Genomic DNA, 142,604 nt, shown 5'->3' with positions numbered 1-142,604 from the left:
AGCCAATCTATCAGAAGCACAAGTGAGAACCTAGACTTGCCGTTGGCATCTGTAGCGGGGATAGTCTTGTGGGACGGAGGGATCTGAGGCTCTCTCCTGGTAGAGAGTGTCATAATTGAAATGTAGGATATGCAGCTGGGGTCTCGGAATCGCTTGAGGGGACTGGATATACTTGGTGTCAGAATCACACTATTGATCTGAGCTCTTTGTTAATCAAGGAAATGTAGTCCATTGTCTGTCATGTGTATCATAAACATACTTTTCCAGTTTGTCACTTGTGTTTTGACTTCATCTGTGGTATTTTGTGACATTCAAACATCAACGTCCTTTATGTTTTCACAGTTACTCACCTTTTCTGTTTTAGGCCTATAACTGGCTTAGTAAGGTCTTTCCCACCACTATGATAAATGTATCCATAACTTCATGGTTTTCATTTCTCCTCCCTCTTCTTTTGTAATGATTCAAACTTGGATCTACATGGGGTTTATTTTGGTACCAGGAATAAAGATCCAGGGTTCTTTGTAGATGGTCGAGTCATCTTCTCAACATCTTTGATGGAAGAACCCTTCTTGTCACCACGGGCTTGACATTTATCATAAATTCACGTTTTACACTTTACCATAAATTTCATGTTCCAGTGTCTTTGAACCTACTTCAGGACCTCCAACATGGTGCTCCTCAATCCTGGTTGCACATGGGAATCATGTGGAGGCATTTAAGAAAACACCAATATCCGGATCCCACCCTCTGGACCAGCACTTCTTGGGGTGGGGGTGGGGGGGTAGGTACCAAGTATCACTTTGTTTTATTCATCTGCTTTTTTCTGGAAGCACGTTAGGGGTCCTAATAGAAAGCCAGGCCCAGGAACTAGCCACCCCACTGACTCATCTAGCTATTTCTTCTTTTCGCCCAAACTCTGTCTTAATAGGGTTGGCCCTGCCGTGACTCTTTCAGAATGATCTTGGCCATTTTTCACATTTGTTATTTTTCCAGATAAACTTTATTATCATCAAAAAAACACCTGTTATTCAAAATTAGCCACTCTGATCTTATTTTCAGCCAACAAATATTGAGTGAGCACCTGCTACTTGCCAGGCACGAGGGGATAGAGGAGTGGACATGATAAGAGACTCTGGCGTCTAAGACCCTTCACCTGCTATAGAAAGGGACGTGTGAGTGCGTGTCCAGGAAAAACTGTTGGAGGAAGCGATGTCTGAGTCTAGTCTGCACATATCTCTGGTCCTATGAGCAGGCCTGCAGGTGGTCTCCACATCCCCTTCCCCTGTGCCTTGCTGGTGACACCCCAGCTTTGTTCAGGGCAGCAGTGTGGCTTCCTAGGTGACACTTTCACTTGCCCTGTCATACATAGTTCTGGCCAAGGGAAGCCTAAGCTGAAGTCTGTGGGATTACTAAGCAAAATGGCATTCAGAGACAAGAAGAGCCGACTCGATGCCAGCAACTGCTTACCTCTAGTAGCATGAGGAAAATAAATCCTTGTGTTTAAGCCATCAAAAAGTGGATGTTTTGGGGGCTCAATCAATTAAGTGTCCGAATCTTGGTTTCAGCTCGGGTCATGATCTCATGGTTTGTGAGTTCAAGCCTCACATCCAACTCCATGCTGACAGCGTAGGGGCCTGCTTGGACTTCTCTCTCACCCTCTCTCTTTGCCCACCCCCAGCTTGCATATGCTCTCTCTCAAAATAAATAAATAAACTTGAAAAAGAAAAAAAAAAAGAAGAAATGGACTTTTGTTATTTCTGCCTGAAAAGCAATCCGAAAGGATACAACCTACACCAGAGGCTTTGTGAAATAACCCATCTAGTTTCTTGATACTGACAACTCAGTGAACAAGTCGCAATGACTTGGTGACATAAAACAGTAAGGGAAGCATTCTAAAATTTTACAAGATTTGGGCACCAGCATCTCAGTTATTCTTTTAATTATGGTTTAAAAAAATAACAAAATTAATCATGACTGTTTTGAAGTTTACAGGTTAGTGGTGTTGAATATATTCACCTTATCATACAACAAGGTTCCAGAACTTTCTGTCTTATGAATCGGAAACTCTCTTCCCATCAAAAAGCAACTCCCTGCCCCCCTCCACTGCTAACCACCATTCTACTTTCTGTGTTTATGAAAATTTTTTTGAGTATACTTTGTTTTCAGTAACTAATAGGTCATATTTTCTATTCATCAAACGAGTAATTGTGGCCTCTTTAATCTGGAAAGGGTATGCATGTGAGTCCTGACAAATAATACTTGTCTAATGCTAACTATTAGTGTTCTTAAAACGCCTATGCCTCTAAAGCAAAACTATATTAATTAGATCACTCTAGGAATATCACACAAATGGAATCATACAGTATTTGTCCTTTTGTGACTGACTTATTTCAGTGAACATAGTGTCCTCAAGACACATCCATGTTGTAGTATGTGATAGGATTTTCTTCCTTTCTTAAGTCGGAATAGTATTCTTCATTCATTCTTCTGAGGATGGACATTTGGGTTGTGCCCACCTCTTGGCTATTGTGAACAATGCTGTTATGAGCATGGAGGTACAAATACATCTTTGACATCCCACTTTCAATTTTTTTGGATATACACCCCGAAGTGAAATGTGCTGGGCCATATGTTTCACTTTTTGAGGAATTTCCCCAGCACGTGCAGCATTTTACGTCCCCCACAAGAGTGCTCTGTGGTTGCAATTTCTCACATTCTCGCCAACACATGTTATTTGCTGGTTTGTTTGCTCTTGATGGTGGCCATCCTGATGGGCATGAGGTGGTATCTCACTGTGGTTTCGGTTTACATTTCCCTGATGATAAGTGATGTTGAGCATGAAAAGATGAAAAGCATCTTTTCATATGCTTCTGGGCCATCTGTATATCTTCTTTGGAGAAATGCCAATCATGTCCTTTGCCCATTTTCTTACTTGGTTGTTGTTGGCTTTTAGGAGTTCTTTATATATTCTGGATATTAGCCCCTTATCAGACATCCAATATGAGAATATTTTTCCCATTCTTTAGATTGCCTTTTCCCTCTGTTGATTGTGTCCTTTGATGCACAGAAGTTTTTAAGTTTTCTGTGGTCCATTTATCTATTTTTGCATTTGCTACCTGTGCTTCTGGGGTCATATCCCCAAAAAATCACTGCCATATCCAGTGTCACAAAGATTTCCCCCTCTCTTTTCTTCTAGGAGTTTTATGGTTTTAGGTTTTACATTTAGGTCTTCCATCCATTTTAGTGTGTGAGTCTTTGTTATTAAAACATGCTCTGTGTGGCCAAGAAGTATGTGGGCTTCAGGGAAATTGAGGTTCTCACACTTGGCCATGGTTGGGCCTGGACACAGTTCTCTTCAGATTATTGGATCATGGGGCTGGTAAATCTTTGGTGGGAACTGGTCCTTCCCCAGTACCAGTGAGGATGCCCATTGGTCCTCATCTTAGGGGCCTTCATTTGGCAACTGCCAAATCATCATCATCCCCATCATTTTGAACAAGGTCAGGTGTACATCATTCAGGCAGCACCCATTACCTTGATCTTCCCAAAGGCAGTTGGATGGGTGGGGTGAGTGGTCAGGCCAGGAAAGGATGTGCCTCTTGCAGAGGAGAAAAGTAAAGCTTAGAAGTATTTTCACATCCCAAGTGTGATTCTAACTGCAGAACTCTTCCTTCTATACTGATGTTTTCCTCTCTCTGCATATTTTTTAAATTGCTGATATGATATCCAACCATCCATCCTGGGAGAACTGAGCTGAAAGAAATAATTTTAACTAAAGTTTAAATCATTATATATAAAGGTGCTGCTTTCAGCTTTGTTTAGAGAAGCCACAAAACTGGAATGTGCCCAAATACCCAACTATAGGGAAATACAGTTTAATCTATATCATTGGCCTAACCAATGAGTGGAATCCTTTGCAGTTAAGGGAAATCAGTTTCATGATGGCTCTGGGAGATATGCAAAAATGTGTATCTTAATTGAGCAGAACTGTGTGGAACCCGTTTGTAAATCAACACTGACTGCATAAAAGCCATTTATACCATGTTGGTCAACTTCTCATGTGTGCTCACATCCATTTTTACCCTTTTCTTGCCCTCTGGCTTCTCATGTGGCCAGTGGTCAGCAGTGGAAAAACAATGAAGGATAGGAAAGAAAGAGAAGTATTTCTCCTTTTCTCTGCTCCCTGTGACATCTCTGGCAATATGGGAGGTGGTTCTTCTCTGTGGCTTCTCCTTCTTGTCCCCTAGGGTCTTTTTGTGGCCCTCGCTCCTACTGGGAAGGCTCCTCCCATTATCCTAGCTCCTGCCAGGCAACCCCAGCTCCTGGATAACAAAGAACACTGATGTCTGTCATCATCCAGAGAAATGATAGGGGCTTCCTTCTGGGCTAGACAGCAGGGTGCCTCACTGTCATCCATTTGGCTTCTAACTCCTCTATTACCTGAGGAACGAACTCCCTGTATTAAATTCCATCTGAGTGGTTTGCATTTTCCTGGCTGATACCAGGCTGATACCTACGCTGATGGAGAAAAATAATTTTTTTCAGATCATAAAGATGGTATGTGTTTATTGTGCAAAATATGGAAAATCCAGAAACATATACAAATGAAATAAAAATCAGCTATAATCCCACCAGCTAAATTTTAGCCCTATGACCATTCCCCACATTTGTTGAATATGTGATACTGTATCCTATATAATTTTATCATCTACTTTTTTCACTAACAGCATGTTGTTCATGAATTCCTTGTTAACAATGTTTTGGATGGCTATGCATAATATATCATCAACTGGATGTAATCTATGGTTGGACATTTAAATGGGTCTTTTCTTGCTAGTATAACTAACGCTATAATTAAAATCTTTTTGTATATAAGGTTTTCCCTCCTGAATTTCAGATTACTACTTTAGCTGAATTGAACCAAAGTTGTGAATAATTTAAAGGTCCCTGGTATACATGATCAAATTCCATTCTATAAATACTGAACCTATTTACACTTCCCAGCACCTCATGAAAGGACCTTGTCTACCACTACAGGATGGGACCTTCTGGGCCTGAGATTATAAAGCTCCTTAACTAATAGGAGAAGTGCTCCTCTACATGACATAAAATGTCAACAGTCCTGGTAGGTCTGGGGTGAAGGGCTCATTTCCTGGGAGCAGGCCTAGGAGTACAGGAAAAAGCTATGCATCCATTAGCTATTGTTGCATTATGGGTCACCCCAAAACTTAAAGCCTTAAAACAACGAATGCTCATTACTTCCTGTAAGCCTGTGATGGCTTTGGTGGTCCTGCTTATCTGGGTCAAGCTTTGCTGATCTTGGCTGGAGTCAGTCAGGATGCCTTGGCTGGGATGGCTCAACCTTCTGAGTCCATCTGCTCTTAACTCACTGAGTGTATCTCTCACATCCTTCCAACCAGCTAGCCCAGGTGTGTTCTCAAGGCAGCGGCAGGATTCAAGAGACAAAGCCACAATGATCAAGGGCTTTTTCAAGCTTCAGCTTGTATTAAGTTTCCGTCTCTTCCACTTGCCAAAGCAAGATGTGGGATAAAGCCCATGGCCAGTGTGGGATGGCCCCGCTGATGGATGCAAGTAATAGGAAGCAAGAAACATGGGGATTGTTATGATCCATCTACCATAAGCACATCCTCAGCAGATGGAATGCGATCTCCAGAGCAACCAGCTAGGACCATCCTGAGGCCCAGAAGGCAGGAAGACAACATCTCAGCGGAGGCTGCTGACCTGCCTTCAACACATATGTTGCGTTGCGTTGCATTGTGAGAATGAGAAGGGGATCTGTTTGAATCACCACCCTAGAGGAATGAGATCTGGAAAGAAAAATGAAGTTGGGGGACAAAAATTACAGAAAGGTACAATTCTTCCACACCCAAGTTTAGAGACTAGCATTCAAATGCACTGTGAATGAGTAAAGAATTGGCCTCGGGTAGAATGGAGAGAAGGGAGTAAAACAGTAGCATCTTATGAACACATTTCCAATGTGAGAGGGAAGAAAGCCTCCCATTCCCTTGGCATTGCCAATTTGGGGCCAGTGAGGTTGTTAGATATCGACCTGCACAATCCCCTCATCTCAGAGCCTGAGAAACAGAAGCCCAGGGAGGGTAAAGAACTTGTCCGACCCAGCAATAGCACTGCTACGAATTTACCCAAGGGATACAGAAATCCTGATGCATAGGAGCACATGTACCCCAATGTTCATAGCAGCACTCTCTACAATAGCTAAAACATGGAAAGAGCCTAATTGTCCATCTACGGACGAATGGATCAAGAAGATGTGGTTTATCTATACCATGGAACACTACATGGCAATGAGAAAGAATGAAATCTGGCCATGTGTAGCAACATGGATGGACCTTGAGGGTGTTATGCTGAGCGAAATAAGTCAGGCAGAGAAGGACAAATATCATATGTTTGCACATATAGGAGGGTTAGGAGGAACTTAATGGAGGACCATGAAGGAGAAGAAGGGGGGAAATGGTGGGGGAAAGGGAGACAGGCAAACCATGAGAGACTTGAATGCTGAGAACAAACTGAGGACTGATGGGTGTGGGAGGGAGGAGGGAGATGGGCACGGAGGGGGGCACTTGTGGGGATGAGCACTGGGTATTCTATGGAAACCAACTTGACAATAAACTATTTGTAAAAAAAAAAAAAAAAAAGAAAGAAAGAAAGAAAGAACGAACGAACTTGTCTGAGATCTCGTGGTAAGCTCATAATGCAGGAGGTGAGAACCCGCGGCTGTGGTTTTCTCTGATACGCTGGGCTGCTGCTGGGGTGTGCTGCAAATACTCAAATTGCTTCTTAATTGGGGTCTCCTACTTAATCAGCTGTTTCCTGAGCAACCTATGCTCCCTGTTTGGAAATCTCAGTCAACATCATCAGTCTCTAAATTGGTGTGACCTAGCTCTTCTCAGGTCTTCCACGCAGGGATTTGCTTCATGGCTTTGCCCAGTAGGACAGCTGGGGAGAGGAGGGGGCTTGCAAGTGGTTTTTGGGGAGAGCGCAGCTGTTCTCACCACCACCTCCTGCTCCAGGGACTTCTGAACACTTCACAGCCTCGCCAGGAGGATCAGGACTGGGGAGCGGGCAGTTTGAGCTCAGTACGAGGTTTGGCACTAACTTCCCTTGTGATCTCAGGTAAATCTCTCTCCCTCTCGAAGTCTCAGTGACCACTAAAAGTCTCCTCTACATTAAGCTTTGTTGGGAGTCATTTCTGAGCTCATAGGTTGAGAAAGAACTCCCCATGAGGTTAAGGTAACTATTACTGGTCAGATGGTGACAGATATCCACCCCCACCCAATTGTTTCTGCTTGGAGCACCAACCCCCCAAAGCATCTTGTGATCGGTATTCGGTATTCAGAGTGACTTATTCTGGCCTTGAATATGCTGATTGCACCCTGTGAAGGAACCTATTGAGGAACTTCTTTTGTGATTATGGGAGCAAATACGGTGTTTCCTCAAAGACCTGTTTTTCTTAATACTTCCCCTTAAGCAAACAAGCTATTGACACCCCCCCCCCACAAAGAACTAACTTCACCCTTTTTATGCTAAAAACATTGTCTTGTATGCAAAAGATACCTTCCTTCCCCATAGGATAAGCATCTAAATCACCTACCTCAATACTATTGATAAAGGTTATGCATGAGTCTTCTACAAATATATGTTCTGGGAAATTCTTACATACCAAGAAATTTTTCATCGGAGACCGTTGTTTAAGGCAAATGCCACTTCTGTGCCATCCCCCAAACACTTAATTATAAAATAAAGTTGAGCCCCAGTCAGAGCAGAGATGCCTGCCTGGTGATCAGAAAGAATCTCGGGGCTCTCTCATCTCTCCCTTGCCAACACCGTCCATCCTTCAGGGAACCCTAGACCTGCTGGAGCCGGCCTCCAGCAAAGGTTACCGGGTTTAGTGGGGCACCTGAGTGGCTCAGTCTGTTGGGCATCTGACTTTGGCTCAGGCCATGATAAGGTCTGTTAGTTTGAGCCCTGCGTTGGGCTCTGTGCTGACACTTCAGAGCCTGGAGGCTGCTTTGGATTCTGTGTCTCCCTTTCTCCCTGCCCCTTCCCTGCTTGTGATCTGTCTTGCTCTCTCTTTCAAAAATAAATAAACATTAAAAAAAAAAAAAAGTTACCAGGTTTAGCAAATAAAAACAAAATATATTTGAATTTCAGTAAACAATAAATAATTCTTTAGCATAACTATATTCATGCAGTATGGGGCATACTTATACTCAAGTTTTTTGTTGTTATTTAACTGAAATTCATATTTAACTGAGCATCTTGTATTTTGTCTGACAACTCTACCCCAAATAGAAAATTCCATTCCATTCTGCTCTATATAAGCAGCCTGATGCAGCTGCAGTTGGGCTATGGTGGCTGCTGCTGAGTGTGAACCTAGATTTGTCACTCACACCTTTGTGATCTTGGGCAAGTCACTTGCCCTCTCTGAGCCTCAGTTTCCTAAATTATAAAATGAACATGTTAATCACTGATCGGTTTTCTCTGAAGACTAGGTGAGCAAAAATGAAAATATATCATTAGACTACCCTTATGTATAAGCTGCAAAATGTGTGACAAACTAGAACATTCTTTAAGAACCAACTGCATGTGACACATTCCACCATTATGAGAAATAGTGAACCATGCAATTGGGAAGTCATTTGTGTAAAAAACGAAATGCATGAGATTTCCTATCTTTCAGAATTCTTCCATAAAGTGAAATTTCATCAAGAACCTTGATTCAACCTGCTATGAACTGATAAGGAATTAGATGCTTTAGGGAAAAATCTGTGATGTGCTGGGAAACAGTGATTCATGCCTGGACTTGATTCCAGAAAGAGCTGGAGTGGTTCTTTGGACAAGCTGGGCTTTCCAATTTCCACTGGGAAGGGGACCCAGCCGATCCGGAGATCACATGCATCAGTGCAGGTGGAATCTTTCCCATCTCGCCTTTAGGCCTTGGATATGCCTCTGCTGTTAGGGTGAGCTGCATTTGATTCCCACCTTCTAGGAGCCTGGACTGATGGAGTGCACATCAGTGGAAGGGCCACATAAAACAGAAGTTCCTATATGTCCTCCAGCCACCTCTTCTGCCAAACTGCTGGATCTAGGGTGCTGGGGACTAGTCCAAGGGCCTCAGTCCTGTGGCTAACACCAGGCAAAGAGAGGGTTGACCACCAAGCCCCATCAATAGCTCCAATGCCTGAGTTACGGCAGCCCTGCAAAGTCTGAGGAAAGATCAGTTTCTGCCTTGCTAATTCTCTCCTGGCCCTGATGCATCAAAAGCCCAGTAAAGATAAGTCTGCACATGCTGGTCAAGGACAAGAAGGAAACACAGAGACATCGTTTGTAAGCTGTGACAGGACAGAGTAAAATGCCATCCACCATCATGGCACCCTGTCACAACTTAAAATAAGTCTGTGTTGTGTGGGTGGAGGGAAGACTTGTACCAGAACTAGGACCCCTGGCATGGTGGGCCTGATGTGGAGACGGTGGTTGAACATGAGAGCACACACTGCAGCCTTGGACAGTGTGGGCCATGCTGTGGCCACAGCTGAAGGGTACAGATCAGTGAGAACATTAGCTGGTTGCATGGGACCAACCTTCCACAGAAATACGCTGTGCAGGCAGAAATCATCAGCTAAACACTGGGCACTGCTACAGGCTTGGTCAAACCCTCTTTTGAAGAGTTCCTCAGGGGAGAGGAGCCTGGGTGGCTCAGTCGATTAAGCGTCCAACTGCCACTCAGGTCATGATCTCACAGTTTGTGGGTTCTGTGCTGACAGCTAGGAGCCTGGAACCTGCTTCAGATTCTGTGTCTCCCTCTCTCAGTGCCCTCCCCAACTCGTGCTCTGCCTCTCTCCCTCAAAAATAAATAAACTTTAATAAAAAATATAAAAAGAAAAGTTGTGTTAAAAAAGAGTTCCTCTGGGGGTAAAGAGAGAGAGAGGGAGAGAGAGAGAGAGAGAGAGGGAGAGAGTTCCTTTAAATTGCTAGACTAGGGGCGCCTGGGTGGCTTAGTCGGTTAAGCATCCGACTTTCGCTTAGGTCATGATCTCGGGGTTCGTGGGTTCGAACCCCGCGTCGGGCTCTGTGCTGACTGTCAGCTCAGATCCTGGAGCCTGTTTCGGAGTCTGTGTCTCCCTCTCTCTCTGACCCTCCCCTGCTCACGCTGTCTCTCTCTCTCCTAGAAATAAATAAAAATATTAAAAAAAAAATAAATTGCTAGACTAATTCCTCAAAGTTTTCCAACAATTCAGGAAGAAAAACAATTTATCTAGTATATGCAGACTCAAGTCTGTTTTAATATAAAAAATTAGAGATGAACTTCATTTGTACTCCCAAACTGCTAAATTAAGCATAAGCTATCCTTAATTTTGTTGTTAAACTGTCTTTTCAATGATTTCCCCCTTCCCCAACTTTAGTCACAGTCTCTACCTGAAGCTTCTTTTTCTTTTGTTGCTTCCTCCAAGGTCTGCAGCTGTGACTGCAAAATCATGGGTTTGATTATGGGATATGGTTGAAACACCTCTCACTTGAGACAGAAAGGGTAAACCAGACCAGGTAGGCACCTAAAGTAATTACTTTTCATTTTCCCCCAGCCTCGGCATCCATCCAGGACTGTTAAGTTGATCACTTTGTCAGTATGTCGGAATTCCTTCTAATCATGGTTCAGTTTCCCAGGAAGCCTTGGATGTGCTGAACTCTGTGCAGGGTGAGGGAAACCCCAGCTTTGGGGCTGGCAGAGAGATGACGTCCTCAAGGGGCCGTGTCAGTGTTGTTCCAAGGAATCATGAACCCTCACTTTTATATACTGACCTTTCCATACCCAATCTTCCTTTTACTGAATCTTCTGTATTGGTTAGGATAAAAAAAATTGGCCTTTATAACGGGGACACCAGAAGAAACAACATGCTTAGAACTTTATTTCCCACTCTCCTGGAGGTCTTTATGAAGGGTGCAGAACAGGTGACGCAGCTCAGGAATGATCCCAGCTCTAACCATTGCTCTGCCATCCTCAAACAGGGTTCTTTAGGTCTAAAATAGATTAGGCATCCCTTCGGTCCCCACTGTAGAAACAGAAAAAAACAGAGAGGAAAGTAAGCACTTTTCTTGTAAGGACACAGCCCACAAGTGCTTACAGACTCTGCTTGGATACTATTGGCTGGGAGCAGCTCACATGACCCTGTGTACATACTATTTGCCAGAACTTCATCACATGGCCACGGCTGCAACTGATTCTGGGAAATGTGTTTCGCTGCATACCCGCTGGCTGAGCTAAAATGCCGGGGGCTCTGTAAGCAAGGCCAGAATAGCAGGAGGATTCTGGGGGGTAAAAGGCCCTCCCACCACCCCTGTGGGATGGATGTTTGATGGGAGTACATGGAGCTGACCAGTGGAAAAAAATGAAGAGGCACTGCTGGAGAGCTGCTCCAGCCGGTCCAGGGGTCCCTGAAGGATGGACGGTGTCAGCGAGAGAGGGTGAGGGAGCCCCGAGATACTTTCTGATTACCAAGCAGGCATCTCTGTCCTGTCAGTCTTGGTATCTTTATTGATAGATAGGTCAAACGATAATATGACATCAGAAAAAGGAATTTTTACAGTGGACAACTCTTTGTGATAAGATGCTTTGAAAAGTGTACAGAAGCAGGTTTTACAGAAGTATTCTTGCAGAACTACTCCAATCATAGTGAGGTTGAGTAAATCTTACAACTAAGGAAATAACAGGTTGTTCTTAGTGAAAAACAGGATGACATACATATTTGTTCTAAGTTAATAATGCTAGGATTAGGACATAGGTTAAGTTGTATATAGATAGGCTAGGAGTCTTTTTTTCTGGCTCACATGAGGACGAATGGTTTTGAGCTGGTTAATAGGTGGTTTGTGGAAACTTTTTGACTTGATGCTGATTGTGTACACCATGGAGGTGTACACCATGGAGGCCCTAAATGTGTTAGCCTTTGTTTTTGGGTTATGTTTTAGCTACTCTTTTCTATCTTCTTCCCAGCCACCAGTGTAAGGGAGGGTGTTTGCGGAAAGTAGGCCTTAGGGAAGGGACTGCCATACATCACCAGTTAGAAAAGGTATAAGTATTAACTTAAGTTCTGCCCTTATCTGTTCCTTAACTCTAAATTAGGCTCTTTGTCTCAGGGCCAGGCTCAATTGTAACTCTTTTGTTCTTAACGCCTTTATTATCTAAGTCTTGAATCTGCAAGGCCCTTAGGAAGAACCTTTTGACAATCATCCACAGTGCTTTCATCTAAAATCTTTTTTTTTTTTAATTTTTTAATGTTTTTTATTTATTTCTAGGAGAGAGAGAGAGAGAGAGAGAGAGACAGCGTGAGCAGGGGAGGGTCAGAGAGAGAGGGAGATACAGACTCTGAAACAGGCTCCAGGCTCTGAGCTGGCAGTCAGCACAGAGCCCGACGCGGGGCTCGAACCCACAAACCGCGAGATCATGACCTAAGCGAAAGTCGGAGGCTTAACCGACTAAGCCACCCAGGCGCCCCTAAAATCTCTTTTGAAAAGGCAGGAATATGCTTTTCCTTATGAGGTATCTGTGTGGGGAATATCAGTCTGATTTGGAATATTGTGAGGCCTGGTCAAAACCAGCAGGCTCATTTCCAACGTGAGCGAGTAGTAGCAGAAGGAAATACCAGGTTTTCGTTTCTCATGGCAGGGGCTGTGCAAACGCTGCCATTTCTTCGCTGTGACTGTCATCCAGCGAGGCCGGTGTGGCTCCCAGCAAGGCACATTCTCTATTGCAGGCGTTCCCAGGGAAGCAGTCTCTGAGAGAAATATTTGTGTGCAGGAGATTTATTCGGGAGTGCCTTGGGGAAAGGCACCAAGGAAGGCATCAGGAGTTAAAGGAAGCAGCATTGGGTGTTGAGAGAAATATAACTGCCACACAGTTGTATCAAGGGATGCCAGGATTGGGGAGCAGGTGGCCGGGCAGCTAGGGAGCTTACAGCATCCATTGAATCCTTCTTTTCCCACCCCACCCCAGTCAGGGGAGCAGAGAAAGGTGTGGAATTAGGTTTGGCCAATCCCATGCTGTCACCCAAGATTGGATCGTTCAGCAACAGGAAGCCGGGGTTGTGGGTAGTTGGAGGCCATACTGCCTGTTCAGGAGTGAGGACCGGCAGAGTGGCCCAGTCCAGCAGTGAGGCTTGTGCTAAAGATCCCACTGCCCAGTCCCTTCCCACCAGTACCCTGGGTTCTGGCCCATTTTGCCAACCTTTCCTCCAGGCTTCCAGATATCCTGGATCTCCTCGAATCCTTAGAATAAGCCGCCCTTTGGGACTAAGCCAGCCAGAGTCAGTATTTGGTATTTGCAACCCCAAAGACTCTAATCCCAGTGCACCTCTAAGATGGGTGGCAAGAAGAATGTCGGGGTGTGACTGGGTTTTTGAACACACTGTGGGGTAAGACATAAGCCAGTTTTATTCTTTCTCACAATTGCCCCTTTCCAGCCAGCTCTGGGGGACTCATGTCTCCCCATCCTGTAGGCAGATCTGATGGGTTTTGGTCACTTTCTGGTAAAAAAAAAAAAAAAAAAAAATTCAGACTATACCTCATTTGATAGTCCCATGCGCCTCCAGGCCTTCCTGCTGAGGTCACCCTCCCTCAGAAGGAAACTGTTGTATAGGGTCTTTCTAACAACAGCCATGGTCTTTCCCCTGCCCAGGGATCTGCATCTGGACCATGGAGAACACACATTGCCTTACTAGGCTCAGCAAGGACAGAGCCCATCACCCCCAGCAAGCTGGTCTCTTACACTGCCTCTAGTCCGGGCAATCAACCCTCTCTCTCCTTTAGACTTACAAAAGTGAGTAGTGAGACACCCGTGCCCTTTAGGGTAGAGTTTGTCCCAAATCATGAGGACACTTCTTGCTTCTACTTAGTGAGGCCCAGGGAGCCATGCAGTATAGCCTTGCCCTGGCGTCAGGGAGATAAGCTTCCAGACAGGAAATGGCTTGCCCCCCCCCCCCCACCATGTCACACACTCATAGGTAAGGAGGAAGCAGGTCACTGGGTAAAGCAAAGGAAAATGGGGCTTCCAAAATGGAACCTAACAGAGCATCTCCAGACACTGTCCGCTCCTTCCCTTGCCTCTTCATTGTACAAATAGAGGAACTGAGGCCCAGAGAGGGAAGGTGACTTACTGAGTGTAACACAGCACAGAGGTGGGAGATAAGAGGGAACTGCACTGGCCCCTCGGGTACAGGGGACAGTACCGTGCAAAGCTCATCCCCCTCTTGCCTGGCTGCATGTGGACCACAACCTTCATGCTTATCTGAATTTGTGGGACTGGTTCATTGATGGTGTATCCCCTTCCCACAAAGAATCAAGCTGAGATTTCTCCTCCCGGCTAGCTGTGACATCCTGCATCAAGTGTTCTGCTGTCTAGCCCCAAGCTCTTTGTTAGCCTGCTGTGTGATTTTGGTCAGTTTCCTGGCTGCTCTAAGACTCAATTTTCTCATCTGTGTCACAAGGGCTTTGAGGATGAAATTCCCTCATTCCACAAATACTTTGTGAGTCCATTGCAGCTATTGGAGACACAGAAATTAACAGCAACAAGGTGCTGACGGCTTTCTGCCCTCAAGGAATGTATATTCTTGGCAGACATGAAAGACACAAAGCAAACAAGTAAATAAGCCATTACTCCAATGGAGAAGATAAAATACGATAATGTGAATACTGAGTGAAGTGGGGGCCCTTTATCCAGAATGATTCGGAACAGGGTGATGTCTGAGGTGGGGCCAGAATGAGCAAAAGGAGATAGGCAAGGTGAGGGCCGAGGAAGAAAATTCTCGAAACGAGAGGTCTTTTGCAAACGGTGAGGGGTGGCCCCAGGTGCCCATCATTGTTGCTCTGGAGCAGCTGAAGGACCACATGACCCAGGGGAAGGTCTAGGCCAGGGTCTTAATCTTAGGGCAAGGACATAGACTCATGTTCTCCTCCACAAAATGGAAATAAAGGACACAGAATGAAATTCATCATCATTTCAAAGATAACCAATGCTCCAAGAGGTGAAGGTAACCTGGGAAGGTCCCTCAGCTGAGACCCCAAGCATAGTGGGTCTTTGGCAAGAATGGGTCCAATCTGGGACCCTTGGGTGGCTCAGCCAGTTGAGCATCTGACATCAGCTCAGGTCATGATCTTGGAGTCAGTGGGTTTGAGCCCCTCATCAGGCTCTGTGCTAACAGCTCAGAGCCTGGATCTGCTTCAGATTCTTGTGTCTCCCTTGTTCTCTGTCTCTGTCTCTCTCTCTCTTTCAAAAAATAAACATTAAAAAAATAAGGATGGTTCCAATCCTCCACTAATTTCTATACTTGTACCTTTTTAGAAAAATTGTGGTAAAATACACATAACATAAAGTTGGCCATCTTAACTACTTTAAATCATATAGTTTGGTTGTGCTGAGCACCTTCACATTGTTGTGCAACCATTCTCCAGAATCCTCCACCTTTCCAAGGTTCAGTTTTACAAACTTAAACTCAACCCATTAAACAGTACCTCTCTATTTCCCCCTCCACAGCCCTGACTACCCTAGAGTTCTCAAGTGAGTGAAATCATACCCTATTTGTCATTTTGTAACTGGCTTCCTTCACTTAGCATAATCTCCTCAGGGTTCACCTATGTTACAGCATATGGCAGAATTTCCCTTTTTAGGGCTGAATAATATTCTATTGTGTGCATCTATCACATTTTGTTTATCCATCTGTCCATGGCCACTTGAGTTGCTTCCACCTTTTGGCTATTGTGAATAATGCTGCTATGAACATAAATGGACAGATACCTCTTCAAGGCCTTGCTTTCTCGTATTTGGGGCATATACCCAGAGGTGGGATTGCCAGGCCAGATGGTAATTCTGTTTTTAATTTTTGGAGGAACCACCCTACCCGTTTCCACACTGGCACGATTTTTCATTCCCACCAATGGCGCCCAAGGGTTCCAATGTCTTCACATTCCTGCCCACACTTGTTATTTTCTGTTGTTCTCATAGTCGCCATCCTGTGAGGCAACTATGCCATGCATGTGAGACAGTACCTTGTTGTGGTTTCACATGGACTTCCCAGCATCTGGTGGCAAACCTCCCATCAAGAGGTGGATTCTGTGCTGGTTTATGCCTTGCTTTGGTGGTTACTGGTGGTTATTTCCAGTGGCAGGCCTGGACCCAAAGAGGCCCCACATGCATCTGCTCTCTCACTAGAACCTGATCAGTGAACAAGCCCAGGCTAGCCTGCTGGAGGATGAGAGACATGGGGCCCAGTTATTCCTGTTGCCCAAGCCAACAGCTGGCCAACTGCCAGGCATGTGCACGCGGCCATGCTAGATATGCCAGCCCAGCCAAGCTGCCATTTGACAGCAGCTAGGAGGAGCCAAGCCTGGCTCACCTCAGACCGCCCAGCTGACCCACAGTGTCACGAGCAATAAACAATTGTTTGTTTGTTTGTTTGTTTTTAAAGCCACTAGGTTTGAGAATTGCTTGCTGTGTAACAGTTGCTCACTGGGATATCGGCATCCTGGCTCCTGCCCTGGGGATTTATTTTCCACATTCCATGGATTGGGACGCTCCTAATTTAGGACAGGTAAAACTTTCACCTAATTCCTGGAAGAGCAGACTAGCTTTTCCTCTGACATCTAACACACAGATGTGGAGGGACTCTTTTGGAATACCAATCTCCCCACCCCAGTTCTATCGAGATACAATTGACCCACATCACCGTATGCATTTCAGGGGTGCGGTATGAAGGCTTGACTTCCATGTATTTTGAAATGATCGTTACAGTACATTTGTTTGGTTAACATCCATCACCTCACCTCATGTAGATATAATGAAAAGAAACAGAAAGAAAGAAAAAGAGTTTCTCCTTGTGACAAGAATTCTTGGTTCTTAACAGCTTTCAGATATATCACACGGTGGTGGTAACTATAGTTGTTCATCACAGCCCTCGTATTTATTTATCTCACGCCGGAGGTTTGTACCTTTTGACCACCTGCCTCCAATTTGCCCTCCCTACCCTCTGCTTCTGAGGACCGCAAATCTTTTTCTATAGATTTTCTTGTTTTTTTGTGTGTTTTTAAGACTTCACATGTAACAAACACCACACAGTATTCGTCTTCCTCTGACTCATATCTTCCTCTGAGCATAGTACGCCCAGGGTCCATCATGTGGTCACAAATAGCAGGTTTTCCTTGGTGTTTAAGTGACTAATATATTGCATTGTGTGTGTGTGTCCACGTACGCACATGTACGCCACCTCTTTTTTCAAATTTGTATTTAAATTCCAGTTAACATACATGAGGAGAATTTAGTGATGCATCACTTTCCTTTAACAACCAGTGCTCATCATGACAAGTGCCCTCCTTAATACTCCTCACCCATTTAGCCCATTCCCCACCCTCCTCCCTCCATCTACTCTCAGTTTGTTCTCTATTATAAAGAGTGTCTTATGGTTTATTTCCCTCTCTCTTTTTCACCCCTTCCCCTATGATCATCTCTTTTTTTTTTTTTTTTTTTTTTTAATGTTTATTACTGAGAGAGAGAGAGAGAGACAGAGCGTGAGACGGGGAGGGGCAGAGAGAGAGGGAGACACAGAATCCGAAGCAGGCTCCAGGCTCTGAGCTGTCAGCACAAAGCCCGACACGGGGCTTGAACCCATGAACCGTAAGATCGTGACCTGAGCCGAAGCCGGACACTTAACCAATTGAGCCACCCAGGTGCCCCCTGCTTTGTTTCTTAAATTCCAAATATGAGTGAAATCATATGGTATCTTTCTCTGCCTGACTTATATATTAGCATAATACACTCTAGCTCCATCCACATTGTTGCAAATGACAACATTTCATTCTTACTGATGGCTAATATTCCATTGTGTATATATACCAACACACAGGGGTGCCAACTCACAAACCATCAGGTCATGACCTGGGCTAAAGTTGGACGTTTAACCCACTGAGCCATCCAGGCGCCCTTCTACCCTTTTCTTAACTGGATTATTTGGGTGTTTTTTTGCTGTTGTTGCTGTTTTGTTGTTGGTGGTGGTGGTGGTGGTGGTGTTGAGTTTGATAACCTCTTTACAGATTTTGCATACTAACCCTTTATCAGATATGTCAATTCCAAATATCTTCTCCCATTCCTTAGGCTGCCTTTTCATTATGTTGACTGTTTCCTTTGCTGTGTGGATGCTTTTTATCTTGATGAGGTCCCAGTAGTTCATTTTTGCTTTTGTTTCCCTTATGTCCTATGTGCATAACTTCTTTATCCATTCATCTGTTGATGGACACTTAGGTTGTTTCCATGTCTTGGCTATTGTGAATACTGTTACAATGAATGTGCAGATATCTTTTCAAGTTAGTGATTTCATTTCCTTTGGATATATTTCCAGAAGTAAAATTGCTGGATCATATAGTAGTTCTGTTTTTAATTTTTTTTGAAGAACCTTTACTGTTTTCCAGAGTGGGTGAATTAATTTACATTTCTCCCAAGAGTACATAAGGGTTCCCTTTTCTTCACATATTCACCACTATTTGTTATCTCTGGTCTTTTTGGTGATGGTCCTTCTAACAGGTGTGAAGATATCCCTCTTAGTTTTGAGTTCATTTCCCTAACAGCTAACAATGTTGAGCATCTTTTAGCTTTCTGTTGGCTATTTATATATCTTCTTTTGAAATGTATTCAAGTTCTTTGCTCCTTTTGGTTTTTAAGTAAGCTCTACGCCCAACGCGAACCCATGTAACTCCAAGTTGCATGTTTTACTGACTGAGCCAGCCAGGCACCCCATTTTCTCTTTGTAAAAAATTTTTTTATTTTTAAAAATTTATTTCCTCTGAGAGAGAGAGAGAGAGAGAGTGAGTGGGGGGGGTCAGAGAAAGAAAGGGAGAGAAAGACCCCCAAACAGGGTCTACACTGTCAGCACAGAGCCCGACACAGGGCTCGGTCCCACAAACTGTGAATCATGACCTGAGCCGAGATCAAGAGCTGGACGTTTAACCCACTGAGCCACCCAGGTGCTCCTACTCCTTTCTTCTTTGGATTTTTAAAAAATTTTATTGGGGTGCCTGGGTGGCTCAGTCGGTTAAGCATCCAACTTCGGCTCAGGTCATGATCTCACAGTTCGTGGGTTTGAACCCCACGTCGGGCTCTGTGCTGACAGCTAGCTCAGAGCCTGGAGCCTGCTTCACAGTCTGTATCTCCCTCTCTCTCTCTGACCCTTCCTTGCCCACGCTGCCTCTCTCTCTCTCTCAGAAATAAATAAAACATTTAAGAAATTTTTTAATTTATTATTATTATTTTTGCTATTGAGTTATATGACTTCTTTATATTTTTTTGATATTATCCCCTTATCAGGTATATGGTTTGCAGATATTGTTTTTTTCCCATTCTGTAGATGGTCTTTTCACTTTTCACTTCATTGATGGTTTCTTTTGCTGTGCATAAACTTTTCAGTCTGAAGTAATCCTGCCTGCGTACTTTTAATATTGTTGCTCATCATATCCAAAAAGTGATTGCCAAGAGTCATGCAAAGGAGGTTGTTTTCCTATATTTTCTTCTAGAGGTTTCACGGCTTCAAGTCTCATATTTAAGTCTCTAATCCATTTGGAGTTAATTTTTGTGCATGGTGTAAGATAAGGATCTAGTTTCATGCTTTTACATATGAATATTCAATTTTCCCAGCACCATTTATTGAAGAGACTATAATTTCTCCGCTGAATATTCTTGGTTCCCTTGTCCATCCCAATATTAGTTGACTGAATATACTTGGGTTTATTTCTGGGCTTTCTGGAATCTCAGTATTTTTAAATTTTTCTTTATTTATTTTGAGAGAGAGAGAGAGAGAGAGAAAGAGAGCATTCTCATGAACCGTGAAGATCATGACCTGAGCCAAAATCAAGAGTTGGATGATTAACCAGCTGAGCCATCCAGGTGCCCCTAGAAACCCAATCTTAATTACTGCCCTTAATGCGATGCCTTTGGTCCAGTCCTCATGTGGGTGGCCTCGGGACCCTCGGACACCCATCATGTACTTATCTTCCTTGTCTTCCCAGAAGGCAGGCCGTCATTCACCTCTTGGTGAATGAAAGTGAGAAAAGAGAACATACTTCCCCACAGGTGGCCGCTTCCAGCTTTGAGACCCTCCACAGGGGCTGTAGAGATCCTTACGGTTAATATGCCCCCAGGTGGATCCAAGATGCAGCCTGGTCTGGGAACGGAAGTCAGGATGCCTGTGTAAAGTCTCAAGCAGGTGAGACCCCAGGTCAGATGCACGTTTTAGAAAGATTCCTCCTGGGGGCGCCTGGGTGGCTTAGTCGGTTAAGCGTCCGACTTTCGCTTAGGTCATGATCTCGCGGTTCGTGGGCTCGAGCCCCGCGTCGGGCTCTGTGCTGACTGCCAGCTCAGAGCCTGGAGCCTGTTTCAGTCTGTGACTCCCTCTCTCTCTGACCCTCCCCTGCTCACGCTGTCTCTCTCTCTCTCTCCTAGAAATAAATAAAAACATTTAAAAAAAAAAAAAAAGAAAGAAAGATTCCTCCTGGAGGCCAGGGTTCCCCCACCGCACTCTGCCCCCTTCAGCATCCTCCCAGGTGGAGTCAGGCCTTGGCCCTGATGGTCCCCCATAGGCCTTTGATGTACCCTGTGGTACTCACCCACTCACTCGCCATCTCCTTCCCAAGCCCAGAGGCTCCCAGAGGGCATCCAGTAGCTAGCACAGGACCTAGAGCAGTCGTGGTGACAAAGACCCACCCCCATCAGACTCCCAGGGTCCATTGCCCTTACCTGCCTTCCCACCTTGAAAATCTTGGGTTGTAGGGTTTCAACAGTGGCTGCCTACAGGAAACAATACAGTGGCATGCACTGGTGTGCACACGTGTCTTATTGATTTGGCATTAAAATAAAACGTGAAATTTGAATTCAAGTGTAATGCACAGATCTTAAATACATATTTTACTCGTTTGCCAAATCAAGGTGTGGAGCCCGTCCATCGTTCAGAAATGAGTTGTCCTTTTCCGATGAATTTCCCTCCCCACTAGGGGCCAGCACTGGTCTAGTTTCTAAAAGGATAGATAGATTTTTGTCCTGTTCTCGAACTTTAAGGAAATGGAATCCTACAAATTGCGCTGTTTTTGTGCTTGGCTTCTCTCATTCAACATTATGCCTGTGGGATTTCTGACTTCATGTTTATTACCGACTGGCGTTCCATTTTCTGAACCCACCATGATTTCCGTATCCTCTTGTGGACAGACAGTTGGGTTACTTCCAGCCTGAAGCAATCCAGAATAAGGCTCCTGTGAGCAGCTGTGTGCAAGATGGTTTGGGAGATATATCATTTTACTTGGGTAAATACCTAGCGGTGGAACTGCTGGTCATTGGGGTGGTTTAATTGTATAAGCAACTGCCAAACAGTCCTCCAACGCATTTGTGCCATTCTTTACCCTCCACTCCCACCAACAAGGAAGGAGGGTTCCAGCTGTTCTGTGACCTCGGGGACATTTGGGGTTGTCACTCTTATTTGTGTTAGCTGGTCTGGTGGGTGGAAGATGGTGTCTCACTGTGACATTACATTTCTCTGACAACGATTGATGGCGGGCACATTTTCATGTACTTATTGGCCATTTATTTGTGTGTCTTCTTTTATGAAATGTCTGCTCATTTTTACCCACTTTTTTTTTTTTTTTTTAACCAGATCGTTTGTCTTTCCAGTATTAGTTTGCTGTAGTTTTTAAAAATATATTCTGGAAGCAGTCCATTGCCAGATACAAGTATTGAGAATTCTCCCAGTTTCTGTCTTGCCTATTCACTTTTTTTCACTTTGGTATAAATGATAAACAAACTGCACATATTTAAAGTGCATAAACGGATACATTTTGACATATATATAAAAATTTGGAAACACTGTGAAAACCATCATCATAATCCAGACACTAAATACATCAGTCACCCCAAAAATTTGTCCCTTTGTGATTCTTTCCTCCTGTGCCCCCCTATCTCCTGCCACCCACCCCCCTACACCCATTTATCTACTTTCTGTTACTACAAATGAGTTTATTCTATCTAGATTTTTTCGACTTTTTAAGCATTTATTCATTTTTGAGAGAGAGTGAGAGACAGAGTGTAAGAGCAGAGGAGGGGCAGAGAGAGCAGGAGACACCGAATCCAAAGCAGGCTCCAGGCTCTAAACGGTCATCACAGAACCCCATGCGGGACTTGACCCTATGATCGGTGAGATCATGACCTGAGCCAAAGTCAATCATTTAATCAACTGAGCCACCCAGGCGCCCCTGTGTTGCCTAGATTTTTGTATAAATGGAATCATAGATTATAACTATGTCTGGCTTTTTTCACTCAGTAAAATTATTTTGAAATTCATCTGTGTAATAGTGTGTCAACACCTCATTCATTTTTACTGCTGAGATGTACTCTGTTGTATGGATACACTACTCTTTGTTTATCCCCTCCTCTGTTCGTGGACATTTGGATTGTTTTTCGTTTTTTGGCTGTATCAACCAAAGCCACTATGAACATTTGTATACAAGTCTTTGTGAGACATATAATTTCGTTTTTCTGGATTAATGCCTAGCTGTAGGATTGGAGTGAGATTGCCAGAACATGGAGTGGGTACATGTTTGACTTTTTAAAAACTGCCAAACTAGGGGTGCCTGGCTGGCTGAGTCAGAGGAGTGTGCAAATTTTGATCTTGAGTTTGTGAGTTCAAGACCCACGTTGGGCATAGAGATTACTTAAAAAAATTTTTTTTTTAATTTTAAAAACTGCCAAACTGATTTCCAAAGTGATTGTGACATTTTACATTCCTGCCAACATAGGATTCCAGTCCCACTGCATCCTCCCCAACATTTGGTATTCCTGTTCGGCCCAGCCATTCCTATAGGTATGTAATGGTAGCCCAATGTGGTTTTAATTTGCATTTCTTTAATGACTAATTATGTTGAGTGCCTTTCAAGTACTTATTTGTCACCCATTTATCTTTGGCGAAGTGTCTGTTCAAATCTCTCCCGTATTGCAAAGGAAACAATCCATAAAACTAATAGGCAACCAACGGAATGGGAAGATAGTTGCAAATGACAAATCAGATAAAGGGTTAATATCCAAAATCTATAAGGAACTCACCAAAATCCACACCCAAAAACCAAACAACCCAGTGAAGAAATGGTCAGAAGGTATGAACAGACACTTCTCCAAAGAGGACATCCAGATGGCCAACAGACACATGAAATGATGCTCAACATCCCTCCTCATCAGGGAAATACAAATCAAAACCACGCTGAGATATCACCTCACGACAGTCAGAGTGGCTAAAATGAGCAAATCAGAGGACTCTAGATGCTGGCCAGGATGTGGAGAAACGGGCACCCTCCTACACTCTTGGTAGGAATGTAAACTGGTGCAGCCCCTCTGGAAAACAGTGTGAAGGTTCCTCAAAAAATTAACAATAGAACTCCCCGATGACCCAGCAATAGCACTGCTATGAATTTACCCAAGTGATACAGGAGTGCTGATGCATAGGAGCACATGTATGCCAATGTTCATAGCAGCACTCTCAACAATAGCGAAAACATGGAAAGAGCCTAAGTGTCCATCAACGGACGAATGGATCAAGAAGATATGGTTTATCTATACGATGGAATACTACATGGCAATGAGAAAGAATGGAATCTGGCCATGTGTAGCAACATGGATGGAACTTGGGGTGTTATGCTGAGCGAAATAAGTCAGGCAGAGAAGGACAGATACCATATGTTTGCATGTATAGGAGGATTAGGAGGAACTTAACGGAGGACTGTGGGGGAGAAGAAGGGGGAAGATAGGCGGGCAGAAGGAGGGAGGCAAACCATGAGAGACTTGAATGCTGAGAACAAACTGAGGTCTGATGGGTGTGGGGGGGTAGGGGAGAAATGGGCATGGAGGAGGGCACTTGAGGGGATGAGCACTGGGTGTTATATGGAAACCAACTTGACAATAAACTATTTGTAAAAAAAAAAAAAAATCTCTCCTGTATTATTTTTATTGGATTGCTTGTTTTCTTATTGAGTTTTGTGAGTTCCTTATGTGTTTTGAATACACAGTCCTTTATCAGATACGTGGCTTGCAAATACCTTCTCCTGGTCTGTGGATTCTTTTCATTCTCTTACCAGAGTCTTCAAAGAGAAGAGATTTTGAATTTTGATGAAGTCCAGTTTATCCATTTGTTTTTTCTTGTTTGGTTTTGTTATTTAGAAAGATCTGCCTGTCTCGAGGTCACAAAGGTGTGCTCCTCTGCTTTCCAATAGACGGTTTATGGTTCCAGTCACAATAGATCACACATTATTTTTTATGTATGGATTCAATTACTCCATTGTATAGCATCATTCGTTAAAAAGTTTTCATCTCTTACTTGAATGATCCCTGTCTAAGATATCTTTGTAAGGACAAAATATCTTTGTAAAGGATCTATTTCTGGACTGTCTTTGTTCTACACATATATTTGTCTGCTCTTATGTCAATATCATAAATGCTCGGTTACAGAAAACTTGATTACTAGCTTTATAGTGAGTCTTTCAGAAGTTTGAGTCCTCTAAATTTGGTCTTCTTCAAAATTGTTTTGGCTTTTCTAGACCCTTTGCATTTTCATACATATTTTAGAATCAGCTTGTCGATATCTACTAACCAGCTTTGCTGGTTTTATTGCTTTATTGGATTCTTGAAATTTTAGGTGGATTTGGAATAAAAAGGGACATCTTGAAGATCTTCAGTCCTCTAATGCATGAACATAGTGGTGTATCTGCCCATTTATTAAATTAAATCTTTAATTTCTTTCACCATTGTTCTGTAAAGATCATACACCCATTTCATTAAATTCATTTCTAAATATTTTGTTTTTGTTGCTATTATCGATGGTGTCCTTTTAGATTCTCTTCTACTTCCTTGTTGCTAGTATATATAAACATGAGTTTTATGTATCAATCTTGTATTCTGAAGGCTTGCTAAATTCACTTAAGTTTTCTAGGTTTTTTAAAATTTTGTTTATTAAGATTTTTAAATTTTCTGTTTACAGGATCATGTTGCCTGTGAATAGAACCAGCTTTATTTCTTTCTTCCAATATGTATTTTGTTGTTGGTGCTCTTATTGTTGTTACCTGTGAGAAATAAGCCCACTGACCCAATCAAAGGAGGGATGCAGAGACTTGGAGCACAGTAAAGTAAGGCTTTAATCAGCATTCTTGAAAGAGCAGATGTCTGTTGGGTAGGCACACTGGGGGCAGTTACAGCAGACAATTTATCTCCTAGCATGCAAGTCCCTCCCCTGGTTCCTCATTGGCTGAGTGCTACAGAGGTTACAGCCTTACCCGGATGTCACCTATGCCCATGTAGTCTGATTGGAACAAATCTACATTCCCTGAGGTGATGCAGAGACTTTCAGTCCCTCCTCCCTTTATAATTTGTCGCATGCTCATTGCAAAGCCCACGAAAATAAGCCTATGAAAATAAGCCCAAGAAATGGAGAGGGGAAGAAGAACAAAGAAGCGAAGTGTCTAAAGGTCGGGGATTCCATTGTGGGGGGGGGGGGGGGGGGGCGTTGTACATATCTCCAGTAGGTTGTAAATCTACTGTTAACTAGGCAGCACAGCTTTTATTTGATATTTCTGAAAATGATTCCTCTCCCTTCTCACATTACCTTGCTGCGCGGAGCTAGAACCTCTGGAATGATGTTGAATAGAAGCGATAAGATGAGACATCCTTGCCTTGTTGTTGTGGAGAAAAGCCTTCAGTGTTTCAGTATCTCCAAATTACACTAACACAATAAGCAAGTTGTTAACTGCATGCATTTCCTACATGCATCTTATTAGCCTGAAGATGTTTCCTTCTCTTGCTACTTTGCTGAAAGATATTATCAGAAATGGGTATTGAATGTTCTCAAATGCTTTTTTCTGCCTTGATGATGGTCCCCATTATTTCCCCCTTTTATCTTGTTAATATGATGATGTGTATTGATTGAGTTTTGAATGTTAAACCAAACTTGCATTCCTGGAATAAGTCATTGGCTTCTACTTCCTAATATTTTGGTCAGGATTTTTGTGTTTCTAATTAAGAGGGATATTGATCTGTAATTTTCTCTTCTTGTAATGTGTGGTATCAGGATTATGTTGGCCCTCTAGAAAGAGTAGGGAAGCATTCCCATCTCCTCTATGTTCTGCAAGAGACTGTGTAAATTAGAATTATTTCATCCAAAAATGTTTGATAGAATTCCCACTGTGAAGCCCTCTTGTCCTGGAATTTTCTTTGCAGGAAATTTTTTTATTGCGACTTTAATTTTTTTTAATCAGTCAAAGCGTCATTCAGAGTTTTAATTTCTTTTTTTGTCTGTTTTGGTAAGTTGTGTTTTTCAAGCAATCTGTTAATATCATCTAGGTTGCCAAATTCATTAGCATAAGTTGTTCCTGTTATTGAAAACTTTAACACCTCCTTTCATTAGACAAGAAAGTAAAATGAAACATCAGTGAAGATATAGAATATTTAAATAATACTATCAACAACCACGTCCAAATTGTTATTTATTGACTATTACAGCAAATACTGCAGGATACATATTCTTTTCAAGTAGTCATGAAGTATTCACCTCATATATATTACAGGTTAGACTATAAAACAAGTCTCAAAAGTTGTATTAAATTAGACATTAATCAAAATAAGCTATTCTTCATACCCATTAGGATAGATATTATAAAGAGAAAAACAAAAGCTAACAAGTGTTGGTGAGGATGTAGAGAAATTGGAACCCTTATGCGCTATTGATGAGAATGCAGTTGAAAGCAGGGCCTCAAAAAGATATTTGCACACCCTTTTTTTTTTGTTTCTGTTTTTTAAAATTTTTTAACATTTATTTTTGAGACAGAGAGAGACAGAGCATGAGCAGGGGAGGGACAGAGAGAAAGGGAGGCACAGAATCCAAAGTAGGCTCTAGGCTCTGAGCTGTCAGCACAGCACACGGCGCTCCAACTCATGAACTGTGAGATCATGACCTGAGCCGAAGTTGGATGATTAACCAACTGAGCCACTCAGGTGCCCCTGCACACCCATGTTTATGGCAGCATGATTCACAGTAGCCATGCCATGGAAACAACTCAAGAGACCACTGGCCAATGGATGGGGAAACAAATGTGGTCTGTACACACACTGGAATATCATTCAGCTTTCCCAGAGAAGGAACTACTAACACAGGCTACCACAGGAACAAATTTTGAGGATACTGTGCCACATGAATAAGTCTGTCACAAAAAGACAAATCCTGTACAATTCCATTCATACGAAATTCCTAGAGTCAAATGCATAGAGACACAAAGTAGAATGCTCTTTGCCAAGTGCTGAGGGAAGAGGGAAATGAAAGGTGTTGTTTCATGGGGACAAAGTGTCCATAATGCGAGATGAATCACCAATCCAGGGCACAGCCTAGAGAATTTACCTTCCAGTAACATCAAATGAAGGTCTAGAAGAAGACATTTGAGTTCTGGAGATGGATGGTGGTGATGGTGGTACAAAATGGGGAATGTATTTAGTGCCACTGAACTGAACTGTGCACTTAAAAATGGTGAAGAAGGTCGTTTTCGTGTCATGTTTATTTTACCACAATTAAAAATAAAATTAAAAAGCTATCTACACAATCTCAAAAATACTTAAATATTAAGCAATCCACTTTTAGGTAAGTGATGAATAAAAAAGCCACAAGGGAATTTGAAAATATTTTGAACTGAGAGATAGTGAAAACACCGCATTTTGAATTTGCGTGAAGCCAAGAGGCTTAGAGGAGATTGAAAGCTCTTCATGATGGTTAATTTTTGTGTGTCAGCTGGATTGGGCCACAGGGGTGCACAGACGTTTGGTCAGAATATTCTAGGTGTGTCTGTGAGCATGTTTGTGGGTAAAGTTAACATCTGGAAAAGAAAAGGGGGTGTGCACCTGGCTGGCTCAGTCTTAGAGTGTCTGACTGCTGATCCCAGCGTGGTGAGTTCCATGCTGGGCATGGAGCCTACTTAAACAACACAAACAAACAAACAAACAAACAAACAAAACCATCTGACTGGGTAGCCTGAGTAAAGCGGATTGCCCTCCTCAAGGGGAGATCCAATCAGCTGAAAACCTGAAGAGAATAAAAAGCTGAGTAAGAGGGAACTTCAGCTGAGCTCTCCGGTCTCCAGTCTTCAGACTGAATCTACAGCCCAGGGCTCTTCCGTCTCAGGCCTTCAGATTCTGACTGCAACACCGTTGACTGTCTTGGGTCTCTCGCTGGCTGGCCACAGCTCTTGGGATTTGCAAGCCTCTGTCTGTTATTGTGTGAGTCACGCCTTATAATGAATCTCTTTAGGCATGCACACACATGCATGTGTACACACGTACACGCATATCCTATTCTCTCTGTTTCTCTGGAGAACCCTGAAAATGCAGCTCCAAACAGTTATATCAGAAAAGAATAAACTTTGGGGCACCTGGCTGGCTCACTCAGAAAGGCATGTGACTCTTGATCTCAGGGTCGTGAATTCAAGCCCCACGTTGGATGTAGAGATTACTTAAGTAAATAAGACCAAAAAAGAAAAAAAAGAGAGAGAGAGAAGAATAAACTTTTTTTTTAAAGGAACACTTTTCTCTGTTTTTTAATGTTTATTTACTTTTGAAAGAGAGAGCGAGCACAAGTGGAAGAGGGGCAGAGAGACAGGGAGACCCAGAATCTGAAGCAGGCTCCAGGCTCTGAGCTGTCAACATAGCTGAACCACGAGATCATGACCTGAGCTGAAGTCAGACTTTTAACTGACAGAGCCACCCAAGCACCCCAAGAATAAACTCTTAATAAAGTACGGAATCAACTCTCTAAGGACAGGCAGGAAGTTGAGATTACTTGGTCCTGCGTCCATATGTGGAAGAGCCAGGTGAATGCAGATAGCCAGGCTCCCGGGTCTAGGGCTTAATCCCCAGGCCGCATCTTGGCCTCTGGTCCTACCAATGGCTTGTGCCAGGCTTGCAGGCGACAGCAGTCGGGGAGAGGCCAGAGGTCAGGCTGACCGTGTGTGGTATTCCCAAGGGCAGAATCTGGACCAGTGGATGGAGAGCAGCTCTAGCTGGCAAGGCAGATTTGGGACTGACATAGAGTAGAACACAAATGACAGACGAGTGAGAAGGCAGTGAATCCTTTGTCCCTGGAGGTGTTCAAGACCAAGGTCAGACAATAACTTGTCCCTATGCACAGGCCAACCCTATAGTTAACATTCAAACCAGGATTGAATGGACACTCTTCAAGAAGCTATGTTCTGCTGTATTTACCTTTTTTTTTAGTGATTATTTTTTACAAGCCACAATTTTCCAGTTCTTGGTCTAAAGACCGTGAAGTTATTTTATTTTTTTATTAATTTTTTTAAAGTTTATTTATTTATTTTGAGAGAGACAGAGCCAGCGAGAATGGGGGAGGGGTGGAGAGAGAGGGAGAGAGTGGGTCCCAAACAGGTCCAGTTAGTACAGAGCCCAATGCGGGACTTGACCTCATGGAACCCTCAGGTTCCTGAGGTGAAACCAAGAGTCAGACACTTAACCAACTGAGACACCCAAATGCTCCAAGACCATGAAGATATTTTAAATGGAACCTGGCCCATTTCTATGTCTGAAAAGAAACATTTAAACAAGCAGAATTTTCTTGTCCTTAAGAGTATAGAGAAGTCATTTGGACTTCACCCTAATCTCAGCCCCCAAATGCCTTGGGCCCAGGCTCTGGGTCAGGCTCTGGGATGACGAGCATGTTACTCTACCTCTCTAGCTCTCAATGTGCTCATCTGTAAGATGGGGATAGTCATAAAAGTGTGCATTTGCTGGGTCTCTTAAAGCATGTTCCCAATTGTTGTGTCCTGGGCTTTGATTTTTCAGTGAGGATAAAAAGATCACAGAGAAAAGCAGCCTCTGAAAAGTAGAACGCTGAGTACACACAGAGGGTGTAATTTTCTTCTGCCCTGGAGGAACAGACACCTGACCTTTAATGGTGCTACAGGGTAGCATCTCTTTAGCATACAAATGCAGCCCATTTTTGGCAAAAGACACATTTAGTTCTGTGACAGGCAAATATCTCATCCTAGCTCAGGGATCTGAATTTGGCATTTGAGAACAACGAACTGTTTTATGGCAGCTCCTGGACAGGCATTTTATTTTATTTTATTTTATTTTTATTTTATTTTATTTTATTTATTTTATTTTATTTATTTTATTTTATTATTTTATTTTCTTTTATTTTTTAATTTATTTCTAGGAGAGAGAGAGACAGTGTGAGCAGGGGAGGGTCAGAGAGAGAGGGAGGCACAGACTCTGAAATAGGCTCCAGGCTCTGAGCTGGCAGTCAGCACAGAGCCCGACGCGGGTCTCGAACCCACGAACCGCGAGATCATGACCTAAGCGAAAGTCGGACACTTAACCGACTAAGCCACCCAGGCGCCTCTATTTTTTATTTTAATGACTAATCTCCTTGGGTCGGTGTGTCCCCGAGCTGACCCTAGCAAAATTAATTAGGAGACTAATTAGTGTAGAGAAGATAATACAGATGGGGCCAGGTCCTGTTTTCATGGACATCTCCAACCCAGAACATAAAACTAAGAAAAGAGTTCTGATTTTTAAAAATCATGTCCTTGGAAATATCCTTGACAGTGGCCTGGGTGTTAGGAGGAATGGGTTTTAATTCTTGCTCTACCAACCAAGTGGTCATGTGACTCATCAGAAGCCATTTTCCTTGCTGCATTTCCAAATCTGTAGAGGATTGGTTTCACTTACCTGCTGTGACAAAACAGGAAATTTATGTTTTGATCTCTGCGCTCCTCCCCCCAGTTCCTGGCACAGAGCTCCTAAGTCCCTTGGCATTTTCCAAATGATAGGAGGGTCTTTTGTTCTAATGAGGTGACTCTTGGTGAGCTCCTGAATAGCTTCAGGCTGGAGGCTGGTTCCAAGAAAGACCAGGCCATTATTAGAAGCTTAGAACTTTCTGTTTCCCTGACTCCCAATACTCCAGGGAGGAGCAAGGAGCTGGAGACTGAATTAATGATCAAACATGCCTGCATGATGAGGCCTGAATAAAAGCCCGAAAGTGGGGTGTTCAGAGAACTTCCACGTTGCTGAGCACATCCATGTACCAGGAGAATGGCGCACTACAATTCATGGGGACAGAAGCCTCTGCACTTGGGACGCTTCCTGACCTTGCCCCATGTACCTCTTCATCTGACCATTTTTCTGTAGCCTCTATACTAAACCAGGAAGTGTAAGTAATTGTTTCCCTGAGTTCTGTACACCATTCTGACAAATTGTCAAACCCAGCAAGGGAATCAGGGGACCTCAGTTTAGACCTTGTCAGTTAGAAGTATACGTGAGAAGCTGAACTTGTGACAGGTGTCTGAAGGGGGAGACAATCTCATTAGATTGGCCCCTTACCTTGTGGGATCTGACACTATGTCCAGGTCGATAGCATCGGAAGTGAATTGAACTGTAGGACACCCAGCTGGTGTAGAATTGTCCGATATGTGGAAAATGCACACATCTGGCATCAGAAGTGACTTGAAGTGGGGTAGCAGTGTGAGAGTCACATAGAAGCACAGGAGTGCTCTGTCTATACACCTGCGGAGTTGTGAGAGGGAAATTACATTAGGAAAACAATTCTAACCCTGTAGGGAGCTCATCACCTAGTAGAAAAGATTCATGCTTCTTGCTTTAGAAGCATCCTTTGGGACACCTTCCTGCTCCCCTGTCCCTCCTCAACACTGGGTTGGAAGGTGTCTGATGGGCCCCCAGAACAGCCTCTATCTTCTACTGTCTAGGGTAGCTTGCACTCTATTACTTTTAACTTTATTGTATTTTTGTTTATAGCCATTAGACACATTCGTGCAAAAACCTAAACTCTAGGACAATATATATAGGCAGAAACAAAAGCTCACCTACTATTCTGTGCCCCAGATGAAAGCCTTGGTGTTCATTCTTCCCCGCTGGACTATTCAAAGTTCTGATCACCAGTTCCAAAATGGGGCTAGGGTGTGGGGAAGTCCTCCTACACCACCAAACTAGCCCAGCTATCCAGTAATTCATCACAGTTCTGACACTATCTACCCAGGGATAGTGTCCAATCCCACAGGCTAAGGGCTCAGTCCCACCAGACTGCTTTCCATTTCAGATGCCAATCGACAGTCCAGGTTGTCACCTATGCTTCTGATCAGTTGGCTATAAACCAGAGGTTCCCACAACCCATAACTTGAGTTTCTGTTAATTTGCTACAACAGCTTACAGATTTTAGGAAACCCATTTACTCATTTGATTGTTGATTTATTACAAAAGATATTAAAGAGGGTGGGAACAGTTAAATGAAAAGACACCTGGGGTGAGTTCCCAGACAAAGGAACTTCTGTAGTCACAGACTGTGGGGCACAGTGGTACATGGAACGATTCTGGTCCCCAACCTGGAAGCTTTCAATCCCCTCCTTTTTTTTTTTTTTAATGGAGGCTTCACTATATAGGCATGATTGGTTAAATCATTGACCATTGGTGAAATCATTGACCATTGGTGATTGATTCCACCTCCAGCCCTTCTTCCCTCCCTGGAGGTCAGGGCAAGGGACTGAAAGTTCCAACCCTCAATTCCTGGTTGGTTCCCATGGCAACCAGTCCCCACCCTTAGGTGCTTCCAGGAATTTGATTCATTAACATAAACCCAGTTGTGGTGGAAAGGACTTTGGAATGATAAGACACTCATTTCACTGCAAGGGCTCTGAAGCAATTTTGGGAACTGAGGACAAGAGACCAAATATTGTAACACAAGATGCTCTTATTGCTCAGGAAATTTCAAGAGTTTGGGCATCTGTGAGCCAGGAACTATGGACATAGAGCAAGTATATATGAGAAATACATTTTGGTCATCTGAAAGATAAAATGCATATCTCCCATAAATTATAAGATCTCACACACTGTAAAACACCTGAGACACCATTTTATCCTTCTCTGTATTCCCAGTTCATCTACTCAAGGAGCAGTTACCAGGGCACTCAACAAAATCTACTAAATGAACGATCCCTCCATTCATTGACTTCATTGCTTTTTTTTCTTTTTCCTTTTTTTGAAGCATGCTGTCTGCAGTAATGCCTAATCTTTCATATAGTTACAAGAGCTCACAATCATTTTGTTTACATCATGGCAAAAATTCGACTGAAGAAATTTTAAAGATCTTACTGGCTTTATTCAGTGACTCGGGAATTAGGCAACATCCCATATAGCAGATGGAAAGGAGCTGGACAAAAGGAAGGATTTTTATAGGAAGAAGAGAGGGGAATAGGGGAGTTCTACTAGGCAAAAAAGCAGGTTGGTTATTGCAAGGTTACTTTCCTACAGGGGATGCAGGGCCCGTCTGTCAGGCAGATTACTCAGCCAGTGCCGATCAGGCGATTCCCAATTCACCGGTTGAAGATTCCATTCCTGGGAGCGCAAACGCTTTAGTTGAGTCTTGGTTTGGTGATGGAGTGCTAAACACAAGCAAAGCCAATTTGGGGCCCGTTGTCTTATTTTCAACAACATGGTATTTTGTCCAAACTATGGCACCCATGTAAAATTAGGCAGAAAACCAAAAGCATCCCTATTAGGAAGTTTTACTATACATTTAATACAAGTGTCAGTGAATATTTGGAAAATTTAAAACAAAAGGAAGAAGTGTCCTAGCTTTACCACCCAAGCACACACACACAAAAATTGTATTTTGGCATCTTCTCTTTTCAGTAAGTTCTTCTTTGATAGAATTTTTAGAATCTACTTTTTGATTTTTAGAATTTATTCGATTTTTATTATTTTAAAAAATTTTTAACGTTTATTTTTTTGAGAGCGAGAGAGACAGAGCATGGGCAGGGAGGGGCTTCAGTCCAGGGATAGAGGCAGCCTCCTGATATCTGAGCGCTGTACCTTGTTTCCTATTATTCCTCCATCCGTTTCAACATATTTGAGATCAGTTCTTTCTTTCTTTTTTTAAATTAAAGTTAACTACAAATTATAAAGATACAGAAAAGTGTTCAGAGCACTTTTGCTCTGCATTTGCAACAAAATGTTGCAGAGCAAACACTGAAAACCACCACTCAGGATAAGAAACAGAAAGTTAATAACACCAGAAATAAACAATATATCCTTCCAGCTTGTTGTTTTCATGTAAGTCTATGAATTTGTGGCCTGTGCCATTCTGTAGGTTTAGGGCATCCTTTTTATTTCATGAATATGGTATATCTATCCATTCTTGTACTTCGTGAAATTAGAGATGCTTCCAGTTAGTTGGTTCACATTCTCAAAAAACAAACAAACAAACAAAAAAACCACTTCCCAATAAATATCCTTCCTTATGTCTCCTCGTACACACGTGAGAATTTCTCCATAGCCATTTTGTCAAACTGTGGGTCATAACCTATTAGTGGGTTGAGAAATCGGTATAAGAGGTTTTAATCAATTTTTTACAGCTTTATTGAGATATGATATTTCACATATCATAAAGCCTACTGACTTAGAGCACAAAGTTCAGTGTTTTTAATTTTTTCAGAGTTGTGAAATCATCACCATAGTCTAATTTCAGAATATTCTTAAAGCCTCCAAAACAAGCCCCATGACCATTAGCAGTCACTTCGCATTTCTGCTCTCGACCCCACACCCTTTCCCAGCCCCAGGCACCCAAAAATCTCTTTTCTACTTTTATGGAGTTGCTTGTTCTGGACATTTCATATAAATGAAATCAGACAATATGTGGCCTTTTGCATCTGACTTCTTTCACTTAGCATAAGGCTTTCAAGGCTCATCCATGTTGTAGAATATATTGGTACTTCCTTCCTTTTTCTTGTTAATAATATTCCATATATGGATATGCTACAGTTTGTCTATCCATTCATTGGTTGATAGATAATGAAGTTGTCCCCATTGGCTGTTATGAATGTTTGAAGGTATGTTTTCTTTCTGTTGGGTATATTCCTAGGAGTGGAATTGCTGGATCATATGATAACTCCAGATGCTTAACTGTTGAGAAGCTGCAAAACTGTTTTCCAAAGTAGCTGCCTCATTTTACATTTCCATCAACACTATATGGAAGGTTCTGTGATGACCACCTCAGAAGCCCCCCTCCTCTTAATTTATTATTTGTAAAATAATTTGAAGATTATTTTAAATACATTTGAATGCAGCAAATGCAGAAAGAGCCTTTTTGGAGCTTCCCTTACCTGATTAAAAGCAGGAACTTCTGGAAGTGAGGCTGCCATAAATATCCTCTCCTGGGGAATTTTATTGGCCAGAAAAAAGGCAAAGAAGACCCCTCATACCTGCATAAACAAGCATCGTCACAAATTTTATGTCTTGTTTGCTCTCCTAGAAACTCATTTGCTCTTCTCATCGTAGGCTTTACTTCCCCATCCCCCTCTCCTATTAAGTTAGGTGTATAAACTCCCATCTTAAGCTGTTTAGAGAGTCATGTTTTTCTGTAAAGTCCATATACATATGTAAATACAAGGTTTTTTTTCTTTGTTAAACTGTATCTTGTTAGCTTAATTTACAGGCCCCCCATAGCTTAAGAGGTTAGAAGAAAGGTTTTTCCTCCCCAACAGTTCCAATTCCCCTATATCCTCACCAATGCTTGCTATTGTCTATCTTTTTTATCATACCCATCCTAGTAGGCGTGAGATAGTATCTTATTGTGATTTTGATTCACGTTTCCCTGATGGTAATGATGGAGGACATCTTTCCATGTGCCTCCTGGCCATATCATCAGAAAAATGCTTATTCAGCACTCTGTCCTTTTTTTTTTTTTTTTTTAATTTGCTTATTTATCTTTTTATCATTGAGTTGTAATCCAACAACTTAAAACAACTTGATATGTGGAAAAAATGCCTAGTGCTGGGCAGGCCTGTATTAAAACGTGCATCTATGAAACACTCAAAACATGAAATTTGGAATACATGATATCAGGGAGATCATCTGTAGGAAAGGTGGATACTCTTTCATGTAAGTTTGGTTTCATCACATCAGATCACAAATGTGTGTGTCAACTGTATTTTTTAAAGTTTTTTTAAGTTTATATTTATTTATTTTTGAGAGAGAGACACACAGACAGAGGAGGGGAGGGTCGAGAGAGGGAAAGAGAAAGAACCCCAGGCAGGCTCCATGCCACCAGCATGGAGCCTGACATCGGCCTTGAACCCATGAACTGTGAGATCATGACCTGAGTATCAATCAAGAACAAGATGTTGAACCACCTGAGCCACCCAGGTGCTTCTGAATCGTATTTGTATAGTGGATTACATTAAACAATGTCCAGATCCCATTATTCTAAGGTGTCTACTTAGGAGACGAATTGCTAGGCCATAGATTATGCCTGTGTTTGAGTTTACTCAGCACAGATACCAGTTCCCTGTCTGTAATTCTGAAGGGCCCCAAATTCTAAAAACCCCTCTTCCTGACACCCAGATGGCCAACAGATACATGAAACAATGCTCAGCGTCCCTCATCACCAGGGAAATACAAATCAAAACCACACTGAGATATGACCTCATGACAATCAGAGTGTCTAAAATGAGCAAATCAGGAGACTCTAGATGCTGGCCAGGATGTGGAGAAACGGGCACCCTCCTACACTGTTGGTGGGAATGTAAATGGGTGCAGCCCCTCTGGAAAACAGTGTGGAGGTTCCTCAAAAAATTAACAATAGAACTCCCCGATGACCCAGCAATAGCACTCCTAGGAATTTACCCAAGGGATACAGGAGGAGTGATGCATAGAGGCATGTGGACCCCAATGTTCATAGTAGCACTCTCAACAATAGCCAAATCATGGAAAGAGCCTAAGTGTCCATCAATGGACGAATGGATCAAGAAGATGTGGTTTATCTTTACCATGGAATACTACATGGTATGAGAAAGAATGAAATCTGGCCATGTGTAGCAACATGGATGGACCTTGAGGGTGTTATGCTGAGTGAAATAAATCAGGCAGAGAAGGACAGCTACCATATGTTTGCAAGTATAGGAGGATTAGGAGGAACTTAATGGAGGACCGTGTGGGAGGAGAAGGGGAAAAATAGTTGGGGAGAGGGAGGGAGGCAAACCATGAGAGACTCTTGAATGCTGAGAACAAACAGGGCTGAGGGGGGTGGGGGAGAGGAGAAGGGGGGTGATGGGCATGAGGGAGGGCACTTGTTGAGATGTGCACTGGGTGTCATATGTAACCCAACTTGACAATAAACTATTTAAGAAAAAAATAAATTTTGAATTGATTGAAGTTTCTAGTGGGTGCAAAACCTAAATTATTTAGGCAAGCCGAGTTATGACTTAAAGGGCATTCCAGTTTGCCACAGTCTAATGTGTACTTTGCAGTGATGTCAATGTTGAGAGAGTGTCAACAGTTGACCTGACCGGTCACTTAAATGATTAACTCCAGCAAGCTTCCTCCACATTCCTCCACTGGCTGGTAGGGAGACTGCAGCATCTCACCGTAAGTCACCCTCCCACCGGCAGGAAGTCTCTGGCGTGGGGCCAACATTCTGAAAGCTGTGAGGGTGACGGAGGTAAAACTGTGGCTTCCTCCTTCAGTGAACATAATGGAAGATTATGGAAAACCTAAAGTTCCTCTTGATCACTGTAGCAGTGAGGCGGTGTGTGTGTGTGTGTGTGTGTGTGTGTGTGTGTGAGTGAAATGAGTTTCCTAACACTTATTTTGTTGCCTGAGTGTGAATTTTTATTTACGTGTGATGTGTGCTTTTTTGGTGTTACATGCAGTCACTTATCATGGATGAAAGGATGACACTGCGAAGAATGTAATGAGTTGAAGAATCCTTTCTGTTACCAAATGCTTTAAATTTTTTTTATCTTTTAATGTTTATTTATTTCTGAGAGAGAGAGAGAAAGAGAGAGAGGGAGAATGAGTATGGGAGTTGCAGAGGGAGGGAGACACAGAATCCAAAGCAGGATCCAGGCTCCAAGCTGTCAGCACAGAGCCCGATGGAGAGCTCGAGCCCATGAACTTCAAGACCATGGCCTAAGGTGAAGTCAGAAGCTTAACCAACTGAGCCACCCAGGTGCCCCACCAAATGCTTTCAATAATAAATATATCCTTTGATATATATTTTTAAGATTTTGTATTTAAGTAATCTCTACATGCAAAGTGGGGCTAGAACTCATCATTCTGAAATCAAGAATTGCGTGTTCAAACAACTCTGCCAGCCAGGATCCCCTGATATTTTTAATGCTAACCTTCAGGTGGAAATTGTTGGTCCCATTTGTCAGTCCAGAAAACTCAGGCTTTAGGAGAGGAAGTGGTTTCTATTCAATTCACTTAAGATGCAGGTCTGGGGAACAGGCCAGGTAGATAAATTATAGATGGATCTTGAACAAGGGCCACATGCTCACTGGCCTACTGGGCTGGCAGGTAATGGAGACAATTAAAGCTGACTGGGAGGCAGCAGGGAGTGGTGGGGACTGTGGCAAACCAGGGAGATGACAAATCTTTTTTTTTTTAATGTTTATTTATTTTTGGGAGAGAGACAGAGAGAGAGAGAGACAGAGTGTGAGCAGGGGAGGGGCAGAGAAAGAGGGAAACACAGAATGTGAAGCAGACCCTAGCCTTCAGGCTCTGAGCTATCCCAGCACAGAGCCCGACTCAGGGCTCAAACTCAAGAACCGTGAGATCATGATCTCGTGGGCGCCCCACAAATCTTTCTTTTAAAAGGTGGTTGCCACTAATTTTCAGCAGATCCTTGCCATGGGGGGAATATAGGCCCAATGTTGCCAGAGACTGTGATTTTTCAGGAGAAATTATAAATCCAGGTTTGATATCAAATACTCTGATTTTTCAATGTGGATAAACAATTCAAATGAAAGAAATCTGGATAGGTGTATTTGTGTGTTGATGAAAGGAAGTAGGGGACTCCTAACAGAATGAATCCTTGAATACATACTCTTCTAAGCACTGTCCTAAGCACTCTGTATGTATTATTAACCCAATGCTCGTCCCAACTCCAGGAGGGCAATATACTGAGGATCTTCATCTTGCAGATGGATGAAAATGTAACTAACTTTCTCAGGGCCACACAGCCACTACGTAGCAGAGTCGGGATCTGGGCAGCATGTGCAAGGGCATCAGAGAAAGCCTTATCCCGGATGCGTAGGTGGCTCAGTCAGGTAAGCATTCAACTCTTGCTTTTGGCTCAGGTCATGATCTCACAGTTTCTGAGTTCAAGCCCTATGGTGGACTCTGCACTGACAATGTAGTTGCTTGGGATTCTCTCTCTCCTCTCTCTGCCCCTCCCTCACTTTGCACGCACACACATGTACTCCCTCTCGCTCTCTCTCTCTCTCTCAAAGTAAATAGATAAATGTGTTTTTAAAAACTAATCATTATTGAAATGTGGGCAGTAGGAGTGGTCTGCTCTAGATGCAGGTAGTAAGAGGATACATCATCTATAGAGAATTTAAAATCAGTAATAAAAATGGACTGAATGAAGGTCATATGCTTTTCGTCATCACCACACACAGGCACTACTAAACAACGTCAGTGCGTACATATTATTGATCACAGTGATCAAATACACAAATCCCAGAAAACACAGCTGGAGGTCTGAGGAGCTCTAAGCAGTTGCAGTGGCTACGACTGAGGTGCGTAAAAAAACCTTTGTGTGTGGTGAATACACATAACATAAAAGGTATCATCTTCACCTGTTTTCGTCTATCCACATTGTTCTGCAAACAATATCTAGACGATTTCTTGCAAAACTATTCTGTCCCCGTTAAATAATTCGTGGTCCCCATCCCCCAGCCCCTGGAAGCCACCACCCTGCTTCCTGTCTCTGTGAGCTTAACTGCTCTAGGGACCTCATATATATGAAGCCACAGAGTATTTGGATTTTGTGACCGGCTTATGTCATTTACGGCGTTCATCCAGGTTGTAGCATGTGTTAGAATTTCCTTTTTATTATTTTTTTAACATTTATTTTTGAGGGAGAGACAGAGCGTGAGTGGGGGAGGGACAGAGAGAGAGGGAGACACAGAATCCAAAGCAGGCTCCAGGCTCTGAGCTGTCAGCACAGAGCCTGATTCGGGGCTCAAACTCACAAGCCAAAAGATCATGACCTGAGCTGAAGTCGGACGCTTCACCGACTGAGCCACCCAGGTGCCCCTGAATTTCCTTTCTTTTTAGAAGTTGAATAATATTCCACTGTATGTTTCTGCTACATTTTGCTTACCCATTCATCTGTTAACATTGAGGACGTTCTGTGGAATATTTAGGTTGCTTTCACCTTTTGGTTATTGTAAATAGTGTTGCTATGAACGCAATCGTACAAATATCTATTTGAGTCCCTGATTCCAGCTGTTGGGGTAAATACTCACAGGTGGAATTGCTGGATCATCTGGTAGATCAATTTTAGACTTTTTGAGGAAACACTGGACTGTTTGTATACTGGCTGCTCCATTTTACATTCCCACCAGCCATGCACAGGGTTCCCATTTCCCCACATCTTCATCAATGAACACTTGTGGTTTTGTGTGTGCATGTTACTTTTATAGTAGCCTATGGGCATGAATTAGTATCTCATTGTAGTTTTTCATTTGCATTTCCCTAATGAACAATGATGCTGAAAATCTTTTCATAGGCATATTGGCCATTTATAGATCTTCTTAGGAGAAATATCTGGTTAGGTCTTTTGCCATTTTTTTTTCTTTTTTAGAGAGAGACAGTGTGAACAGGGGAGGGTCAGAGAGAGAGGGAGACACAGAATCTGAAACAGGCTCCAGGCTCTGAGCTAGCTGTCAGAAGAGAGCCCGACGCGGGGCTTGAACCCACGAACCGCGAGATCATGACCTGAGCCGAAGTCAGAGGCTTAACCAACTGAGCCACCCAGATGCCCCAAGTCTTTTGCCATTTTTAAATTAGGCCATTTGTTTTGTTTTTGTTGTTGAGTTATAGGAGTTTTCTATGTATTCTGGATGTTAACCCCTTATCAGTACATGCTTTGCAAATTGCCTTTTCACTCTTCTGATCGTAACTTTTGATGCATGGAAGTATTGAAGTTTGATGTAGTCCAGTTTGCTTTTACTTTTGGTGTCTGTGCACTGAGGAGTGTTAGTAACATATAAGCTCTAAAATAACACACTTACAAGACTTATGCTTTAATACAGGAAACAACCTCCTTGACCTCCACCGCAGCAACTTCTTACTTGACACATCCCCAAAAGCAAGGGAATCAAGAGCAAAAATAAACTGTTGGGACCTCATCAAGATTAAAAGCTTCTGCACAGCCAAGGAAACAACCCAGAAAATTAATAGGCAACCAACGGAATGGGAAAAGATAGTTGCAAATGACATATCAGATAAAGGGTTAATATCCAGAATCTATAAGGAACTCACCAAACTACACGCCCGAAAAACAAACAACCCAGTGAAGAAATGGGCAGAAGATATGAACAGACACTTCTCCAAAGAGGACATCCAGATGGCTAACAGACACATGAAACGATGCTCAGCATCCCTCCTCATCAGGGAAATACAGATCAAAACCACACTGAGATACCACCTCACGCCAGTCAGAGTGGCTAAAATGAGCAAATCAGAGAACTCTAGATGCTGGCGAGGATGTGGAGAAACGGGCACCCTCCTACACTGTTGGTGGGAATGTAAACTGGTACAGCCCCTCTGGAAAACAGTGTGGAGGTTCCTCAGGAAACTAACAATAGAACTCCCCTAGGACCCAGCAATAGCACTGCTAGGAATTTACCCAAGGGATACAGAAATGCTGAGGCATAGGAGCACATGTACCCCAATGTTCATAGCAGCACTCTCCACAATAGCTAAAACATGGAAAGAGCCTAAGTGTCCATCAACAGATGAATGGATCAAGAAGATGTAGTTTATCTATACCATGGAATACTACATGGCCATGAGAAAGAATGAAATCTGGCCATGTGTAGCAACATGGATGGACCTTGAGGGTGTTATGCTGAGCGAAATAAGTCAGGCAGAGAAGGACAAATATCATATGTTTGCACGTATAGGAGGATTAGGAGGAACTTGATGGAGGAACAAGGGGGAGAAGAAGGGCGGAAATGGTGGGGGAAAGGGAGAGAGGCAAACCATGAGAGACTCTTGAATGCTGACAAAAACTGAGGACTGATGGATGTGGGGGGGAGGGGGGATGGGCATGGAGGAGGGCACTTTGGGGATGAGCACTGAGTGTTATGTGGAAACTAATTTGACAATAAACTATTTGTAAAAAAAAATAAATAAATAAAACTCAAAAAAAAAAAAAGACTTATGCTTTAATAAAAAACTTGGAGCTTTTTCAGAAAACTCCTAGTTACAAAGTTGGCTTCCCAGATCCATGGATTTAGGTCATATGTTTGTTTCCAGAGTAAATTTGTAACTTTTTTGGCATTATTTGAATTTGCTTCAGGGACCTTTCCTGTCCCGGCCCCTAAGGCAACACACATTCATATGTTTAAGCGGTAATTTCAAAATAGACAATGATAGTCCAGTGATTGTGAAGACAAAGAAAAAACCTTGTGATTCAGCCATTCTGTGTGACTGCTTAGAATTCTTATCTGGTTTAAATCTTATTTTATTTTTTAAATATTTATTTTTTGAGAAAGAGAGAGAGAGCATAAGCAGGGGAGGGGCAAAGCGAGAGGGGGACAGAGGATCTTAAGCGAGCTTCACACTGACAGCAGAGAGCCTGATGCGGGGCTTGAACCCCTGAATGTTGAGATCATGACCTGAGCCAAAGTCGGATGCTTAATTGCTTAATCGAATGAGCCACCTCGTTTAAACCAGAATTCTTATCTGGTTTAAATTTTAAAACATGAGATATAGTGCCAACCACAAGGGGTAATATTTTTTAAATATTTATTTGTTTTCGAGAGGGGGGGAGAGAGAGCAAGCCCAAGTGGGGGAGGGGCAGAGAGAATCCCAAGTGGGCTCTGGACTGTCAGCACAGAGCCCGATGCAGGGCTTGATCTCACAAACCGTGAGATCACAACCTGAGCCGAAACCAAAAGTCAGATGCTTAACCCACCAAGCCACCCAGGTGCCCTGCAGGGGGTAATATTTTTGATAAGTGCACATCTTACCTTATACTTGAACTATTTTGCTGAATTTCCATATTAACTTAAAATCGAAGTTTAGTTTTTCATTGTTATACTTTTTTCTTATCATTTAGTGGTCAGTATATGACTCTAACGTTATTCATTATTGCAAGAGGCCAATGTGTACATGTACGTTTAAAAAAAACAACCAAGTCATGGGCTGTGATCTGTGCTGGCACCTATGTGGACTTGCCCAGCTGGTTAGGGTGGGTGTGGGAGACCAGTGGCAGGCTCTGCCCTCCTGCAGTTTTGGGGCCCTGGAGATGTCTGAGGACTCACTCCCTTGTGTGTCTGGTCAGGGCTGCCCACGGCAGGCTCAGGTGACTAGGCTTCTGAGGGGCTCTGGTGAGGAGCTGCAACCAGTCCAGGGCTCTGGGATGAGGGGCTCCCACAGACCCTGGGAAGCTGATGGGGGGAAGGAAGTGCCTGCTGACCCTGATGGAGGATGAATGTGGTGCAGGCGGGAAGCCCTTCCCGAGTGAGAGTAAATGCACAAAATGAAATTGTATCCCACAAGCGCATAGCTTGTCTGCACATTGATAAAGAACAGCAATTTCTGTAATTAAATAGCACGATTATTCCACACATGATGATGTTCTGGAAATCATTTTGCAAAGGCTGAAGCTGTGCTGATGCTCCCACCCTCTTTTTTATTATTATTGTTATTTTTAACATAAGAGGGCAACAGTCCTTTTTAAAAATTTTGTTTGTTTTAAATTTTTTTTAATGTTTTATTTATTTTTGAGAGAGGAAGAGAGACAGTATGAGCAGGTGGGGGTCAGAGAGACAGGGAGACAAAGAATCTGAGGACAGGCTCCAGGCTCTGAGCTAGCTGTCAGCAGAGCCTGATGCGGGGCTCAAACCCACAAATCGTGAGATCATGACCTGAGCCGAAGCCAGACACTCAACAGACTGAGCCACCCAGGTGCCCCTAAAAAAATTTTTTTTAACATTTATTTATTTTTGAGAGAAAGAGAGAGACAGAGCATGAGCAGGGAAGGGGAGACAGAGAGGGAGACACAGAATCAGATGGAGGCTTCAGGCTCTGAGCTGTCAGCACAGAGCCCCACGCGGGGCTCAAAGTCACAAACTGTGAGATCATGACCTGAGGCTGAAGTTGGATGCTTAACCGACTGAGCCACCCAGGCACCCCATATCCTGATTCTTTAAACACAAACTGGGGGGAAAATATGACATTTATGAGACATTTGGAAATTTGAACTGACTGGATATAACTGAGGAATTGTTAGTTTTTTAGATGTGATATTAGTACTGTGGTTATAGCATATATATAAAAGGGCCCTTATTTTTTAGATATGGAAGCTGAAATACAGATGAAATGACAGATCTCTTGGATTTGTTTCAAAATGATACGGGGTGGAGCCTGGGGTTGTCTGCCATGGACTGTCGTCATGGCTTCATTATACTACCCTATCTACTATTGTGAATGTTTGAGATTCTCCATTGCAAAATTTAAAAAAAAAATGTGGAAAGATAGTGGATGGGTTCTAATAACAACCTCCCAGTAGGAAAAAAAGTTACTTGCCTTTTAAAGGATCTCTCAACCCTTATCTGCTCAAGGAGCAAGGCCCTTTCACTGGGCCAGTCTGCATACTGTCTGGGGCTTGATCATGACCCCACTGGGGAGATACAGGCCTTGGGCCCTTAGTGGGGAAACAGAGTCTATTTGTAACTTACTGGCTTTCCTTAGCTCCCTTGTGTTTATTTTTTGGCTACTTCTATTTTTGCAACTGATACTAGTTTTCTATTTACAGAAGTGACAAAGTTTTCTTTTTACATGTATGTCAACAATTTGATTTAAAGACAAGAAATAGTACAGGTGGTACTCGGATATTACAGGATTTCTTTTTTTTTTTTAGGGTGGCAGGAAATGACAAGTATGGGAGGCCCTGATACAGTCACAGGAAACATATAATACTGTCTTAACATAAATCTAGGGTTCCTTCCGTTTGGGAGGTTCTCTGTACCTGGGGCAAGATGGCCTGCTCAGCCCACTGTCTCCTTGAATTTCAGATAAAGCACCTGACACACAGAAGGGAGGCCGGTGGGAGGCGGTGGAGACAGAACACACAGAGAAGGCTGGCTGCCAGCACAGACCCCAACTGGGCACAGGACACCATCCATTACCAGGTTCAGAACCACCTAAAACGAAGGAGGGGGATGAGTGTAAAGACAATGTAAAGGGGAAAATCTTAAAGGGGGAAAATATTTTTATCCATCTTTTTGTTGTTTCCCATTGGTTGTTTTCTGGGGAAATTTCCAAACTGCCTAGGGTAAAGCAAACAGGCGGTCAGCAAGCTGTGTTTACCCAGGTAAGTTAGTTAGGGCTATTTGTTTGTTTGTGTAATGAAACTTTTTATATTTTATAATTAAAAAATTTTGTAATGTTTTTAATTTATATGTGAGCAGGGGAGGGGCAGAGAGAGAGAGAGAGCGAGACACAGAATCCAAAGCAGATTCCAGACTCCGAGCTGTCAGCACAGAGCTTGACGCAGGGCCTGAACTCATGAATGGCGAGATCATGACCTGAGCCAAAGTCGGATGCCTACCTGACTGAGCCACTCAGGCACCCCAAACTTGTTATATTTTTAAAAAATTTTTAAAGATAATTTTATGCATTATTTTTAAGTTTATTTTTAAAGTTTATTTATTTTGAGAGAGAGAGAGAGAGAGGAAGCAGGGGGGAGGCCAAGAGAGAGGGAGAGAGAATCCCAAGCAGGCTCCAAGCTATCAGTGCAGAACCTGACACAGGGCTCAAACCCACCCACCATGAGATCATGACCCAAATTGAAACCAAGAGTCAGAAGCTCAAAAAACTGAGCCACCCAGGTGCCCCTAAGATCATTTTAGATCCACATGCAGTTGTAGGAAACAATACAGAAGGATCCCACACACCTGTACCCACCAATGGTGATGTCTTACAAAACCAGAGGACGATACTGCGACCAGAGTTGACACAGATGCAGTTGTGACACATTCTCATCACTGCAGGGACTTCCTGTTATCCTTTTAGAGTCGTATCACCCCCAGGCTCCCTTGGCCAGACCCTTGGTAGTCACTCACCAGCTCTCCATTTCTAGAATTTTGCCACTTCCAGGATGTTGCATAAATGAAATCATACAATATGTAACGAACGATAGAAATGATCCCTGAATATGTAACCTTTGGGGACTTTTTCCCACTTAGTGAAATTCCCTGGAGATTCCTCTGAGGCGTTGCCTGTATCAATAGCCTGTCCCCTTACCGCTGAGCAGTACTGCATGGTATGGAGGGGGGGGGCACCGTCTGTCTAACCATCATCCCTGGAAGGACCCCTATGCTCCTGCCACGGTGGGGTTGCTCCAAATAAAGCTGCGATGAACATTTTATGTACAGGTGTTTGTGTGAACATAAATTTTCTTTTTTTTTTTTTTCTGGGATAAATGCCCAAGAGTATACGTGTTTGTTTTTGATGAATTAATTGCCACATTTTACAATCAAGATATTTCACCTAAAAAACGTCCACGTTTCCGATTTCTCCTCCCAAATCACAACATCTGGGAAGACAAGGCACAGCCACTCATGATCCTAATGGGCCAGAGCACACCAGTCCCTGTGTCCCCTGCCCACTCCCTTTTATTTATTTACCTGCCTGCCAAGGCTCCTGGCTTACCAAAGTAGGTGGGCAGAACTGGAACACAAGAGGTTTCTCATATATATATACATGTCTGCAAGTTCTCTGCTCAAGCAGAAAACACCAGTTGAGTATGGGGAAGAGTATTGGGTGATATGGCCATGAGGGAGAATCACTGTTACTACTAGCCCTCTGGGACTGTTTTAGTTTAAAATGACTATATCACCTACTCAAAAATGAATAAAATGTATAAACAAGAACACTAACATTTCCTCACAGATGCCCCTCCGGCACTGCTTTTCCCCTACAACTCTTTCGTTTCTTCAGAGAAGAGAATCCACTGGAATTCCTCCTCCCAGACCACCTGAGACACAGGAAAAGGCCCTAGCTCTGGGATCTAGCTTCCCAAATGCACATGTTCCCTGCTCTGGGGTCTTAAGGCTTTGACCCCAAAACACCCCTGAAGTCCCTCACCATCGACCATGTGTGGCTTCTCCTCACCTATTTCTTTCTCCTAGATTTGTTTTGTACTTTTTACTTCAACCTTCTTTGCAGTGAAAGTTGAATGTGCTGAATCATGAAATCTTACTGGAAGGGAAAAGTTATTTTTGGTCATTTATTTAGTAAAAAGCACTCTAGAGGATGCAACCCAGAAATGTGCTTTATAATGATAGCTTAATGTAAGAAAAGAACTAAATAACGAATATTTCCCCTTTGCCGTCTTCACTTGGGAATCGTCTTTAATGTGAGCCAGCATGAAACTATTTAAGCAATATGCAATATTTCTCTGAAGTCCAGTCATGTATCCGTTTATACCCAGCTCTGGGGCTACCTCCTCCAAGAAGCCTTCCCAGCCTGACTGAAATCCAGCATCTCCTTCCTTGTCAGGCAGTGGCATTAATGCGGGCCTTTTTGGTTACAATTCAGTGCACACTTCCTGAAACTTTTACAAGAGCTGGCCTGGTGCACCCTTGCCCCACCTCTTTCCTGACCTCCCACTAGACTGCCCCCGCTCACTCTCCCCTTGCAATAGACTGACATTTTAGAGGCATAGGGGCACCCTTGTGTCCACTGAAGCCACCCCACCCCCACCCCCACCCCCATGCAAATCACCGCAAAGACATCTACAAACCATAGAGCACAAAGTGTAGACTGGATTTAAGACCTAAAATGTCTACATGTGGATGAAGTTCTATTTTCAGTGATGTTGAACATTATCTCTCTTGCAGGGGAGAAGGGGTAGAGTGTGCTTTGGCGGCGCTGGTGGCCTAAGTTTGCCCTTTAGGTAACCTCCCTGACGGCCAGAAGACAGAAAACGAGGGCTTTGGGATCTGAGAGCCCTAGCGCGGCTTGCTGGGTGACCTTTGGGCCAGGCAACCTGTTTCCTCCAGGAGAAATGGGGATCATCACCTCTCTGGCCAGGCCGTGTGGAGGCTGAAGTGGGAGGAAGCACCCAGAGCCCGGGTCCCTCTTCTGGAAAGCAGGGACCGGGATAAGCTGCATCTCAGCACTCAGCTTCCCAGATTTCCGCGGTGCCTGACCCTTTGCGTCTTGAAGGTCAGCCTCCCCGACCGAGTTCCCAGTTAGGGGCCTCGTTTGTGCTGTGTCCCAGCCGGCTCAGTTGCCGGAGGCGCCGAACAGAGCTGAATGAATGGCCGCGAGCCAGGCTGCAGGGCTCCATGCTGGCACCCAGGTCAGCTGGAGAGTTTCAAACCACGCGATGTGAGCTTGGAGACCACAAAACTACGCGGTGGTTCCCGCTTGGGAGAGGGGTGGCCCGCAGGCGCGCGCGCGTTCAGGCTGACCCCACGTGGGCGCGCGCCCTAGCCTTTCATCCCCGGCCTTATGGTGGCTCGAGCACGGGCTCCATCCCCCACCGTGTCCCGCCCGCACTGCGCGGCGAAGGGCGCGCGCTCTCTAGAACCTCCCGCCACCCCGCGTGGTCGGGAGCGCGCGGACCGGGGCGCAGGCCGGGGGTGGGGTTGCCAAGGGCTCAGCCCCCTCAGTTCCCGCGCTCGGGCCCCGCCGGGGCCCAGGAAGTGGCCCTAGGCCGCGGCCCTCGCCCCGCCCCCTCCCGCCCGCGCTTATCACCTGCTGGCCCGGCGCGCGCTGGCGGGGAAGGAGGGCGACAGGGGGAGCGCGCGGGCGGCCCGGAGCCGGGTCGCCGGAGGTGAAGCGCGGCGAGGATGGCGGCGTGGGGCCGGGGGCTGCCGCCGCTGCTGCTCGCGCTCTCGGTGCTGCTGGCGCTGGGCCCCACCGCCGCGGCGGCCAAGCTCAACATCCCCAAAGTGCTGCTGCCCTTCACGCGGGCCACGCGCGTGAACTTCACGCTGGAGGCCTCGGAGGGCTGCTACCGCTGGTGAGCGTGCGGCCCGCGGCCGGGAGAGGGAGGGCCCTGGGGTCTGGCCGGCCGGCCGGCAGGCAGGCAGGCGCGCGCTGCAGGTGCGCCGGCGCGGGGGGAGCGCGGTTTCGGCTCGCGAGGCTGATCCGGCGGGGCCTGCGGGAGCGCGCGGCTTCCGGGGCCGGGGCGGGTGCTTGGGTGGGGGGCCGGCGGGGCAGCCGGGCGCGCACCCAGCAGGCCCGCGCGCAGCAGGTGCGTCGGCGCGCGCTCTCTGGGCCCTTGGGCCGCTGCCAGGCCGCCACTGCCGGCCGGGGCGGCTGGCCGCGCGGGACGCCGCCACTGCGCATGGCGCCGCCTGGGCCTCGGCGCGGCTCCTGCTGGAAGGGAGCTGGGCCGGGTCTGCGCTCGCTGTGTGCTTGTGGTTTGTGCAGGAGGAGGGAGCCCCAGAGTCGGCCTGACTTGAGGAAGTGCGTCCGATGCTGCTGAGGGCTCCGGGAAGGCCCTACCGGGGAACGGGGTCTTCAGGACTTCCCCTACAGGGATAGGAATGCACTGGAGCTCCTGGCCAGGGATGGGGGTCCAGGTGGGCTTACTCTTCCCCTTCTTGGGCAGGACTCCGGGGAGCGGTGCAAAAAGCGCAAGCGCTGCTTAAAAGCCCTAGTCTAGAGACACAGGTTTCTTGGTTTTATCTGGTGATGGGGACTCATCCCAGGCGCCTGACTGGTGTGGGAATTGGGTTTGTGGAGAAGTATGAAAGGCGTGCGTGGGAAGAATCATAGCCGTTCAGCATCGTTGGGAGGAACACAAACCTTTGATGAAAGGTCTTGCGGAGGAAACTCTAGGGATCCATTTTACAGATGAGAAATGAAACGCAAGGAATGGTTGGTGATTCACCGCGGGTTGACCAGAGTGAGGTTGGCGTTTATGCTCCACACTCAAGGTTTTTTTTTTCCACAACAACCCTCCGGGCTTCCTGGGGGAACTCAGGAATTCTACATTCATTGTGGGGGGTGGGATCTTGGAAACCCCAGAAACTAGAAACTAGAGGCTTCTGTTTGTTCCTTCTTACCCTAGACGGAGAGGCCTGGCTATAGGCCCCTGGCTGGGCAGGGTGATGTGGTCCAGAGCTTCCATCTAGCTGCCAGGGAATTCGGCTTCTACTCTTGCAGGCTGTGCCCGAGGCCCCACCTTGCCAGAGATGGAAGAAGGCGGTTCTCCGCCCCTTGGCATCCATGATACACTTTCTGCCTCTCCCTTTACCTGTTTGATGCCCGGGTCATTGTTGAGGCTTAACAAGGTGTGATCACTTTACAGAAGACACGTGTGTGTATGTGTGTGTTTTAAGTATGTTTGGATATCAGTACGTGGATATTATGCGAGTATGCTTACCCCCAAGCCTGACCTTGGCTCAGAGGAGCGGTCTTCCTCAAGTGTACTTATTTGTAGCTATTTATTTTCTGAAAGCCGGCCTTCTGAAATAAGGCCATGCAAAGTCAGCCAATTGTATTTTGGGTTTAGTGCCTTATGCACCTGGAGGGTCTTATTTCTGGCTTGGCATCAGAGGCTGACCTTTGGCTCAGAAGTTTTCTATATCTCCGACTAGGGCCTCATCTGGTGTGGGAAGGTGAGCTGCTAGTCCATACTTTTCAGAAGACACATGCTTGTTCTCTGGTTGAAGTCCTCTGTTCTCTTGATAGATGAGCAAGAGGAAGCTGGTTATTAAAAACAGCTGGCTTCAAATGAATCCCTTTGGCTGTATTTGTATGCTACTTCCTTTGAGATTCTATAGCTGCACTTTTTCCCCCTCAAATAAATTTTTTTTTCTGAGAGGGGCTGGTGATTTTTAATTTACTTGTATAGCTTCTTAGGAGAAAGGAGGAAGAAAACGACATTCTTAATCTCTTATGCATCAGAGAAGTGCTAAGTACCTTATGACTTGTTATGCATCTGATCCATAATTTTCATTGCAAATGTGTGACTGCTTAGTTTCTGTGTCTTTGCAGAGATGTTTGGTGTTTGTGATTTCCCCCTTAACTTCACAGGAAAATCTTCCATCAATCAAGGAATGAAAATATTGATTTTGAGTAGTGCTGTTCTTAGTTTAGTTCTTGGTTGCTTTAGTGCTTGAAGAATTTCCTCTGGAGATTTACTTAAGAGTTGGCGTGCAGATGAGCCAGACAGCCGCAGGTATCTAAACCTGGGAGGAAACTGTCTTCTTCGTCCAAGAAGTTAAGTCTGAAACTGAAGAACAAAAAGAAATTAAAACTCTCCTAGACCTCGGGGGTGGGGGGCGGGGAAGCTTTGCTCAGTCCTCTGAATTTGGGGCCAGAGTTTACTGACACCACTGCATGCCTCAGCCAGTGCCTTAAAGTTGACACTTTTCCTCTTTCTTGATTTTATAGCATCAAATAGTTGGACAGTGTTTGAGCCAGAGGAGCCCTAGAGATTGTAATGCAAGCTGCCCACCTTGAACTCGGAACCTCAGAGAAGGAAGGGCTCTGTGTGACATCACGTAAACACAGGTGGTCCCCGATCAGTGATCATTCCACTTAGATCGTGCAGCTTTACGATAGTGCGAAAGTGAGAGGCATTCAGTAGACACTCTGCGTGGCACTTTGGATTTGGATCTTTTCCTGGGCTAACGACGTGCAGTCGGACACTCTCTAGGGACGCGGGGCAGCGGACGGCAGCTGGTCAGCTGTGCAATCACGAAGGCCAACACCCAGTACCCTCACAAGCATTCTGTTTTTCACTTTCAGTATGGTATTCAATGCATTAATGACCCACTCAACACTTTGTTTTCAGATAGGTTTGTGTTAGCAGATTCTGCCCAACCTTAGGCTAATATGAACGTTCCCAGCACGGTTACGGTAGGCCAGGCCAGGCTATGATGTTTGGTACATTTGGGGTATTAAATGCACTTTCAGGTTGTAATAAATACGTTTTTAAAGTTTATGTATTTTTTTAGAGAGAGAGAGAGGGAGGAAGAGAGAATACAAGTGAGGGAGGGGCAGAGAGAGATGAAGAGAGAGAATCCCAAGCAGGCTCCGCCACACGGATAGCATAGAGCCTGATGCGGCCCTTGAACTCACGCACCATGAGATCATGACCTGAGCCAAAATCAAGAATCGGACGCTTAACGGGCTGAGTCACCCAGGCGCCCCGATAGTTTCAATTTGAGATGGGTTTCTTGGGTCTGACCCCATCGTAAGTCGAGGAAGATCTGTGGCGATAGTCTGTGAGCTGAGTGGGAGCTCACGGGGACGCCACCATTCCCACCTCATTCTGGGAGGTGCAGTTTCCGGCTAATTTTCCAGCCACTGATCGAATCCTTCCAGTTGTACCAGCATTGCTGGTTATGAGGCAAGTCTCTTACTCTTTTGTGATATTTTGTGTTCTTAGAAGTGCTCCTCCAAGTATTTCTCATTAGATATTTCTTTTCTTTCTTTTTTTTTAAGATTTTATTTTTAAGTTATCTCTATACACAATGTGGGGCTCAGACTCACAACCCTGAGATTAAGAGTTGCACAATCTGCCAACTGAGCCAGGCACCCCAGGTCTTTTTTTTTTTTTTTTTTAAAGGTATCCTTTTATATACAAAATGACATTACATAGGGAATTGGGAAAAAGAGAAATAGACCCCAGTCCTTCAGCGTGACATGACCAGTCACCATTTAGGCTCCGTTCTAGTCACTAATTCCCCCCCCCACCCCTTTCCGAGATCCTTTCTGACATTGTCTTATGCTTGGTATTTGGGCCATTTGGTATCTTCCTTCTCTGCCCCCGTCCAGCTCACGTTAAGGGTCAAGTGTTTTTATTTTTTAAAGTTTACTTATTTATTTTGAGAGAGAAAGAGGGAGGGAGAATGTGATTGGGGACGGGCAGGGGGAGAGAGAGAGAGAGAGAGGGAGAGATTCCCAAGAAAGGTCTGCAATCTCAGCATGGAGTTGGACATGGGGTTTGATCTCCCAAACCCCGAACCGTGAGATCATGACCTGAGCCAAAATCAAGAGTCAGACACTTAACTGACTGAGCCACCCAGGTGTCCCAGGGCTCAAGTATTTTTTTTTTTTTTTTTTTTATGGTGCCTCATTATCTTCCAAAATGTTGAGCGACAGAGCACCATTCTGCTTGGTAGCTGTTCCATCGTCTGCTTATGCTCCCTGTGATTGGAGTCCCGGGTTGTTCTGCTCTCTCCCCTGGGCTTGTCGTAGAGATAGTGAGTGTCTGAGGTCAGCTTCCCAGCACAGCCTGAGCTGAGGACTTGGCTGCCTGTGGTTTACTTGAGAAAATGCTCTCCCAGGAGGCAGGGTAGAGAAGAGGAAGGACATGAGCAAGGATGTGGGCCTGTGTGACCCTTGTGACCCTGTGGAGTTGAAATGCACTCCAGATGCATCTCCCTTGAGGTACAGGGGAAGCCGAGCTTTTGAGCTTGTACCTGCAGTCCCCGTTGGCTGCCGCCCGCAATGTAGCCCCTACCCCTCTCCTGTGCCCAGGAAAGTCTCCCCACAGGACCCTGGAACTCCTGCTGTGTTTGCCAGGCTTGGTCAGGAACCAGCGTGCACTTCTCAGCCACGGCGTTAGGATTCTTGGGGAAGAAGATGGGAGCCCTTCCTGCTGCAGAAGTCCCCACACAGCAGCCCTTGTCCTTGGTGTGTGTTGTGTCCCAGGCACCTCAGGTGACCCCTTGGCGAATTGGGGCATGAAAGAGCCAGCGGTCCCTCTGCCCTTGCTGACCTGTAGCTGTGTGAGGTCCAAGGCCAGCAGCACCTCCCAGGGTCTCTCAGCCTGGCCCTAGTTGAAGGAAGCAGCCAGTTCCCCTGCAGCCTGGGGAAAGTGGAAGAGAAAGAGGAGGGGCAGGGTTTCCTCTGTCTCTTCTGGAAACCCCCGTACACACTGAGCCAAGTAGGAGAGTCACCCGGCCAGCTGCCTTCTGCTGAGCTCACAGACTCAGCCTGGAGGATGGAGGCTGTTCACGTGCGTGAAGCCGGACAGGTGAGGCACTGGCACCCAGGGGCCGCTGGAGACTCAAGCACTGAAGTCAACATACAAAATTTACAATGGGGAAGCGGGTTTGATTCGGGGCGGGGTGTCAGTGCTCACTTGGAAGACCCACCCTGTCCAAACGCAGTGGGGCGCACTGCTCAGCAATAGGTATTTCACAGTAAGGCCTTCAGATCTCCTTAGCAGGCGATGAATGGTTGTGACTTAGAGCCGAGCCAGGCACCACTCCTGGGCCTGGGCTGGGGATCCTGAATGAGCAGCTGATGCCCTGCTGTCCTGGAACCTGTAGTTGGTTGGAAGAGTTAAATGATAAACTAAGGTGAAGTAAACGGCTGCGTATTTCATGAGGTCATAAGTCCGTGAAGGACATAAAACAACGCACCATGATAGGGGCTACAGAAGATGGTATGCGATTTTGGGTAGGGAGCTGACCTGGGACCTGAATGGGTACCACCCGGAGGGAGCAGCAAGTGCAGAGGCCCTGGGGAGGGGCTGAGCTTGTTGCCGGAGCACAGATAAGGCATGCTTGGTGAGGGGAAGGGTGAGGTTAGGGAGGGTTGCAGGGGCCGGGCCATGTGGGGCCTTGAGGGCTGTGGTGAGGAGATAGGAAACGGGTTGCTAGGGTCAGGACTTGGGATGTGTTAGCCTGGGACCAGTTAGTTCATTCCCAGGGCCTTGCTCTTTGCCCTGCACCCGCCTCGAGGTCTGCCTGCCGCTCCAGGCTGGCGGGGGCCTTGTTCAGGTCCCTTAGAAGACTTGCGGAGGGAGGTGTCGGGAAGTGTGTGTTTACTTGAGCTGACCCGGTGCTGGGTTGTTTTCTTCCTGCTTTCTCTGCGGTCTGCTATGCCCGCACCAATGGGTGGCTTCCTCCCTGAAGGCCCTGCCTCTGCCCCAGAGGGGCTGGAGCCCGCAGGTGGAGGGTGGGTGGGCTGTGCTTTCCTCCGCTCCCACCCACCCCTGCTCTTTCTATGTCTCTCACTTCTCGTTTTTGGACTTTTTCTGGCCTGACCGTCCCACAGCCTTGGGTTCCCCTGCCCAGCTCCTGTCCCTGTGTTCTGAGGACTGGTGAACAGTTCCCCCAATGCAGTGGGGCCCCAGAGCACCTGACACACTGTGCGTGAGCCGGCCTTCTGTCATGTGGAACAGGAAAGATTTACCCTTTCAAAATCCGTTGTTAGCCCTTTCGATTTCCTCAGAATTAAAGTTTATGTCTGGTGCCAGTATGCTATTTACATTTTTGTTTATTTGTTTGTTTCTAAAATTGTGATAAGATTCACAAATTGCAAATTTTACCAACTTAATCATTTTTAGGTACACAGTTCAGTGACTTTCAGTACATTCATACTGTCGTGCACCCATCCCCACCACCACTCTGCAGAACGTGTCCATAATCCTCTACTGAAGCTCTGCCCCGTCAGACAGAAACTCCCCCCACAGTCCCTGGAAACCACCATTCTGCTTTCTTTTTAACACCTTTGAATGTTTGCCTGTCTCCTGAGAGCAGACAGAGGGGCCCAGAACCTTTGCAGGCATCAGTGCTCTCCCCCATGGTAACATTGTTTTGATACATGTTTCTTTTTACCATCACCTGAGATGTGTGGCAAATGGTATGAGCTTCCCGTTTACACTAGTAATACAAGGTTTTCTTTAAAATAATTATTTTGGGGGGTGCCCCAGTGACAGTTAAGTGTCCTGGCTTTGGCTCAAGTCATGATCTCATGGTTTGTGGGTTAGAGCCCCACATTGAGCTCAGTGCCGACAGCTTGGAGCCTGGAGCCTGCTTCGCATTCTGTGTCTCCTGACTTTCCCCTGCTTGATTTCAGTCCCTGTCTCTCTCTCTCAAAATAAATAAAACATTTAAAAAATTTTTTAAAAATATATATTTTTTTAATTTTTTTAATGTTTTATTTATTTCTAGGAGAGAGAAAGAGACAGTGTGAGCAAGGGAGGGTCAGAGAGAGAGGGAGTCACAGACTGAAACAGGCTCCAGGCTCTGAGCTGGCAGTCAGCACAGGGCCCGACGCGGGGCTCGAACCCACGAACCGCGAGGTCATGACCTAAGCGAAAGTCGGACGCTTAACGGACTAAGCCACCCAGGCGCCCCTTAAAAATATTTCTAAAAAAATGTCTTATTTCTTTATTTTGAGAGAGAGTGGGAGTGGGAGAGGGGTGGAGAGAGAGGAAACCAAGCAGGCTCTACACTGTCAGCACAGAGCCCCACATGGGACTTGAACCCATGAATGGTGAAATCATGACCTGAGCAAAATCAAGAGTTGGGCGCTTAACTGACAGAGTCACCCAGACACCCACACCACAAGGTTTTCTTTTAAAGTGCTTTTTCTTTCAGGAAGAATCCATTTAGAAGAAGAAAATTAAGGAAACGATACAGGGTTACCTGGATGTGCCTGGACCCCTGGAGGGCAGCATACAGAGGGGGATTCGCAGGTGGGGAAGGGTTGGCGGGTGTGCGGGCAGCTGTCCAGGGGGCCAGAGGGGCACATCCAGAGGTTTCACATATTGAAGGGGATGTGTGGCAAAGGGAGCCAAAGTAGCAGAACCAATTTTTCTGGTAATCCCTTTATATCATTCCCCACTTAATCCTTAAACACACACACACACACAGACACACACACACCAGAAAAAACAACAAAACAAAAACAAAACCCTTTTTGGTAAGAATGACTCCTTACTGTGCAAATTGAGAGTCAGAGATGAGGAGCCAGGGACTGGAAGAGCCACATTCAGAACCAGGTCGCCATCCCCAGAGCCAGCTCACCTCAGGGGCCACATGGTTTATGCCAGTACTTCTCTGCTAGTGGTAGGTTTACCAGGGTCCCTTCAACAGGGTGTCACTGACCCTTTCCAAAAGCAGTATGAAGGATGCACGTGGGTGGGGTTGTGATTCAGGAGGGGGTTGAGGCCATCTCTGCTGGAGTCTGGGAGCCCAGGCCCTCCCCTTGGGCAGCCTGAGGGTAGGGTGGGAGGCCGCTGGGCCTGTTTTGAATAACTGTGCATTCAGCACTAGGGAGTAGAGCAGTGTGGGGATAGGGGTCCAGAGCCAGGCTGGGCTGAGCTGAGCCGTTTTTTCTAGGAATGTGACCTTGGGCTGGTGACTTAACATCTTGCTCAGAGCAAGTGAGGCATTTGTTGTGTGTCTCACCCTGTGCCCGACAGGATAAACACAATGCATACAAGGGTTATTATCATTATTATTATTATTATTTTGCTTAAAAAACAAAAATACCGGTAGTTTGAATGAAATAAAACAATAGACCTTAAAGATTTTAGTCAAGGGTGTGTCTTCTGTCTAGATCCTTCCGACTTTATGCAACAGGAAGCTCAAACCAAAATAGTTTAAGTAAAACAGAGGAATGTTGTTTTGGCGCCTGGACCCAAACACCCTGGCAGACGTGGGGTTTCTTCTCACTTCTGTGCTGCAGGGGTTTGCGTGACATCAGCAGGACCTGGCCCCTTGGTCTTTGTGTCTTGGCTTTGGCCAGGTAGCCTCCTGAGGTGGCAAGGTTACAGCTCCAGCCATATAGCTCCCAGAGGCCAGGCTAGGGGGCACAGTGCCCATTCTGGCTGACCCACCTGGGCATATGCCTGGGTCTGAACTCCTCTCCAGTCAGGTGAACACAGAGCCGACTGGCCAGGCCGTAGCCACCTGCCTCCCGGAGTCCAGAGCAGTGTGAGCTCTCTGCAGCCTTATGGTCTGAGAGTGTGAGGAGAGGCAGCACCCACAGAAAAGCTGGTTACTGTTACTGAAAGAGGTGGCTGGAGGCTGGGCAGCCGAAATCCAACATGGCTCCCTATGGGAAGGACATCCTCCTTGCCTTCCATGCCATTTAGGACATTTGGTGAAATTAGGCTTCTAATTAAAAACCTCCTCACAAATAAAAGTCCAAGCCAGGGGTGCCTGGGTGGCTCAGTTGGTTGAGCATCCAACTTTGGCTCAGGTCATGATCTTGCCATTCATGGGTTTGAACCCCGCATCGGGCTCTGTGTGGACAGCGTGGAGCCTGGAACCTAATTTGGATTCTTTGTCTCCCTTTCTCTCTGCCCCTACACACTTGTGCTCTCTCTCTCTCTCTCTCTCAAAAATAAACATTAAAAAAAATTTTTTAATGAAGATTCCAAGCCTAGATGGCCTGTCTGTAAACCCTATGAAACATTTAAGGAATGAATAGTACATGTTTGTTTTTTATAAACTCAAGAAAGAAAAAGGAGTGATGGTATGCTAGGACATTTTTATGAGGCCAGCATTCCTCTCACTGCAAAGCAGACAAAAACATTACAAGAAAAAGAAATCCACAGGACAAAAGCACAAAATTCTTGAACAGAATAGTACCAAGTCAAATCCAGAAAACTATAAAAGGGATGATGAGTCATCACCACCCACTGGGATAAATCCCAGAAATGTAAGGTTGGTTTAACATTAACAATCGCTGTAAGTCAGTGTATCAACAGCATGAAGAAGAAAAACCACATAATTTGTCTCCATAGGTGCCAAGCATTTCACACCCATTCATGATTAAAAATCTGTAGTAAACTAGTAATAGAAGAAAATGTATAAGCTGATACAGGCACCTACACAACCTTGTACCAGAGTCTTGTGCTAGCCGTGGACTCGGTCTTCACACTGCCTCTGAGGGAAGTTGGACAGGGAAAAGGGTCATTGCTGAGCCACTGCCTTGAGACATTTGCACTTGCTGATCCATTTACCTTGAATGTCCCTCTCCCAGATATTCAAAGGGCCAACGTCTGCATCACCTTCAGAGACGTTTGATTCTATGTCATAGGTCACCCTCTCTTCCTCTGGCCATCCTCCTAAAAATCGCAAACTTTACTGTCCCTGCTTTATGTCTGTCCATAGCCCTGTCGTGTAAGGTCCTGTATTCACTGACTTGTTTATTCTTGTTTCCCACTGAAATGTAAGCGCCATGATGATGGGGATTAATGCGTGTTTCATACCTCGATGTATCCGTAGCCCTTAGAGCAGTGCCTGGAATATGGCATAAGACCCAGCAGATACAGATTCAGTGAATGAATGAGGACCACTGGGCTGTGGGGGCTGAGGGGGGGGGGGAGGGAGAGGCTTGGGGATGGGTCTTTGGAAGAGCTGCCATTTACCATGAGCCATGAAGCCATGAAGGCCGGGCAGCCGCAGAGCTGGGAGAAGGAAGGACATGTGAGGTGGCAGGAAGAGCAGAAGCAAAGGAATGGAGGTGTGAAAGCTGGGAGGGAGGCTGGCAGAGCTTAGACCTGAAGTCTGACCACTCAGGGTCTTGCTGGCGGTGTGGCTTTGGGCCCTCATGAATCTTTGCATGTGGCTCTGAGGATATCTGCCGTTGACAGTGGTGGTGGTGGTGAGGGGAGGCAGGGGGGGTCCGTGAGGAAGCTGCTTTGGGGGCCGGACAACAGGGACCAGCAGCAGGCTTCACTTGGGGAAGGGCATGGACACGGTGAGGCCTAAATAATCATGATCTAGAAGGACCTGCATGGTCTTCCTTCCTTTAAACAGCAAAGTTCTCATGGTAAGAACTGCACCAAAGGCCTCTCACTTGAGAAACTCCTTCTGTTTCCTGAACTTGAGAGCTTATAATGTTCAAGACCCATAATACGAGTTTTATATTTTCTATCCCATCTAATCCACCCCAATCCTTGGCGGCAGGCACTATTTTTATTCCACTGTGCAAACGAAGAGACAGAAGCCTAGAGAGATTAAATTGTTTGCTTAAGGGTGGCGGCACCCTGCTGTCTTAGGACTTCACTTTGCAGCAGGGGCCACAGACCTGGAACAGAAGGAGGCCTGTCACCATCACCAAGTGCTGCTTACCACATTGCACCAGGGGCCCCGGGAGCCCTTGGAGCCCATCCTGTGGGCCTTGGGGACTGCTGGTCCCTGGGAAGATGGGGCAGACCTGCCGACCACCGGCGGAGATGTATGGAAGGACCACGCATGTAGTACGTGTGAGCTGGGGCATCACGAACCCTTTTCTGTGGGGTGGAGTTCATTTAAACTGGGGACAGAAGAAGGCTTTTCAGCAGAAAAGCCTCATGAGCCAGGACTTGTCTCTCTGGTGAAACACAATGCTGTATGCAAATGAACTGGGCTGTGGCCCCAGGGGGCTGGCTTCCTTGACTGGCAGGTTACCTAGTGGGCATCTCAGCTGTCCGGGCTGCACGTGGACCTGCCTCCTAGGCTGTTAGTGCCGGTCTGTCTCCCTGCTGCACCCCCCGGGGTCTGTCCTGAGGATCCCATGCGCTGTTCCCCGGGATGTGTGCAGCTGCCGCATTAGCTCACATCTTTCATCATCTCCTCTGCTCCTCCCCCTGGGACCTGGGCAACCAGAGAGGGGACTTCTGGTCTCCAGAGCCCCTGACATCGGTGCGTGAGGCTACTCTGTCCTTGTTTTTCTGGAAACATTGGGGAATGGCAGCTGATAGAGTAGTCCCAGAGAGAAGGTGTAGCTGGTGTGGTGGGGCCCATTGCTCTGCCCACAGTTCCCACACTGTCAAACTGCAGACGCTTCATGCCACTGTCAGAGCTTGGCTTGTTTTTAAATTTACGACCTGTATTGGGATTTACTTAATATTACCTACAAAATGACTTTTTTTTTGGATATTGACATTGTCTTTAGTATTTATGAACTCATGAGTTTGATATATATGCTCTTCCTAACACCCTTTACAGTGAAAGAATAATAATCGAGGGATACCTGGGGGGGCTCAGTCAGTTAAGCATCTAACCTCCGCTCAGGTCACGATCTCATGGTTCGTGAGTCCAAGTCCTACGTCAGGCTCCATGCTGACAGTGTGGAGCCTGCTTGGGATTCTCTCTCTGTCTCTCTCTCTCTCTCCCCCCCTTCTCTGATCCTCCCCAACTTGTGTGTTCTCTCTCTCAAAACAAACTTAAAAACATTTAAAACAATAAAGTGAAAGAATAATAATTGAAGTATATGAAGAGTTTATTAAAAAATAGTTCATCTGTGTCTGCCTCCTTTCTGGGAGGTCTCATACGCTGGTGAAAATACTTATGAAGCAGGAGAAATATCTGACCTGGAGTTGCACAGACCTTGCTGTGATCCCCATTGCTGCCACTTACAGCTGTGAGGCTTTGGGAAAATTACTTGACCTCTTTGAGCCTCAGTTTTGTCTTCCCAGATAGGCATGCTGGGGAATAAGTAACCTGATGGATATAAGTATTCAACTCTGGGTTTAACATATGGTCGACAATTCTGTTTCTTACCTTCTAGCCCCTCCCTGTGGTAGTAAGATCCTCTAGAGAAACGGGACCAGTAGTATATAATTTTATTATATGGAAAGGGATTTATTATATGGAAGTGGCCCATGTGATGATGGAGACTCACAAATCCCAAGATCTGCAGGGTGAGTTGGCAAGCTGGATACCCAGGAAAGCCAATGATGTAATTCCCATCCAAAGGCTGGCAGACTGGAGGCCCAAGAATAGCTGATGTTTCAGTTTGAGTCTGGAGGCAAGAAGCAGACAATGTCCCAATTCAAAGAGAAATTCTTTTTTCTTGGAGGAGGGTCAGCCCTTTGGGGCTCTTCAAGCCTTCAACTGATTGGGTAAGGCCCACCGACATTAGGGCCATCTGCTTTAGTCTACTGGTTTCAGTGTTAATCTCATCCAAAAGTACCCTTGTAGAAACACCCAGAATCATGTTTGTCCAGTTAACCTCATGGCCCAGTCAAGCTGACACATAAGATTAATTATCATATTCCCCTAGCATGCACACCCACACCCACACATACATTTTTAAGTTTTATTTAAGTAATCTCTACACCCATCATGGGGCTTGAACTCATGACACTGAGATCAAGAGTTACACTCTCTTCCAACTGAGCCAACCATGTGCCCATCACTTTTATATTTTAATGAAAACATGGTCCCTGGGTGTCTCCGCACTAGCCAGATGTGAGGTGCTCTTGCTCATCATCACCTCTGTTATCTCCTCCACATTCCCTGTCTCTGTCTGCATGGCCCCGTGTGATTAGCCACTGCGTCTTCAGAATTCCCTGTCCTCCCTCTCTGAAAAAGCGAGTCTTCCCTTGCCAGATCCTAGAAGCAGAAACATTCCAGAATTGCATATGTGTGGCCAACTCTTCTGTTCCCAGCCCTGGCAGGAGCCAGCCTGAGTCTCCGGGGCAACTCTAGTGTTTCAGGAGCCCATTCTAGAGAGCTGTGAGATGCAGAGACAGCACTTCTGTGTAGCCAGTAGGGGACTCGAATAACAAAACACACCAAAACTTGGCATTGGTCACATGTGTCCTGGCCCTAGAATGGCCCTTAACTAGGTGCCCTCTTCTTTCTGCCCCTCCCCTATTTGTGCTCTCTCTCTCTCAAAATAAACTTAAAAAAAAAAAAAAAAAAAAAGTAAGGCTGAAACACGCAGGCCTCAGGATGTCCCAGAAAGAGTCAGATAATTGAAAAGAACCCTTTTGCTGGTAACAGAAACACCACCAGAAAGACTGTCTTAAATCCTCCTGTAGGGGGTTGGCATGAGCCCTTCGCGCTTCCCATACAGCACCCCAGAGCCGAAAGAGAATTCGCAGGTGGAATGGGCAGGTGGGGAATGTGGCAAGGCCTATCCGAGTCCTGGCCATCCGCCACATCTGCTGACGTTTCTGGGCACTTTAGCATTTCTCATGAGGTGCTTCCTGGCCCTCCCAGCTGCTCCCTGAGGAGGGAGCCCAGCTCCCATTGTCCCAGCTCAGCCGAGGCCAGCAGGTGCAAGGCTCAAGTCCCACCACAGGCCTGCGCTGGAGGCTGCCCTCCCCGGGGTGGGATCGCACGGGCTTCTGGCTGGGACCTGGGACAGCTTTGTCACTGCAGCCCCAGGGCAGGTGGGGTAGGCACCTCCTTCCAAGGGCTAGAGGCTGGGGCACTGCTCTGTCTTATCTGGAGGCTGCACTGAATGCCCTCGTATCAGCCCTAAGTCTGAAGAGCGGGAACGTTCTCAAGAGGGCAAGAACTCTCAGCAGCACTAACTCTGGAGGCGGTCCTTGGGAGGGACTAGAAGATATCCCTGGGACAGGGGTGAGCTGGGAACAGTGTGTGCCCGCCTGGCTCTCCACCTGCAGCCCAGTCCTCTGAGCTGGCTGTCCTGTGCCTTCGCCACTCACTTTGACAATGAGAGCTTGGGAGGCAGCTGGTCCACATGTTGGAATGATGATGCCTGGGGCACGTTGGTTGCATCATAGGTATAATCAAGGTTAATTCACCTGTTACTTGAATAGGGCATTTTAATAGGAACTTCAAAACACAGGGACGAACACCGTGTTCTTAGGGCAGTGGAACTGCTCTGTGTGACGTTGCAGATGGTGGATACGTGTCCTCCTATATGACTGTACGACCCCAAGAGTGAATGCCCCGCAAACGATGGGCTCTGGGTGATGGTGCTGTGTCTGGGTAGGTGCCCAGTTGTCACAAATGTGCCTTCTGTCCAGGCATGTTGATAACAGGAGGGGCCGTGCATGTGTGGGGGTAGAGAGTATGGAACATTCCACACTTAGGGCTCAGTTGTGCAAACCTAAAACTGCTCTAAACAACACCCTTTTGGGGGCACCAGGGTGCCTCAGTTACTTAAGCATCCGACCTCGGCTCAGGTCATGATCTCACAGTTTGAGGGTTCAAGCCCCACGTCGGGCTCTGTGCTGACAGCTCAGAGCCTGATGCCTGTTTCGGATTCGGTGTCTCCCTCTCCTTCTGCCCCTCCCCCATTGGTACTCTGCCCTTCTCTCTCTAAAAAATAAACAAACATTAAAAAAAAAAAAAAGAACCGATAGTCGAACCAGTTTCTCCTGCTACTTTTGCTAACGAGGCAGTTAGAACATGCTGAATGTGGTCTGCTGTATTATCTCTCTCGGACCCACTGTTTTAAGGCCTGTGTCTGGACTTAACATAGGCCGACGGCACCCTAGGCCTAAAATGAGAAGTGTCTGTGTTTCTAGCCAGGCCCTGAGGCTGCAGGGGCCTCAGTATGACCGCGGAAGGGCCGGGGAACACAGGGAGAGGATTTTGGACCTCTCCAGCTCAACCTGGGCTAGCTCCGTTCTTGTCTCTGTTGATTTATTACCCGGGGCTCTGCCTCGGATTCACCTGCTGCTGTGAGGGAGCGAGGGAAGAAGTGGCTTGTCCCTATTTTATTCTTGAGGAGACTGAGACTCAGAGTGGGGAGGCGTTTTCCACCCAGACTGGGAGCCCTAGTGTCTGGCTACTAGGGGCCATTAAACAAGACATTTCACACTGTGTCTCAAAGGTAGAATCAGGACATGATGCACTGCTTTTAGACCTTATTTGGGGCGCCTGGGTGGCTCAGTCGGTTAGGCGTCCGACTTCGGCTCAGGTTGTGATCTCGCGGCTCGTGGGTTCGAGCCCTGGATCTCGCGGCTCGTGGGTTCGAGCCCTGCATCGGGCTCTGTGCTGACAGCTCAGAGCCTGGAGCCTGCTTCCGATTCTGTGTCTCCCTTTCTCTCTGTCCCTCCCCGGCTCGTGCTCTGTCCCTCTCTCTCTCCCAAAAATAAACATCAAAAAAAAAAAATTAAAAAGAATAGACCTTATTTTTTAGAGTGGTTTAGCTTTACAAAACACTTGAGCCAATGTTCAAGATTTCCCATATAGCACCTCTGGCCGCATTCCCCACCATCAACGTTCATTACACTCCGTGAGCTAAATGGACACATCGTAGTCTCCCAGAGTCTATAGTTTACATCATGGCGGTTCCTACTTGGCGTCCTACATCCTGTGGGTTTTGACAAATGTAGAATGACTTGTGTGATCATTATAATATCTGCCCCCAAAATCCTGCGCTTTGCCTGTTTATCTATTCCTCTCTTGTCCTTTTAATTTTAAATTGTGGAATAATTTTAGATTTACAGAGTAGTGTCAAAGGTAATACAGAGATTTCTTTATACCCTTCACCCAGCTCCCCCAATGTCCACATGCTCCACAACCGGGGAACTTTTGTCAAAAGAAAGAAATTAACACCGGTGACGTTCACTGACCTCTCGACTATTTCACCACTTCTGCCACAGAGGTTCTTTTTCCCACACTTGTGATCTCTTGTGTTTTTGATACTAGCCATTCCAGCTGGCGTGAGGTGATAATCTCATTGTGGTTCTCATTTACATTTCCTGATGATGAGCCTCCACATTTTGAAAGATACTCAAGCAAAGCTGTTAGAGGCTTGGGGTGGTAGTTAAGAGCACTGGCAATGGCCCGCCCCTCCCGTCTCCTCACCGGAGGCCCAGGCCTCCGATCATGCTAGGCCTTCTGTTCCTGGAGCCCTCCTGCCTGCTGCCCACCTCCGGGCCTTGCCTGAAAACGCAGGTCTCTGTGTGGTCTTCCTGGAGCACCCTGTGTGCGGAGAGCCATCACGGCACGCGCTCACCCAGAACCCCCCGCGCCACGGCGCGCGCCCACCCAGAACCTCCTGCTTCTGGGCACGCGCTCACCCAGAACCCCCCGCGCCACGGCGCGCGCCCACCTAAAACCTCCCGCGTCTGGGCACGCGCCCACCCAGAACCTCCCGCGTCTGGGCACGCGCCCACCCAGAACCTCCCGCGTCACGGCGCGCGCCCACCCAGAATCTCCCGCGTCACGTCAGGCGCCCACCCAGAACCTCCTGCGGAGTTTCCCTTGTGCTCACCCCCGACGATTCCCGTCCGACCTCTACGCAAGAACTGTCATCATCCTGTGTCAGAGGTGAAGACCTGTGGCGCTGGTTTGGGTCATTCCCCCAGTCACGCCTTCCCCTCATCCTGTCGTTGGGCCCTGTCTCCCCATGGGGAGTTACCTCGTAGGTTTTACTGGTTTATTTGTGTCTACCCTCCTCTCTCCTCAGCTGCCCCCGAATGCTGGCTCTGTGCACACCGGGACTGAACGATTGTCGTTGTCCTCGCAGCCGGTGATCTCCAGGTTTTGTAGGACCTGTTTGGGAGTGGCTAACGCTTGGTTGCTTGCTCTGTGCCAGGTCCGGCCCAGAGGTCAGCAGAGATCCTCGCTGTTTCTTCCTGACCCGACACCATAGGCCGTTTTCCCACTGACTGAATTCTTTACTTTAAATAAAAAAGTTTACTTAATTTTTAATGTTTATTTGTTTTAACTTTTTAATGTTTATTTATTTTTGATATATAGAGACAGAAAGTGAGCAGGGGAGGGGCAGAGAGAAGGAGACATAGAATCCGAAGCAGGCTCCAGGCTCCTAACTCTCAGTGCAGAGCCTGACATGGGGCTTGAACTCACAAACTGTGAGATCATGACCTAAAGTTGGACACTTAACCGACTGAGCCACCCAGGCACCTCTTCTAGTGTTAGTTTTTGAGAGAGAGAGAAAAAGAGAGAGAGAAAGCTAGATAGAGTGGGTGGGGCAGAGAGGAGGAGACAGAGGATCTGAAGTGGGCTCTGAGGTGTCAACACAGAGCCTGATGCAGGGCTCAAACTCACAAACCATGAGATCATGACCGGAGTCGAAGTCATGCTAAACTGACTGAGCCACCCCAGCATCTTGATAATGATTTCTTGTTCTATTGCGAAGTCTTATAAGGCGACCATCTACTGAACATGGAGGTGGTTCCTGTGTGTTTGGTACCCTGTTTGATTTGCTCAGCGTGCGTACTTGTGCGCGTGACGTGCACACCTGTAGGTCCCATGCCTTCAGGTAGTCATGCTTGCATTAGAGGGGCTTCAGCCGGGCCCCATTTTTCCCCTGGGGGTGAAACCCCTGGACATCGCCCACTTCTACTCTGTGTTGGCATCTGGGCCCCGCATGGGGAACTGCAGCTTCGGTGTCTGGCCCCGGCTGGGCGTCTCCGTGTACCCCAGAGAGTGAAGTCTCATCTTCCTACCACAGGTCGTCCACCCGGCCGGAGGTGGCCAGCATAGAGCCACTGGGTGCAGATGAACAGTGCTCCCAGAAGGCTGTGGTGCAGGCCCGCCTGTCCCAGCCCGCCCGCCTGACCAGCATCATCTTCGCGGAGGACATCAGTAAGAGCTTAGTGCCCCGGGCCCTGTGGCTAGGACAGGAGGTGGGGAGCACCCCACCAAGACCTCAGCCACATGGCCTGCCCATGCCCATGGCAGTGCTTTCTCTCTCTCATGTTGGGTCAGAGGATGCTCAGGCAGGGAACGAGGTCTCACAGGCAGCGCCCACCTTGGTACCTCCCGCCAGCCCCTTGTCCTGTTTTCCCCCTCACAGAGGCTGGCTTTCCTTTCTAAATTATTATTTGTTACCCAGATAACTCTAACAGGTGTTGAATCAAAATGAAGAAAATTGTTGCCATTCTTTTATTGCTCCTTTACTTGATTTACCATAGCATAGCTATAAGACGCTTAGAAGACAATGCTGTTTTCTGTCATGCTTTCTCCCATTTAACGTGATATGAAAACTTTTCATTTTTGTGGAGTTATTTTTAATAGCTGAGTAACACTTCCCACAGGGGGTTGTCCTGTAAGAATCCGCTTGTATTGGACATTTAGATTGTTTTCAGAGATTTGTTTCAGTGTTCTATAGAAAAATAAATATTTATACAGAGAACAATTTTTAGAAAAATTTTTTAAAAATAGGCTCCACGCCCAGCATGGAGCCCAATGCAGGGCTTGAACTTAAATCCCTTAGATCAAGAGCTGAGCTGAGATCAGAGTCAGACGCGTAACCAGCTGAGCCGTCCAGGGACCCCACTTTCGGGTTCTTTTAAGTTATTTACTCCCAAGGATAGAGTCCTAGTTTTACACATGAATATGTGTAAGGAGTTTGATGTACTGCTTTCTAACAAGGCATCCTTAACAACGCCCAAAGTGATTTTATTTGGTGCCTAGAGAATGGTCAGAATGATTGTGTGTCACATGCTGTTACTGTTACACTGGAGAATTCTGCAGGCAGTGCCATTTGTGTATCTTATTTATGGAGCACATAAAAACATCTGTGTGCTTGCTCATGTAACCCTTTCATTCACTAGTACAGTTAACAGTTTTGTGTAAAAACTCCAGTGTAAACGAACAAGCAAACTCCAGGCACAATTCCTGATCTCAGCGTGGGGACGGGTTTTCAGGACAGCATTCTTTCTGGATGCTAACTCCTCATAATGCATCCCGGTCATTGAACTTACTGGTCACACCCTGAACAAAGCTGGATTTTCTCAGAGGGGTTTTTCCGCACACAGCTTTAAATGCTGGTGCTCACGCTGGGGGAGTAGGAGATGGGCGAAGGAAATGTCTCCAAGCCCTTTTTCTGCACAGGCCCCTGCTAACTTTCAAAAGCCCGCGTACTGGTCAGCGACTTGGCTTCTGAGGATTAACGTGGTTCTCCTGGCCCCATCTCATGCTGACCTGTGCGTCCTTGTCCCTTCAGCCACGGGTCAGGTCCTGCGCTGTGATGCCATCGTTGACCTCATCCATGGCATTCAGATTGTCTCCACCACCCGTGAGCTGTACCTGGAGGACTCGCCCCTGGAACTGAAGATCCAGGCTCTGGACTCAGAAGGTGAGGCTCTGCCCCCACATCTCTGTCCCCTTGCATCTGGCCCTGCTGTTCCCCATGGAGGGCTGTCCCAGCCAGAATGGCAAGGCTGAGGCTGGGCAGACACCGAAGAGGTCAGGATCGCTCTGAGCGGCCCCCAGGCGCTCAGGGGCAGCAGGGCCACGGCCATGCCTGGCACACCATGTTGTCTGCGGCAATGCCTCTGAGATGAGAGCTTTGGAATTACCTGGGGCCACCTCTGTGCCCGTGCTCAGGGTCATGCTGGGTAAAGCGCGTCTTCGGGAAGCAGGCAGCTGGCATCTCAGCAGCTGAGGGATAGTGGGAGAGGCCTGCTGGGTCAGTACGATCTAAACAGTGGCAGCATTCTCCTTGCCTGGCTTGGGGGGCTGGGGTTGGCTTCCGGGTCCAGACTGTGGGGCGTGCACGTGTATGTGTGTATGCATGCGTGCACACCGGGAAACATCTCTATGCTGGCCTTTGCTTCACTTAGTTTCACTGGAGTCTGATGGTGGATTGTTCTAGAATTCTTACAAAATCTATTCTTGGTGTTAGATGGGCTGTCTTGGCTGCAGCTTGACCCTTTGGTAATGCAGCAAAGGGAAATCTATAAGTTAAGATTACTGTTGGAAAAAAATGAGTCAGGCAATAGATACCTTTCGAACTGAGGGATCTCCTAAAACCTAAGCCTAGTCTTTGGCTTACCTTATCTTTGGATTCTTCCCTGACCATCCCAGCTACTTCTGCCTAAAAAAAAAAATTCTCTAGATTGGAATTTCCCAGCCTAGGTAGTATCCACACTTGGGGCTAGATAATTATTTGTGGTAGGGGCTGTCCAGTAGGTAGTAGGAAGTTCAGGAGCATCTCTGGCCTCCACCCACCATAGTGGAGGAGAACCCCCCTGAAGTTTCATAACTAAAAGTATCTCCAGCCATTGCCATATGCCCCCTGAGGGCGAAATCACTGTTGTAGAGCATCTGGCAGTTCCCTTCGTTCTGTCTATTCGTTTATCAGCTAAGCTGCCTCGCTTCTCTGAAATGTTGTCAGCTCTGTGATGTTTATCTGTGATGTTTATCTGTGATGTTGTCTGCTCTGTGGTGTTTATCGGGGGGTTGCAAGGATTTGGTAGAAAGTATGTATGGGGTTAGTGCTGGGTAGCCTGTAGCAGTTGTCAGTGGCTACTGGGCGTTCTGCCAGGTGCTTCTGACCTCGGCAGCTCAGGCTGGGGGGTGCGGGAGAGGAGCTGCATGCATTTTAGCAGGTGCTGCTTCGCATCACGTTGGTTGCAAGAATGAAAGGGCCTCAGAGCTGGGGAAGCTGACCCCAGGGAAGGTTGGAGGCTGGGTGTGGGGGACAGAAGTCACGACAGTTTCTTAGAGATGTGATGTTTGACCGAGCCATGAGAGTGTAGTGTTTGCCCAGCCTGGAAGTCCATCTTGTTCCAGAGGACACAAGGTATACCTGAGGCCGGGTGGTGGAGCGGGGGTGCAGGATAGAAAGGATGTATGTCAGGCATGGGGTTTGCACTTGGTCTTAAAGCAGAGGGAGCTGGGGAAGGGGTTTGTGCAGTGATGTGCCAGGAGCTCCTCTGCAGGGTCACTCACTGATGTTGGGAGAAAATGACCAAGCTTGGCCATGCTGGGGCCACACTCCACGTGTTCTCACTCATTGCATGTCCAGATGTTGAGACCGAGGCACAGAGCATGAACACACACACACACACACACGCAGGGGGAAGACATGTCGTTTGTATATAGCACAGCCAGAGTCTGAGTTCCAGTCTGGTCGCCAAGTCCACTCTTTAGGCCAGGGCTTAGCAGACATTTCCTGTGCTGGAGCAGATGGTAATCATTTTAGACTTTGCTGGCCGTACGGTCTCTCAGCTCTGCTGTTGTTGTTCTAAAGCGGTCATAGAGGATGCTTAGTGGCTGTTCTCAAATGAAGTTTTATTTACAAAAACTGGCAGTGTACCATAGTTTGCCAAGCCCTGCTCTTTTTTATTTTCTTTTTTTTTCTTTTAATAGTTTATTGTCAAGTTGGTTTCCATATAACACCCAGTGTTCATCCCCACAATGCCAAGCTCTGCTCTTTTTTTTTAAATTTCTTTTTAATGTTTTATTTATTTCTTAGAGATAGCGTGAGCAGGGGAGGGTCAGAGAGAGAGGGAGACACAGAATCTGAAATAGGCTCCAGGCTCTGAGCTAGCTGTCAGCACAGAGCCTGACATGGGGCTCAAACCCACGAACCGTGAGATCATGACCTGAGCCGAAGTCGGATGCTTAACCGACTGAGCCACCCAGGAGCACCAACCAAGCCCTGCTCTTGACACTCTGTTTTATTTCCTGTCTTATGTTACTTTAAAAAAATTAGTTATTTTTGAGACTCAGATACTGTTAAGTTGATCCATTTAAACTTAAATTCATCCAGTTCATTTTATGTTTTTTCATTAAGTTTTTTAATGTTTTTATTTTATTTTATTTATTTTTTTTAACAAGGCTGCTTTGTATTTTTTTTTTTTTTTAATTTCTAGGAGAGAGAGAGAGAGAGAGAGACAGCGTGAGCAGGGGAGGGTCAGAGAGAGAGGGAGCCACAGGCTGAAACAGGCTCCAGGCTCTGAGCTCGCAGTCAGCACAGAGCCCGACGCGGGGCCCGAACCCACGAACCGCGAGATCATGACCTAAGCGAAAGTCGGACGCTTAACCGACTAAGCCACCCAGACGCCCCGTTTTTATTTTATTTTTGAGAGAAAGAGAAAGCTTGAGCAGGAGACGGGCAGAGAGAGGGAGACACAGAATTCGAAGCAGGATCCAGGCTCTGAGCTGTCAGCACAGAGCCCGACGCGGGGCTTGAATTCACAGACTGCAAGATCATGACCTGAGCCTAAGTCAGACACCCAACCCATTAAGCCACCCAGATGCCCCTATATGTTTTTAATGTATTCAGGAAGTTGTGCAACCATCCCCACTAGCTAATTTTAGAACGTTTCCATCACTACAAAAATTAAACCCAGGACCCAAGAGCAGTTACTTCCTGTTCTTTCCTCTCTCCAGCCCCTGGCAACCGCTACTTTCAGTGTATGTACATTTCTCTATTGTGAACATTTCGTATAAATAGAATCATACAGCGTATGGCCTTTAGTGTCTGAATTTTGTCATTCAGCATAATGTTTTCAAGGTTTATCTTACATTGTAGCACGGATTTCCTTCCTTTTCATGGCTGAATAATACCCTGCTGTATGAATAGACTACATTTGTTTATCCATTCATTTGTTGCTGAACATTTAGGTTGTTTCCACCGTTGGGCTATTGTGAATAATACTGCTGTGACCATTCGTGTGCAAGTCTTTGTGTGAACATAGTTTTTCATTTCCCCTGATGTAGACCCAGGGGTAGAATTGCTGGGTCACAGAGTTACTCTATGTCGCCCTATGTCACTCTAAAAGTCATGGCAAAGGCTGTCCTGTTTCCTGAAGCTTTGGCTGAGCACTGTTTCATTGGCTTCTGAGATAGCACAGGTGGGGAGAGGTGGGATCCCAGGCCCATCCGACTCTAAATGCCTTGCCCTTTGCTCTGGAGAAGGAGCTTTCCTAGGCCCCAGATGTTGTATTTGGGAGCTGGCCAGACAGGGGAATGTAGATGAGGACTGCTGAGTAGGGCTGGGACAGCAGAGCATGGTGGGGAGTGTGGCAAACCGGAGACCGTGATGCCTTCTAGTGAGACTAAGCCAGCCATTGGTCAGTCACCAGAGGGACTAGGGCCCAGGAGGCTAGATCTGCAGATTCTTCAAGAGAACACGGAAACTGGATTTAAAGATTGTGTTTCTTAACTTGAAACAATGGAGAATAAGTTAAAAATGCAAAAGCAGCATCGACAAGGTGACAGCAAAGCCACAGATCCTAGGAGATCAGGCCTCTGAGGGACCCCTTCCCACCCTTTGCTATGTTGCAGGATGTCTGCACCCAACCAGATCTTGTACTTACACTAAGACAGTCTTTATGGCATGTTCGGATGCACACTGGGTCCTGTCCCCAAAACCCGTTGCCTGGTCGCTGGTTGGGCGCCACTTGTCCTGACGTCCTGTCAGAAGGCTTGTGGACAGCCAGCCACCACTTGAGAGCTCAGGCCAGTGGGGTGGCTTGTCATCTTCTCCCCACTGGGACCCTGGGAGTCTCGGCGCCTGGGCAGAGAGACGAGATGCCGCCCTTCATCTCCAGCTCCTTTCCCTGCAGAGGGAGGGTGAGGAGGAGCCAGTGACTCAGCTCTCAGAAGCTGCTTCTCAACTGTAACGTGCTTCCAGACGTGAGCGGTGGTGGTGGCACACGCCACCGTGCGCCTGTTGTGAGCCGTCGGAGGCTGGAGGTACAGCTGGAAGAACACACATGCTTACTTACCTCAGACAGCTGCGGTTCACATCCCAGCTTAGCCCCTCACAGTCACACGACCCTGACCCTTTATGCCTCAGTTTCCCTTTCTTGGAACAGAAGCATGGCCCCTGCTTTGCAGAGGGGTGATGCTGAGTGCATTTTCCCCTTCCTCTGCCCCAGGGAGTTAACTGTGATGCATTTCTGTCCCCACTCTCCCCGCTTTTACAGGGAACACATTCAGTACACTGGCTGGGCTCGTCTTTGACTGGACAATCGTGAAGGACACGGAGGCCAATGGGTTCTCAGACTCCCACAATGCCCTGCGGTAAGAGGTGCCGCCCCTTTGCAGGGAAGCAGGAAGGGGACCATCGGTTAGCTCCATGCCAGCTGGGGGCTTTTATGGTCACCATCGACATCTCACCTTCAGCAAGGAGCCCATGGCAGTCCCTAAGGCCACTTTGGCTCACACAGCCATGTCAGAACCTTACAGCGTCTGCAGCCCGCTGAGGGGCTCTGTGTGGGACATTGTCTAGGGGGCTGGGTGCCCAACTGTGAAAGAGAAAACTTGTCCCAGGTCATGGAAGCTGTCATGGAGTGCAGGGAAGGGTGGCACAGGGAAGGGTGGCCTCAGGGCAGCCCTCTGCTGGGGACAAGCTAAAGGGGAGACAGGTTTCAGCCAAGAGGATAGCCCTTCACAGGTGCAAGAGGCTGTGTCCCTCAGCCCTACGGGATGCAGACAGACTCCTTATGAGATGGACTCATTAAGTGTCTCACCTCACTCAGTCCCCCTACCAGCCATGTGGGCTCACATACACTGGTTTTGCAATTTTTCAGACCTAGAAACCAAGGTTTAAGCCACTTGTCTAGTTGATAAGAGGCTGGACCTAGAAGTTGAACTCAGATCTATATACATCTGCACTATCCAATATGGTGGCCCCCAACCCAACCCTGGCTATTTACATGTAGATGAACAAAATGACAACTCCTGTTCCTCAGATGTCATAGCTGTGTTTCAAGGGCTTGTTAGCTCTGTGGCTAACGGTTACCACACATTGGACAGAGCAGACTTGGAGTAGGAAGATCTGATGGCCAGAGAGGTGGTGGTGCAGACCTGAGGTCATATCCCCTACTACACTGCTTGGCTTCATCCCTTATTAATTAAAACTTAAAAGTACCTTTTAGGAGAAGAAGATTTAATTTTTTGTTGTGAGTAGCCTCTTATAATCTTTATTTTTTTAAATTTGTTTTATTGAATTCCAGTATAGTTAACATACAGTGTTGTATCTGTCAGGTGCATAGTGTGGTGATTCAACACTTCCGTATGTCACCTGGTGCTCACCATGACAAGTACCTTCCTTACACGTATTTCCCATCACGTATTTCACCTGTCCCCTTCCACCCACCTCCCTGCTGGTCCCCCGTCAGTTTGTTCTGTATAGTTAGGAGTCTGTTTCTTGGTTTGCCTCTGTCTCTCTTTTCTTTTTCCTTTCCTTGTTTCTTTTGTTTCTTAAATTCCACATAGGAGTGAAATCATATGGTGTTTGTGTTTCTCTGGCTGACTTATGTCGCTTTGCATCGTACTCTCAAGCTCCCAGGAAGGTTTAATTAAAAAAACTTTGCAGCTATTTGCAGACTACAGAAAAGTTACAAGTATAGTACAGTCCACAGAGTGGTTTCCCTGAACCATCTGAGAGCAAGTTGTCGGCCTCGAGTCCCTAATTATTTTACTGTGGGTTTCTAATCACTGAGGACCTTTCCCTTTGCACCTACAATATGGTCATCAAAATGAGGAGATTGACACTGCCTGTGGGTGTCAGATCCCCGTCAAGCCTTGTCAGTCTATCCTGAGTCTGTCCCTTGGGATAGGAAACAAAAAACCCTGCCAGAGTCACCTGCTGTATACTGTTCAGTCCCTTAGTCTCTATCAGCCTAGGACAGTTTCTCGGTCTTTCTTTGGCTTCTGAGACCTTGATACTTGTGAAGATTATAGTCCAGTTATTTTGCAGACTGTCCCTCTTTGCGGGATCATCTGATATTCTCTCCTGATTAGACTCAGACCTTTGCATCTTGGGTGGGAACATCACAGAGGTTAGATTCTGTATCCTGAGTGCATCTGATCCTGACTTTGTGGGTCTGTCAGCAGCGATGTTCCCTGTCATCACCTGGGTGAGACGGTGTCTGCCTGAGTGGCCCACAGTGAGGTCACTTTCTTACCACTTAGCAGTAAGTATTTTGTGGGGAGTTTAGTGCCTAGTCTTTGATTTATAGTTTTAAAACTCAGCTCTGGGCCACCAGGTGCATTTCCTGTCATGATAGCCCCATAAGCTCCCAGACACTCTGGGCTTAAGCAGAATGTTCACCGAAATCTAAGGCACTGAGGCGTGTTGTGACCAGAGCGTCCTGGGTTTTCATTAAATTTAGGATGTGACACCTAGTAAAACCAGGCAAGGAAATATATCCCAGCAGAGCACGGCACCAGCAGGTCTTGGGGGGAATGAACGCATGTCCAGCTCTTTTTTTTTTTTTTTTTTTTTTTTAAATGTTTTATTTATTTCTAGGAGAGAGAGAGAGACAGCGTGAGCAGGGGAGGGTCAGAGAGAGAGGGAGTCACAGACTGAAACAGGCTCCAGGCTCTGAGCTGGCAGTCAGCACAGAGCCCGACACGGGGCCCGAACCCACGAACCGCGAGATCATGACCTAAGCGAAAGTCGGACGCTTAGCCGACTAAGCCACCCAGGCGCCCCAGTGTCCAGCTCTTGTTCAAGTGGAAAGGTGGGCTGACTTGTAAGTCACAGACAGCATGATAGAGACTGTATGGAAAGGGCCCCTCAGGCCTGCACAAGCTTCCAGCATACCCTGTGGGGAGGGTTACCACATCCTGACCTCTCTCCCGGCCTGGGGCTTCTCGTCTCTGCCCAGCCCCCAGGGCGATAAGGTGGGTATGGTCCCCTCTTCTGGACACCTGGCAGAGGGTCATTGAGAAGCATTTCCCGGCAGCAGGAGCCGGCCCAGAGGGGTGGACACAACATGGCAGGGAGTCCCGAGAGCCTGGTGGGCACCACTGGCAGCACCCTGGCTGGGTCTGTGGTCTTTGTGGTTTCTGTGGACCTCACCTGTCACATCTGTGAGAGGAGCATTTCGACGAAGCAGGTGGTCCTCCTAGTCTGGTGTTTCCCAGAATCACATGCAAAAGGCAGATCACCAGCCTTGGTGTAGACAGAGACCTGGGCGAGGGGCCAAGAATCTACATTTGTCATAAGGAGGCTTCAGGGACACACTTCTAAGCAATGCCACTTATGTTAGCACCCGGCCCTCCTCGGAGGTGCCAACAGATGGTGAATGTGTTAGGGTCTTTGATTCCACATACCAGGTCTGATGACATTTCCCCCTTCCAGAATCCTCACGTTCCTGGAGTCCACATACATCCCTCCTTCCTATATCTCTGAGATGGAGAAGGTGGCCAAGCAGGGGGACACCATCCTGGTGTCTGGGACAAAGACCGGGAGCTCCAAGCTCAAGGCGCGCATCCAGGAGGCTGTCTACAAGGTAGGCCCCAGGGCTCTGGAGGTGCCCCTGGTTCACCAGGCAGGCCTTCTGCTCACCCCGCGCACGCATTTAGGAGTGGAAACGAGCTGCTCTGCTGTGAAAGCCCCACTGTTCGTGCCTTGGGAGCTTCAGGCTGTATTTCTAGATTTCTGTTTGTTTGTTTTTGGCCACAGCTTTTGAGAGAGATAGTTGGGGGAACCAGAGTGCACCGTCTCCAGTGTCACCAAGTAGTTGGTCCATTGTTGTCTTTATTTATTTATTTATTTTGAGAGAGACAGAGACAGCACGAATGGGGGAGAAGAATTGAAAGAAGGCAGAGAATCCCAAGCAGGCTCCGAGCCGTCAGCACAGAGCCTGGTACAGGGCTCAAAACCATGAACTGTGAGATCATGACCTGAACCAAAACCAAGAGTTGGACGCTTAACTCACTGAGCCACCCAGGTGCCCAGGTCTGTTGTCAGTTTTGAGGGAGGTCCAGTTTTGAGTGGGATTTTCATTAACAAGCTGATTTTCCACAAATAGCCACCTGTCTCAGGAGAGGGATGTGTCCAAACATTTGGGGCTTGGAAAAGACTTCCAGATGTCCCCCATGCTGTTTCTTCCTGGGCCCCACTTTGAGCCCCAGGACTGGTGGTCCCATCTGTGGACGGCTCCTTACCCCACCCTGCCCCAGGTCGCCCTGGCCTCACTAGCACCTGCTTCTCCATCAGCACCCATTGGGGGAGGGGTCCTGCTTCTTTCCTGCTCCTTGTGGGCCCGCATCTGGCTCTGTGCTGACAGCTTGTACCTTGATCTACGATGTGCATAACGTAAAAGGACTTGCTCGGTATGTTTGGTGGCATGTGCTGTGCACGCAGTGTTCCCCTGGGGTTTTGGGAGACTGAAAGTGTGGGAGAGGGAGCGTTGCCTTGTTTCTGTACCCCTAACTTCTCTGTCCACACATGCACATCCTGAAAAGTTCTAGATCGTTTCTCTTGCCCACACCGCTCTCCGTCCCCCAACCCCACCTCACCTTTCCTGCCCTCCTCTTTCTTCCAAGCACGTGCGCCCAGCTGAGGTTAGGCTGCTGATTTTGGAGAACATCCTTCTGAACCCAGCTTACGACGTCTACCTGATGGTGGGGACCTCCATTCGCTATAAGGTTCAGAAGATCAGGCAAGGAAAGATTACAGGTGGGTCGCTGACTCAGTGAGGTAATCACGGCAGGGGTTCCCCTTGTTATTATCGTGGTAAATTACACATAACGTAGAATTTCCTATCTTGATGATCTTTAAGTGTTCAGTTCAGTGGCATGATGGACATGCATGTGGTTGTGCAGCCATCACTGGCATCCATCTTTGGAACCTTTTCGTCTTCCCAGGTTGAGGCTCTGTTTTCATTAAACACTAAGTCCCAGTCCCTCCCTCCTCCCTCAGCCCCTGGTGCCCACCCTTCTCCTTTCTGTCCCTGTGGATCTGACTTCTCTAGAGACCTCAAAGAGGTAGAATCCTATGTATTTACCCCTTTGTCACTGGCGTATTTCACATAGCCATGACATCCTCAAGGCTCGTCCTTGCTGTAGCCAGTGTCCAAATTGCCTTCCTTTTTTAAGGCTGAAGAACATTCCACTGTGTGGGTATTTGCATCTGTTGAATGTTTAGCCTTTCACCTACTGACAGGAACTTCAGTTGCTTCCTTATTGTGGCTACCGTTCATAAAGCTGCCCCGAGCACAGGAGTGCAAATATCTTTGCGAGATGCTGCTTTCATTTGTCTTGGGTGTGTGTCCATCCCTTTGTTGTAAGAGCGTCAGAAGCTGTGAACTTCACATGGGAATGAGTTTTCCCTTGGTCTGCCGTGGACTGCCAAGCAGCCTGGGCAGGCCACTCCCCTCCCCCTGCTGCCCCGTGGGGCTCAGTGTCTCCATCAGCCCTTGAGGCTTTCTTGTCTGTGTTATGAGGGCAAAACGAATGGATGTGCCTTTGTTCTGGAAGTTCCACACAAATGTGTACCTGTGATGCATTCTATGTGGTGAGCGTTCTTCATGCAGCACCAGTCTTCCTAAGAATGATTACTATTATTATCCTTTTTAAAAAAAGTTTACCCGTGTTTCATGGTCAGCGCAATTGGTATCCAGGGGCTTGGGTACAAGTGTGTCACCTGTCCATCCCAGGGCTCTGATGTGTGTCTAGGCAGGTACCTCCCGTAGGTTGGAGGGTCACTGTGTGATACAGGGTGGTGTTTCTGCTCCTCAGAGCATGAAAGCTGAGAACCTGGCCCCTTCTGGGCAGGACGTGGGTTGGGGGCTGAGAGCTGAGCCTCAGCTAGGAAGAGGGGGCAGGCAGCATGGTTAAAGGTGGGTGATGTAATGAAGGCGTCTGAGAAGCTCACCCTGAGTTAGTTCAGGTGTCATAGTCCAGGAGAACAGCACATCCCCAGGTACCCAGGAAACTTGTAGGTTTCGTCACTACTATAGAAATCAAAGAAACGGAACACACAAGAGACACCCCAGCGCAGGAAATAGGCTTGTTGCCTCCCTTTCATCAGCGAGGTGATGAGATGGAAAATTCCTCTGAGGATAAACACACCTGTGTGACTGATGGTTGAGGTTGGCATAGCTCTGGAGAAGATTCCAGACAGATGCCTTGAGAACTGAGTCAGCAAACGTCTACCACGAGCAAGTCATACAAATGGAAACTGTGTCCATTCATTATAGACAGATTGGGTTTGTTTTTTTTAATTGAGATATAATTCACATCACTGTCATTTTAAACAAGTTGACTAGATAGGAACGTCAGGGCTGATGGCATTACAGGGGACATGAATTTCAGCCCCTGTCTACCTTGCATGGCATCCTGCGTTGGCTCAGAGAATTATAGGTTAGAGGGCAGTCCCATGGACTTACTAGCATGCAGATAATTGTCACCCCAAGTGTATTCTTTCTGGGCTTTTTTTTTTCGGTTCTCCTTCCTTAAAAATATAATTTTTTTTCTTCCGTATTTTTATTTTTCTCTGTCTGCCCCTCTTTATTTGGTGACTTGCTGTTTTGTGAGCATATTTATTGAGCACCTACGCTGTGCCGCAACCTGCTGGGTGCTACACATGCCGCCCAGGTCCCTGCCTTCCTGGAGTGCACAGCCCAGCAGTCAGTCCAATGATTACCCTGCGAACGACTTAGAAGGGAGGAGAGGGGCTCTTGGAGCTCATAGTAGGGGCTTCTGTGTTGCCTGCAGGGCAGTGTTCCCAGTGAGGGGGGGGTATAGGTGTCTCCCCTCGCTTCTCAAGCCTGTTGGTGTTTATATTCCTTGTGGACCTGACTGGCATAGTAACCAAATTACCATATGGAAGAAACCCTAGGAAGGACATGCTGACCGAGGGGATTGGAATAGTGGAAACGACCGAGATGAAATGCACTGCAGCTGGGAAAATAAACTGCATAGACAGGTGTCAGTGTCCCAGGTGTCAAAGGGATTTGGAACCCAGTACACCCTTGAGCTGTGGCTGTCCAGCACTGAGTCACATGGGCTGCATGAGCAGGTGCTGCAGTTAGAGGCAGGGGAGTGAGCTCCCCATGGTCCTGGGCTCAGACCACGTCCTCATGGTCATCCTTGGAGCCTGCACGGAGTGGGAGGATTAGAAGCACATCTGGAGCATCAGACAGGGTTGGGAGGGGTCACAGAGTCTGTCTCCTAGGAGCATGTGGGTCTCCTGGCTTACAGAGGGGCAGCCTTGGGGATGGTCCTTTACCCTCTGCAGGTGGTAGACAGGCCAGTCTGGTGTCCCAAAAGCAGCCTTCCTGTTTTTACAGACAGAGAGTGACCCTTCACATCTGCAAAACCTTCTGTATTCGGTGCCTCTTACAAGTAGCGAGTTCTGCATTTGTAAGAAGTGTTTAAGGAATCAAGCAAGCCCTTAGTTTTCATTGTCAGAGGGTTTTGTAAATATGTTGTTGTGCAAGAGCTTGTGAGAATCTGTATATTCATTTGGAGAGCATTAGGGAGGGAGCTAGTGCTTCATAAAACAGCATAAAGTAATACTGCTTTATTGAGCACAAGTATTATTTGGTCACAGCATGGACCCTCGATGCACTGTATTCTGAACATACAGTCTGCAGGCATCACAGCCCAGCCTGGCTGTGCTTCCCCAGTTAGAGCCAGGGAAATGGGCTGTGTGCACGCTAAGCGATTCTCAGCTCTGGTGTGTACTGGAGTCACTAGGAGGGCCTGTTCCTACTCTGACCACGGGGCCCCCAGAGTTGGATCCAGAAGCTCTGGGGCGTGGCCAACCATTTGTAGTTGGCAGGTGATGCTGGTGGTCCAGGGCCCACACTCTGAGAATCTCTGCTTGAGGGCACATTCTTGGGGGCTCGTTGGAACACACCAAAACACCCTAAGATAGAGATAGACCGGTTGCCTCCCTTTTCGAGTTCCCATCAGAATTCTTGGGAATTCAGTCTGGAGGATGCTCCAGCTGAGATTCCTCCTGGCCTGTGTTCTGGACACGTCTCATGGCAGGCCCTGAGCTGGGGCCCAGAGAGGAACGATGAGCAAGCTTGCCGTCTGTGGTTCTCCACATCCTCTCTCCTCTCTCCTGCTGGGGGCTGGGACATGGCCACACCTGTGGGCTCCGTGAGTGGGCTGCTGGGTGGGAATGTGATGCACTCGGGAGAAGTCCTATGAAAGTGCTCGCAGCCTCTTTGGTTGGATCCCAGGTCCGCTGTGGGGTGTCCTGGGGCTTCTTGGGCTGGTTTCTGCAGCCCCCATGCTGAGGGTGCAGGCATCTGCAGTGCCTGTTCCAGGGGTTGCTGGGGGACACAATGGGGTAATGTGCACCTCGAACACCATGTGCGGTCCTGCTGCCTCTTGATTTCGTGGTTGGCAATAGCCTTTGGTGTCAGAAGTGCTTGTGGCCACTCTTGTAGTAGGGAAAATGGACACAGAGTTGGTGGGTTTAGTAGAACCCTTATTTCCTTAGGGAAGTTGTTTTTCATGCTGGCCCAGAATGAACATGTTCTCTTCTACAACATGACACAGAGCAGGGAAACATGGATGGATGGGCAGGGTGGCAACAGAGAAAATTCTAGACTGAGCTCCCAAAGCCCGGTGGGAAACCGTGGATTGGTGCCGTTTTGGAAACTCCCAGAGGCTGCACAGATCCAGTGAGCCCCGCGCTGGACCCTTAGTGCAGTGGTAGAGTTCTTTTAACTCCTGTATTCTGCATGTGGTCTGCAAATGCAGTCGGAAGCTGTGCTTAATTTAAAAAACAAAACAAAACAAAACAGTGTTTTTTATGCAGTGGGACTGACATATCATCTACTAATGTCTCCTGTCTTCGCTTTGTCTCTCCCTTGCTGCTCCTTTTTGACTCTGGGCCGCCAGAGCTGTCGATGCCCTCCGAGCAGTATGAGCTGCAGCTCCAGAACAGCACCCCGAGCCCAGAGGGAGACCCACACCGGCCCGTGGCTGTCTTGGACCAGGACACGTCGATGGCCACTGCCATGCAGCTGGGACAGAGCAGCCTGGTTCTCAGCCACAGGAGTATCCTCTTCTCTGGCCGGTCTGCGAGTGCGTGTCCTCATGGGGCATCACTGTTTGGAATTCCTTTTTCTCCCCAAAAGCTCGACAGGGCTAGAAATAACCCTGTTTTCCCTCAAGGTCTGACAATCAGAAGGAACCAACCAAAATAGCAATGCGGCAGTGTAGGATTGCTCACCTTGGAGGGTGACTCACCAGAGAGGCTCCCTGGGTTGGGGGCAGTGGGTGGCAGGAGCCTCACCTCGCTCCTCTACTCCGGGACTGCCTCGGGCATGGGCGACCTCCTCCCAGGGGCCTGGCCAAGGCTGTTTCCACACTGGCCTGTGGGTCATCCCTGTCCTAGATCTGTTCCTGCAGTCTCCACTGTCCCTTGCAGGTATCCACCTTTGCTCATGGAGGAAGTGTGGCTGGGCTTTGCATTCTGGAAATGGCTTTGTTCTGTTTGACCTTGTGGAGAGGAGTTCTCGTCCCCTCTCCTTGGCTCGTGGCAGCCCTCAAGCCCAGCCAAATCCTGCCCCCTGGTCTGTTTTCCTTCTTCCATTTTGTTCCTTAATTATGAATTCAGGTATCCGCATGCAGGGTGCTTCTAGGTTACCCAACAGCACCATCTACGTGGTTGAACCTGGATACCTCGGTGAGTCGGGTCATTGTGGGGCGCCCTGGGTGTTGGTGACTCACAGGGGTTATGAAAAATAAAGGCAGTGGTCCTTCAGAAAATGCTGCCTGCTGGCCAGCCCTGCCAGTCCTTGCCCTGCTGCTCCCCAGTCCCCCACCTCCCCCACCAATGCACAGGAACAAGCAGAGGGAAAGCCAAGGTCAGGGTAAGTGCCAGCTCAAGAGAGCTGTTTGGGTCAAGTCAGCAGGGCTTTGTCTCTTCCCGGGTTGTATTCCAAGGCTCTGTCCAGACCTGGCCATGGCTGTGAGCATTTTGAGGTTGGGGGCCCCAGTGGGAAGTGCAGTTACAGAGGCGTCCCTAAAGCCATGTGACAGTTGGTATAAGTCTCAGTGGGAAGGAAGGGGAGGCATTGGACTGAGGGAGGAAAGGAGGAATCTGCAGGCTTGGAGGGCCCGTAGGGGCAGAGCTGGGGCCCAGGAGCTGCCGTAACTGACCACGCATGGCTTGGGAGATGCCCATGACACATGTGTCACTCCTGGTCATGGTGACAGTGTTTCCTTTGTGTTTCCTCCGCATTGACTCACCCATTGAGTGTATGGAATGTGTTCAGGCCAGACAGCACTTGGCTGACACGCAGCAAGTGCTAGGTCCTCTCGTTAGTGGCCACGTGAGCTTGCTGTTTAGTGTGGACCCGCGCTGACTGCATAATGACACCGGCCAGGGTCACCCTGGGTGTCTCAGGAGCTTCATTTATTCAGAAAGGTTTCTTGGAACCCTCCCTCTGTCTGGCCTATGCTGAGCACTGGAGTTCTGGGGGAGGATGCTCAGGTCCTGATGCAAGAGAACGAGTGTAAACAGACAGGGACAGGGCAGTGGTAAAGAGCTGGGAGATGTGAGTGCAGAGGAAAGGCTCCTGGGAGATATTTGAGGCATCATGTTTCATAGGAGGGGCCGCTTTGTAGGCAGGTCGGGCCAGGCGAGGTAACTTCTGGGGCGCAGGTGTGGGGAGAAAGCTCGTGGCATCTCGGGGGTCAGCAAGCAGCTGGTGTGGAACCCAGTGTGGGAACATAGCTGGAGCCTGGGAGGGAGGGCCGCTCATGCGGGTAGAATGCTGAGTGCCAGGCCTCAGTGGGAAGATTCAGAGCACTACTTCCTGGGTAGTCAGTGGGTAGAAATCCTGTGGATAAAGAGCATAGACTCACTGTGGATTCAGAAGTAGACTCACTGTGGGTTTGAATCATAGACTCACTGCAGACTGAGAATGTAGACCTACTGTGGGTTCAGATGTAGACTCACCACAGATTCAGAGCGTAGACCTACTGTGGACTCAGATGTAGACACACCGCAGATTGAGAGCATAGATCTATGGATTCAGATGTAGACTTACTGTGGATTCAGAGTGTAGACCTACTGTGGATTCAGATGCAGACTCGCTGCGGATTCAGGGTGTAGACCTACTGCAGATTCAGATGCAGACTTGCTGTGGATTCAGAATGTAGACCTACTGTGGATTCAGGCTAGAATGTCCATGTACCGTCCATGGACTGTCTGATCAAGTCTGAATGAGCCCTTGAGTAGTCAGTGTGGAATGTACAGGTTGGTCGTGGGGAGTCTGAGAGAGATCTCCTCAGGTTCCGAGGGCTCAGCCTGATGGTGGTCATTAGATCTGACCACGATTAGCAGCTCCTCTTTTTCCTTGGAGGAAAGCAGGCAAGTGGTTGTGGCGCCCTGGGGCTGGTGGTACTTGGCACCATCCCCTTTCTTAGCTGCCCACCACTGTGGCCCAAGTGGTCAGGCTTTGTTCCCTGCCTGTTTTGTAGGGTTCACAGTCCAGCCTGGGGACAGGTGGGTGCTGGAGACCGGCCGCCTGTACGAAATCACCATTGAAGTGCTTGACAAGTCCGGCAACAAGGTCTACCTGTCCGACGTGAGTGCCTGCCTTGGGGCCTGTGGGGTGTCCCCATGTGGGGTGTGTCCCCCAGAGCAGTGCCCAAAGTAGCAGGGCCCCCATGTAGGTAGGCCGAGTTGGGTGTTTCCCGGTGGTGCCACTGGGTCCATGGGAGACAGCGCTGTGGGATCCCGGGGGCCTCTCAAGACATTGTGAGCCTGTGAGTCTGCACCCCCGGCCTTCTCCCTGTAGGGCTGGGATGGAGAGAGGAAGCCCCAGGCAGCACAGCCCACTGAGGTGGTGATGGGGACGCAGGGTCCGCCAGTTGCCTTCCTGCTCCCTCGTCATTAGCCCAAGACTTCCCCTCATTCCGCTGAGGATCTGTCTTTTCCTGCTCTGCAGAGGATCAGGGAGCACGTCCTGACCTTTCCCTGCGGGGCCAGGAACGCCTATAACACTACCTGGAAGTCCCAGGGGACCGAGGCCACCCTCTATTAGCTTTCTGGCTCTAGACAGAGGCAGGGCAAGAGGAGTCTTGGCACGTTTTGTCCCTTCATGAGAAGTTTCCAGGATCCTCAGGTGGACCATCTGGGACCTTCCTGGTGGCTTCTGAGGTTTCAGAAGGAGGCAAGGTCCCCCTTAGGCTGCTTTGCAGGTCATTGCTTTCCTCATGTTACTGAACAAAGACCCTGTCGGTCACCCTTTTTTGGGGTTTGGGGGGAGAAAGCTCTCGTGGATGTTGATGACCTTTCTTGTGTTTTGGTGTTTAGTGGTTTCCTTGCCGGAGCTCAGGGTCTGAGAAGGCTGACATGGGCCTGAGTGATCATAGCAGGAGTGCTGGGTCCTCGGGCCATGCAGGGAGGGGCGCCAGGAGGGCTCAAAGGCCAGTGTGGTCAGAGCTCCATTCTGGGGCTTTGTCCCCAGCTCAGGGCCTCAGCAGCCCCCGCAGCCTGGCCGCTCTCTATGGGTCACCTCACTCCTTTCCGGACTCGTCCCAGAAGTGCCTCTGTCACCCATCTTGTCCCTCCTTCCAGAATATCCGCATTGACACTGTGTTACCTCCCGAGTTCTTTGAGGTGCTCGCTTCTTCCCAGAATGGCTCGTACCATCACGTCCGGGCAACAAAGAAGGGCCAGACGGCCATTGAGGCAGCCCTCACCTCCGTGGTGGACCAGGCAAGTGGGCACCCCCACCCCCTGCACCCTCCCCAGCTGGACATGAGCCCCAGGGAGTCGGGGTTCCCAGCTCAGCCTGTGCACTGCTCTCATGGGTCCTGTGGGGTCGCCTCCCATCTGGGCTCACGAGGTCTGTCTGCTCGTGGGGCTCCGGGCTTTCCCTGCCCCTCGTCCCCACACTGGGTGGCCCTCTTCCTCTGCCCTTTGCCAGTCCTTGTGAAGGTAAGCCTGTGCTCCTGGGACTGGGGCAGAGCCCTTTTGGGAAACCACACTGGACTGTGTGCAGGAGCATCCTCTGGCTGTTGTGGCTGCTTGGGTCCTTCAAAGTCTTCATTTTCCCCCTTTATTTAAAAGGCCTGTTAGTTTTAGATGTGAGCAGTTTTCTACTGATCGGGGGACTGGCATGGGCGTTCTCCTCCTCCTACCCTGCACAGAACCATTCCTGGACCTGTAGGGGGAGGCGGCTAGAGCAGCAGAAAGAATGGTCTGTGGGTCAGGCAACGATTCCTACCAGTCTGTCACTTGAGCTCTGGGGGCTTCTGGGAAAGCTGCTTTCGTCCCCCATGCCTCAGTTTTCCCGTCTGTAAAGTGGGATACCCAGATCATCCCATCTGGAGCTCCTTGAGGATGAAGTCAGGCGGCATTTACTTGAGTGGCTGTTACAGAGCCATGGAAAGTGGTCTCCATGGAGACAGGAGGCTGCAGGGTGTGCTCCCCGACAGTCACAGAATCTTCTCATGATCTGATCTCCAGGGAGGGGTGGGGGTCTGGCTGAGTGAGAAAACTTCTGATGACCGGGTCGTCATGGTGACGTGTGGCGTCACCCCCTTGTAGGATGGAGGGGTCCATACGTTGCGGGTGCCTGTATGGAACCAGCAGGAGGTAGAAATTCACATCCCCATCACCCTCTCTCCGAGCATCTTGACGTTTCCGTGGCAACCAAAGACAGGCGCCTATCAGTACACAATACAGGTAACTGTGACCTCTACATTTGGGTACATTCCTTTGGGTGATTCTGTGGGATTGAGGCTTTTTGGCTAATGTGTGTCTAATACTGTTACCTTCTAGTGTTCAGAGAGAATTTAAAATCTGGAAGTTTTTATCTTTTCTATTTTGTGGGGTTTCTGTCACAGCATTGCATATTTGTAATCAGGGAAAAAAAAACAAAAAACAAAAAAAACCCACCAGCCCAGAACAGCAGACCAGGAAGCAAAATAAAGAAACCTGGAGTGCAGGTTTAACTTCAGCATGCGTTTGTTTTGTAACAAAAAACAAGGTTGTTTCCCAAAAGGGGTGTCAATATCCTTGGAGAAGAATCTGAAATTCAAGGAGAGAAGAGCTCTCACTGTCACATATCAGGTGTTCTCGGTCCCACCTGGCCTCAGTCAGCAGGCCCTGACCGACTCCCCCGGGGACCAGCACCGTCCCTGCTGTCTCCCTGGCAATGACTGTCACCGGCACCTGCTGCCTACTCATGCAGGTGTGTCCCCGTCCTGGCCTCTCTAGGGCTCTGAGGTGCTGGCCCCCGATGTGGGGAGCCGCGGGGCTGCCTGTGCTTCAGGGGGACAGCTAGCAGTGGGAGGGGTGTGTATTGTGAGGGGGCCTTGTGCCTGGTCAGGGTAGTAGCCCTGGACCTTGCCGTGTGGCCCGGGGTGCTCCCACTAGGATCTGGAGGTGTCGCCAGTCTGGGGCCAATGTCACGGGCATGTGCATGTGTGTGTGTGTCAGCCATGAGTCCCCCAGAATATGAGGACCAGAAGTGAGACCCAGTAGAGAGAGCAAGGTGGGGAGGTGGCCTCCAGCCGGGTGCTGAGAGGCTGCTGACCGTGTGCATCAGAGGTGAGCATGAGTGTGTGACAAGAAGAGACAGAGAGAAAGAGAGACCAGGCAGGCAGGCAGGCTGATGTGACAGTGTTCCTTCCCAGGCCCACGGAGGGAGCGGGAACTTCAGCTGGTCTTCGTCGAGCTACATGGTGGCCACGGTCACCGTCAAGGGCATGATGACCACAGGCAGTGACACTGGACTCAGTGTGATCCAGGCACATGACGTGCAGAACCCGCTACATTTCGGGGAGATGAAGGTGAGACCTCAGGACCCCGGACAGCTGGGGGGAGGGGCGGGGTTGGCGGGGGGGGGCCCGTGGCTCAGGATGGGGGTCTATAGCCTGCCTCCTTGCACCCAGGCCTCAGTCTTGTACTTGGTGTCGGTGGCAAGCTGGGCCATGGGGGTCAGGCCCCAGCCCCACCCTTGAGGAGCTCACGTCTCAGCAGACAGGGGGATGGGCAAGACCAGAAGGGCCAGGGTCAGCATCGAGTCTCTGGAAGGGAGATCAGAGAACACAGAAGACATGAGATAATCAAAGGAGTCATTCTAGAAAAGTTCTCAGACCTGAAAGGAATGAGTCTCCCAATCAGAAATGCCACGGAGTACTGGTAAATTCCCGTTGAATGGGGAGGACGCAGACTCCGTGAGACTTGGCTCAGACTCCTTTCCTTCTCTGTACGGGGACCCGACACCTGGCTGTTCACCCCAGGTGGTGTGGGACTGACTCACGTAGCAAAGGCCATGGGTGGCGGGAGGGAGTCCCCTGCAGCGGAGGCACCGCCAGCCCTGCCTTAGCCTCCTGACTTCCTGACCCTGGCCTCCACTGCCTCTGTGACTTCACTTAGGGCAGAAGTCAAAGCTCTAAACATAGCATGTCCTCTCAACCTGCTCTTAGGTTATTTGAGACGTGGACAGACAGGTTGTTCTGGTCCTTTTATCTGGATCCACGTAGATACACACACGGGTGCACACATGCACACTCCTGTCTAAAGATTGATCTCATTCTCCTGAGACCCTTAAGCTACAGTATGATTGTCAAATATGTGGATGAACTGTGACCACCATCCCCCTCCCCCTGAGCTGCTTCTGTCTCAGTAAACGTGCTACCTTTCATCCAGTTGCTCAGTCAGCAGCCGAGGATAGCTCCTCAAGAGGTTGTGTAAAGGCCCCAGAGGCCAGGTTGTCACATCCAGATCCACCATCCAGGTTTTTTCATCAAGTAGACATGACTAATAAAACCTTAAGAAAGAGCCTGAGAGCATTGAATGAATAGTGTTTTTAAAATAGAACCTAGAGGGTGGCAAATTTTGTCTTAACACAAGTGTCATCTGTGGGTGAGGATGCCTCCATCACCCTGTATTGTGGCCTTCTTTATATCCCTCCAGCAAGCTGAGCTGGTACATGGCTCAGGACCTTTGCACTGGCTGTCTATTCTTCCTGGAATGCTTTCCCCCTACGCTCTGTCTGGCTGCCTCTGACATGACTCTCAGGGCTGAGCTCCTGTGTCACCTTATCAGAGGGGCCTCTCCTGACTGCTTTGTCCCCAAGTTCACCACAGTCCCCAGCACACATGTCCTCCTAGCTCAGTCTTCTCGCTGGCGTGTCCTCAGTGCCCAGTGCATGATGGCTGAACCCTCCCTCTCCCGTGGAGCCTGATGACCCCAGTCCACGCCCCTGTCCTCCAGGTATACGTGATTGAGCCTAGCAGCATGGAGTTCGCACCGTGCCAGGTGGAGGCACGTGTGGGCCAGACCTTGGAGCTGCCACTTCGGATCAACGGCCTCATTCCTGGTGGGGCCGATGAGGTGGTCACTCTGAGTGACTGCTCCCATTTCGACCTGGCGATTGAGGTGGAGAACCAGGGTGTGTTCCAGCCGCTCCCAGGTAAGCCAGCACTGATGAGTGGGCGCCAGACCACGGGGTAAGTTCTCAGCATGGTCCACCCCAGATGGCTAAATGAAGGGCTTGAGACGGCCAGGAGGACGGTCATAGCATAAGGAATGGCATCTGTTTCCTTGTCCACCATCAGCAGTGGTCTGGTCTGGCTTTTGCCCACCATGTGAACTACCCTATTCCTGGGCTTTGAGAGCCCTCAGTTGCCACATCTCTAAAATGGGTATCATCCTAAATAGAATAACATGTCCCAGTGCCCATTACAGTGCCTGGAATGCAGTAGGTACTCAGTATCCACTGTCGTAGGGATTTTGGCTGGTGACAGAATCCCGACACCTGGGTGGCATGCAGCATCCACCCCTCTGTGCACCTTGATCTTTCCTCTTTTGCCTGCCCTGCAGGGTTTTGGGGTCCATATTGGTGGTAATGGTGGCAGTGACAGTTAGTTGAAGGAATGTCAGCCCTGTCGGGTATGGAAGAAGCACTCAGAGTGTGTGAGTCATCAGACTTCAGGGGAGGGGGAGCTGTGGTTGGGCCATGTGTCGGATGAAGAGACAAAGGACTGCCTAGCCACCTGCGGTCACCCAAGGGCACAGGTGAGGATGGGAGATAGACCCGGGTGTGTCTGACACTGACCGTGGAGCCATCCTCCCCTAAGAGATGGAGCTGGGGAAAGGAAGGGATTCTTGTGGTTGAAGAAGATCAAGGGCTGACAATTCCATGAGGGAGGATGTTTGTTCCTGTAACAGGTGGGAAGGGTCTCTGCAGGCAGGGCCCGGAGGGGGCATGTCGGTGGGACATGGGCACATACAGTGGTCCTGGCATGGGAACCCATCGAGTCCTGAATCGTGAGGAGCTCCGACCTCAGGGTCCAGGCAGTAGGGATCGTTAGCTGGCTGTGGAGCGACCGCTCGATCTTGACAGGGTTCAGGAAGCTTGGTTGGCAGAAGCGTTTGCAGGGTCACCTGCGGTGCTGGGAAGCTTCAAATGCTACTGCCGTAGTCATGGCGACTTGTGGAGCCATGAGAACCAGGAACCGCGTAGAGGAAGGAGGTGATGTCTCTGACCCATCACCAAGCAGACTGCTTTCCTATCCTTCCTTGGAGGCAGCTGCCCTGGGGCAGCTCCTAGTAACGGTATAACTTGATACAACCATTCTAGGAAGATATTTGGCAATAATGAGAAACGAAACATACCCATGCTCTGGGGAATCAGAACTAGAGGAGAACATACCAGACTCTTCACGAGACACCCGTCAGAAATGCCGAAATGTGTCCACTCCAGAAAACACACATACGTGTGCATAGCAGCACCCTGCTTCAAAGCCCCACACTGCAAATGGCCCAGATGTTTGCAGCAGCATGGGAAAACCAGTCACTATGGATTCACGTGGGGAAGTCATATATACAGATGTGGGTAAAAGATGTACATTGTGAGGAGTGTAAGGGGAGCTTTCACCACCACTGTTGAGCTTAAGAGGACAGACCCAAAGGAGTTATGCTTAGTGATTCCCTTCATGTAAAATATAGGCCAGTGAAATTAAGCTGTTACAAGTCAGGTGACATTGGTTTTCCTTTGGGGAAGAGCTAGTGACCAGAAAGATGTATGGGAGATTCAGGGATACAGGTCATCGTGTTTCTCTAGATACATGGTGTGTTCCGTTTGTGCGGGGGAAAAAATTATTGTGAATCGTATGCCTACGATAAGCATGTTTTTGGTATGGGAATTATACTTCAGATTTTTAAGTTAAAAAAGTTGGATTGTGTATCAAGCCCAGGATGAAGGAGGAGCTGTCAACCTGTCATGTTTTTCTTGGCAAAAGCAAGTTCACAGGGACGGTTTGGTTTTCTCCTTCCAGGGAGGCTGCGGCCAGGGTCTGAGCACTGCAGCGGGGTCAAGGTAAGGGCAGAGGCGCAGGGCTACACCACACTCGTCGTGACCTACAAACATGGCCATGTCCACCTGAGTGCCCGGATCACCATCGCTGCCTACCTGCCCCTCAAGGTGAGCCCGCCTCTCCCCGTGATGCCAATAACTCAGCTGCTCTGGCAGATTTGTATTAAAACATGATTGGTGTGGTGCCTTGGGGGCTCTGTCAGTAAGTGTCTGACTTTGGCTCAGGTCATGAGCTCACTGCTCCTGAGTGCAAGCCCTGTATCTGTGCTGACAGCTCGAAGCCTAGAGCCTGCTTTGGATTCTTTCTCCGTCTCTCTCTGCCCCTCTCCTGCTCGCTCGCTTGCTCGCTCTCTCTCTCTCTCTCAAACATAAAACTTAAAAAGAAATTTGTTTAAACCCTGATCAGTCAGCATAGCTTTTGGAATAGCTCCCGCTCCCTATCATTGTCAAGCTGAAATCAGGAAGTACACAGGGCGTCTGGGTGGCTCAGTCAGTTCAGCGTCTGACTTCGGCTCAGTCATGATCTCACGGTTCATGGGTTCGAGCCCTGCGTCGGGCTCTGTGCTGACAATGCAGAGCCTGCTTGAGATTCTCTGTCCCCCTCCGCCCTCCGCCACCCTTCTCTCTCAAAATAAATAAATAAAACCTAAAAAAAAAGAAAGCTACTTAGAAGTCTAACGTCCATCCTTTTTCAGGGTGGTCAAGAGTTACATGTGGACTTTTGATTGCTGAGTGGGTCAGTGCCCCTAACCCCTGCGGAGTTCAAAGGTCAACTGTATATACAAATATCAAATTGTTATGCTGTACATCTGAAACCAATACAATGTTATATGTCAATTATATCTCAAAAAGTTAAGTAAAAAATGAATAACTAATTTTTTTCAAAAAGGGCACATTTCCCTAGAGACTTATCAGCAGAGTGTGTGCTCAGACTTTTAGATTCTTGCTAATCACACAGTTAAGAAATAGTATCATAGGGTCATTATAATTTCCCCTGTCTTTTTTTAAAAAATGTTTTTGTGGGGCTCCTGGGTGGCTTAGTCGGTTAAGTGTCCGACTTCGGCTCAGGTCATGATCTCACGGTTCATGGGTTTGAGCCCCACATCGGGCTCTGTGCTGACCACTCAGAGCCTGGAGCCTGCTTCAGATTCTGTGTCTCCCTCTCTCTCTATCCCTCCCCAGCTCATGCTCTGTCTCTCTCTGCCTCAAAAATAAATAAACTATAAAAAATATATTTTTGTTTTCTCTAGGTTTTTTATTTCTCATACAGTTTGACTGCTGTGGTTATAGAAGAAAACACACCCTACCTTTAATGAGCCCTGAGGCTGATCAGGGAGATAGACCCCCAGACCAGTCACTTCCTTGCAGTATGCGGACATGAGGCAAGGCAGGGACCAGAGAATGAGCTGTCCGCCCTGACAGGCTGGATGTCACTGGGTGAAGCAGGGGCTTCTTGGAGGAAGGAGTGGGTAAGGGGAGGTGAGAGCTAGTCTGAAGGTGAGACTAGGAGAGATGAGGTGAAGGCTAGCTTGGGAGAGCCCAAATCCCGGGCTAACGAAGCCTTTCTTCCGAGGTGCTGCAGAATGGTTTAATGCAGGAGTGATGTGGTCACATCTGTGCTTTCAGAGGGACATCTGGCAGTCCTTAGGAGGGTAGAGTGAGGGGTCCAACAGGGAAGCTGGCTGGTAAGTCAGTAGCTGGGGCCACCTCAGTGACACCCTCTAGAGCAGGAAATGAGGTAATCCCCAGCAAGGAGCCAAGGAGTAAGGCTTTCATTTATTTCTGAGAGAAAGAGAGAGAGAGAGTACCCATGCACAAGCAGGGAAGGGGCAGAGAGAGAGGGAGACACAGAATCCGAAGCAGGTTCCAGACTCTGAGCTGTCAGCCCAGAACCTGAAGTGGGGCTTGAACCCACAAACTGTGAGATCTGAGCCGAAGTCAGATGCTTAACCAACTGAGCGAACCACCCAGGTGCTCCCTAAAAAATTATTTTAATTTGTTTTTATTTATTGAGTACGTTTAGGACTTAAAGTTCACTCTTTCCTTCAACAAATGATGATTGAGCACCGGCTATGGGCCAGGCACTGTTCTAAGTGCTGGGAACAAAACAGGCAAATAAGTCTTGTCCCCTCCCCCCCCCCCCCCAAGCTTATCCATACGATGTAGAAAATGTGGGAGGCTCTGTGGAGTAAAAAGGACAGGCTGTCTGCAGTTCCCTCCATCATCTGGGATATTTCTTTGTAGGATTGCTTTATGCCTTTTAAAACCACATGGCTGTGACCAAACTATACAGTCAGCTTTGTATCCAGCTCTTTGTAAACACTGTGTCAGGGTCCTGTATGTCTTCCCGTGGTGTGGATGTCCCTCATATATTTAGGCAGCCTCATGCTGTGGGTTTTAGATCATTGCCTGTGATTTGCTGTAATAGGGAATGGTATGACAGAACGACTCTGTGCATGAACTTGTTTCTCTCTTCACTGTTCTTTTGTTCGGTAGATTCCAGGTGAGGAGTTCCTGGGTTCAGGGGCAAGTGCTGTGGGTATTTTCAAGGCTTCCACTGATTATTTCACGGAAGAAACAAGTCCGTTTAGCCTCCACCCCCCAGTAGTATGTCAGAGAGTGAGGACACACTTCTTCCCGGAGCACTCATGCCTTTGATCTTGACAACCATACTGGTAGTGTTGCTGATGAGCAAACCGAGTTCAGAGAGGAGTTGGAGCCTCCTGACCTCTGCAGGGGCGAGTCGGCAGCAGGGTGAGGCCTGCCCTGCATAGACCTCCCAGAGAAAGGCTGACTCTCCTTCCTGCCCTTTCCCAACAGGCTGTAGACCCCTCCTCCGTCGCCTTGGTGACCCTTGGCTCCTCAAAGGAGATGCTGTTCGAAGGAGGTCCCAGACCCTGGGTCCTTGAGCCTTCCAAGTTCTTCCGGAACGTCACTCCTGAGGACACAGGCAGCATCAGTCTGGCTCTCTTCGGGCCCTCCACCTCCCGGAATTACCAGCAACACTGGATCCTCGTGACCTGCCGGGCCTTGGGCGAGCAGGTGAGAGCGTGACCATCCCTAGACCCACCGTGCCCAAAGGAAGGGGTGCAAAGTTGCATTCCCAGAGCACCCTGCTGTGCTTACAGCACATTTTCACAGACAGGCAAACTGAGACTCAGTGGGGTGGAATGATTGAGTGGATCCAGGCAGGTCGACCAGGGTGAACAGCTGGGACCCTCCTGACACATGGCAGCTTTGCTAGGGCTAGCCAGTCTCGACCCCCTCTCCCCTGCTGTGGGGACCTCTTCTCCCTGTGGGCTGCATCATTTCCTGCCACCAAATCAGAGGATGGCTTGAGATCGGGGGTCATAGCCTGAGGCTTCCGGGATCCAGGCAGATATTATAAATGAGTGTGGCCTTGGCCTGGATTCGGCAGATGGCTTTTGGTGTTTCAGGATAAGCCAAGAATCCCAATATTATATTTTCCTGTGAAATTTCTTGATTTTTGTTTTTTACAACACTGAATGAAAACCAGAAAACAAAAAAAGAGGAAACTGGGCAGACTGAACACAATACGTCTGTGACCTGGGCTGGAGGGGGCTGGATAGAGTGGCAGGTACCCACCAGGTCCCTGTGCCTGGCACCCTGGAGGCTCAGGGCCACTCACACGAAGCGAGGTGGGAGGCTAGTGTGAGCCAAGAAAGATAGGAGAAGGGCACTTGGGGGGCTCAGTCATTGGCGTGTCCATCTCTTTCAGCTCAGATCATGATCCCAGGGTCATGGGATCGAGCCCCATGTCAGGCTCTACATGGAGCATTCTCTCTCTTTCTCCCTCTGCCCCTCTCCCCTGCTCTCTCGCTCTCTCTCTCTCTCTCTCTCTCCCTCCCTCCCTCTCTCCCCCTCCCTCCCTCTCCCTCTAAAATTAAAAAAAAAAAAGATGGGAGAGAACACATGTCTGGGGAATGGGAGAATCCCCTCATACACGTACTAGTGTCAGCTGATGTGAAAACACACACATGAAGCTTGCACACTGGCACTCCTTTGGCGTGAGCAGAAAGGACACACAGTGAGAGGTCCTATTTCCCACTGGCTTTGTCTTTTTCTTTTTTTTAATTAATAAAAAAAGAAATATAATAAAATGATAAGAATAAACTCGGTCCAGATCTAAGCTAGAGAACTTTCTTTTCCGTGGCTAGGCTTGCTCCTCCACGTCCTGTGCCCTGGGCTATAGGGGTTGGGGCTCCGAACGGAGGTGCCTCTGGGACCTTCCACTCCCATGCCCTGTGCCTCAGTTCCTCGGGGTTCTGGGGTGGAGCCCGAAAGCCTGCAAGTCAGCCTGGAACACGCCCTCTGTCCTGGCTCAGGGTCAGGAAGGGTGAGGGGCTCTGCACCGGACCACTGTGTCCTAAAGAAACCGCGTGTCATTCACGGGGCCTGGAGTGTTCCCTCGGCACTGGAGCCGCTGCATGAAGGCCTCTTGCATGTTGCCAGAGCACTCCCCAACATGCATGTCACTGGACCTGTGTAACTCCTGGTGGGGGAGCTCTCATCTTCCCATTCCACAGAGCAGCAAACTGAGTCCAAGGTTGCTGGGTGGGGAGGCTAGGCTCACAGTGGAGCAGGCACTCGGACCCTGACTACTCCTGTGCCCTCCCAGGTTATCGCCCTGTCAGTGGGGAACAAGCCCAGTGTCACTAACCCCTTTCCTGCGCTGGAGCCTGCCGTGGTGAAGTTCGTCTGCGCCCCGCCCTCCAGGCTCACCCTGATGCCCGTCTACGCCAGCCCCCAGCTGGACCTGTCATGTCCACTGCTGCAGCAGAACAAGCAGGTGGTAAGTGGGCACTTCTCACGGGGGGCGGCGAGGGGGCGGTGAAGGTGACAGTCAGTGCAGCACCACCCCCACCCCATGCTCAGCCAGCCCTGCAATGTGCCTGCTTTCATGTACTGGCGCAGAAGACCCAGAGAGGGGAGGACACTCCCCCAAGGCCAGGTGGGAGTAGTGCATCTCTGGCCCCAGACTCGGCTCCCCTCTCTGGGTGGTACTTGGTGGTTGGCAAAACTCATTTTCTTCTGTGATTCGGGCCTGGTGTCTGTGGGCAGTGTATGGGTGGTCAGGGGGGCTGCTAAGGGGAGGTGACCACCTGCAGCGTTCTCCACGAGTAGGGGGCAGGGGGCAGGGGGCTGTGTTTCAGATGTAAATGTGGGAGGGGGAGAAAGTGTGACAAGCAGGGATGGAAGGTGAAGCCCACAGGTCTGGTCCACCTGGGCTTGCAGCCAGCCTAGCCCTCCATGCCAGGACACCCAGAGACCAGACAACACCTGTGGATATCTTAGAAGCCCTCCGGTTCAGGGTCAGGGGTACGGACACCCCCTGGCCAGCCCCTGTCCCCAGCCCCTTCTCAGAGGCGGAGTCTAGGCAGGTTTCTTTCCCTGCATTCCTTCACCATGTATCTGTTGAGCGCCTTCTCTGTGCTGGGCACAGAGTTCGGGGTTCTAGAATACAAAAGTACCCCAGATAAATGAGATACCTGCCCCATGGAGGTAACAGATAGGAGCTCAGGAGGCCCACAGCGGGCAGGAACCGCTGTGGAGCAAGTGAGGCGGGATGCAGGGAGGCCGCTTCGAGCGGTCAGGAAAGGCCTCTGTGAGGAGAGCACATACTGTGTCAGGAGATGCTGGCCAAGAAGAGCTGAGGTAAGGGTGTTCCATGTAGGTAGAACAGCACATGCAAAGGCCCTGAGGCTAGCCTGGGGTCTCTGCATCCCTGCTGCCTGGGCAATAATGAGAGCAGGTGTGTGTGCTAGGAGCTCTCCACGTGTGCCTTGTCCCCCGTCACTGGGACCATCTGTGATGCTGGGCTTGTTGCATCCCTTTCATGAGTTTGCCCACAAGGCTCAGAGGTGGGCTGGGTCCTGGAGGCCCCAGAGCTGCCCAGCGGTGCACACAGTGCCCCTCTGCAGCCCCCACAGCTGCTTCTCTTCTCCCAGCCCGGCCCCGTGGTCGGCTCCTCAAGGCACCATGTCCATCTGGCCCTGCCTCGGTAGTTCCTGAGGGCCCTGTTCTGGGGGTGCAAGTCCCTCACCTCTTTGCCCCCCCGAGAGCACTCAGCACATATCCTCTCTGCACCTGACGGAAACTTTCAGAAGCTGTCTATGCGGTGGCCTCTTCTGATTTGGGGAAGAGAGATTTGGGGTTTGGATCCCCATGAGTGACGGAGGAGAGGACAGCTTTGTGTGTGGTCAAAGCACATTTCTGTGAAGCTCTGTGGGAGGCCCCAGACTCCAGCATCTAGGGCCTCGGGCCATTCCTGCCTGTCTGGCATGTGGCTGTTGGCCTCCATGTCCCCTGCGAGGTTAGTTGGCTTTTCTTCCTGCTGTTCTGGTGAGCTTCTTCCTCTCTCCTGATCGCTCAGCTCTGAGGTCCCTGGGCATGCGAACCCCTCTACTACTCCCGATGCTGGTCCCTAATGGGTCAGTGCCTTCACGGCATCAGATCCAAATGAGGACACTTTATGCCCAGCCTTGGGACACTCCCACCTACGCCATGGGGGCCAAGCAATGTGTACTTACCTGTGTTCCCTCTAGACAGGTGAGGAGAAATGGCCCTGAGCTCAGAGCCCCTCTGGAGGCTTGTCCTCATGATGCCACATTTACTCCTACCTCAGGCCTGGGTGTTACTGGCACAGAGCAGATGATGGCCTTCATTCTCGAGCTGGAAAATCTGTGTGTTCAGGACTTTTCTTCCCCCCGACTCTGGGGACCATTGAGGTGAATGTCCTGAAAGCTTCACATTGGAAATCGCTTTTATGTATTTAGCAAATTGACCCTTTACTATGGTCCTGCTAAGTCTGGACTTTTGGAAAAGGCACCCTGCTGGTTCTCCAGATGTGGTCACCAGCCAAATAGCAGGTGACATCAGTAGGGGCTGACAGCTGGGCCTGCACTTCTCCTTGGATGACAGTGGGTGACAGTGGCCCCAGTGGATTGTAGAGAAGCATGAGTGGACAGAAGGCACTGGGAGTGGTAAATGTAACACTTTGTACGTGATCCTCTGCTTAGACCCACCCAGGAGCTTCCCGCTCCCCAGAGCAGAAGCCCCTCCTGTAATCTGCGGTGTCTGAGTGGCGGTCCCTGGTAATCTGCCACCCCGCTCCACCTGTGCATGGATGCCCTGTCTGCATGTGCCCCCGACCTGCTGCCCCTCTGCCTTCTCTCCCCTCTGTGTCCCCACACCTCCCTCCCGGTCCCCATCAGTTCTTTATTCAAACATTACCCCTTGTGGGCGGAGCAGAGGTCCTCAGCCTTTAGACCTGAAGTTTCTCCCTTCCTTCAACATTTCATATTCTGGTTCCCCGCTCCCCTGCCCCCAAGTGCTGAACATCATCTAATGCTGTGAATTTACACATTTACCTTATTCTCTGAAAGTTTCTAGAAAAGCCCCCAGCTGGTGGCAGGCGCTCAGTAGATGGGACAGATAGATGAACACAGAGACTAGCACGCCGTGCCCGTGTCCCTGTGGCATCTGCCTCCTAGTCTTACAGGCTCGGATGTCTTGAAGGAGCCACGCAGGGTGCTGCTGAAGAAAGCGGGGGTGTGGGCTGTGCAGACCTGGCAAACAGGTGCCCCTTCGTAGGACAGTCTGCCTCACCTCAGCTCTAGTCCATTCAACTCCAGGTTGGCCAGACCTTATTTTCAGAGAAACAGCCAAGCAGATCCACGTGCATCTTCCCTGTCTTGACGCGTGGGACATTTGCCCTGTGAGCAGTGTCTGGCTGGCTGTTCGCTGTGATCTCTGGGTCAGCCCAGGGTTGTCTCTCTTGACAGAAGGATGACAGTCAAGGCAGCAGAGTATGGGTCTGAATTGGCTCGCGCATGTCGTAGATCTCGCCAGGAAATAATAGACTTGAAACAGAATTGCCGCGTGATCTATCAGCCCAGGAGTTCCAGAAGCCATGAGCCGAGCAGGCATGGCCCGCGTGATTTATGATCTCGCTCGGGGACCTTGAGAAAGATATATCCGTGCATGAGTCCTGGGCGCAGTATAAATTTAATTTTATGCCTCTCCCAAGCCAGAGGCTGCCTGAGATGTCTTTGCTGAGTAAATAATCGGCAAGGCCAGACAGCAGAATGGAGTTGCCCCGTCAGAGTGACAAAGTGGAGCCAGGCTCCGGCCTGTCCCCAGCCCTCTGCACAGGTCATTCTGTGTTCAGCTCACTGTGGCCAAGCACCAGCTGCGTGCCAGGGGACTGATTAGCAGGGACTTGGATGTAGCCTCGGCCTGGCTGGTGTACCCGGGGGAAGCGTCATGATCAGGGGAGGCTGCACAGTCGCAGGGGAGGCCTGTGGGCTTTAGAAATCAGACCAGGAGAGTTCCACCCCCAGTCCTATGTGACTTCAGGCAGCTTGCTTAATGTCTCTGAGGCTCCGCCTGCCTATTTGTAAAATGGGGATAATGTTCCCTCAGACGCCCACTGGAAAGATCCAGGCATCCTTGGTACAGACTGTTAACATCCTTCCCTGGGAGCACGGGGGGAGCAAAGGGCATGAGTTTTCTACCCAAGTTGCATCTGGGGTAAAGCGTGGAGCCACTTTCGTCCCAGCTGTAGTTCTAGCTCCTGACTGAGTACGGCAACCCCAGGTGATGGGGCTGACCTGCACTAAACATTTGCCGCATGCTTGGGTTCAGTGTTCTCTGGGAGCAAGGGAGCTCGGAGGACTTGGGGCAGAGCCCTCGTGGTGCCTCTCAGTAGCTTGGTGCCAGCATCGGCGTGGACAGACGAGGTGAGGCTGCAGGAACGAGCCAGCACGTACCCCAGGGGCTTCACATAGCACAGTTCACCTCTCGCCTGTCCTGTGTGTGCATCACGGTGGCGGGGGCCCGGCTTCAGGTCTCCGTTCCCATCCTTCCATGGTGTAGTTGGGGGGCAGCTGGCATGTTAGACAGGGCCGGGCTCTGCTGCGGAGAGAAGGAGGTGGCACACCCCAACGGGTTGTGCCCTGGCCTTTAAAGCCTTCCCCCCAGAATTGTTTTAAGTCCTGTTTTACCTTTCACAGGTCAAAGCAAGTAAGACAGTCACTCTTAACTTGTAAAGGCCAACGAAGCCCAGTCCTCAGTCCTGGCCCCGTGCGCGCGGAGAATCAGGCACGACTGCCCCAGCCCCTGCCTGCAAGTGGGTCACAGGGAGCCTGCCAGCCCTCGCTCCTGGCCCCGTGCATGGGGGAGAACCAGGCAAGACCGCTCATGCCCCTGCCTGCACGTGGGTCACAGGGAACTGGCCTCTTTCTAATGAATGCTCTCATATGACCCTTGTTTATTTTTTTTTAATTTTTAATGTTTTATTTATTTCTAGGAGAGAGAGAGACAGCATGAGTAGGGGAGGGTCAGAGAGAGAGGGAGACACAGAATTGGAAACAGGCTCCAGGCTCTGAGCTGGCTGTCAGCACAGAGCCCGACGCGGGGCTCGAACCCACGAACCGTGAGATCATGACCTAAGCGAAAGTCGGACGCTTAACCGACTAAGCCACCCAGGCACCCCTATATGACCCTTGTTTAAAACAGAGCCATGGGGGCTGGGCTCTGTTGTGACCCTCACTTCACAGATGGAGAAACTAAGGCTGTGGGCAGTGGGCAGCTCGCCTGGGTGGGGAGAGGCCGTGGTTCCCATCCAGGCATCAGGACTGGGGTGTCAGTGGACTCAGGGTCCCTGCTTCACCTGCGCCCCTGCCATTGGGATGAACCGGCATCTGGGAGGAAGGAGGGCAACTTGGCTTGGGCTCCCAGGGGCGGGTTTACTTGGGGAACAAGAGGTAACGGAAGAGCAGTTAGTCACTCAGGGTTTGGAGCTGACCTCCAAAGGGTGCACCACTCACTCGCTGCGTCGCCTCTGATTTGTTCGTTTTCTTCCCTGGGACTCTGCTTCCTCACCCTTAATGTGGGGATAGCTGCTCCCATTTCACTGGGATATGTAAGGGTCAGGGGAGAACTTGGTTCTACAAGGAGCCTTGCAGCTAAGTGGCTCTGATGCTCCTGTCAAACCGGGCAGGGGCGGGGTTCCTCTTGGAGGGGCTCCGGGTGCGTGGGGCAGGGAGGAGGTAGCAAGGATTTGGAAAGATAAGGCCAGAGAGGAAGGAGAGAGCAGCCTGGCTGGGGGGTGGGGGGTGCTAGGTTGGAGTGGGGAGGCTCTAGGATAGGGCCTTGGCACTCCTGACCTTTGGGGCCAGATGCTTACTTCTTGAGGGCTCCCCTGTGCGTTATAGGGTGTTAGGCAACATCCCTGACCTCTATCCACTAGATGCCTGTTGCACCCCAACCCAGATAAAAAAATCAAAAATGCTTTCATATATCCTCAAGGCCCCCCTGAAGGAGCATACTTGTCCCCCTTGAGGACCACAGGCTGGACCAGGCTGTGAAGCATCTTGACTTCTGGGCAGCAGTCATTAGTGACCTGCCCCCTCCATCACCAGGATCCAGGGAGCGCCCCCTGAACATCATCCAGGTTCAGGGTGTGTCGCATGGTCAAGAGTGGCCACGCCCAGGCCTGGACTTGGCCCTGATGTCTGACTTTTGCTTCCTGCAGGTCCCAGTCTCCAGTCACCGCAACCCCCTGCTGGACCTGGCCGCCTACGACCAGCAGGGCCGCAGATTCGACAATTTCAGCTCTCTGAACATCCAGTGGGAGTCGACCTGGCCGTTGCTGGCCAGCATCAACCTTGACCTGCCCATGCAGCTGGTGGCTCGGGATGACGGGAGCGGCCAGAAGAGGCTGCACGGTGAGCCTGATGGCCCAGGTCGGGAGGATGGGGTGTCGTGAAACCCCAGGCAGATGATGGGGGTGCTGAGGAGGGCTGGCAGCCACTGGGAGCTTTTGTCTGAGGCTCCCCTTTATCCAGGATGGGATGGAAAGGACTCAAGCTCACTACCCTGCTTTGATCCTATGCAGACATTCTGTGAGGCAGGAGCCGGAATCCCTCTTTCAGGGACAGGGAAACAGCCCAGGTCGTACAGATCAGCCAGCCTCCGAGACCCGTGCCACTCAGAGCCACACTGCCCTTGCAGACCCCTCAGCGTCCCCCCCCACCCCCAAAGCTGCGTTGTGGCACTTTAGCTCAGGGCCCACTACCTCTTATGGTGTATACAGTTTTAGCAGACCCAGTGATGTGGTTTCAGGGCTGTGCAGATTATAAAGTGCAGATCACAAGGAGAGGGGCGCTGCTGCCCAGGCAAAAACCCGACATCCGTTTTCCTCTCCCTGGACTCAGGCTTGCAGGCCATCTCGGTCCATGAGGCTTCGGGGACCACGGCCATCTCTGCCACAGCGACTAGCTACCAGCAGTCCCACCTCAGCACGGCCAGAGTGGCGCAGCCGGTATGTCCCCGGGCCCACTGGTGGTGGGGATGCCCCCCACCTCTGCCCACGTCCTGCTCGGTGTCCCAGTATCCGGAGCCCCCTTGCTCCCTCTGTTCACTGACCCCTCCCTGCATCGAACACCTGCCCTCCCGCCGGCCACCAGCCCCACACGCCGGGCATTCAGGTGGTCTGGCCCTGACCTCAGACCCCACCCAAGGATGTGCCCAGGAGGCTTGGCCTCTGTGCCTTTGCAGCTGCAGTGCCCACTGCCTGTAATGCTGTGCCTTCGCTCCCTTCCTCCTTGCCACCACGGGGCCTCCTGTTTGTTAGGCCTGGCCCAGTGTCAGCCTCTGCGAAGCAGTCCCTGAGCCCCAGGCACAGAGTAGCCGCCCAAGGCCTCAGATCCCCTGCGCTCCTCGTGGTCTCCCCCTGTGCTCCCCCTGCTATGGAACAGAGACCCCTCCACATACACGCTGTTACCACCATCTGCATACACTTGGGTCAAGGCTTGCTGACCCTCCCCTCCCTGCCCCAGCATCTCATGGGCCCCAGCAGAGGCACTGCTCTTGGGTGGCAAGTGGGTGCATGGAAGGGCCCCCAAGAGTGGCTCTGCTGAATGATATACACCCCAACTTGGGTTTTGAATAGAGCAAAGGCAGCAGATAATAGCTGGAAGGGCCCCACCTGGCCCTTCACGGCTGTCACAGCCCGGCCTGTACTCTGACCCAGGCCATTCCTTTACTTTAATCCTGACATTTGATTAAGTTTGCATCATTGCCTGAGGACAGTTGTCGAATCCCCAGGGCTAGCCCAGGCTTGGGCTCGGGTTAGGGGCTCACGCGCATGAGTACAGGCCTGGGTCGGGTCCAACAGTCTCCCTGGAAGGACACACGGCAGCATCACACACAGATATGGGCACCACCCAGGGGGTGAGGGCTGTGCTGCTTCCCCTGTGAGCCCACCGTGAGGACGCCTCCACGCCCCTCCCCTCCGCGCCTTGGTTGTTTGCCCATGTCCCCGTCCCTCACACAGGGCGCTACAGCAGGTCGTTGGCTGTGCACCGCCACTTTCCTGGGGGGGGGGTGGTGAATCACCACTCTCACGGGGCCTGGCAGAATTCCTGGATGCCTCAAGGCATCCTGGGCTCCAAGCATGATGGTTTTACTGGGGCCTGTGTCCCGACATAGCAAGCGCCTGTGCGTGACACCAGGACCTGGGGTTTCTAGTTCTGCTCTTTCAGGCCAGAGTTGGGGGAGACCCGCAGACTGGCCAGGGTTGGGCCATTGCCCCTGGATTTAACAGCACTGCTTCACCCCTTCAGCACGACCCTCTCACGCCTGTGTCAGCCTCCATAGAGCTCATCCTGGTGGAGGATGTGAGGGTGAGCCCAGAAGAGGTGACCATCTACAACCACCCCGAAGTGCAGGTATGGTCCTTTCTACCTGCCACCTGGGTATGACCTACGAGGGTGGCAGGGGGCCTTGCCTCTGACACCCAGGCCCTCCTTCTTTGCAGGCGGAGCTGCACATCAGAGAAGGCTCTGGCTACTTCTTCCTCAACACCAGCACCACAGACATCATCAAGGTGGCCTATCAGGAGGCTAGGGGCGTGGCCACGGTGAGTGCAGGCCCATCTCCACAGTCCTCGTCATTCCTGGTCGGGCGGCCTTGGGGTTATCGGAGTGGTTGTTTCAGAAGCAGGCACTTAACCATGACAGTACGGTCTTTGGAATCTCCGATTCAAAGTTGTTTGTCAAACTTTCATTTGTGAGCGAACTTTGTGACTTTTGTTCCATCTACAAACTACCCACTCTATTAGTTAGCTAGTGGTTTCCTTTCAATCAATCTTTTATTAAAACATTATTGGAGTGCCTGGGTGGCTCAGTCAGTTAAGCATCCAACTTTGGCTCAGGTCATGATCTCACAGTTCTTGGGTTCAAGCCCCGCATCCAGCTCTGTGCTGACAGCTAGCTCAGAGCCTGGAGCCTGCTTCGGATTCTGTGTCTCCCTCTCTCTCTGCCCCTCCCCCGCTCACGCTCTGTCTCTGTGTGTCTCTCTGTGAAAAATAAAGACATAATAAAAAAATTAAAAATAATAATAAAATAAAACATTATTGTATAAGCACGACTATAACAACCATAAGGAAGATTGCTTTTTGTAAATAAAGCTTATTTATTTATTTTGCGAGAGGGAGAGAGGAAAGAGAGAAAGCAGGGTTGGAGCCAGAATCTCAAGCAGGCCCTGCACTGTTCGCACAGAGGCCAATGCAGGGCTCGATCCCATGAACTGTGCGATTGTGACCTGAGCTGAAATCAAGAATTGGACACTGAACTGACTGAGCTCCCCAGGCACCCCAGGAAGGTTGCTTTTGAAAGATGTATCTGCTTTTTGTGTCTTTCTATATACCTTTCCTGACCGTCTCTCTATTCGTGCAAATACGGACTTAGCCAAGCCTGCCTGCGATATGGAAGAATGTAATATTTTGCTTTGGTCACTGGTTACACCATTAGTTCCCCCTCTCCCCCACCCCCGATGTTTCTCTGTAGGCTGGCTGATTATTTTTGTGCTGTCCCATTCTCTCTTTGCAGAGCACTGCAGTTGCTTAAATTTTTTTTTTTTAGTAGTTCTATAGTAATAGCAAAGAGTAAAACAAACCCCAGTATCCGCAATGTCTACAGATCTGCAAAATGAGTTATTTTGCAGTCGTGGAAACTGAACGTCCTTTAAAATAAATTTACTACGGAATGTGTCAGAGAACGGGTCACTGCTACCGGAAGTTATAAATGCAGGCGGCCAAGAACAAAGACACGACACCCAAGTAGTGTCATTAAATTGCCACTGTGCCATCTTAGGGCTGCTGTTTGCATTCACTGACCATCTTGACACAGGCATCGCAAGTTATTTGCCTCTGGAGTGGGACAGGTGGAACGTAAGTGAGGGACACGAGCAGGGTTTCCCATGAGGAACGTACCTGGGAGGGCCGTGCCGCGTGGCACCTGAGGCTTAGTTTCCGTGTGGGAGAGTAATAGGGCTTGGTGGGGACTGTGGCAGAGTTGAAAGCAGAGACTGTGTCTCAGGGATAGCCGCCAGTGAGACTCTAGTGGCCTGTGATTTTTAAAAATGTTCTTATTTTTGTTTTTGAGAGACAGAAAGTGCACAAGCTGGGGTGAGGGGCAGAGAGAGACAGAGAGAGAGAGAGAATCCCAAGCAGGCTCCATGCTCAGTGCAGAGCCCAGGGCGGGGCTCAATCCCACAACCCTGAGATCATGACCTGAGCTGACATCAAGAGTCCAGTGCTCAACCGACTGAGCCACCCAGGCGCCCCTTTCTGTTATTTGTAACAACAGCTTTCTTGTGGTCTAATTCCTGTACCAGACCATTCACCTATTTAAAGTGTGTGATTCAGTGTGTTTAGTACATTCACAGGCAGGTGCCACCATGACCACAGTCAGTTTTGGGGCATTTTCATCACCTCACAAAGGAGACCCGGACGTGTGAGCCGTCTCCTCCCTGCTCTTACACACACATACACCAAAGAATGTTTATTTTGTCAAACGCTTTTTCTATGTCTCTTGAAATAATGACTTATTTTTGTTTCTTATTCTATTGTTAGGATGTATGGTTCCAATTACCTTTCAGATGTTAAACCATCTGCATTGCATTCTCGGGACAAGCACTACTTGATTTTGATATATAAGTCTTTATATATGTAACTGATTTCCGTTTTCTGATATTTTGATGGGTTTGTGTTCATAGTCGTGAGAGATACTGGTCTGTGCTTTTCTCTTCTGTGATTTTTTTTGTCCATTTTGGGTGTCAGGCTAACATCGGCCTCACAGAATGCCTTAGAAGTGTCCTTCCTTCTCATGTTTGGAAGAGGACTTGTGTAGGCTTGGTAGTAATTATGTAGACTGGGTAATAATTACTTTTCTTTTAAAAATAAACGTTTATTCATTTTCAAAAGAGAGAGCAGGGGAGAGGCAGAGCAAGAGAGGGACAGGGGAGCAGAAGCAGGCTCCAAGCTGACAGCAGTGAGCCCGATGCAGGGTCAAACTCATAAATCGTGAGGTCATGACCTGAGCTGAAGTCGGACACTCAGCCAAGTGAGCCACCCAGGTGCCCTGCTAATAATTACTTTTAAATGTGTGGTAGAACTCACCGGTGAAGCCATTGGGCCATCATCTTCTCTTTGTGGGTAGTTTTTGGGTTACAAATATAGTCTCTCCGTTTATCACAGGTCGATTTACATTGTTTCTTTTTGCATCAGTTTTGATGGCTTGGGTCCTTATAGGACAGTTGAGGGTTTTTTGTTTTTTGTTATTTGCTTTTATATTTTTTTTTTTACATCTCTCTTGTGGTCGGCCTTGGCCTTTACCTGTCTGTGGAGACAGGTGTCTCCCATCGGTGTGGGCCTCAGTTTGCCCATATGTGTTATGGATGAAATGACACAAAGGACAAGACACACACAAAAGACAGACACAGACACAACTCCGGCCAGAGGAACAATTCTACGCAAGCCCCTCTTGCGGTTTATTTTATACCCCGGTAACTGGATACAAACTGAAACCTACAAGATGCATTCCTTTACCAATTAAGGTCAAGTAGCCAAACACATTTCAAGGACGGGGGGAGCAAAGGGAGGAAGCGACCACAACATGTTTACTAAGAGGCCTGCTCACAATTCCAGCCTTCTCCTTACTTCTAAGGAGGGCATGTTCCCTCGTTTGCGAGCAGACCATTAAACTTGAATATTGTGTGCAGGCCTCCTGGCAGAGCATCCTGTTTGCAGGCATGCTTTGCCCAGGCAGGGAGCCCCGTGTGCAGGCACATCCCCGCGTCCCTAACCACGCTTTCTTGTGGTCACTGTCGGGCTCCCACACATATGTGTATTGAAGGAGTTGGATCACAGTCAGCACATCTCAAAGAGTTGTGGGTACATGGGGTTTGCAGCCTTTTTTCCCCCCTAGAATGTCTAGTGTTTCACAAAGCTAAAAGTAAAGCGAGGGAAACAGGCCGCAGCCTCATGTTTCTTGGCCATAACTGCAGTGACCTAGAGCCATGACCCTGGATCTTGACCTCATCAGTACGTGTTCCTTGATGCTGTTCCAAATGCCAGGGTCGTCCCCGAGGCTACAGCTGGCGAGAAGACAGCCTTGTGGAGGATGGACACTATACTGTGGTCTCCATCATGGCCGAATTATAAGCAGTAATACTGTACTAGGAGACATGAGCAGAAGTAGCAAAGAAGTCTTAGCTGTCTGGTCAGGGAGGACTTTCCTCAGGGGGGAAGCTTGAGCAGGGAGGGGCCTGAGGATGAGCAGGAGGCACCAGGTGAGGACAGGGTACAGGGGAAGAGCCCCAGACTGTTAGGGTGGGCTGTGTGGTCCACAGGCAGGCAGGTGGCAGCTGGCCTTGAAGAACGGAACAGAACTGTGGCTGGAGCTTGACAGCAGTGAGGCATCATGGTTTGCAGTGACATTAGAGCCATGGGCAAGGGCCAGCTCGTGCCACGTTCTTACAGGACGTGCTGATTGGACTCACTCTCTGGGCAGTCTTTGAAGGATTTAAAAAAAAATTTAATGCTTATTTATTTTTGAGAGAAAGAGCAATCAGGGGAGGGGCAGAGAGAGAGACACACACACAGAATGCAAAGCAGGCTCCAGGCTCCAAGCTGGCAGCAGAGAGCCTGATGTGGGGTTTGAACCCATGAACTGTGAGATCATGACCTGAGCTGAAGTCCGATGGTTAACCAACTGAGCAACCGGGTGCCCCATCCTTTGAAGGACTTTAACCTGGGTGTGATGTGATCATATTTGGCTGTCTCATTAGGCTCAGAAATCTGCTTTCTATTTCCCCCACTGGTTCTTGATATTGAAATTCTAGCTTGGCAAGCACTGAACCATTCACTGTAAACACCTCTCCCGCCCCCCCGACTATAACACCACAAACTGCAGGCAGCTAAGCCAGGGTCAGAGATGGGAAGCACCCCTCTGGACTCACCCCCAGCTCTGTGGCTTGCCCCCACCCGCCCAGCCCCATACCCCCTAGTTGAGATACATGCCTAAGCAGTAGAGCATATCACTGCAAGTGCGTGTGCAGCATGGGCGATTGACTGTGTGGTGCAGTTTGTTAGGGGAGAGATGCTTCTGAATGTGTGGTCCCTGGATGCAGATAGGGAAAGAAGGAGGTTTAAAATGGGGCGGGGGGGGGGGGTTTCTTTGCAGTGAAGACCAGAACACAGTCACCTGGGTATGTCCGTCCACTCAGAATGTCCACAAGGCCTCTACTTCAAACACAGCTGGCGCTGAGATGAATGTTGGGATGCACGAGACTCACAGAGCACTTAACTTGAGACTGTGGTGGCCTCTAGGGTTTCTTTGGAGGTTCTGAGATTCTGCAAGGTCAGATTTGGACTTCCGAGTGAGAGCTTTGTTTAGAAAGGAGCTGTGTCATGCATGACACTCCTCTGTCACCAGAGTTGCAGGGGCAGGTGGCTTGCCCGGGAGCCAGGAAATCCTGGATTGGAATCCCCCTTCTACCTCCAAATTGCTTTGTGCCCCATGGCCACGGAATGCCCTGCTTTGAGCTTCCATTTCCTCCTTCTCGTAAATTGTACCAAATTGAAGTAAATGCTCTCTGAGCTCCATCCCAGTTCTATCAGTTTACATTTTGAGCACTTCCCTTGGCTGGCAGTGGGGGTTCATAATGAGAGGTGGGCAGGGCAATCCTAGGGTTAGGATTTTCCTCGTCTGCTGCTTCTGAGCCCCAGTCCACCCATCTTCTGGAGATGGTGTCCTGTGGGCAATGGGCTGATGCCATGAGCAGCTAGGACTAAGCTCCACCCCAACCTTTCAGGTGTATCCTCTGCTCCCGGGCATGTCTACCCTCATGATCCATGACCTGTGCCTGACCTTCCCAGCCCCGGCAAAGGCCGACATTCACGTCTCAGACATCCAGGAGCTGTACGTCCGCGTGGTTGACAAGGTCAGTAGCCACTTCCTAAAAGGCCCCTTGTTGCTGATTTGCAGAAATGGGGAGAACAGTATTTCTGTGGGACTTACTTTCCTCATACCCTTTGCTTTTTCAATCCTGGTTTCTGAGTCCCTGTACACGCCCCCCCACCCACCCCCGTATAAGTTGCTTCAAGCTCATAGTGTTTTTTCACACTTTGTTGTTCAAGCAGTTTAGAGTGTTTCAAAAGCCAATAGTCTCTCACGGTGCCTCAAATGTTCCTTCTCTCTTATCTCCACCGGTAATTTGCGTATCAGACTTCTATTACTTCACTAAGCATTTCTGACTCTTTGTATCTTAAAGTTCTTACTGTATGTAGTATATGGTGCCAGATCTGAGCTATTCGGTCAGTGAGCACTTATTGACTTCCTACTATATGCCATTCCGGCTGTGTCTTATTGCTCTAACTAGACTCTTGGTTTTTTAAGAACGGAGAGTGTAATATATACATTTAAGTATCCCCAAAGCCCTTTGTATACAGTAAGCACTTAATCAATTTTCATCTGTTGATTGGCTGATTGTCTGCAGTTCAAACTAGGTCTGTGGGTTTGAGGTAGATGATACTCCTACAGAAAGCCTTAGGGGACAGTAGATGATGAAATTGGTCATTCAAAGGCTACCCTGCATTTCTGTCCCCCACAATGCAGGTGGAGATTGGAAAGACGGTCAAGGCATACGTCCGGGTGCTGGACTTTCACAAGAAGCCCTTCCTGGCCAAATACTTTGCCTTTATGGACCTGAAGCTCCGAGCAGCCTCCCAGATCATCACGTTGGTGTGAGTCCTCCCAGGGGTCAGACAGAGGCATCTCAGGGACAGGACTGGCAGGTCCCGGGGAGAAGTCCCAGCCCCTCCCTCTGTTCCAGGGTCCTCGACGAAGCCCCGGATAACTACACCGCCACGTTCCGTGTCCACGGTGTGGCCATTGGCCAGACCAGCCTCACCGCAACTGTGAGTGATAAAGCTGGACAGCGACTCAGCTCAGCCCCACAGCAGATTGAGGTAAAGCCGTTTCTCTTCCCACTGTGTGGGACCAGTCCAGCCCTTGCTGCATGAATGCGCTGAGTGGGAAGTGTGTCATGTTTGTGATGGGCTAGGAGTTACGGGGGTAGCCCAGGAGGCTGCTGTGGAGAAACCATGCTCAGTTCGATGCCCGGCGTTATCCTCCGATTAAAAAGGGAGCCATCACCAGCCCCAGGGATCTGGGGAGGCAGCTCCAGACGGAGGGACCTGAGTGACTTTTACCTCCCTCTGGGACAGAGCGGGGTAGGATGTGACTCAGAGAAGGGGAGCCGCTTGTCACACAGCCGGGAGTGGAAGAACACCCTTGAAACCCTTAAGTCCCAAAAAGGAGCTGTGGGCAGATTTAGGCTCGTGGGCAGTTTTAGGCTCCTGTGCAGAAATGCATCTCAACGGTCGGTCTGAATCTGCCCGTAGAGGCACCAGACTTCTGCCATGGGAGATCCCAGAGCAAGCAGGTCCCAAATGAGGGAGCTCTGAGGTGCCCACAGTCACCTCAGTATGTGCCTTGGGACTTGTCTTGTGGCATTAGGTTTTCACTGAAGCTTCCCAGTCCCCTGGGGCCGAGGCAGCCATGGCCAAATCCATAGGTCTGGTCCACACAGGGGTTGATGGGCTTTCTTTTAAACTGTTCTGGAGCCAGTGGTTGTGGTTTATGCCTCTAGATGGAAGGGCTCCTTTCTCCTGGTGAAGAAGAATCCATTTCTACCTATAAATACCTCACCCCTACGGAGACTAACCCTGATGCAGAAAGCAGCCCCTTGGCTGGCCGGCACATGCGTTCACTGCACAGGCGCTTCCTATGCTCCTGCCAGGCAGGGGTGCGAGGATGACATTGGGCTTTTATGCTGCAGAGACCAGGGCAGCCTTGTCCTTGACCCCCCTCCCCCCTCTTTTTTCATCTGAGAAGTTTTGAGGGCATCAAAGTAGAGCACTGTTCTCAGGCAATTTATCCGTAGAAATTGGAGATTCAGTGAAAGGGAAAATCTTGGAGGCACAGAATGTAAACTTTGATGTGCATCAGAATCCCCTGGAGGGCTTGTTAACACCCAGATTTCAGGACCTCCCTCCCTTCCCCAGCCCATTCTGATCCCACAGACTGGGGTAGGCTGGAGAATGTGTATTTCTAATGACTGCCCAGTGACACAGGTGCTGCTAGTAAGGGGACCATGCCATGAGAGCCACTGCGCTAAGCAGGGGTCCCATGTGAGTAAATGTCTTTATTTTCATGGCGTTTCACATCTGGTGGCATGAAGCCTCGTCGTAAACAACAAAACATGCCCCCGAAAAACACAGATCCTCAGGCCCACGGGTGGCTGAAGTCCCGGTGGGGGGTGGGAGGCTCAGGCTCCCCCAGAGCTAGTCAGGACACCAGGCCCTCACCAGTCCCCCCTCGCAGAGGAGGGATGTGCAGGCGCCGTGTATCCCTTTCCCTGTAAATGTTCAGGTGAATTCTGCCCAGCATAATGAGCTTGGAACATGACGGTCCCTTCTCTCTTGTGTCTCTACACGCAGGTCTTTCCCCCATTTAGGTTGATACCCAGGAAAGTGACGCTGATTATTGGGGCTATGATGCAGGTAGGAACCGAAGGCTGCATGCCCACCTGCCCCTGCCTGTGGCCCCTGCCTTGCTCTGGGCATGCCCGCCTCATGGGGAGTCAGAGGGCTAAGATGGGGAGCGCTGGGGCGTGGGCGCCCTTGCCTCTGAGGATGAGGCAGGGGCTCACGGGCACTGCTCTTTCTCCCCACCCCAGATCACCTCAGAGGGTGGCCCCCAGCCCCAGTCTAACATCCTCTTCTCCATCAGCAACGAGAGCGTTGCTGTGGTAAACGGTGCCGGGCTGGTGCGGGGGCTGGCCGTCGGCAATGGCACCGTGTCCGGGGTGGTGCAGGCCGTGGACGCAGAGACTGGCAAGCTTGTCATCGTGTCTCAGGTAATGAGCGTGGGCTCTGCTAGACGTGGGGTGCTTCTGAACCCTCCCTGGATGCGGGCCTCCTAGTGGTGGGGCGCAGGATTCTCTGCAAGAGCTGGGGCGCTTGGCAGCTGTTTACTGGGCTCTGGCTCTGCTTGTGAGGACTACCTCCCTCTGACGGTTCTGCCTCTGCCCTTGGAGCCCACAGCCCCTGCTGCCACCCACCCCACGACCAGTGCCAGCCTAGCCAACCTGGGTTCCCCAGGATGGCTCTTCTCCACACTGAGTCTCCCCAGCTGCTCCTTTCTTTTTTTTTTAATGTTTGTTTTTGAGAGAGAGAGAATACAGGTGGTAGAGGGGTAGTGGTACAGAGGGAGATAGGATCCACAGAGCCCAACATAGGATTCGATCTCACGAACTGTGAGATCATAACTGGAGCCGAAGTTGGATGCTCAACCGACTGAGCCGCCCAGGTGCCCCTCCCCAGCTGCTCCTTGAGGACCAGAGTCTGGTCTCCAACCCCATCCCTGCCCTGGGGACATTCCAGTATGTGATGGTCACAGCAGTCCCCTAGATCTCTCAGCACCCCTCCCCCTGGGCACCCTCCTTCCCAGAGCCTGACTTTGATGTGACATAGAGGTCATTGATTTACTCCGTTTTGCCGGAGTTTCAGTCTCTCTGCAAACAACCTGGTTAAACCACAAAGTCCTTCCGTCATGGAGTCGAGGCCCTGATTCTACGTATTGATTTGATAAAGACCAGCAAGCCTTGGAATGTGCAATCTGTCCTGTGGCATGTGCAGCATGATTCAGAGAGACGTCCTGGAGAGGAAGATGAAGGACCAAGGAGGCCTTGCCTTTTTTTTCCCCCCCTTCTAAATAAAGGATTAAGGCTTTCAGGAGGTAGCCTGTTTTTTCTCCTTTTGGGTGCCCAGGTGGCTGAAATGGCAGCTGGCTGGAACTTTGGCCAGAGGGGCTGACAGCCATGCATTTCCCTCCCAGCCACTTCTCTCTTGTTTTATAATTTTTTTTTTTTTTTTTTGAGAGAGAGAGAGTGTATGTGCAAGAACAGGAGGAGCAGAGAGAGAGGGAGAGAGAAAGAATCCCAAGCAGGCTCCCCACTGTCTGTGTGGAGTCCAATGTGGGGCTCGAACCCACCAACCGTGAGATCATGACTCGAAACCAACCAGGGGCCCCCACTTCTCTGTGTGGTCTGCCCTTGCTGGGCCACCCCTCTTTGTGTCTTCCATCTGTCAGTGTGGGAGAGGAACTGGGGGAGGGTGCTGGCAGCCCTGGGTAGATAGAGGGGCTTTGTCACCAGTCCCACCTGAAATCCATCTCCTCGAGCCCAGGCGGGCAGGAGTTCAGCCTGAGGCCCACGTTTCCACAGAGTGTACAGGATTCTGCTCAGAAGCTCCCAGTTCCACCTGGCTAAACCAGGTCATAGAATCAGCACCCATGGGCCAGGACTGGCAGAAAGAGAGTGGGCAGTGAAAAGGACAAAGGCAAGGAAGACAATGGAAGTTTATTGAATACCTACTCTATGCCAGGCATTATCCCAGATCACCAGACACAGGAAGTGGGCTCAGTATGACCAGATGCAAAATAGGCTTACTGGTTTTAGTGGCCTGGGTTCAATAAGAGTCACTAGCATTATAAAGAAGCCTAATAACTTTGATCTTGGACCAGATTAAGAGGAGTATAGACTTCAGAATGAAGGAGAGTATATAGTCTGCTGTAACCAGACTCTGTATCCTGCATCTGTTCCAGTACCCTGCTCACTGACAGAGAGAGACACGTTAGATTTGGGGTCAGGAGGATCTGGAATCCTGTCCTGTAGGGCCACTCAGCCTAGAGAACAGTCTCCGGTCACTGCTCCCTCATATCTGTGGTGCTGACCTGGAGCAACTTGGTCAGATAGGGCTGCGGGCTCAGGAGACCAGGCTGTGGGCCCCAAGGGAATGGGAGGAACAGTGGCCAGCTGCATGCGGGGTGAGCCACCCACAGAACCAGGCTGCCTGGGGAAGCGGGGCATGGTGCTAGACACTTGTGAGCACCTTCTAGCCACGCGGCTCCCAAGCCAGCCTTGGCAAGACCCTCCCTCCATGGGGGGGTCCCTTCATGAAACACCCGCCATCAGCTCACTGCCTCCACCCCAGCTGGCCTGAGCCCTAAAGCCCTTTCCCTAGGACCTCGTGGAGGTGGAAGTGCTGCTTCTCCAGGCGGTGAGGATCCGCGCCCCTATCACTCGGATGCGGACGGGAACCCAGGTGAGGCCAGGGCCCCTCCAGCCCCTGCTGCCAGTGCTTGCCAGCTGAGCAGGCTGAGCAGCCTCTTGGCGGGTCTCAGGCTCTGAGCTCTGGTTCAGGATGAGCTTGGGTCGGGGGAGTCACTGCTAGGTCGTTGGTTCCTCTCCTGCTCAACCCCTGCTGTCTCTGAGGTCAGACTGGGCTTCAGGAAGGAGCCCTGCCCGCATTTCCTGCTCCGGGCCCCACGGGCACTCCGTGTTTTCTCGATCCCCATGCAAAGCCCTCGGCATAGCATTTATCCCTCCATTTCTGTGTTAGCACAATTGTTGAGTGATGCCTGTGTCCCCTTTCCCCCGAGTCTGTCACTTTCCCGCCCCTGGGATAGCACCTGGCGGGAACAGGAGCTAACATTAATGTTCGTATAGCGGGTACTCGGGCTTTCTGTGAAGTGACTCATTTGACATTCGTTAATATGCTGTGAGGTAGCTCCCGGTGTCGTACTCTATGAATACGTAGGAAGCTTACAGCCTCCGCCCAGGGTCACACGGCTTGTAAGTGCCAGAACTGGAAGTCGACCCAGGCGGCCTGGCCTGGAGTCCGTGATCCTGCCTCCACGTGTTTCCCTTAGTGGGCACTCAGGAGGTGCGGGGTGAGGGAGCCCGTGAACCCCACCTGCTCCTGCTGCACGTGAGCAGGAACCCCCTGCTAGATTGAGAAAGAGGTTAGGGAAGAACGGGGCACCCATTGCACAAAGGAGGCGGGAAGGCACCCGGGCCCTTGGAGGTGCCCCAGAGCTTGCGGGGGGCAGTCTTGGAGGCAGGACTCTGGTGGTCACGGCGTGGCTTCTCTCCGGCAGATGCCTGTTTACATCACTGGGATCACCAGCAACCAGAACCCTTTCTCCTTTGGCAATGCCGTACCGGGCCTCACATTCCACTGGTCTGTCACCAAACGGGACATCCTGGACATCCAGGGGCGGCACCACGAGGTACCCACCCACCCAGAGCCCCCTCCCCCAGAGTGCGCCGGCAGGGAGGGTTCTCGTATTTCTGCACACAAGGTCTACACCCTCCCTCCCGGGCTGGTCCCAGCCCTGTTCTGCCCTCTGTCCAGGCTTGTCAGGATACCTTCTCCCAAATGTTGCCACCACACTGTTCCCCACACCCCCACCAGTGTCCTGCTTCTGTTCCCAGGCCTCTCATGACCAGGAAAATGGGCTCCTAGCTCTACCTCCGCCCAGTTTGGGACTGCCCTCAGCCCTTTCCACTTTAAGCACGTTCTTGCTAATGCGAGTGGCTTCATAGGTAACCCGCTTCAGAAGACAGCCTTGTGGAAAGTTCCAGAACATCACAGACGCTTGATCAGGGCCCCTAGTCTGTATTCTGACCTCCTTTCTGAGGTGATGCCTGGCAGCCCTGGGGGCTTTTTCCAGATTTACCCCAGGGGGCAAACTCCCCTCCACTTTGCCCTTCTTAGAGGGACCCTGACCTCTGCTCAGCCCTCATGGCTGGCTGAGTAGCTACCAGCCCCCTCTTTGTGCTGACGGCCCATACATGGGAAGGGACATGCCCATTTGCCCAGGGAGCCAGTGGGGAAATGGAACAATGGGACAGGTTTCCAGCTCTGGTGACTCTAGTCTCCCATTCCTGGGTCCTACAGGACTCAAGCGTGGGGTGGTTTTAAAGATTCTTCTAGCCTTATCTATGCACCATGGGGAAGGTCCTGTCCCCAGTGCCAGGGAGCTTCCTATGACTGTTCCCATGGCACAGACATCCCATAATAGAGGGGCTCTTCGGGGAAACTCTGCCAAGTCTAGCAAATACCTCTTGCCTCACCACCCACTCCACACCCTCAAGGCTCTGAGGACCCTGCTCACCGGGGTAGACCCAACATGCACCCACGAGCCTTGTGACACTATTCCCACACTCATGTGGGGTAACAGCCACCCCACCAGAGCAGGGAGGCGACAGCCTTTGAGAGCAGACAGGCGGCCCTCAGGGGACTGGAGCCCCCTTCCCTCGCTGAGAATGTGTTTGGGGTCTTTGTCAGGCTTCTCTCCGGCTCCCGTCACAGTACAACTTTGCCATGAACGTGCACGGCCGGGTGAAAGGCCGGACCGGGCTGAGGGTAGTGGTCAAGGCTATGGACCCTGCCGCCGGACAGCTGCACGGCCTCACCAAGGAGCTCACTGATGAGATCCAAATCCAGGTAAAGGGCAGGTGGGCAGAAGCCACTGTTAAGGGGAAGTACATGCTAATCCAGTGGCCTCTCCCCCTGGGGGCCATTGGGGCACACAGCGTCTCTTCAGCCACCCCACACCTGATGGGTTCTCAGACTTCAGGGAGCCCAGAGATGGGGCTACCTGAGAGCATAAGATGGGGACGATTGGCTGGCAAGAGGGAATGGCATGAACAAAGGCCTGGAGATCCGAAATAGCTTGATGTACTCCCCATATAGCAGATTATTCTGAGCATGGAGTCTGAGGCACCTTCGTGTGAGGAAGAAGCTGGAAGATCGTCTGGGGCATTAATTGAATTGTCAGTTTCGCCAACACTCACAGGCCATGTAACAGAGGCCAACCTGCCTTTCCCCAGTTTTCAGTGTTGCCTCACCTGTGAGGTGCCCCAAGAAGCCTATGGGGCAGCAGCTCTGGGCCCTGCTGCCTGCTGATGAGCCTGAGGCCCTGGGGGTGGGGTCAGGGTGTCCCCTCCAGGTTGCAGTGAGTGGGTGGTGGGTCCTGAAAGGCCTGGAGGGCCATGCGGTATGTACAGCCTGGAGATGGTGTGACCCATCGATTCATATACGGAAACAGAGCCTCGGAGAGGGAGGGGGCCTGCTCCAAAATCCCAGAGGTGCAGCACTGAGTCAGGACTGGAAGCCCAGCAGTTCTTCTCCTGCCCAGGCCTCAGTGCCTGCGTCTCTCTCTCCGATCTGCCCTCCTCCCTCTCCTGTCCATCCGGGCCCCTCGGTATAACTAGAGAGGTGACAAGTTGCTTCTAAAGAGCATTTTTAGGTTCAGGGACCCCATTCTGCTGATCTGGGACCCAGTAACCTCTGAGACACCTTAAATTGCAAAGAAAAATTGGGGGTACTTGGATGGCTCAGTTGGCTAAGCGTCAAACTTCAGCTCAGGTCAGGATCTCGTGGTTCATGGGTTCGAGTCCCATGTCAGGCTCTGTGCTGACAGCTCAGAGCCTAGAGCCTGCTTCAGATTCTGTGTCTCCCTCTCTCTCTGCCTCTCCTCCACTCACACTCTGTTTCTCTCTCAAAAATAAATGTTAAAAAATGTTGTAAGTAAAAATTGGAAGCAGCCCCTGAATGAGAGAAAAGAAACATATTCAGGTTCCCTCTTGAAGAAGAAATAAACTATTTTCTAACCCAGGTGCCTATCTAGTCAGGGGTAAAGATTTTCAAAGAAAGAAACCCTCATTTACCACCCCCCTCACCTTGGCCTTCATATGTGTGTGTACACACACACACACACACACACACAGACACACACACACTTGCACGTCTGCATACACAGACATAAACACACCCAGACACGTAACATATACGTGCAGAGACACAGACACACGTGTATACACAAATACACAGACATGCACAGATACACGTTCTTCCCAGTTAAAATGAAATCATGTCTGGCACCTTCTCATTGGATCAAAGAGCTTTTCAGCCTTCAAATTCTGTGACCCCACATGAGTGACTGAGCATCTTTGTGCCTCAATTTTCCTAGCTGATAGCATTTGGAGGTTTGAGTATGTCAGAGACTTAGAGATGCTGGATCCAGCCCCACAGGTGTATTTGATTTGGCTCATTCAGTGCTCTGAAGCCATTTTCTTTTGTTGCCAACATTTAAAAATAGGAAGATGTATAAAAATCCAATAGGCAGCTTGTCCTGAAGATACACAGCATTTTACCACACGCCCAAATCAGCAGGAGACGTCAGGCCCCTCCCTTGGCTCCACCACTCCCCCCAGTCTCCGGATGGTGAGGCCACATGTCAGTGCCATTGACCCTGGCGCTTGCATTATTGCTTTCCTTACCGTTGAGTTAACAGGAAAATAAGATCTCTCCCGCACCTTGATTTTCCTCTAAAGAGGGACAACAGGGGTGCCTGGGAGGCTCAGTCAGGTAGGCATCTGACTTCAGCTCAGGTCATGATCTCACGGTTTGTGAGTTTGAGCCCCACATTGGGCTCTGTGCTGCCAGCTCAGAGCCTGGAGCTGCTTCAGATTCTGTGTCTCCCTCTCTCTATAGCTCTGTCCTGCTCATGCTCTGTCTCTCTCTGAAAAATAAATAAACAAAATAAATAAGTAAAGAAGAACAACAAAAAATATGCATTGAAGACAAATAGGAAGGAGGAGGAGACGTATCTGTGTGCATACTTCCTGTGCTGCATGCGTCTGCTTCAAAATCACTTGCCTACTGGAAAGACTCACCTGACCCCAGAACCCCATCTAGCCCCCAGAGGCCATGTATGATTCACCTTTCCGGAAGTGCCGCCACTCACATCGCTGTTCGAACCCCACAGCTCTGTGAGACAGACACGGCAAGGATTATTAGTTTCAGACCCATTTTACAGATGAAGAAATCCAGGCTCACATATATGATCAGAACACAGCAATGCTGGGAGGGAGGGAGTTTTCTTGGAAAACTGAGCCCTTAGGGTCCAGCCAGTCTCATCAGATCAGAAGCCAGTGGGGAGCTCAGAGATGTGCTCAGTGTCCTGGCCCGGATGCCAAGGGAAGTCCTCCCAAGGGTTCCTAGAGAAGGGGTGGTGGGCAATCAGAGGGCATGTAGGGAGAGGTCTAGAGTTCCTGTAAGTGCTGCCACCGTGGGCTGGGGAGCCGTTGAGAGCCTCGGGGCTCCTGGGAAGTGATGGTCAGATCTACTCGGACCCTACCAGGTTTATCATCTGCTGCCCTGGTTTGCTGATGCGCCCGCACCGTGCAGATCCTATGGGAGTGTGGCAGGAGGGAGCCAGATGGGGGTTAGTCTGAGATGGTCGCAGTGAGGAGCAGCTGAGCAAGACCCTGGGTCCTGGAGTTCTGCACGCTGCCTTCCGTGCCCACAGAGCTGTCCCCACCACCAGGACTTCAGGGAGGGGCTCCTGCTCCCTGGCTCCATGAAGTAGATGCCGTCAGGGCGCACGAACGTGAGCCCTCCTGCTTGCTCTCGTCACACGCTCGGCCTCTCTTAAAAGTCAGCCCTCCCTGTCCCATCACCAGCTGCCTGACAGGTGCTGGCAACAGCGACCCTCCTCGTGCCTCAGCCCCATGGGTCTCCCTGCCGGGAGGGGAGGGGAGCAAGTTACCCGGCTGTGGCTCCCGTAGCATGACAGGAAACAGAACTCACCCTCCGTTCCAGGTATTTGAAAAGCTGCTGCTGCTGAGCCCTGAAATAGAAGCAGAACAAATATTAATGTCACCCAACTCGTTTATAAAGCTTCAGACAAACAGGTACGTGACTCAGCACTTGTGTGCAGCCAGGCTGAGAAGCTGCGCTCACCATCCGAGGGCTCATTTGTCAAAGCTGTCAGGAACCGTGGGTGTTTCAAGCCAACTGCATCTTTCTGGGCTTGAAGTGGGTGAGGCTTCCGCACTCCCCTCCCCTCTGCCACAGATGTCTTCTGCTGGTCCACTTGTTTCTGAGGGTCCAGCTTTTCTCCCCCGTTGCCTTGAAAGCTTTTAATGTCCCCTGCTCAAGTCTGCTGCTTCAAGCCTGGGGCTTCAGAGGGCAAGAAGTGCTCCCTGGAAGAGTTAAATTGTCAAATGTCCCTTTATCTTTGAGGCTTACTGTGCAATGTGAGTAGTTCCTGAAACAGCAGCATGGGCACTGCCTGGGAGCAGGTTAAAATGCAGACCCTGAGCCCCATCCCAGACCTGCATGTAACCAAACCCCAACTCGACAGGGATGCCCGTCAGTGTCTGCAAGGCACAGGTTTAAAGCACGTGTGCAAATGTTATTCCCACCTTGCATTCAAACGGGGTGCCTTTGGTGGCAAGGACTTGCATGTGACCTGCAGCTGCTCAGTGGGGGAGGGGCTGTAAGCACCATAGGAGTGCTGGCATGTTCCATGAAACGCGCGCATGTGGTGGTCCTTCATCCATGAGTATCTCAAAGCCAGGCTGTATGCTAGGCTTTTGAAACAGTTGTGTGACGTACTGGTGTGGAAGCGAGAAGTATGGCATGAGAAGGGGACAGCAGACAGGTATAATGGTTAAGCCAAAGCCCAAAGAAGGGCCTTGGGGATAGAGATAGAGATGCTCGTGCTGGGTCTTGAGGAGTGAATAGGAGTTCTGCAGGTGCCCAGGAAGGGGTTAGTGGAGGAACGTTGAGATAGAGGCAATAACGTTTACCTCAGTGTCATCTGAGGAGGGTCTGTCAGTCTGCACGCAGAGAGCAAGGGGAGGGGGGCAAGCCCTGGGGGCTGAACACCTTTACTTCCTGTTGCTTCTTTGTTTTGTAATAAGCATGAAACAACGTGGGATGTGTCTTCCACCCAGCACAGATAGTCCGTAGCTTAACAAACCACTCTCTGAGCAAGCAGCCCATTTTCATCCTTGGAAACAGGACAGGGCAACACTATTGCTTCCCTTTCACAGTCAGGGAAACTGAGGCCAAGAGAGGCGGCACGTAGCTGCTTGCCAGGCATTGGGACTGCCCTCAGGTTCTGCCCAACTCAGAACCCTTTTATCTCTCCACTGTGCCTGGCCACCTTGTGTCAGTAAATGGGAAGGCTTGCCCCAGAAACGATCGATCGTGCACAGCGAATGTGCCCTGAGGCTGATGAGAGGAGCTCGCCCTCAGTCCCTTCCCCCAGAAGCAGCACTCTCCTTGGAACCATCAGTTTTCCAAATTAAGTTTCCCGTCTAGTCGTGCTGCGCACCCGGGTCCTAATGCACAGTGGGGCTAAGATCAGGCCTTTTCTTTCTCGCAGGAGCCATCACAGAACCCAGATGGCTGTATCTCAGGGCAGGGGTGCCGGGCCCCTTGCTGCAACCCACTCCCAGTGCTGTGCTCTGAAAATCCGAGTCTGTTTGTTTTCCAAAGGGATGGAGCGGCCTCTCTTAGCTACCGCGTCCTGGACGGGCCGGAGAAGGTTCCTGTCGTGAACGTTGATGAGAAAGGCTTCCTGACTTCAGGGTCTGTCATTGGGATGTCAACCGTCGAAGTGACCGCCCAAGAGCCTTTTGGGGCCAACCAGACCATCCTGTTTGCTGTAAAGGTAGCATCATGTTTTCCTCCTTTTTGGAGTAATAAAAGCAGTATATTGAGATAAAGAACTCCCCCTCGCAGGTATAAAATCCATTCACCTCCAAGCTAAGAAATTATGGGTAAGAATTTATTGAAAATAACTTGGGGGCAGAGGTCCTAGATGGAAAGTTATAGAATCTTCTAGATGTCAGAGCTGGAGATGGTTGGAGATTATGGATCGCAGTGGCCTCATTTCATAGATGGGGAAACTGAGGCCCAGCGAGGCCCGTGATTTGCTGGGACTGGCACCCTGGTGTCCTGAGTGGGCAGCTGGTACCTGGAACATGGTAGGTATCTGTGTGCATTGACTGCATGTGCTGACACCCAGCACAGAGATGGTTGCATTACACAGGTGGCAGCATGTGTGATTCAGTGACCTGTTTTACAGGCAAGGACCCTGGGACTCATCATTAAGGTGACTCGCTCAGCAAGTCACTCCCAGTGGAGGAGAGTCAGGGTCTGGGCCCGAGCCCTAAGCCTGGTCAGCCGGGTTGTGTCCTCTGGTCACGTCACGGCACGTCCCATGTCCCTCTCCCATCCAGTGCTCCGTGGTGGTGGGGGCTTTGTCCTCTGGTGTCCTTGGGTTGGGTCCCCAAATTTCCCTCCACTATCTCATCATAGCCACTTTCTGAATCCTGGGTGACAGACAGGATCTGTGACTTCAAGTTCAAGATTTTGCTGGGGTCACAGATCTATTTCCTTAATTAATGTCTCCTTGTTTCCATAATTACTGCCTGGCAGGGAACCTGCACCCTAGGTTTTGAGTGAGTGAAAGCAACTTGCTGCTCATCCTACTTCAGCAAACATGTGCCAAGCACCAGCTGTGTTCCGGTCACTGCACTGCCGACCTTTATCCAAGAAACAGGGTCTTCTGAGCGAGGGCTACCTTTCTGGCCAGAATAGATTCTCCGTGGGGTTGGGGACCCAGGGCTGCTCTCTCTGGAGCTCGGGTTTCTGGGCTCCGTAATCCCTTTCCCTGGAGCATGTGCCAGCACACGGTGGCTTCTGGCTGATGTTCCACAGTCCAAACTGGCATGACTTCCACTTTAAACACCTGAGAGCCAGGTTTTAGAAGGAAAACTGAACACTGAAAACCCAGGGGATATTTTTGCAAATGTGAATAATGATCTAATTTTTCTAAGTGAGCAGTTTTGATTCTTGTAGATTGGGGGGGTTTGTTTTTAGTAAGTCCAGCCTGCTGTGTGGGAAAGTGGGGTTCTCGTCACTAGGTTGGGACTCTCGGGGGACAAGACCTTTTCTCTTTCCGTGATCCCTGAGTCGATCCAGCCCCTGGTCCCTCCTGAGGCAGCCCCCCCACCGGGAGCAGGTGAGGCTGGTCTTCAGGGCAGTCACTCCCACACCCGCTTGCTGTCCTCAGGTGTCTCCTGTGTCTTACCTGAGGCTCTCCATGAGCCCCGCCCTGCACACCCAGAACAAGGAGGCTCTGGCAGCCCTGCCTCTGGGAATGACCGTGACCTTCACCGTCCACTTCCACGACAACTCCGGAGACATCTTCCATGCTCACAATTCCATCCTCAGCTTTGCAACTAACAGGTGAGGTGTGGGTGAGGCTCATTTCCCTCGTGCAGATGCAGGCCAGGTGTACCTGGATTTCATGTATGGGGGGTGGCTGAGTGGTAACACGGAGAGTCTAGTGCCCCTGGAAGGAGAGCTTTACTGCCTTGTGGTGGGAAGCTGTTGGTGATGTCCCCTGGCGGCCGGAGGCGAGGTGTTGGGGTTTGTGATAAACCCTTGTGTACCCATGAAAGCCGGACCGCAGGGGAGATGTAAGCAACCTGCCCATTGCGCTAGCCCTGTGATGGGTGGATGCCAGTCGTTGATCAGAGTTTATAGAAGTCGGTCAGAGCAGGGTGCACACCTTCCAGTGCTCTGGTGCTGGTGAGGAAGGAGTGTGACATTCACTGCATCTGTGGTGTACAGGCCTTTCCACGTGACATCCCGCTGACTCCTCCCTATAGCCTGTTTGAGAGAGAGACAGAGTGTGAGTGAGGGAGGAGCAGAGAGAGAGGGAGACACAGAATCTGAAGCAGGCTCCAGGCTCCGAGCTGTCAGCATAGAGCCCGACGCAGGGCTCCAACCCAGGAGCTGTGAGATCACGACCTGAGCCGAAGTGGGACGCTTAACCCACCAAGTCATCCAGGTGCCCCACCATCAACCTGTTTTACCAAGACCTCCAGGCGATTCTAAAGGTTGAGAACTACTGGCCCAGGGGCAGGCAGAGCAGCTCAGAGGAGAAGAGAGAAGCAGCTGGCCTAGGAGGAAGGATAGCTTATCCTCCTAAAGGAACCCTTTAGGCTTCCAGGGTGTCTGGGGAGCAGAAGGCTGTATCCAGGTGTGGGTGACCATTGCAACTTGGCCTCAGAGGCCTGCTCAACACACCCGGGCCGGGCATAGCGGGGCATAGCCTGGTGGAGGAACCGAGGTTAGGAGTCAGACGTGGTTCAAGCCCCAGCTCTGGCCTTTGTGGGGCCTTGCCAAACAAGGCAGCTCACCTCTCCAGGCCTCTCTTTCTGTACCTGTCATGTGGGGAACACACCTAGTCCTCAGGGCCAGCAGCTTCTCTGTCATGGAGAAGGCCTTTGGCACACTGTGGAGCTCCGTGCACAGCGTATGGGCCCTCCGTGAGTCTGGGGCCTAGGCCACCCTGGAGGACACGGAGCCAGCTCCTCTCAGCCCCTCAGCTCCCCCACAGAGGTCCCGCCGGCCCTGTTAGTGGTGGGAGCCTCTCTCCTGTAGCCCCCGAGAGCTCCAGAGAGAGAAGGCGTGGTGGAGGAGCATGATAAAGCCAGAGGCCCTACCCGTCAGGCCTGCCAGTCTGGGCCTTTCCACCAGAGCGACCTTGGCTGCTGTTGACCGAGCACTCGCTGTGTGCCAGGTGCCAGGCTTGGTGCTTTATAGCCACTGACCTGGTTTAGTGCTTGCATCAAGCCTGGACGTCGGTACACATTAACCCCATTTTACTGATGAGGAAGTTGGTAGAGGCCGTGCCTCCCAAGAATGTCCTTGTTCCCTGTTGGGAAAGACAAGCAAGCATCTTGTAGCTCACCTTGCCCTCCGCTTTCCCTGCTGGGACGTGGGGGACGTGCTGTGGGCCATACCCCCCCCCCCGGGGGGGAGGAGATGAGGCCAGGTTTGTGCTGCTGCAGTGGCCCGAGCTCTGCACCAGGTGCTCGGTAACCTTGAACCAGAGGGATGCCTGGGGCCACCGTCCACAGAAAGCTTGGCCCAGCAGAGGCCTCGACTACATTTCTCCCTCCATAGCTGGGGGTTCTTTCCTGAGACTGAGAGCCCACTCCCCTTCTTGTGCCTAGAGACGAGTTTGTGCAGATCGGGAAGGGCATTGCCAACAACACCTGTGTCATCCGCACTGTCAGCGTGGGCCTGACGCTGCTCAGCGTGCGGGACACGGAGCACGTGGGCCTGTCCGACTTCGTCCCGTTGCCTGTCCTACAGGCCATCTCCCCGGAGCTGTCTGGAGCGGTGGTGGTGGGTGACGTCCTCTGTCTGGCCACAGTTCTGGTGGGCCTGGAAGGTGAGAGAGAGAGAGAGAAAGATACTGGCTGAGGTTGGGGTTGGGGGAGCATACTTTTGAATCAGGGGCAGCCCTAAAGATGGGAGGGGCCCCCTGTTGTAAGACAAGCAGGGCTTGTATGACATTCAAGAGCAGGGGGCAGGAAATGGTGGTCCAAACCCAGCATGCTGCCTCTTTTTGCAAATACGTGTTGGGAACTCTGCCCACCCTCATTTACATGTTGTTAGAGGCCATTGTTCCCCTACAACTTCCCAGTTCGAGTGGTGGCATCAGAGACCTCTGGGTCTGCATGGCCCAACAGACATGCCACCCCGCCCTTTATGGAGAAAACTCGCCAACCCGTGCACTAGTATAGCGCAGTCTATATGGAAGTTTCTAGCACTGTGGAAGCATCCCGTATTGAGGCTATCTAACACAAGGGGCACTGACCATCCACCCCGGGAATGTGGCTAATGCAGCTGAGGAGGAACGTTGTTTAATTTTAAGTCATCTGGCGGCTGGTGGATACCACGTGCCTGTACAGCCTGCATCTAGAAGGAAATGAAAGCGCAGAACAGCTATCTGCCATTCAGTGATCTCCGGGTTTCAGCCATTCCTGTACCACCTGTATGTCCATGACCTACGTTGCTCACTTTTTTTTTTTTCAAATTGACTCCCTATTTTTTACCTAATTAAATCCATTAAAAAATTTTTTTTAATGTTTTATTTCTGAGAGAGAAAGAGAGACAGCATGAACAAGGGAGGGTCAGAGGGAGAGAGAGAGATACAGTATCTGAAGCAGGCTTCAGGCTCTGAACTAGCTGTCAGCACAGAGCCCGATGCAGGGCTCGAACCCACGAACTGTGAGATCATGACATGCGCCAAAGTTGGACGCTTAACTGACTGAGCCACCCAGGCGCCCCTTTTTTAAAAAAATTTTTTTATGTTTTATTTAATTAAATTCATTTTAAAAGTACGTTCAACGCTGCCCCTAAAGAAAAGCAAGTATAATTTGCCAGAAATAGGATGTGGTTGTTGAGTTACCTTGTTGTACCTGTTACATAATGTGATTAGCTTTTAAGTAAGAAACGCTGTCTAGCGCCAGCTGGTGAGCTGACACTTGCTTTGTTTGCTTAAAAGGGATTGATAAACATCTGGGGGTGGGCAGGGGTGGTGCTGTGGGGAGGGCCAGCAACCAGGCCAGCCCAGGACAAGGGAACGATGAAGGGACTGAAGACAGCAGGCGCTGGAGTGAAAGCAGGGCTGGAGGCTCACTCTCGGCAGGGTCATAGCCGCTCAGAGAGCAGGTGCACTCCAGGTGGCCACAGCCAGGGGCCGGGGCCAGAGGGAGTGGGCCAGAGCCAGGGTGCAGAGGCAAGTGGCGTGGCTTCTACTCTGAGTGTGATTCGGGGCTTCCCTGGCAGCATGTGGAGAACAGGACCGGGGTCACCCAGAGACTAGCACGGTCACCCAGGTGACGGGTCGGGGCGGGCATGGCAGGTGAGGAACGGAGGAGTGACAGCCCCAGCTTTCTCTCCCAGGCCTGTCCGGAACCTGGAGCTCCTCAGCCGACAGCACCCTCCACATCGACCCCAGGACGGGCGTGGCTGTGGCCCAAGAGGCAGGAACTGTGACGGTTTACTACGAGGTTGCTGGGCACCTGAGGACCTACAAGGAGGTGGGGCCTTGGGGCATGTGTGATGCAGCCCTTAGCTTTCTATCCTGAATGGCTCCCTTGCCTTTAGAAAGGAGAGGCACTAGCACCCTGCTTGGCAGTCAGGGTTTGGAGTCCTGAGTCAGAGGTCTGCTTCCCACTTCCTCTGGGATCAGACAGGGGCCCTTTTCTTCCCAGACCCCTGCCTCCCCACGTTTAAAATGGTGTCATGACCGGGACCAACCTCCTGGGGCCTCCCCCAGCGCCCATGCACACCAGGGGAAGGGGCAGGAATGTCCCCTGTGGGTGCTTCCCCGGGAGTCTCAGCGTGGGCAGGCCGGCGTGGCCATTTGGCATCTCCCGCAAAGTTATACTTCCCTGGCAGGTCACCTTTTGAGTCTCTCTGGAGGCGAACAAAACCGTTGCCTCTTTTATTTATCTCCAGCCAAGAATGAATCAATGAGCAGTGTCTGGCCACGTTCCAAATGTGTCTCATTTTAGAGCCAGCGTGCACGTGATCGAATCTGTTTAACCTAATGGCTTGCATATTTGGTGCCAAGGCTCTGCAGTGGGGGAACCGGTTGCAGATAGAGGCACCTTGTGACTAATAAAGCTGTACTCTCCCAGGAGGAGCCACAGAGAGTAGGTAGGGGTGAGTGGGAGGGGGGCTGGAGGAGAGCGCCTGGCGAAGGCAAAGGTGTGCAGGGCTCAAGAGCATAGGCAGTCAAGGGGAAGTGGAGGCAAGCATTGCAATCAGATCGTGGGATACACTTTGGGTTCTGGGTAGTTCCTGGTTAAGCATGTGAGCTTTGGGGCCAGGCTGCCTGGGTTCAAATCCCAGCCAGGCCTCTGAGAGGCTTTGTGGCATTGGGCAAGTTATTTCACCTCTCTGTGCCTTGGTTTTTCTGTCTGTAAAATGGAGATAAGAGGACTGTGAGGATTAAAAGAGTTATCTATGTGAAGCACTTAGAATGGTACTCAGCACCTAGCACATGTTCAGTAGGTATTAGCTGCACCTGTTACTATTTTGGAGTGAAGAGGCAGAAGCTTATGCCAGACCCAGTAGGGATTTACCAGGGTTTTTTGTTTTTAAAGTAGAATGATGGAGATCAGTGGCAATATTTGGAATGAGTACCCAGTGGCTGGTGGAGTCTAGGGAAAGATGATGAGTGGATTGAAGTGTGGCTGGCTTGAGGCGTTGGCAGCAGGTGTTTCCAGAGCTCCAAGGCAGAAACCTGGAGACGGGGTGGGAGTCCACAGCACAGAAATGGTTCTCAAAGACCTGAGAGTCTTTGGGGACATGCAGAACATACCAGAGCCAGAGGGGAGTGGAGCGAGACCTTGGGCCCCCTCTGCCAGGTGTGGAGGACAAGGCAGAGGAAGCAGGGAGAAGATGGCAGGAGTCAGGGGTACAGGAGAAGGTGAGAAGACCAGGGCCAGGATGTGGGACCCACACGTGAGTCTGGGGTGATGGGGCCAGCCTGCACTCCTGCAACAGCCATGGGCCTGGGAGCTACGTGGGCTTTGGGTAGGAGTGAGACCCCATCCCTCCCCTTCAGGAGATCATGTTCTGGTAGAAATCAGACCTGGGGGAGCCTGGAAGTGCTCAGTGCCTGCCTGGAGGTGGACGAACAGCCTTCCACTTGGAGGGGGCCTGCACAGGCCGATGAGGGTCAGGTTCTGCGGGCATGTGGGGAAGTTGTGCGCCAAGAAAGGCACAGAACTGGGGCATTTGGGTGCAGCCTGGACCAAGGGGCTGAGCAGAGGGCAAATCTGGGAAGACTTGAGTCTGCAGGGGCCTTCAGTTCCCAGGCTATGTGAGTTGCATTTTGGTCAGGTGGATTTATCTGAAATAAATGACAGTAAAGTAAAACGGCTTCTCCTCTCATTGCTGAAAGGAGCCAGAACCCACAGTGTGTCAGGAGCCGGAACCCACAGCCCACCCCACAATGAACGCATTCAGACCTTCTGTTAGGACAAGCAGCCTGTTCAGAGGGAGAGGGGACAAGGCTGCGGGGTCTGACCAGCCTGGGGTATAACCCTAGCTAGCTCTGCCACATCTGGCCATGGCTACAAAAAAGACATTGGGCCTCAGTTTTGTCCCCTGTGCAATGGGCAGTTCCTACATCACAGGCAATAGGGTGAGGTCACAGGGATGCCCCTAGCTGAGCCCACACGTGGTCGGTGCTCAGTACAGACACCTTGGCTCTCTCCTCAGATAGTTATCAGTGTCCCTCAAAGGATCGTGGCCCGTTCCGTCCATTCAGGCCAGACCAGCTTCCAGGAAGCCTCCAAAGTGACCATCACCGTGGGAGACAGAGGGTCTAACCTGAGAGGTAAAGAGTGTGGGGCTTTCTTGGTCTGGGGAGGGGCCCCCCAGGGTCAGGGAGCAGAGAGGAGGCTCCTTGTGGCCCTCCTCAAACTCACACCAAAGGCAGAGAGAGCATTTAACCCCCACAGGCCTGTTCCTTCCAGCTTTTTAGAAATCTGCATCTTTTTTCTAAAAGACCCCAGCACCCAGAAACTGCCTGTGTCTGAGCTGGAAATGGCACCTCAGCCCCAGCACACTCGAGGAAAGAACGCCCCAGTTTACTGCCAGCAATCCCAAAAAGTAATGACTTAGCAGGCCTTGCTGCCTATGTTGACTCTTATCTTTTCCAAGTCATGCATAGAACATTCGACCCTGTCCCCTGCCCGAGGCAGCCCTGGACAGCAGCTGCCAGAAATAAACACATTAATAGGGGCTGGGTTTGTTTTTTGTCGTGTGTGTGTGTTTTTTTTTTAAACCACGTACCCGGTAGAATTAAATACCGCTTTTCTCCTTCTGATTGATGAGATGACTTTACCCCATCACTGCAACCTCTCTGTTCCTGCTTCAGGGCACAGGGCCAATGCTGCGCAGTTGCCAAGATGACACAGTGTATTAGTGGGGGACGGTTGGCCTCCTGATGCCCAGAACTAAATTGCCCATTCTCCCCCTGCTGACAGGAACAGACGATGTGCATTAGTGGGCCCGACCCCTCTGCCATGCTGCTGGGTGCACGCTCTAGCCCACATGCAGAGATTCTGATCTGAAATTGCCCACGATTCAGAATGACCTTCCTCCATAGAATTGTCCTCAGCTTTTCTAAACTGTGGCACGATCACAAAGCCCCAGGCCGCCCTCAGGGGGCCTGGTGTGGAAGGAACGTAGGGCATTACTCGGCCCGGCCTGCCGGCATGTGGCTACCCTTGCTTCCCTGTTTTGGGCCCTGCAGACTGGTGTGGAGGCTAGGGTGTGGCAGCCAGGAGGCCTGGCCCATGCCCGTCTCACCCCTTTCTGTTTCCAGGTGAGTGTTCCCCCTCCCAGCTGGAAACCATTGAGACTCTGCACCCAGAATCGCTCATCAGCTGCCACCTCCAGTTTAAGCAGGACGTCTTCGATTTCCCAGCACGTGACGTGTTCACGGCAGAACCAGGATTTGACGCCACTCTGGGTGAGTTTGCAAGGGTTTGTATGTGAACATTGGCCTGCATGGAGGGTTCCCTTTGGTGTGCTGGGCTCACAACAGCCATCTGTCCCGGCAGCCATCAGTCAGGAGCCCAGCCTGGCGATCGATGCCCTCATTCTGGCCTGTCATTCATTTCGGCCACCAGGAGGGACTGGCAGTCCTGTGCTGGGTGATGGGCATTCTCAGCAGCCACATACACGCAGCAGGCAGGACACAATCGGGGTTGGAAAGCCCAGGTTCAAGTCCCTTTCTGCTCTTCCCAGCTCAGGCCCAGTGGTGTCAAGGCTTCTTCCCTCAGTGAAATGGGAAGGATAGTGCCTTAGCGCCAAACGGTGCAAGCATGATGGGGGTGAAAGGGCCCTTGCTAACCAGCCAAGGGCCAGACAGTGTGTCCAAGCATAACTGCCATGACCTGTGATGCCGGGCCACAGACTGGAGAGAATGCCCTGTCCCTTGGCAGGCTGGCCACATGACGGGGTGTCTGAGAAGAGGGGTGCCCACATGGGGTGCTTCGAGGGTTCAGTAGGATCGTTCCTGCGGTATGCTTAGTGCAGTGTGCAGCATACACTCCTGTCCAGTCTCCACAGTAGTGCCCAGTGTCATTATGATGATGATCATCACGGAGCACTGGGAACATTTTTCAGTTTCTTCCAAGAACGTGCAGCCCAGTCTTGATTAGAGGAGTTACCAACAGCATCATTATTTACTCACCCCCGTCCTGAGCCAGCATGGCTAGGCCCTGACATGCACAGCTGGCCCAGACAACCCTACCCCGGAGAATGTCAGTGCAGCTGGGATCCAGTGAACACAGGTTTCTGAGGAGGGAGTGAGAGAGCTGGTCACAGAAAGGGTGTCCAGGCCGGATCAGGGGTGCTGAAGAGAGAGGTCCCTGGAGGAGGCGATGCCCCACCTGGGCTCTGAAGGATGCGTAGGAGTTTTACAGTTAAAAAAGCGAGGAGAAAGTGCTGCGTATGGGTGTAGGTGGGAGAGGGGACAATGTGGAGCATCCTTGTCTCCACAGGCCGGTACCTCTGCTCGGTGACAATGCACAGGCTGACGGACCAGCAGCTGAAGCACCTCAGCATGAAGAAGACCGTGCTGCTGGTCACTGCCTCCATCCTGGGCAGCCGCTTCTCTGGGGAGCATGTTGGCGCCGAGGTGCCCTTCAGCCCAGGGCTTTACACTGACCAGGCTGAAATCCTTTTGAGCAACCACTTCACCAGTTCTGAGGTCAAGGTCTTTGGTGCCATAGAGATTCTAGAGAACCTGGAGGTGAGTGGTGTCCATGCATGAGCCAGGGCCTTGGAAAGGACCGGGAGGCAGGGAAGACCAGGTGACATGTGGAAGTCCTGGACCACCTCTCTTTAAAATTTAAAAAAAAGTTTTTTTAATGTAACTACCCTTAATCTTTTCTTTTTCCCCATATGACTATGTATGAACTTGTATAATTATGTTAGTTACTGGGAATTCTTCTTTTTTTTTTTTAAATGTGTATTTATTTTTGTGAGAAAGAGACAAAGCTTGAGTGAGGGAGGGGCAGAGGGAGAGCGAGACACAGACTCTGAAGCAGGCTCCAGGCTCTGAGCTATCAGCACAGAGCCTGACGTGGGGCTCAAACTCAGGACCGTGAGATCTAGGACCTGAGCCAAAGTTGGGTGCTTAACCGACTGAGCCACCCAGGTGCCCCTAGTTACCGGGAGTTCTGCCAGACTTCCCCAGGCAGGAGTTCGGCATGTGAGAGCAGCACTTGGCCTCGAGCTTACCTAGCACATAGTATATGCTCAGTGAACATTTGGTATGTTCAGCGAATGAAGTCACTGCAGGAATGTACGCCGATGTGGGGCAGGAAGAAACGCTCTAATCCCTAACCTTTCACTGACTCCACACAGCTGCGGACAAGTCCCTAGCCTGGGCCTCAGTTTCTCCGTCTGCTGGATGCTGGGTGACTGATGTCCTTGGTCCCGCAGCCCAGCAAGCTGGGAGGAGACCTGGGGTGATGTGGCAAAGGGGTTTTTGGCTTCTCCATTTGCTCCATCCTTGGTCTCGCTACAGCAAATGTGGATGAACTTTCTTGGACCATGACGGCAATGCGTTCATTGCCAGTGATGGAGGGTCTGCCAGCCCAGGGGTTGAGCCGCTGGCCATTGGCCATTAACAGAGCTCCAGGCTGTTCCCTTGGAAGATTGACATTTGGTGATAGTTCATGTTGGTTTAGCATTTTTTTAAAATTGTTGTTAATATTTTTATTTATTTCTGGGAGAGAGAGAGAGAGACAGTGTGAGCAGGGGAGGGTCAGAGAGAGAGGGAGATACAGACTCTGAAATAGGCTCCAGGCTCTGAGCTGGCAGTCAGCACAGAGCCCGATGTGGGGCTCGAACCCACGAACTGCGAGTTCATGACCTAAGCGAAAGTTGGACGCTTAAGCGACTAAGCCACCCAGGCGTCCTGGTTTAGCATCTTTTTTAAAGAGTCCTTGATTAGAATTCAATGATACTGATCTGTCCTTTCCTTAAAAACACTCCAAGCGTAGACGGTATGCTCCTTCCCTGATGTTGTGGATTTCATGCTGTCAGCCAGAAGTACCCCGGCATCATCACCTACCTAGGACAGGAGACCAGGGAAGGGTCCCCCACCCCTGGCCTTCAGGCCCCAGAGGGAAGCACAGCCCATCAGGCAGGAGTGGGGGCAGGTGGGTGGCTCTCCAGCCTCGTTCTCTCTCCCAGGTGAAATCGGGGTCCCCAGCCGTGCTGGCCTTTGAGAAGGAAAAGTCTTTGGGGCTCCCCAGTTTCATCACCTACACAGTCGTCATCTCGGATCCCGCAGCCGGCAGCCAGGGTCCTCTGTCCACCTCCCTGACCTTCTCCAGCCCCGTGACTAACCAAGCCATCAACATTCCGGTCACGGTGGCCTTTGTCATGGATCGCCGAGGGCCTGGTCCTCGTGAGTCATGGGACGGGACACGGCTGGGATGGATCTGGTGAGGCGGGCCAGGCTGGGCAGTCTTGGCTGTGGGTGGTAATATGGGCAGGGGCGCAGGAGGGGGGTGCAGGTCAAGAACTAGAGGACTCAGAAATGCAGAATGTCCCACAAAGGGAATTTGGCCCATTTGGGTAGCAAGAGGGGTCCTGTTGAAATGTGACTAGACTATGGCCCCTCCTCTGCTCAACACTCCTCTTTGGCTCCCACCTCCCTCAGGAGGTAAAGCTCAAGTCTCTCCAGTGTCTCCAGTGTTGAGCACCTTGCTCCAGCCACCCTGGCCTTCTTCCTATTTTGGGAACACGTGTAGCTCCCAGCTAAGCCCTTGGCATTCACTGTTCCCTGTGGCCAGGACGCCTTTCCCCCAGATAGCACCTGGCCTATGCCCCCACCTCTGTCAAATCAACTTTCCTCAAACATTCCCTTCTCAAATATCAGGAAATTCTGAACCTTACTCCCACCCAAATGCTTTTCTGCTTCCATAGCACTATTCCCAACTGTCAACCTGTACAATAATTAACACAATTGATTTATAATTTCTTCGAGTCTTCCCTGACTAGAAGTTAAGTAGTGCACATGGGGCGGTACTTAGAACAGGACCTACCTAGAGCATACAGTAGGTGCTCAGTAATGGATGACTCATTTATCGTGCAGTCTTGTATCAGTACCTGTTGTGTGTCCACCTGAGGGTGGGGCAAATGCCTGAGAAGGCCCCCACCTCCTCGAATAGGGCAGGAGATTATGGGATTACAAACGCAGCAAGAAAGGAATGATTCTAGACATGTGGCTGAAGAAGTGGAGGGCACACAGAGGGGGTCATTGTATGTGTGCTGGCATGAGGGTGTGGTTCAAAGGGACTGCTTCCGCCAGGTCTGGAAGGAGCCAGGGGGAGGGCCGTGCAGTCAGAAGGACCCTGGGGTGATGTGCAGGATGGGGGGCCGGGCCACAAGGAGCCTTGAACACCAGGCTGGGGCTGGAGCTTTTTCTTGAGAGCAGGGAAGTGGCCTGATCAGGTCTGGTTGGGAACAGACTGAGGGGATAAGACCCATTTCGGGGGCACTCGAAGAGGCTACCACCTGCTTCCTGCCAAGTGGAGATGTGCCCTGACTCAGGACAGCCCACTTAGGGAGAGGGGGAGGGTCCAGGATGAGGCAGAGGGAGATGGAAGAGGAAGCCCCAGTCTGGGCTGCCCCAAGGTAGGGCCCCAGAGGAGGGGTGGCTGTGGGGCAGCTGAGGTGGGGCTCCCTTGGTACACAGGCCTCCATTCTGAGAGCGGCAGTATCCCTGTCGAGACCCTTTTTCATGACCGCAGCCTCAAGGCTTGACATCTTCCATGCTACCTGGCTTTTCCAGGCAACATGGCTGATTCCCGAGCCACCCATGGCCTCCGGGATCCCCCAGTCAGCTCTGTTCCTCCCTGGAATGGGAATGGAAACTGAACCCCCTCCAAGCAGGGCCTCCGGTGGCCCTGGGTCAGTTCAAGTGCCCCAAGGTGGAATAGGATGGAGCGCTGGGGCGACAGCCCCCCAGGACCGGCTGCTGCCCCAGGCCCCAGGCAGGCCACCTCACCCTCTGGCCAGGCACACAGACACAGGGGACTCCACGCGGTGGTTGGATCACTTACCTCTCTGTTGACTGCAGATGGAGCCAGCCTTTTCCAGCACTTCCTGGATTCCTACCAGGTCATGTTCTTCACCCTCTTTGCCCTGCTGGCTGGGACTGCCGTCATGATCATAGGTGAGGCGGGCTGCACTGTGTTCCCTGGGTTGCGCCCCAACCCAGACCCCAACACTAACCAGCCACGTTGTCTCGCAGCCTACCACACGGTCTGCACACCCCGGGAGCTCACTGCACCGCCAGCCCTCTCGCCGGCAGCCAGCCCTCGTCACAGCCCCCACTGTGAGTAGCCAGCCTGCAGATGCAGCCAGGCAGAGCTGGGGCTACAAGGGAGGGGAGTTGGGAGCAAGGCCCTGGACCCCAGCTCTCAGAAGCTCTGGCCCTTCGCAAAAGAGGCAGCTGTCGTGTGAGGCCCAGAAGGCAGATCTCGGAGCTGGACCTGGGCAAGGAGATCTGTCCCCAGGCAGAGCCGTGGAGGGTGGGGGGCTGGTCATGGGAGCTATCTCTGCAGGGCTGCGTGTTGGGGTTGCTGCCGAGGGCTCTAAGCTGGGTTGAACTGACTGACTCAGAGATAAGGATTCTACACAGTCCTGATGATAGAATTCCCAGATGGAGGAAAATCCCAGGGGCCTTTCCTCTTAAAGTCCAGTTGTCTCTGGTGACCCCGAGGCCCTGGTGATCCTACACAGCTCCAGGGGATACTTCTCTCTGTGAGTGGCATCCCTTGATCCCTGTGCAGTGTCTGACCTTCACAGCTGCACATGGCGGCCTTTATGTCTTTCCGTTTGAGGGTTCTCTCCCGTATACGAGGAATCCTTGAAGGTGCCTACTGACCCAGAAGGGGCATGGCCAGTCTTCAAACAGTCTGAAATTTTTGGAAGAGGGCGCAGTTTTGTTTATAGATACATTTTCCTGGGTAACCAGACCCCACATGCAACCCAGACCCCTGGAATCATAGCTTTCCACAAACGTTATTCAACTGTCCTTACAACAGGCACTCGCCTTTTCTAACCCCATCTTCCAACACCCCCACCTTCCCCCCGTGTGTTGGAGCCACAGTGCAGTAATCTCATTACCTACTGAACACTCCAGACCCTTCCACATACACTGGAGACTGTTCATGCAGCTTTCTCTGCCCAAGAGGCTGTTCCTGTCCAGATGGACTCCCCCGCTCCCTGCGTGCCCCATGGACCCACAGATGTGTCCGTGTGGTTTTAAGACCCACTGCTTGTTCTCACTCCGCAGCTGCGGGGGGTCAGGGCTCGTGCACCAAGCCTCTCCGCATGTCCAGATGTCACCCCTTCCCTGGGTGACCTCAAACCGCGGGCCCGGGCTGCCTGGGGGCATGGTCGGGGATGGCCGAGCTCTCCCAGCTGCCCTGTGGCTCACTTCATCTCTTTCTACCCTAGATTTTGCTGCCTCGTCGCCGACGCCTTTCAACACACTGCCTCCCATCCGCAGAGCCAGCCCTCCCTCAGGGCTGTGGAGCCCCGCATACCCCTCCCGCTAGACCACGGGCCAGGCCCTGATGCCCCCGTGCCCACGGTGGGCTCTGCCTGTGGCACTGCCAGCCCTGAGTGCTGGCCTGGGCCCACACCGCTGCCTGCTCTGCTCCTGTAGACCTGTAGCTGCGGCCGTGCCCACTAGCTCAGTGTTCGTGTGGGCCTTCGGTTGGCTCTTGTTTTTTGCTTTGTTCTTCAGAATCTTACAAAGGCTGAGACCCTGGCTCATTCCTTTGTGCCCTGTTGTCTGCAGCTTCTGGACAACATGCACGTCCATCTTCCTTCCCCATGGCCTCTCGAGCTACTCCCTTCCCCAGACTTTGAGCAGGTGGCAGCTCTGCTCACCAGTGGTCTGTAGGGGACATGACCGAAATGGCCTCAGGGAAAGGACTTTTTCACTGTTTCTTATTTTTTGTGGGGTTGTTCCCCTCCTTGGAAACTTTACTTTTCCCCCTAGTCTGGCTGCTGCCAGAATGTGAGGGGAGCGAACACACACGGAAACCTCAGGTACGCACTGACGGGCCCGACCCCACGCCAGCTCCGCCTCGCCGGGAGACGCCGCGCCACCTGAGCCACCAGCCGGGCTTCTCTTTGCCTCCTTGGGGCCACTGTGAATATAGATGGCGACGTCTGTGTTTGTCTCCTAAGCACGCAGGTGTCTCCTAGACTCAGCCACGGTCTCCTTGGGATGTCCTTTGGGGCCCAGCTCCTCCTCCTTATCCTGGTTTCTCTGCCAACACAGCAACATCAGAATCTAGTTAGGAAAACATTCTGGAGCCAGAGACCCGGATCTTTTCTTCTGTTTGTTTGTTTGTTTGTTTTCTGAGGAACCGCTGTGTTCCATCCAACACAAAGACCCAGTGTTACCTGTCTCTCCTTTTGTACCATGATCATGCTCCTCAGCAGCTCTGAGCCTCTGGGCTGCCCCAGGTGGGCACCAGGCTCCCCACGGCAGCCCTCCTCTGGCCACGGAGCCCACCCTGGTTGGCGAGGAGGGTGGGCCTGCCCTTCAAGAAGGGGCCAGGAAGGAGAAGACGCCCAGGAAGATGCCTGCCTTCTCCCCAGCCCCCATCCAACATCCGAGGCCTCCAGCACGCAGCCTGTCCACCATGGGTGGGGAGCTGGGCCGCTCTCAGGAAGAAGTGGAGGCTCAGCCCAGAGCCCGGCCCGCGGGCTCACTGTGGGTGGGGAGTCGTCCACGTTGACTCTGAGCCGCAAGCGTGACTCCATTTCGAGCCCTTTGGGCCGAGACACGAAACTATTTTTCTAAAAGCTGGAGATGGGAAGAATTGTGCCTTGCCTATCACTTGAGCTCAAACTGACAACTTGGATGTAAATAGGCGCGTTTCTACTTGGTTTATTTAATAAAGCTCTATATAATTTCTTAAGAGGGATGTGATCACTGTCTGAATCACCTGTGTCCTGCCCGGTGGGGACCCAGGCTCTGGTGACGGGACTTCCTTCTGGTTCCAGGGATATTGGGAACAGGCCTGCTGTGCTGCCCCTCTCTGCCACACCTCCCTCCCTCGCTGGCCGCCCAGGGCCCCCATGGGTGCCTGAGGGTGCCCTGGCCTGACCACACGTCACTGGGGATCACGGCGCACCCCCACCCCCACCTCCTCTCTTTGTCAGCAGCAGTTCGTTCCCCATGTCACTCTGACCCTCACCCCCACTCTCCACACAGGCTGACCTCCCTGGTGTCACTGGTCCTCTTGCTAATTCTGCTCCACCTGCGGGTGGTCCTCTGCCCGCCCCCCATGGCCCCCACATGCCCTGCCGTCTGCCCGCCATTGCAGAGCTCTCACATGGGCTCACCCCAAGGCCCCGAAGCAGGTGCGAGAGCAGGGCAGATGCCTAGACAGACTGGTGGCCGCCCAAGGTGGCCAGACTCACCGCTGGGTGGCCAGTGGCCAGAACACACACTAGGTTTCCCAGCCCTTTTGGCTGCCAGAAGCCAACATGTGACAGGGTTTTGGGGACAGAACGTGTGCAGCTCAGGAACTGGACTGACAGGAGGCCGTGCTCCCCACACCACATCCCGACTCTGGCTGAGCTGGCCGGGGGTGGGGGTGGGAGGGCCACCAGAATGCCTCGGCCGTCTTCCATGGAGCCCCGGCCCCACCCAGGATGGCCTCCCTTGATGGGAACAAAGGACACTCCCAGCGGCTTCCAGTGTCTTCTGCCACAGCCAAACCGCGTCCCAGCTGATCAGTGGCAGCACTCCCACCCGACCCTGGCAGCCCAGCTCTGTGCCCCCATATCTGGCCCCCACCAGAGCTCTCCGTGCTTCCCTCCCCTTTCCCCCACCATGGACACACTTGCTCTTGCACGACTGAGTCCCCTCCACAGACCCTCCTCTCCCATACTCTTCGTGTAGCCAGTCTCCACGTTCCCATGAATCTGCCCTCCCCATGACCCTCTTCTTGGCCCAGGGAGCCTCCCCCGGGATGAGGTCCCAGCCGCCCCACTAGCTTCCCTGTCCCCTCCTTGTCTACTCACAGATCTGACCCCTCACACCCTCCTGCTTAAGCTCTGATACAGCCTGGCTCGCCCTTGGATGCAGCCCCTTGGTTCACACCAGCAAAACGCGGTTTACCCAGAAGGCACTGCGCCTTCACCTCTGGTGGAAGCAGGCGACCAGCCCACCCTCCCCCCAGGCCCTGGGGGTGTGTGTGTGCGTGTGTCCTGCCTCCATCCTTCCACCCTCTTCTCCCTGGGTGCTCTCCCTCTGTTCTCTTCCCCACTCTGGCCTTCCGTTTTCTCCTCTGCACAGTGGGCCAGCAGTGCTGTCAGTTACTGTAAAGGTAAGCAGGATGCCAGGTGTGAGGTCTTCTCTTTGGGCAGCAGGTTGGTGAGTAGGGGAGCCTTCCTCCCCCGGAAGGAATGGCCGATCTGACAGAAGGGACAACGGCGGGGGACGGAGAAGCCAATGTGCGGCGGATCCGGCCCTGAGGGCCCTGGCGACGGGGGTGACTGGGCACAGAAGTGCTTGGGAGACAAGTGACAACTTAAGCGCACACGAGCCCTTGTCATGGTGCGCCCACACCGAAAAGTTAATACGGAAGCCGAAAGTGCCATCACTGCCCTGGGCCTGGTTTCCCTGACTGGAAAACGGGGAGGACGCTTTCATCATGAGGCTCCTGGGAGCAGAAAATGGGCTGATAGGAGGTGCTACATCCACGTGTGATGTGCTGCTGTCACTGTTGGTGCCGAAAGCTGGCATGGGGCCCACGAGGAGTCCAGATGCAGGGAGAGCATTTGTCTACAGAACGGCGAGACGGGGAGGCAGCAGGTGAGCAAGAGGGCGGGCGATGCCCCAGCCCCAGCCCCCTGGGCCTCTGTCACTTTTCCCCGTGCTGCGTCACCATGGTCCGACCCTGTTATCCCTCCCCGGCTGGGACCTCTCTGAGGCCTGTGTCCCCAAGACCTGGCACACAAGAAGATCATTTGAGATGTGGACAAAAGTGCACCAAGCAGCACGGGGTGATAGGGAGAGAAAGGTCTCTCTTCTTCATGATTACATGAAGGCCAAAAGCTCAGGTATGGGCTAATGGGTCATTAACTCTCTCTAGCACTTGCTAATCTAGAAAGAACAGCCCTCAACTCATCACTTTGTAAAAAGGTAAAATATACATGAAGAGGTAGAAAAATTCAGAGGCACCACTGTCAGCACTATGTAGAATGTATCCTTCTGGAAATAGTCTATATGTATTCTACCACTCAATCTGCATATCCCTTCATATCGTTACGCTGTTAGAAACATCCATGTCTATTGTTCCTGTGCCTGACTTTTGTCACTTCCTCTATCCTGAGGTCATTCTCGTCAATCCATAGGGAACCTCCCAATGGCATCTAAGGCTACAGAGGGTCCTCAGAGCAGACTCTCCATCATTCCTTTGAGCATGTGAGTGAGTTTATCATGGGATTGACTTCTAATGCTGGAGCTTCAGCTAAAAGGGCTTGACAGTTCGATTCTCCAGTTGTCCTTCAAGGAACTCATGCCAACTGTCACCCCAGCAGTGACTAAGAGTTAGTGTTTATTTCCCTACAGTCCCCTCAAACTGAAGACCATCTTTTAAATATCAAGAAGAGCTAAAAGGGGCTTTCAGCTGGGTTAGGGAAGAAGTCTGAGAGGGCTTCCGGAGGGAGGTGCCACTTGGATCGCATCTTGTAGGATGGGTAGGAGTTTGCCAGCCTGAGGAGTATGGGAAAGGAAAAGGAGTGTCTGTAAGAAGAAACAGCCTGTGCAAAAATGCAAAGACATGTCTAACATGAGGAACTACAGATGGTAGAACAAAGAGGAGGGAATGTGGGTGCCTACTCAGGCGGGCACTGGTGGCTGTTCTTTGACCCCTTTTCTCTGCACCCTCTATGATAAGAGTACAAAAGAAGGCTTCACTTCAAGGTGAGGTTTTGTGAAAAAATAAACCACTGAAAATGGTGCAGGTCAGGAGAAACAATGCATAGAGAGCCTGGAGTTCAAGTCAAACCCCCCTGCCTCTACCTTGCTGGATGGCCTTGGCAAGTGACTCTTGTCTTATGTTTCAACCTCGTCATTCGTACGGCGCACCCAAGAATCCACACTTGCTTGTCGGCAGAGCCCTGGGGAGGGGTGAGGGGAAGGTGGCCGGGGCCAGGGCTTAGCAGGGAGTTGCTGTCCCAGCGTGTGGGGACTTCAGCTCTCCCCTGGCTCTACTAGCCTTGCCTCCCACCTCGGGAGTCTTTTGCGCTCTGCCCATGGCCTTCCACAGTGAGACTTAACTCACCAAGCAGACACTGCGTGTTCATCAGGTCCGCTGGCTCCTCACGCTTGCTGTGAGTGGGAAGACAAGGCGGGAGCCCATGCACAGTGCCCTCCCCGGGCAAGCGGATGCCTGCATTCCCACCAGCAGCATCTGACTGTTGAGTTTCTCTACATCCTTGCCAACACTTACTATTTTTGTAGCCGACCCACGGGGTGTGAAGGGATATCTCAGGGGCTTTGATTTGCATTTTCCCGATGGCTACTGAGGTTGAGCGCCTTGTCATATGCTGATTATATCTTCTTGAGGAGAAAGGCCTATTTCAGGGAGAAATGTCTCTACCAATCCTTTGCCCATTTTACATTGGGGTTACTGGCCTTTTTATTTATTGAGCTATAAAAGTTCTTTAGGTATAATAGATACAAGTCTCTTATCAAATATATGATCAGCAAAAACTCCTTGTCCCTGTTCTGTAGGTGGTCATTCCAGTTTCTTGACTGGTGTCCTTTGAAGCACAGATGTTTTTAATTTCCATGATGTCCAATGGATTCTTTCCTTGGGTTGCTTACAGTTTTGGTGTCGTTGGTAAGTTGCTGTGGTGTTGATCTGCATTTATCTAATGAGTAATGATGTTGAGCATCTTTTTTTTAATGCTTGTTTACTTTTGAGAGAGACAGAGACAGAGACAGAGGCAGAGCACAATTTGGGGAGGGGCAGAGAGGGAGACACAGAATCCAAGGCAGGCTTCAGGCTCTGAGCTGTCAGCACAGAGCCCGACGTGGAGCTTGAACCCACAGACCATGTGATCATGACCTGAGCTGAAGTCAGAGGTTTAAGCGACTGAGCCACTCAGGTGCCCCTTGAGCATCTTTTTATGGGCTTATTTGCCACTTGTTTGTCTTCTTTGGTAAAATGTCTGTTTAAATCTTATGACCCATTTTATATTGGGTTATTTGGCTT

The 142,604-nt window shown here is 49.7% G+C and overlaps 1 protein-coding gene and 1 long non-coding RNA gene across 2 annotated transcripts; both read left to right on the top strand.

Annotated features, from left to right (window-relative positions):
* Positions 1-48,928: 48,928 nt before the first annotated feature.
* Positions 48,929-138,292, top strand: NUP210 (nucleoporin 210). The gene is made up of 40 exons (XM_039224703.1): positions 48,929-49,154; positions 67,016-67,149; positions 68,513-68,644; positions 73,230-73,326; positions 76,397-76,547; positions 77,587-77,719; positions 81,904-82,062; positions 82,625-82,693; positions 84,496-84,602; positions 85,598-85,738; positions 86,573-86,710; positions 87,664-87,819; positions 89,249-89,447; positions 91,315-91,460; positions 94,173-94,394; positions 95,992-96,165; positions 101,911-102,103; positions 102,593-102,699; positions 104,003-104,107; positions 104,197-104,298; positions 109,536-109,664; positions 110,339-110,466; positions 110,556-110,691; positions 112,225-112,287; positions 112,464-112,643; positions 114,811-114,891; positions 115,727-115,858; positions 116,920-117,078; positions 120,241-120,332; positions 121,927-122,101; positions 123,509-123,684; positions 125,463-125,683; positions 127,204-127,340; positions 129,535-129,652; positions 130,646-130,792; positions 131,829-132,079; positions 133,531-133,747; positions 135,425-135,520; positions 135,599-135,682; positions 136,810-138,292. Exons 1-40 carry the CDS (start codon positions 48,982-48,984, stop codon positions 136,908-136,910), a joined length of 5,661 nt encoding a protein of 1,886 aa, XP_039080634.1. The 5' UTR covers positions 48,929-48,981; the 3' UTR covers positions 136,911-138,292.
* On the top strand, positions 65,579-66,252 carry LOC120226510. Its single transcript, XR_005527035.1, has 2 exons — positions 65,579-65,868; positions 66,008-66,252. It is a non-coding gene; the product is annotated as an uncharacterized LOC120226510 (long non-coding RNA).
* Positions 138,293-142,604: the final 4,312 nt, after the last annotated feature.

Source organism: Hyaena hyaena, unplaced genomic scaffold (assembly GCF_003009895.1).
Source record: "Hyaena hyaena isolate Hyena2069 unplaced genomic scaffold, ASM300989v1 scaffold_1734, whole genome shotgun sequence".
NCBI lineage: Eukaryota > Metazoa > Chordata > Mammalia > Carnivora > Hyaenidae > Hyaena > Hyaena hyaena.
This window is presented reverse-complemented; position numbering and strand designations above follow the sequence as displayed.

Bases quoted from the DNA above. Each gene is read 5' to 3' on its own strand.
- NUP210 (XM_039224703.1), top strand. From the start codon at position 48,982: ATGGCGGCGTGGGGCCGGGGGCTGCCGCCGCTGCTGCTCGCGCTCTCG. The intron at 77,720-81,903 runs GTGGGTCGCTGA...CTGGGCCGCCAG, and splicing joins CAGGCAAGGAAAGATTACAG to AGCTGTCGATGCCCTCCGAG. The intron at 133,748-135,424 runs GTGAGTCATGGG...TGTTGACTGCAG, and splicing joins TCGCCGAGGGCCTGGTCCTC to ATGGAGCCAGCCTTTTCCAG.